Source organism: Myiozetetes cayanensis, unplaced genomic scaffold, assembly GCF_022539395.1.
Source record: "Myiozetetes cayanensis isolate MyiCay16 unplaced genomic scaffold, myiCay2020 scf10, whole genome shotgun sequence".
Lineage (NCBI taxonomy): Eukaryota > Metazoa > Chordata > Aves > Passeriformes > Tyrannidae > Myiozetetes > Myiozetetes cayanensis.
This window is the reverse complement of record NW_026086605.1, coordinates 34225775-34356548: the sequence shown is the minus strand read 5'-3', so window position 1 is coordinate 34356548 and position 130774 is coordinate 34225775. Positions and strand designations below refer to the sequence as shown.

Below are 130774 nucleotides of genomic sequence, written 5' to 3'. Positions count from 1 at the left end.
ACCAACAATAAAGAACACATGCATCAGCACGGGAAATGTCCCGTTCCAGCATCCCCCTCCTGGAAAACACCGATGGATAAGGGAGAAGCAGCAGCTTGGGGAAACGCGAGTGGCTGGCAAGGTGTTCAGGAGAACGTGTATTTAAAGAAAAGAGGATTGCAGGGTTTGTGGAGAATGAAGGGAAAGAGCAGCAAGTCAAGAATCGGGGGTTGGGGGGGGGGGGAGAATCCCAAATAAAGTGTTTTCTGAAAACGTTCAGGGCAAGTTTGGCGTTTTAGACGCTGCTTTCCTATTCAATAATGTTCTGAGGGGGTTTAAAAATCCCACCGCTCCCATTGCGGCTCAGCCCCCACGCGCGGCTGCGGCGCGGCATTCCCACGTCTGGGAAGAAGTTCAGCCCCGGCTTATCCCAGAAACTTTGCAGCTTCTCAGCAGCCCAAACTCCAAATTAGAGCCGGGGATGGGGGAGGGAGGGGGCACCGTGCTTGCTCCCTCGGGGGTAGGACAGCACATAACCATCAAACATTCACAGCATTATTTTGGGGAAAAGGGGAGGAAAAGGTTGGGCTCCCCCTTCTCCTGCCGCTGAAACCACCGCGCTGGGCGACTCCCCCCGCCCCAAAATAATACTGATAATGGCAGGGCTCACCCCCCAAAAAGCTGTCCCCTCGGCGAAAGCAAATCAAGGAGGTTTGGGAAGCGGGACCCCGCGCAAAGCCGCCCCCCGGCAAAGGGAAGGGGTGATGCCGGAGCCTCCGCGCATCCTCCTCGGCCCCCTTCACCCCCCCACCCCCATCCCTCCCAAATAAAGAAATACACGAGGAAAAAGGAAAACCGGCGGGGCATTACCTGTGGTGGATGTGCCGGAGCCCGGTATCAGCGGCGACCCCCCATAGCTCCCCCCCCGCCGCCCTGGAGCCGCGTGAGCCGCCGCGGGAGGAGGAGGAGGAGGAGGAGGAGGAGGAGGAGGAAAGGGAGGGGAAGGAGCCCGAGAGGAGCTGACGCGGGCGGCGCAGCGCCCCTTGCCCAGGTATCGGGGATTTCAGCGCCGCCTCCACCTCCCACCCCTTCTGACCCGTCCCTGGGGACTCCCGGCCCCCCAAATCCCGGGATCGCCCCCCAAACCCAGGGCTCCCCCTCCCCCCGACAGCGGTTGCCTCTTCAAATACAACTTCAGCCCGAGGCAGGCGCTGGTTACTCAAAAGTTCAGCCTCGGTGGTTTGAATTATTTGTGCATGCGTGTGTGTGTTAATATTATTATTATTTATCTGCCCTGGGTGCAGGAGCAGCTGGCAGGGCCCGGAGCACGTAAATCATACATGAGCGGGAAGGCGATCCGGGCACGGCGTGCCAAGAGAGCCGCAACTTCCCTCCCCAGCTCCTCTCCCCCGGGCACCCGAAGCCTCCTCGGTTTCCACAGACACCGTGTTGTATTTGCCGTGCTGCCGATCCACGTTTCCAACTACCCCTTCTTGCCACCCGCTCCCCCCTGCTTTCCTAAACCCGGCAGGACATTCCTGCCCCCAGTCCTAAGACCTCCCTACAAGCAGCTTCAGGGAAAGCAGCCAAACCCACTGCTACACCCCGTTTCTTGTCTTCTTGGAAGCAACAGAGCCATAGAAAGCCACCTGCAGTGACACCAATCCTCACGCCAAGGGAGTGACTCCATGTCCCTGAATCCCCGGAGGGTCAGGGCTTTGGGTCCTGCCCGGCTGCACACACCAGCCTCCCACCACAGGGGACTTGGAAGAGCTTTACCATCCCACCAGACCCCATCACGAGCAGTTAAAACACGGAACAAGTGCAGTTTGTGCTGCTAAAGCCCATCTTTGAGCCTTGCCTGGGAACCCCACAATCCTATAACAGTTTGGTTTGGAAGGGACATAAAAAAATCAACTCATCCCAAGCCCCCCACCACGAGCAAGGACATCTTCCACCAGACCAGGTTGCTCCAAGCCCCATCCAACCCGGCCTTGAACACTTCTAGGGATGCGGGGAGCCTTCCCCTCCACTCACCTCAGCACCCCTCCTCCCGGAGCATCAGTGGGCAAATGCCTCTGGAGGAGCAGGCAGGGGTAATTATGCCTTTGCCTCTCTCGAGCAGCTTTTGCTAATTACGCAATTAGCTCAGGGCTGATTGGTTTGAACTGGGCGGAGGTCTGGTCCTGGTGCTCTCCCCTCACCCCTGGCTGAGCTGCACCCCAGAGCCAGCCCTGGCACAACTGCAGCTGCTTAGGGGTTAAAAACCAAAGGCCCTGGCAAACAGGTGAGTGCCATGAGATCCCTAATGAAGGTGCCAGCACCTGTAATTTCCTCCCATCACACCTGGGCTGTGTGTGGCTTGTTAAGGAGTTGCCTTCCGTAGCTTGGGCTGAAGTTGGAGGTCACAGGGAGGGCAGAGGGTGCTGCTGTTACCAGCGTGGGTCTTTGAGCATCCTCCTGAGCTGAGCCCACCGTGGTCTTGGGGGTTTTATCTCCCTTGGGATCTCCAGCCCTTCCTTGCCCTCTTATCAGCCCGCAGCCAGGGTATTTACACTGTGTTCATCCCGGCCACATCCACACAGCCAGGGAGCTAATCAGGGGAAGAAATGGCAGAAGAGGGGAGGAACCAAAGCAAAACCATGTGTTAAACAACTTGAGGACACGTTTCAGGGCCGGATGGCCGCAGCCACTCTGACTTTGCACAAGTGATGTCTCACTTAACGACTCTCCTGATGAATTCAGGTCAGGGTTTCTATTTAAATAGAAGCACACCTCTCCTCTGCCTAATCTCTGCCCCGTTCCTGTGCCTTGGCTTTACACCACAGATTCCCACTCACATCCTGACTCCTTTGAAGACCTGTCACCTGTTTTACATGTCAGCTCTAACGAAGCCGAGTTCCCCCTGGCCTGGGGGTCTGGGTTCGGGCTCCTGGTCCCATTCCCCATGGAGTACAGGCTGCACCTGCAGGAGGTGAGGGGGCACTGGTGAGATTTCAGTGCCCAGGTTCACAAAACCCACAGGAATTCAGTGTCTTGTGATCTGTACCTCCCTGTCAAGCCCGGTTTAAATCAGGCAGGAACAGCGATAGCTTTGTGCAGGCTGGACCTCAAACCAACTCACTGAGCTGATGTTCCCAAGCTTGGAGAAAGCCAAGTCTCTCTGAGACCCAGCCCGTGGGGGATGTGCTTTTTAGCAGGCTCATAGCTGGGAAAAGAAGAGAATAAAGGAAAGTGATGCACTGTGAGCAGAGGGATGCTCCCAGTTGCTACTGGAGTAGGAGGCCACCATAATTAATGCCAGCCCTGAAGGAGGGAGCTGGAGGGCTGGCATATCCTCCCTGCTATCCCAGCCTTTCTCCATGGGCTCATTACTACTAAACCTGATTTTTGGGGGCAAATCCCGTGACCTCCCCTCTCCACCCTGCCTGCAAACACGGAGCAGCTCGGCAGAGCCTTTCCCAGCCTCCTGGCACCACTCACTCAACCTTGAAATTGTACTGCAGGGCTTCTCCCCTGCTCATTTTCCATCTAACCACGGAACATTCCTGCATCCAGCTCTCCCCATGGTGTATCACTCCTCTCTCTGCCCTTCTGCTGTGAGGGGTGGGATCACTGTTTGTCTCTAAATAGACGAAATATCACGTGGAAAGCGGGTAAAATACGAACCTGTGAAAATCCTGCCCCACCAAGGTATCGAATTATCTCTTCTTGCCACGGACCATGTACTGCCATGGACTCCAGGGTTAGCATGGACATCAGCTGCCTGACAACCAGCCCCTGCAATACTGTGCTTTCAGTCATTTCCTCACACCTCCTTTTTCCCAGGAGTCTCCCACAAGGACCCCTCGATGGGCTTCCCCAAATTGCTATCCCCCCTTTTTTTCCCAGTAAATAAAATCTGTGCAAAAGTGCAGGAGGGTTTTATGTTCAGCATATGCAGCCCATGCCCCCCCACCCCCCTTCTTTCACTTTTTGGGGCATGAGGTGGTTTTGTATCCCCAGACCACAAGCCTGGTGGGTGTGGTGGTATCCTCCATCTCCCACAGCTTTCCAGCATCCCATGTCATGGTGTGGGTTGGGACAGTGGCATGAGGGGCCAGCTTTCCCCCCCGTGCTACCCCCTCACCCATGTCCCAGAATTAATTTGTACAGCGGTCACAGAGTTTTCTTTTTGACCACCTGTGCTGTGGCTGACAGTGAGCCAGCTTTTCCGGTGTGAAATTAATTTCCAGGTCCATTTCACACAGAATTTTAAGGCCAATATTAGGATCATGCTGTTTGTTTAGGAATTTATGAGTGGAGGAGGCTGGTGAGAAAGCTGAACAAAGTTGAGGGGTTGCTGGAGTTCTCTGCCTCTGGAGAAGAAAAGCGCTGAAAAAGCAGCTGGTTTGGGGATCTTTTTTCCCCCTTTAAAAGTACTGGGTTTCAAATTGCATTTTGTAAGGTGGTAGTCCATCTGGAGGCAGTAGGAAGGGCGGGAGCTGGGCACACCTCTGTAGCACATGCCTAATTCTGTGGCGTCATTCACCAGCTCATGTTTACAGGTGGGTCCAGGTGAGCTACCCTGGACAAAGCATCCCCAGCTGGGACAGGACAGGGGGGGGCTACACATGATGGTAACACATGGCAAGAGGGATGAAGGTGTGAGGCCCAAAAAGCCTTGCAGGACCTGGCTGAAGCCCTGAAGCTCTGCCCTCTGCAGAGCCCAAAGTAGCCTGTTTGGAGAATGCATCGTCTCCCTTTGAAGCCCAAGTCAGAGCCAGCAGGACCTGTCCCCTGCCAAGGGCACTGAGACCACCCTGTGGCCCCAGGCTGGGCTTGTTATATCCAGAAATGGTTAATGAGGGCAAAAAAACCCCTTTGTACCAACTCCCCGTGCAGCTGGAAGCGCTTTTCACTGGCTTTTGAAACAGCCCTTGATGTGATTTCTTGCTGATGGGGAATGTTAGTAAACTTCGAGGTAACGAGGGTTCAGTGCTGATCCAGGTGACCTGGATCAGGGGCAGCGACAGCGAGAGGGGGCAGCTTTGGGGGCTGGGGGATAACTACCCTGAGTCTCTCCATCCCACGGACTAAGGCATCTCTCTCTCAGCTTTGAGCCCTACCTTACCTGCCCGGGTTTCTTTCTTCCCCTCCGTTTATTCTTTCTTCTTCAGCAGAGGAAAAGGTGCCATCTACAGGCACAGAGAATCCATGTACAGGCACAGCCTTCCACATCACCCCACCTCAGGCTCCTGTCCCCTGCCGTCATTCCCTCTGCTGGGTCACCTTCCCTGCAGCGTGGTCTCTGAGTGGTGTGCCCAGGTTGTTTCCCTGTCTGGGGTCAGGGAGCACCAGAGGGCTGTGCCAGGTAGGAGGTGACCTCCCTCCTGGCCAGCCCTTGGGCACACCTGTGTTTAACCTTGCTGGTAACCCAGTGGGGTAGGAAGATAAGAACTCAAGAGAAGGTGACCATCTCCACAACCTGGGGAGAAACCAGAAAAGGGGACACAAAGGAAATTTGGTCACACCGTTGCCTCAAGGGATTCCTGGAGGGCTCCTCTGCTGCTTGCCCAGAGTCACCACTTCCAGCCCCATGGGTGTACCTGAACTGCTCACTCTGACATTACACTCCTCTTCCGCCTTCCTCTGGTCTTCCAGCTGCCTCTCATCCAATCCATTTTTGGCGGGGTTCACACACCTGTGATTTAAGGAGGTAAGCCAGGAAAATTAGAAACTGTAGGAAGAAGTGCAAATAACACCTAATAAATTCTCCCCTGTGTGAGTAGAGGGCAGTGGGGTGACTATAGTGCCCACAGAGAGGGGTGACTCCTGCCCAGCTGGAGGGAGGGTGCGTGCAAGGGCCCACGGGCTCAGCGTGGAGGTGCTTGCACTTTGGCTGTGCGGGGCTTTCGGTGCTGTTTAAGGGCAAACCCGAGTCTGACAGGTCTCCAGTGTGATGCAGTTAAAATGGGAGCTGGGTCCCGGAGATGAAGATTCAACGGGAAGCTCCTGAGGTTTCCCCAGCAGAGGTGCAGCAGAGCTCTACCCACCACCTCAGCAAGCCAAGGGTTTGCCAGGGCGGCAAAGAGAAGGCGATGCTGAAGAGCAGAGTTAGTGCCAGGCAGCCACAAGCCCGGGGCTGCTCCCGCCTTCAAAGCCCCTTCTCGGGTACCCCCCAGCCTTCTGCTTCATATTGGAAGCATTTGTCACAGCAGACACTCCCTCCTGCACAGCCGGGTACCCCAAGCTGTGCAGTGAAGAGGGAGGAAGGGGGGGTGTCACAAAATCCGGGATGCAGGATGAGCTGGGAGGGAGGGTCTGCGTGCCCCCCATCCATCAGCACACGCAGGGACGGCAGGGGGATGGCTCGCTCAGCTTTGCCCAGCCTGCTCCAGGCACGCTGGAATTCATGCTCAGCCAGCCCCAGCTCCTCCACTCCCCCGCCATGGCGTGATAAATTAGGAGGAAAAAGTTTCTCATCTCAGTTTTGTTCTTGCAGTGCCGTCCAACAGAGCACAAGCCTGTCTAATCAGGAGCTACAGTCCTTCACCATCTGTTTGGAGCCTAATTACAAATGCAGAAAAATAATGTGCTTTACAATTGCACCAGTAAATGCTGTAAATGATTTAAATGCATGCATATGTTCCCTGCAGAATTCAGCATGCATCTGCGACTTCTTCTGCTCACATTAGGCACACAAATCAAGGGAAAAAATACCCAGATCTGACGAACAGCATGTCCCTAGGATGGTGATTTTTATCCCTTTTTTTTTCCCCCTGCTGGAATGGCAAACAGGGCTTTTTTGTAACAATTCATCCAGCAGCGTTTTCTTTGCTTCCATTTTAAAAACTGTTTATCACTGCTGTGTAAATATAGTACAAATTACTCCATAAAACATGTAAAAGGAGAACAGCAGCCGGGCAAGCCTGCAGCTGGCTGGCAAGTTTTCAAAGCCAAGGGTTTTTTTTTCCTCTGGGGCACCTACAGAGGGGCAGGATCAAGCTCAGCTCATCTGCTGGGGATGGTGACCCTCCCTGAGCCCCCGCTGAAGAGGGTGACCACTCACATTTCATGGAATCACGGAATGGTTTGGGTTGGAAGGGACCTTAAAGATTATCTTGTTCCAACCCCCCTGCCATGGGCAGGGACACCTTCCACTAGACCAGGCTGCTCCTGGCCTTGAACACTTCCAGGGATGGGGCAGCCACAGCTTCTCTGGGCAACCTGTTCTGATGCCTCATCACCCACTCATTTCAAGCCCTTGGGTCACAACTCCATCTCCAGGAAGATGCTTCCCTAACAAAGGGGGAAAAGTGCCAACAGCTAAATTACCTTGAAAATACCTTTTCCATGGCTGCAGAGGGGTCTGAGAGCTTCACCTGGTCTGCTGTGGGGTGACAGCTCTGCATGTCTCTGCTCATGTATCACCAGCAGTCCCCATTCCCACAGTCGGTCCAACAAAGGCAATCCCACTTTTGACCTGCAGTGCATCCTGTCCAAACACTGAAAGGATGAGTCCTGCCCCAAAACACATGCAATGGAACAGCCAAGAGGCAGCAGATCTTCTTTTTGGCCACCACCAGAGTGATGCTGAAGGATAACGAGGATGTTCTTCACCTCTCAAAGCATAACAGCACTGCCCCAAAGCCTCTGCAATGCAAGGCCTGGTGTCACAGGGGCAGCATTTCTACCCTGTGGGGCACTCCACTGAACGAGGAGAGGCTGGACAAGGCTTTGGACATGAGAGAGAACGAGGGAAAGCCACTTGCAATGATGGGAAATGAGTATCACTCCAAAGCAAAAATTCCCTTTCCTCCTCCAGCATATTTGTTTGCTTTAAAGCCCCAAATACCAGCACTTAACTGCTCCAGCTGTGAAGCAGGGAGGGGGTATCTGGCACCACAGAGATGAGAGAGAGGACAAAAAGAGGTCAGGCATAGGCTCAGTGGGTCTCCTTTGAGCCGAAGCTGCGGCAGATGTGTCCCCTCCGCTTTCTGCCCTTTCATCCATTCCCCTCCTGCTCCCCATGCCCTCCCGCCTTGCTGCTGCTGCTTTGCCAGTTCCCAGCTTTCATCTCCCCTCAGCCACTTGGATTTAACTCCAAAGGCTGTTGGAAAAGGCAGCATGGGGCAGGGACAGCATTCCCACAGTGCCAGGCTGCAGCACTGGGGCTCTCCATCGTCCAGGTGGGAATGCCTGCTGAGCCAGCCCTGAGTGCAGGGATCCTGTCTTTGATTCACTTCCACATCACGGGCTCACCCTCATGAATTCTGCACAGCTCATTTTAGAGCCACGGAGGAGATGGGGCCGAGCCCAGCAGAGCAGGAGGTCCTTCCCTGGCTCACCAGCATCACCCTCCTCCCTCAGCTGGGAGATGGGGAAAACGGCTACAACCCTGCTATAGTCTCTCTCCAGCAGCTGAGGGGATGGTGTTAATCAAAGGGAAAAGGTCTAGGAATGCACTTTTGGGCAGGTAAGGAAGACCACAAAGACCTAAGCTGTGGCTGCACTTTGACCAGCGTACCCAAGATACACCATCCTTTCCACCACCAACCTTTCCCTCCTCCTCCCACTTTTCCTTACCTCGAGCTCCTCGATATGGCCCACGCTGAGCAGCAGATGTGACTTCACCCAGGTAGTGGAATTACTTCCCTGCTGTTACATGCCATTCCCTATAAATTACCCATTCCCTTTTGCAGAGGGATCACCCAGAGGCTCACGGCTCGGGCTCCTGGCACCATCCACCCCCATCCCACGGCCCTCCCACCAGCACTCCCTGCTTTACACCCAGAGCAGATTCTTGCCAAATTTGATTTCTCCCCTCATTTCTCTAACCTTCCTGAACTGAATACCACCAAAAAACAGAGGATAATTTCCCTTTTTGCTCGCTTCCCCCTGCCACGAGAATGCTCTCCCTGCCTACCTGCACATCATTTGGGGATGTTCAATTAGAACACCTCTCGAAGCAATTCTTTCGTGGCTCCTTCACCTGGCCCTTGCCAGTGGTTTCTCAGAGTCTGCAGTCTAGGCTGGGAGAGAGGGATGACCAGGAGGAAAAAAAAGCCAGCTAAAACTGCATGCATCAGTGCATCTCCAAGAGAAATCACTCCAGACACCAGCACTTGCACAGGATCAAGAATTATTTTTATTAGCAACGGTACCACACAATTAAGTTCTGCCTCAAGATGTATTTGGTCCATAACACGAAGGAGAGGAGGAGCAGAGATGTAAAGCATTGAGAAAACAAGCAGAATCTCGTCATCATTCCTTGGATGGGAGGAAAAGATACAAGCTGGGGAGAGCAGAGCACAGGGCAGGCTCTCACCTGGGAAGCATGAAGGCCTCAAAGGAACTTTTTGGTTGCCAACACAAAGTTAGTTTTGGGCTTTTTGACCAACTACTGCCTTACTCCAGTGCCCAGGGAGGCGATGGGAGTGCTGACCCCCCTTGGGCAGCACTCAGCATCCCTGCCCTCAGCCCTTGGGTGGACCTTCACCCGGGTCAGGGCAGTCCCTGGCCAAGTGCTGGGGGCTGAAGGGCTCCAAAGCCACCAAAGGGACAGGGTTAAGAGCCCACACGTGCCCATGCATGTGCCATAAAGCTGCTCCTCGCTGCCACATGCCCGGTACATTTTCCACTTGTGTCTGGATTTTATGTTGAAATAAAAACCAGCCATAAAGCAAAGCTCTGTGTGGGTATTGCCAACAGGCCCAAACTAAATGCTGGAAAGGATTATTATAAAAAAAAAACCCAATGTCCACCAAGCCTACATGTTACCCCATGGCAATAACCACCCTAAATCCTGTTGCTCTCCCAGCAGAGCCCCACATCCAGCCCAGCATGGAGATGCCTGGCAACCCCAACCAGGAGCTCCACCACCACCTGGACAAGCAGGAGATGCTGAGAGAACATTCCTCTAATAGAACATCTGCTAACAACTGAGTCTTAAAGGAATTATTTTCCATAGACAGCACCCCTCAGTCATCACTGCAGTGTAAAGCTCTGCTATCACACCCTTGCTTATCAGTTCACCTCTCCTAGACCATAAATTCAGCCAATTTAAGAAAATAAATACAATAATTGGATTTAGGCCAGGCTGCGCTGGCACATGGGAGTTTAAGTGACTTTAAAAGCCAGTCCTCTTTGGGTGGGCTGTACTTTTTGGGTGTCACAGTAGCTCACCCCTCTTAACACATCTGGAGACCATATGCTGTTTGTCTACATGAATTAACCAGATTTCTGCTGAGAACATCACACCAGAGCCCCTCTCGTACCTCTCCCTGCCTTTCATGGACCTCTCTCAGCACAGACTAAAGCCACCTTAAAAACCTCAGGTTAGGACCACCCAGCCTTTCACTTTCCCTGGGGTTCAGCCAGGTAAGTTGGTGTCCACAACCACCACCCCCCCACGGTCACAGCAGGAGAGATGCTCTCAGGTTGGCCATGACACACAGGCCCCAGCACTAACAGCACCTTGCTGGGACGTGGATGATCCCTCAATTCCATTTTACCTGGAAGAATTAAAGCAAGCAAGAGTGCAAGTGGAAAGGTTTCCCTTATATATGTTTGGTTTTTTTTTTCTGGAATGATTGTAGGAAATCCGTGCAAAGCGGATCCCTGGCACAGCTGCTATCTGCTCCCAGAGTTGTGTGAAGGTGCTCCAGGGCTCAAACCCCTTTTAGCTCAGCACCACCATCACAGTTTGATGAGGGGGTATCCCTGACCCCTGCAGGGGTTGAACTTGTAACAGTGAGGCAGCAAAAAACCCAAGGTGCCCCCAAAAGTCCTGGGTTCAGCTTAAAACCAGCGCGGTGGCCCCAACAGGCCACTCCCTGGCACTGGGGTGAGAGCAGCATCCCTGTGCCCCTGGTGCTTCCCTGAGCTCCCTGGGGAGGACGAGCCCTTTTTGGTCTGTTTGCTCCACTAAGCTGGAGAGTGACACGTCCGTGAGGACCTCCCCAAGCACAGGGGATACCCCTTCCCAGAAGGGAGACTTTCCCTCTGCATCCCCCTGGATGCAACCACCCCCCCTCCCAAGACAGGCAGCCTACCTCAAAACTGTGGCATGCCTGACTTTTTTTTGGAAAAAAAAAAAAACCAAAAACCTGAATACCCAACAGCAGCATCACAAACTGAGGGAATCCTCCTGCCCCAGCTGCCCCTCTACACAAGGTGGACCACGAAAACGGCGCAGGCAGACCCCACAGCCAGCCCCAGCATGAGGTAGAACGTCATCACCACCCCTGCCGCCTCGGCCAGCTCTCTGGGCACGATTTTGGGGCCGTAGACCATGACCAGTGTCCCCAGGTAGCCGTTGCTCAGCCCCAGCAGCACCGTGAAGACCACAGGGTAGACGTCCTGGTCGAACAGCACCGTCGGGATGTGAGCCCGGGGCTGGTAGTTGCTGAGGATGAAGAGAGGGAGGAAGATGGTTCTGAGGAGGACGAGGGCGGGCAGCAGCTTGCTCTTGGGGCCGGGCACCTGGATCCAGGCCGTGATCTGCCTCCCACACCAGTCGGCAAAGTTGTACAGGAGGAAACTGGTGAGCGGCACAAAGTACTTGGTGCTCCACGGGCTCCCCGAGGCCTTGCTCACTGACTCAATGTTGGAGGAGAGGGAAGGGAAGATGATGATGGAGATGAAGAAGACGTAGAAGAGGCAGAAGCCGAGGAGGGCTGTCTTCTGCAGGATGGGGCGGAGCGGGGGGATGCCAGTGCTTTTTGTGAGGAGGGAGGAATTTGTGGTGCCTCCCGGCTCTGCCTCGTCCTCTGCAGAGCTGTTGGGTGGCACAGTAGCCAGAGATGGGCTCTCCTTCTGGCTGCTCAGGTAATACCTGGAGAAAGAGAAGGAGGGAGGCTCTATTAGCCCGTGTGTGGCTAATAAACTGAGATTTGGAGAGAGAGCAGGAGAGAAGCTGGTGATGCAGGGATACCTGCCAGACCCAGCGATTTCATCCCACCTCTAGCTCCCACCTCCTACAGAGAGGTGAAACCCCCAGAGACCCACCCAGCCCCTTTTCCTCGCCATGGGGATCCCATTACACCCTTGATGGTTCACAGAGGGGACCTGCTGCACGCAGGCATTTGGGGGGCAGGGGGTTTTGAGGGTTACAAGCACCAGCGAGACCAACGTCTCACGTGCATCAGTGCGGGATGTGGCAGGCACGGACGCCCTGTGGGGGCCTGGCTGGCTGCCTCCAGATCACAGCTCTCAGCTGACTCCACAGATTTTGGGAGCCTCCGAAACAGCACTTGGTGACCCTGGGGAAGCTTGGCAGAAACTCAGCCAGAAACCCAGTTTCGGTCTGTGGTTTCGGTGAAATGGGGAAGCGCGGCTGGAGGCGCCGGAGCACTCCAAGCGGGATGCTGAGGGGTGACAGGGCAGGGATCAGCACAGGGAGCATCCCACAGGTTTCCCCCAGCAACCCCTGCTCAGCACTGGCAGCAGCAAACCCTCCCGTGCCCACGGGATGCCCTGGCAGCGGGCGCACACACCTGGAGTACTCGAGCCTGGGCAGCAGCAGGTACACCATGATGCAGACCACGATGAAGATGTCAGCAGTGAGGAAATAGGCCAGGGCGCTGTCGGTGACATCGGCTGCTGCTGCCAGGTCTATCACAGAGGCCACAGCGCTGATGGTGCCGCCCATGGCCTGGCCTGTGTGTGGGAACAGACGGAGCTCAGCACGGGCGCTGAGCCAGACCAACCAGGGGGGCACAGACGAGGGACAGAGAACAGGAGGGGGAACCCAGAACCAGCATCCTCCTCTTACTCACACCTTCCAACATGCACAGACCACCTCCTCTCCATTCCCACACCTCACTGTGTTTGTGGGTCCCATCCTGCATCCACTTCCAACACAGCCCCAGCACACACACGGGTCAGGATGGGACCAACCTGCTGAGCCTGCATGTCCCAAGTCCTGCAGAGAAAGTCCAAACCCTTTCCAAAGACTAAACCTGTCTTTCCACTGGCACAAAGATAATCGCCTCCCTTCTGCACTCCCCCAGATGGGAATTCAAGCCACCAGCAGCAGGAATGCCATCTCAGGAATGTGGTGCTTTCCCCCTCTGGGATAAACTCATTAAAACATTCCTGTCGTGGCCCCAGGAAAAACTTCTCCATCCCTGAGTTTTTCCCCTTCCCCTCTTGGTTTGTCAACCGTTCCACAGCACATTTATAACGTTACCAAAGCTCCAGGGAGCTCATCACTCACAGCTCCCAACCTGCCCCTCATCACTCATGGAAATGCTAAGAAGAAAGGAGGAGACAGGGCAAAGCTGAAGATCCCTCAGCTGGAAATAGCAGAGCGGAGGGATGTCATCTCCTTCCCCCCTTCTCCCTGCACCCAGCGAGTATCCAGGGTCAGTTTATGGGTATTTACAGAAACCAAAGCCCATGTGACCGAGCAAGTTTCTCCTTCAGCAACTTCCCTTTATCATTAGGCAAAGCCAAGTTTCCAAAACAAACCCCGTGTGACGAAACCCCCAGATGCAGGAGAGAGGCAGAGAGAAAGCCAGGGGGAAGCCCGAGCTCACGATCCCGGCGTGGGCCGGGTGGGGGGAGGAGGGAAAGGTCACCCACCTGAGATCAGGGCCTGCAAGTTCCTCATGGGGAAGCAGCTGCTGAGCCCCACGATGCTGCTGGAGAAGACGGTGGAGGCGCTGCTGACCACGGCCACGCAGCCCACGGTGAGGGCGAAGAAGGGGGTGGTCCAGGCAGAGGTGTCCACCTTCACCAGCACCGTGATCACCAGGAACACGGCCAGCATGACGAAGAGGGAGGACAGGATCCGCACGCTGGCAGGCACCCTGGGGACAGCACAGCACACTCCTGCCTTTAAACTGCAACGTGACACGGGGGGGACAGCAGCTCCTCTGCTGCCAGAGGGAGGGAAGAACATAAAGAGAGGTGGGGGGAGATGAGGAATACACAGCAGCGAGGAGGTGGAGAGAGGCAGGGAGCCCGTCCGGCAGCTGAGATCTGGAGATTAGGCACACAAACACACGCCTGCAAACCTGACCTGGCATAAGGAAGGGTACAAATGAAGGGAGGAGGCCCTTGTAGATTTAAGCCAAGCTTGCAACAAGGTGCAGATGGTCCATTCCTTAACCCGGTTCAGGGGGCTGGTAAGACCAGGACAAGGCATCGCTCCCGCCTGAATGAGCATGGCTTTTGTCAGCCGGTCCCCTGGTGACAGCAAGGGTATTTTTTTTAAGAGGGAAAACTTGTTTCCAAGCAATTAACCATGGAATTTATTAGGAACTGATTTACTGAAGCCAACTGCAGGCATGGGTGCTGTGGTGGGGAGCAAGAGGCTTCACCCCGCTTCATCTCAGCTGGCTGCAACTCAGGCAGAGGGGGGAATTTTGGCTGCACAGGGAAGCTGAGCTCAGGGTGCCATGTGGCTTCCCCCCTGAGGGAAAGGCAGGATGAGCTGGGAATCAAGGCTGAAGCCAGAGAAAGGCAGGAGCAAAGCCAGGGAGAGCCATGGCTCAAGGATCCAGGATCAGAGCAACACTCACTTGTTGACAAGAAAGAAGTTTCCAATCAGGCACAGCACCGAGGGCACAGTGGAAGCAATGGAGATGTAGCTCTCAAAATAGTCCTGCCAGGAGGAAAAAAAAAAAATAAAAACAGAGTAAAAAAGGTTGGGTGGGGAGGGGAAGAACAACACATGAATTTCAGGTCCTAAATACAGCACAATAGGGAGTTATGGTGTGGGTGTCCACCTCGTTGCATTCTAGCACATGTTGCAAACTGCTCAGGGCAACAGGCCATGGGAATACTGGAGTTCATCTTCCCATAGCCCTGTGCTATGTCAGGAAACTAGGGACACAAATTCAGAAGGAAAAGAGGTGAAGGAAATACCTGCCATACCACCACACTGGCCCCATGGGGCGCCACCTGAAATAAGGAGGGCTGGATTTCTCCTGCTGGCTCCAGCATTGTGGACAAACTCCCTGACTGTTTTATTGTCCTTGAGGGCTGGTTTTCATAAACCAGGACACAAAAGCATTAATATTATTATTAGCCAACTGCCTCGAAAGCCTGAGATGGGAACGACCAGGGCACCACACGTGAGAACAAGCTCGTGCCAAAGCAGCCTAGAGCAGGGACACAGGGACTTAACTTTCCCTCCCCTTCTCCCTCTCTGCACACACGAAACTCGAGAGAAACTCTCTTCAGACTCCACACCCATTAACTCCAGGGCCTCGTACATCATCTGAGCAGGTCGGCAGCAGCTCCAGTGAATCTCCACCAGCCCAGAGGTCAGGCTGGGAACACAGAAAGCAATAACCACAGCACAGGGAGAGAGATTTCTTGGCCAAGACTGCAGCCAAACACTTACATTTTCAACCCATTTTATGTGTCAAAGCGTGCCTGCTGCCTCTCCTCCCCTTGAGGTGCTCAATCCCACTTTTTTCTGCAGGAATCTCAGCAAGCAGGTAGGACAAGGATCACAAAGAAGATGATGACCTACATATCCACCCCTATCACTTTATAGGCTTTCATTTTCTGCCATTATGCGGCTACAGAGATAGGGCCACAACACGTCCAAGACCAAGAAGGCACTTGGCACGCTTTGTCTGCACGTTACATTATGTTTTTTACAGCTTTGTATCATTTTAATCAGTTTAAAAGCACGTTCGTCTATCCTTCCCTATCAGGAGGTTCACTGTAAGCAACAGGAAATGTAATAATCACTCCTAGAGGGTCCAGATAGACAGAGACATAAAATACCTGTGCTTATAGCACCAGCTTGGCCAAGCAGGAGGCTCAAAGCTCCACAGCCACACGGTGAATTACAGGAGGAAACACAAAGCAAAATGCAAAGCTGGCTGCCACAACTTATTTACCAACCTACTGGAAGCAATCCCCCCAGTCCATCCTGGGGACACTCAATGTGTACTTCCAAGCTCATTTTCCTTTGCTTTTGGGGAGGAAAAATGACTTTGTAACACTTTGCACCAAGCAGAAGTGCACTCAAAGTAAGCCAGCAGAGATGCTGTGTTTTGAGCATCCCAGGGAAACATTCATTCATTCCCAACAAGTGGGCCCACACCACCAGTGAGAAGAGAACTGGGTGAATATTAAATGTTTTTAACGCAGCGGCAGAATGGTGGGTGGCAAATTTAATCCAGTGGAAAATATCAGGCTCCATACTCATCTCTCCTGCTCGTTTGGTTTTAATCCACCTCCAGTGGTAACTCTTCTCCCTGTGTGGGTATTCCCACTCATCACAGACAGTTTTCAGAGCACATTTTTGGCAGTGCAGGTTATACCTAGCTCTTCTCCCTTTCTGCTGAGCCTCAAATAACAATAACCCCCGAAAGCAAACCTGGCATCTTCCTCCCAGCTCCACCTCTCCTGGGGGAAGGTGTCATCCCTCAGCCACGGAGCTGAGGCACATAATGGCAGTGTTTAAGCTCATATTGACTACAGCTCCTCCAAGCACGCTGCCTTAAAAAAACCCAACAAACAAGAACAAAGCATCGTGGTGGCAAATTACTCACAAGATGCTTTTGCAAAGTAGTTTTTATTCTGCTCCAGCCTGGACTTGGCAGCCAAGCTGAGCTCCTGCCAGGCTGGAAAAGGAATCCAGGTCCATGATGGTGGCTGAAGGTACTGGAGTGTTACCTGGAGCACAGGGCATGGAATTGGCAGCAGTGAGCAGGTTTGGAGACAGGAGCAGGTTGGAGTGAACCTTTCCAGAACTAAGCTCCATGTGCAGGTGAACCCTCCTGCTGCAGCCCCAGGACTCACCATCCCAGGGCAGAAATGGGGCTGACTGGTTTAATTGTCATCAGGCTCAGACTGCAGCAAAAGCCACGTTGCTTTTCACAAAGGGGAGGAAAAGGCATCGTCCCATGGCCACGGAGAAAGAGGAGAAAAACCTTTTCAACAAAGAAATGGTTGATCTGACCAGGAATACAGCTGTGCCAGAAGACACCTAGGGACACTTACCCTACTTAAAGACAGCTTTTTCAAGAATTACCCCAGCCCAGTGTGATGTAGAAGCAATGAAGAGTGGGTGGAATGAAGGGAATGTGGAAGAACACCATGCCACGTGGTGGCAGAGCACATTTCACTCCCCTCTGACCACCCTCACTAGCACAGGGGCAGACAGCTTTGGTCTTCAGGCAGTGCAGGGCCTTGGGCTCCATCAATTTAACCCACCCAGTACCTTGATTTACACCAGCACACCTCTACTTCAGCATCCTGGCAGGAGGACTCTGCTTCCTCCCCATCAAAAATGCAGTTGGCTTAATAATTATTAAAATTAAAGGAGCTGTGGGTGTACTGGGGTGAGAAATCAGAGGGCAAACGTGGGCGTCGCACCTGGCTCTGTGTTTATACGAAAACAAAAAAGTGCCCAAACCACCTGAACAAGCTCGGCCTCAGGAGGAGGATGGAATGCAGCCTCATCGCTCCAACACTTTTTCCATCCACAAAGAAACAAAGCCATAGCTTTGCCAAGGTGGGGCACAGGGAACTAATCCTGCTGTGGCAGGAGAGGACCGAGAGAATGCAGCTTTTCTGGGGAGAAAAAGGGAAGCCATAAACGTGCTCCCCCCCAAGGCTGTCTCATCAATTGCCCTGTGACAAGCTCCTCGCCCCATATGCCAGAAGCCAGATGTTTATTGCTGCAGGGAGATACTCCTCATGTCACACCTGCCGGGTCTTGAAGGACAAAAATAAAAAACAACCCTCCACAAAGATATTTTCACCTTGCACTGCAGAAATTGCCCTATGAAAGGCAGCCTTAGCCCGACTTTTTAGACACGCCTTAAACCTTACCACTGCAAATGCAGGTAAAAGACAGCCCCCCCAGAGTGGTTTTAAGCATCTGTCTCGCAAGTATTTGTGCTTCCCCAAATAAAACTTCACCTCTTGGTTTGCAGCGAGTAAGACCCCAGGAGATGTTCATTCACCTTCTGGGGAGGCAGAGGGGGGACAAGAGCATGTTGGGAAGGGAAGCAGCTTTTTTTTTTTCCTACCTTGGAAGCAGGACACTCACCCGCAGGTCCGACGCCGCCTGCCCCGCCGGGCCGGCCTCGTCCGAGCAGTTCTGCAGCTTGTACATCCAGTAGTGCTTCGCCGTGATGAAAAAATTCCAGGGCAGGAGGGACCCAACGCCCAGGAGGAAGAAGATAACGTAGGCCCCGTGGAAGTGGTCGCTTGGCTTGGGCCGGCTGTACCTGTTCCCCAGGGGCTCCTCGATCAGGGGCTCCTGGTCCGGGGGGACGCTGCCGGCTGCCGGGTGCATCGTGCCGGCACGCTGCAAAAACAACCACCCACCAGGGTGTGATCGCAGCAGGGTTACAAACCGCTGCCCACAGGCTGCTGTGCGTGGGCTCCATCCTCCTGTGGCCCCAGCAAATCATGGGATCGCAGAGTGGTTTGGGTTGGAAGGAGATGACCGGAGGGTCATCTCGTTCCAACGCCCCCGCCACAGGCAGGGAACACCTTCCACTAGACCGGGTTGCTCCAACCTGGCCTGGGACACTTCCAGGGATGGGGCAGCCACAGCTCCTCTGGGCAACCTGTGCACCGCAGTGCTGGATGAGTGAGCTGAACTGGCTCTGCGCGGGGACGGAAAGACACGCGAAAAGCGACTGGGACACACGGCAGGTTCCACCCCGGCAGCACCCGCACGTTTCCGCCCGCAATTAATAATTAACCCGTGCCCTCGGCCTTGCAGGAGCAGGAAACCTCAGTGAGCTCATGAGAGGCTCTAAAAAACACAACCCAAGAGCCGGCGAACCAACAGCGCCGCGGGGGCTCCGCACAGCAAGGTGTAAACTCGGTAGTAACACCGCCGGGCTTTCCGGAGCGACTTGTAAACTACCACGGCATCACCCGGGCTGTGCGGGGCGCCTCGTAAACTAAACGCGACGTCAGCCGGGCTGAGCAAAATGACTCACAGGGACACAACAACGTCACTGGAAAAAGGGCCCGGGGAGGGAGCAGGAGGTTTGGCAGGGGCAGCGGGACCCGCCGAGCGATGGGCACCGACCCCGAGCGGCGGCAGGGAAACCCCCGCCCGGGAGAGGAGCGCAGAGCGCGGGGGAGGCGGAAATGCCGGGGTTTTGCACGAAAGAAAAACAAAAAAGAAAAAAAAAAAGAGCAAAATTTCGGGACCGGGGAACGACGCATCCTGCCTTCCAGCCGCCCACTCCTCCACCCACACATGCATGCATCCCTGCATCCCTCTATCCATCCATCCCCACAGCACTCACGAGGGTCCCGTATGGCCCCACCGCCGCCTCCGGCCCCGCACAGCCCCGCCACGCCCCTTTATGGCTTGACCACGCCCCTCACAGCACGACCACGCCCACTCGTGGATTGGACACGCCCACTCTGGGGTTGGCCACGCCCCAGCTCAGCCGGGGGTGGGGCCCCTCCGTCCTGGCCCCGCCCCCTCAATTCTGTTCTGCGCAGGTGACCCCCACCTGTGTCCAAGCCTGGGATGTCCAGCACAGGAAGGACCTGGAGCTGCTGGAGCGAGGCAGGAGCACCACTGCTCTGGGGGTGTTCACCTGGAGAAGGGAAGGATCCAAGGAGACTTTAGAGCCCCTTCCAGTGCCTGAAGGGGCTCCAGGAGAGCTGGAGAGGGACAGGACAGGGAGAGGGACACGGGGAGTGGCTTCCCGCTGCCAGAGGGCAGGGTTAGATGGGATATTGGGAAGGAATTCTTCCCTGTGAGGGTAGTCAGGCCCTGGCACAGGTTGCCCAGAGGAGCTGTGGCTGTCCCTGGATTCCTGAGAGTATCCAAGGCCAGGTTGGATGGGGCTTGGAGCAACCTGGAATAGTGGAAGGTGTCCCTACCCATGGCAGGTGTTGAAATGAGATGAGCATCTAACCCAAACCATTCTGGGATTCTGTGAAAATCAGTGTTAATCACAGTCTGGCTTGATTTTTTTTTTTGTGCAATGGGGAACATATTGTGTCAGATTTAGGGCTCCTTACCTGAGATCCTGCTTTACTCCCTGTACTTCCTGCAGCACCTCATCAGGATGAATTTCACTGTAAAGTCCTCAATCTTCTTCAAACTACACTTAAACACTCACCTTGAGAGCATGGTGTGACTGGAAAGAAAAACATCATTAGCCCTTCTTTCCCTTTTTCCTTGCCCAAAAATGTGTTTGGCCCCTCAGCAGCCACGCAGGAAAATTATAAGCTGGTGGGGCCCCACTGTAACCATCGGACAGGCTTTGCCAATTCATTTGTATTTGTGTGGGCAAATAAATTAGAGGAGTTTTACATCATCTGTTTCCTGCTCCCAGCTCTTTGCCTTTAGCCTTCCCCTCCTCCAGCCCCTAAGGTAACGATAACCAACCTGTGTCTCTTCCTTGCTTTTTCCTCCACTGAAGGAAAGGAAAAAGCCCTTCTTCCAGCCTTTCTTCATCAAAGCAAAATGCCCTCCGCTTCTCTGCAGAAGACCCCAAAATGGTCTAGTCAGGATTTTTTTCCACCAACATCTGCCTATGGGAAAAACGCAGAGGCACCCAGACATCTCCCAGTAGCACCAGTGCATGCACAGCTGGGCCACCACCCAGCTCCAGCCTGTGAGCCTGCCAGGAGAGCAGGCCAGGTGGCCTTGGCCACCCTGATGTCAAAATAACCCCAGACACACGCAGGCTTTCATGTTTTTTTCCCTCTTTTGTGAGCAAAACAAGCAGAAGCACGCAACCAAACCCACCCACTGGCGACGTGCTGAAATGGAAAGGCTTGAGAGGAGCACAGGGTTTCTCTCCAGAGATTTCTCCTTGGGATTTTCATCCGCATTGACGTGCCAGGCTGGGAAAGCACCTGAGGAGATGGCACGGCCTATCCGAGTCAGTAGCTCATCAGCTCCGAGGGATTTGCCTGATGTTTCTGACCTGCTGCCATCCATCACGTCAAAAAACCCGCTGCTGGAGCAGAGCCTCAGATCACATCAGCACAAGGGACCGTGACAGCCCAGCAGGGAGGGGGGGGGACACAAAGCCAGGTCACGCTGGGCCAGAGCCACCACAGCCCCTCTAGACAACACTACCCACACCCCAGAGACCCTGCACAACAACACAGCCCCCCATACAGGCTGGGGGCAGGTTTTAGGGACGCCCCTGTGCTGCTCTGCTGCTCCTGCATGTCCTCTCTCCTGCAGAATAAATCTGTCAACGCTGAGCAACGGGATGGCTGGTGATTTTGAACCTGTCACGGGCACTGGGGTCAAGGTATCATCTGCAGGGGTTTGGGGCAGCTGAATTCTAAGGGGATCGAGCAAGCTGGGTATTTCCATAGGAGAACAACAGGTGAAATCAGGCACCAGTCGGTCAAAGCTATCTGTGGATTTGGGCCCTTGGAAAGATGGTTTAGTGGAAAAGATGCTCAGGGAAAGCAGCCTGGGAGATGGAGGTTAAAGGAATTCAGATGCAAAGAAAGGGACAAGGGAGAATGGCTTTAAACTGACAACAGGCAGGGTTAGTTTGGATATTAGGAAGAAATTTCTTGGTTGTGCAGGTGGGAAGGCCCTGGCACAGGTTGCCCAGAGAAGCTGTGGCTGCCTCACCCCTGGAAGTGTCCAAGGCCAGGTTGGACAGGGCTTGGAGCAACCTGGGCTTGTGGAAGGTGTCCCTGCCCATGGCAGGGGGGAGGAACAAGATGATCTTTAAGGTCCCTTCCAATCCAGACCGTTCTATCATTCTTTGAAAAGCTTATCCCTCCTGAGAAGGCACTTGCCTCAGCACCCTATCCAGAGCTGGAAAAGCCCAGCTTGGAGGGTTTGGCACTTTTGCGTGGTTACCTTGTAACTGCTGCGCTGTCAGGGCAGCGCTTCCCTCCCCTTTTCTTTCACTGGCTGCAGAATCCCCATGCCTGCCAAGCACCAGGGACAACGTTGCCATCTCCTGGTGGCACCCGGTCCCGACAAGCTGGACGAAGTGAGTGGCCCAGGCAGGCTCAGAAGGACCCTCCTATCCCTCTGCAAACCGTTCTGGCTTCGTTTCCTTGCTGGAATTGAAGCAGGGGAGCAGCGGTAGTCCCTAAGCGAGGCAGGAAGCACAGGGGGATGCTGGAGGGCAGGGACGTCCAAGCTGCAGATTGCAGCTCCGTGCTTCCCCCTTCCCAAATTAGCCACCCTGATCTTAGTCCTTGCTGGAAGGGGCACTGCTTTCTGCAGGATATCCCTTGGGGAAGGGAATGAACTGCTGGAGAAGGTGGCTTGGAGAAGAGGCAAGGCTGTAGCGCTCGGCTCCCGCCTTACAATCACCCATGCAGGTCTAAAACAACCCATCGGTCAATCTCCAGCTCATCTCCATCAGGGACTCCGACAGCAACATCCTCCCACTGGCACGCCTGTGACATCCCAGCCAAAAACAGGTTGTAGGGATGCTCACAGGGATCCCCACACTGCCAGAGCTGAATCCCTGCAGGTGCTGAACCCCTCAGGAACCAGCAGCGAGTGATGAAAAGGAGAGGAGCAGATTGTTTCTTTTTCTTTTTTTTTTTTCTTTTTTTTAATTAGACTAGGAAATATAATTTATTGCATAAAAATTAATTTGTTACAATAGGAATGCTAAACTTTATTTACACTTCTTTAGTTTACAGAATAAACAGACGCGGTTTCAGAGGATGCCACCAGGCCCATCCCCTGGACACATAAATATGAAAACAGACTGCGGAGCAAGAGATGGACACTGCCAGCACAACACGGACCTCAGGGCTGCCCTTGCCAAAAGGCCTGGTGGGAGAAACCCCCTGGGTGTGGAGGGAGGCGTGGAGGGCTCCTGGGAGCTGCACCCATGGAAGAGAGGCACAGGTGCTCGGGGGGGCCGGGGTGGGAGGCAAACCCTGCCTCCCTCCCATCCCACTGCCAACACAGGTTCCCTGGTGTGGAAAATGGGGAGAACCTCCCCAAGCACAGCCGGGCCGGGTGGCTGCTGCCTGCCAAAGGGAAAGGGAAGATGAACGCAGCGGATGGGGATGGAGACAGAGGCACCCGCTGGCGGGACGGATGGATGGACAGATGGACAGACAAACGTGCCGGTGCAGTGATCCATCAACGAGAGACAGCGAGAATGGGAGCGAGAGAGATTCAGAGGCGACCTGAAGGAGCATCTCATCTCACAAGAGAACACCGGGGAACCGAGAAAGGAGCCCTCTAAACCACCAGCAGTTGGTTTGATCCATCAAGTCTTCATTTCTTTCTGAATTTGCTTATTCCTCCTTAGCTCAGAGATGGGGGTCTCAGAAACGCTCAGATGCAAGCTACAGGACGGATATAACCCTTCCCATGTGACACAGGAGCTCGCCCAGCAGCAGTCTTCCCATCTGGCACAGGTGGAAAAGATCCCTTCTCTCCCACAGCCTTGAAAACCCAGCAACAAGCCCAGAGACCCCGAAACGCAACAGGGAGTGGCTCTGCGTGTTCCATCACTGCCCAGAGGAATCCTACTGTGCCCCAGCAATACTGAAAGCTCTCCCCGAGCTGCCCTGTGCAGGTGATGCTCTCCAGGGCTCCCTGAGTGTGCTCCAGTCCCCAGCACACTGTGGGACGACACAGGCACCCCGTGGCACCGGGCCAGGGCTCTGCAGGCAGGACACTGCACGTCACAGCCCAAAGCAGGACCTGCTCCTAATACTTCCACTGACGGAGAATCCAGAGCCTTGCCGTGTGGCCTAGCCTAATCCTGAGCTTACCACCCCCTTCCTATAATTTTTTTTCTTTAAAACAGACAAATTTCTAAGATACAGCACTCGCTGAGTAACTATTTCTATCTGCAGGCAACCTAAATTTTTACCTTCATCAAGACACCGTATCCGTGTGAGGAACCTGGTTCCTGCCTACCCCTTGATTACCTTCCATTCACACCACAACTTCCCCACCGTTATAAAAAGCCTGTTAAAGGGAAAAACAGGAGCTGCAATGAGGGATGGAAACCTGATCGCTGCTCACGATGCCGTCTCTCTCACGTGGAAATGCTCAGCCTGGCTCACAACTTGGGGATGCTGAGGTATCCCTCCCTGAATCCCTGCTGAAATACTGCATCAAAAACCAGGCATGAGCACATGGACCCGAGGTGAGGCCACATCCCAGCGCATGAGCCCCCTGCTCTCCCTGGATCCTTCCCCAAGTCACTCCTCACCTCCCTCTGACCCCCGGGCCCAGGTTTGGAGTGTTCACTGCAACATCCTGCTGGGTTTAAAGCACCCACCACTTTGGCCTCCGGGTCTGGAGGTTGGTGCAGGACCGAAATCTTTGGTTTGTACTGTAGTTAACGCAAATGAAGGCGCAGTCATCCTAAAAAGCTCCCCCAAACAATGCCAGGGAAGAATTCATTAAAAATACCCATATCTGGATGCACACTCCCCACCCTGAACCCCAAGTACAGGGCAGCATCCCTCATCCCTCCTCACAGGTGGAAGGGAGTCCCTCGATCCGCTGGGCACCGCTGCCAGGGAAAGGGGAGTTTGCAAGGAAAAAAAAAAAAACCTTGGGAAGCTGGCCCTGAACCAGAGGGGCAGAGAGGCACTTCACCCTACGGACTCCCCAGGGGTCCCAGGACATGTAAACATGTTTTGCTTGACTTGGATCACACGCTTTTCCCTACAAAAGTGTGTCCATTGAAATCTCTCTCTCTGCCACCCCCACCACAGCAACGCTCTTGCTCTCACGCACCAAAAAAAAAAATTAATAAATCTGCCTTTTTTTTTCTTTTTTTTTTTTTTTAATCTTTTCTTTTTTTAAAAAGGACACATCCAAAGATCTGGATAATAAATTATTTGCGTTTCCTAAGAAACTTTTTTTTTTTTCCTTTTTTTTTCTTTCTTATTTGCCTCGCTAAGCTGCCTGAAGCCTTTGACAGGAGTTAAGCCATTCGCCTGGATTGAACTCGTCTCTTCAACGCAGAAATGCTATTAAAGGAGGAGGAGGGGAACCCAAAAGAAGAAGGAAAAGGAAAGCCCCCATCCCGACTCAAGAAGCCCTAATTCCTCCCCGTGCCATGAGGAGGAGGAAGAGGAACGCTGCGTAACACTTGGATTGCTTGTAAACGCTGAGGGCGGGTCTCTAAGGCTGACAGTGAATGTGGGGAGGGAGCAGGAGCGGTGGCCTCCGCCCTTCCTCGCTCAGGATGGACACGTGTCCCACCCCAGCCGTCGGGGAAGGACCACTCCTCACCCCCCGTTTCGTCCTCCTGGTCCACCAGCCGTGGGAGCATCATCAGCAGTCCCCCTCCGTGGCCATGACCACCAGCATCTCGCTCTTGCCCATCTCCTCTAAGGCACTGGCCAGGGTGTTGAGGTCACCGTCGTCCTGGTGCTCGGCTTCCCATAAGTCCAGGAGCACCCCGGTGGGGCTGGCTTTGGTGGCAAAGTAGTTCAGATACCTGAGGGGCAGAAGCAGAGGAGGACCCAGGTTGGTGTGGTGCCCTTTGGGGGTGGAAGGAGGGAGGATGCCAGAGCAGCAAACCTGTTTGCGACATGAACCGTGGCAAGAATGCCACAACGCAAATGCCAAAGCCCTCGAGATGCCACCTTCGACTTTTACACAGAGCTGGCATTCATGCAAAAGCAATGTAAGCTTTGTTGTGCTGAGAATATCCTCCCTCCCTGCAGTCCTCAGGGTGAACCCAGGCACAAACAGCACAGCCCTGGTCCCAGGGCCATTCCAAGTGACAAGAGACCCAGAGATGAATCTCAGAATGGTTTGGGTTGGAAGGCACCTTCAAGATCATCTCATTCCAACCCCCTGCCATGGGAAGGGACACCTTCCACTAGCCCAGGTTGCTCCAAACTCTGTCCAACCTGGCCTTGGACACTTCCAGGGATGGGGCAGCCACAGCTTGTCTGGGCAACCTGTGCCAGGGCCTGCCCACCCTCACAGGGGAGAATTTATTCCTAATATCTCATTTAAAGCTCTTCTTTTTTAGTTTAAAACTGTATCCATGGATAGAGATGGATATAACTATGCAGAGCTACATCCATATTTATGGGGGTACCTACAGAGCTGGACATAACCTCACTAGGGCCTGCCTGCATCACAGGGAGGAGCACAGAGTGAAGTCCCCCCTTCCTGGGGCACAGCAGTGGAAAACAAAGCACAGGGACACCCACCGGTCCATGGAGAGCTTCTGGGCGAGAAGTCTCCAGTCATTTCCCCTGGAGCTGGGAGCATCCAGGCTGTTGCAGATCTTCTGCCGGATGGAGAGGGGGATTTTGAAGGCGTAGGGTCCCACCTGGGTGGTGGGGGCGGCACCACTGTGGTGGGAGCGGAGGGTGTCGAAGGAGCTGGAGTGCTGCAAGGAGGGGAAGGACAGGGAGAGATGTTGCAGCACAGGGCTGAAACACCCGAGCGTGTCCCCTCGCCGTCCACCCCCCACCCCCCCAGCGCTCACCTCTCCCAGCGTGATGTGCAGCTGGAAGATCTGCCCTTCCCCTTCCACCTGCCGGACGCAGATCTTGCAGGTGAGCTCGGTGGAGGCCTGGCTGTACCTCTCCAGGGTGAAGGTGCAGTGCAGGGCTCGCTGGCTGCCGCTCCAGATGTGATAGAAGGGGATTTCCTGCAGGCCACCAAAGCACGGGCTGAGCCAAGGCTCCAGCAGCTCCCCTGGGAGATCCCACCTCCTCCAGCCACCCCACGAGGGACGAGATGGGACAGCGGCACCCCGCAGTGAGCATCCCACCAAGAAGACCGGAAAACCAGTCCCCTTTCCTCCCCCATCCCTTTGGGAAACAGCTCTGGAGATAAAAAGCAGGGCACCCCCAACCCTGTGGTGCCTGGCTGAAGATGGTGCTGCCCTTCTGGGCCCCCTCAGCCCCTCACCTGGTACTTGGCCAGCAGCTTGCTCCTCCACAGGGCGTGGGGGATGTCGTGGATGGAGAGACGCAGGTTATGGTAGCTGTCCTTGAAGGGCAGGGGCTTGGGCTCCTCCAGCAGGTACCCTCCCAGTGTCCTCTCCAGCTCCAGCACCTCCTGTGGGCAGTGGGACAGGCAGTGTGAGACCCAGGAGAAGGGCAGGGGCTGCTCCTCTGCCCACCTCCATGCCCAAAGCCAGGCATGGAGCGGGAGAGGAGCTGCCAGGAAGATCCAGCAACAGCAACAAGCCATGGAGAGCAGCTTTTGCCACCCCAACAGAACTTGCCAACTCATCTCATGCACCAGCCTCACCTAAAACTTGAATTTTATAATGTGAGCACCCGTAAATGCCTCTGTACTCCTCAGAGAATGCAAAGGTCCAACACAAAGGTCAGGGACTCCTTTGAAGGGTGCCACCCTATTTGTCTTTAACACCATCCCACTATCACACCAGCAGCTTTTAGGAGAAAAAGGCTGGGTGTGAGCCAGGGTGCTGCCTGCATCCACATCCAGAGGCACCACAGAATCCTGACAGGATCCACAGGACAGGTCACAGGGGATCACACAGCCACCCACACCAGTGGTCCCGGTAGCCAAAGCATCGTAACCCCAGCTTCCCATGCTGCACTGGATTGTGTCTATACCACAAAACACTCCCAAGGAGGGGAGAGACACAAATCCATGCAGGAATGAAGAGGACCTGTAGAAAACTGAGGTAAATCACAGCTTTCTGTGCAGCAGAGAGAAAACCCACCCACGGGCAGCCCAGCCTCTCATGGAATGCCTGCAGGGAAGGGTTCCAGCAGAGGAGACGAGCAACACCCTCCTTGTTTCCTCCGGAGAGGGTGGGAAGGACAGGGAAAGCAGTAAACACCTTATTATTTCACTGTGGCCACTTTGCAGGCAGTTGCATCAGTTTTTCTGCTCCCTGGGGCCAGGCCAACTGGAGAGGCACCAGGCAGCATCTTGCTGCCAGCACAAACAGCTTTGGGAAGGTGATATTTACCTTCAGAGCATCTGGCGTGTCCTCCAAGCAGTAGACCTTGAGGCTGTACTCCAGGGAGGTGCAAACCATGGGGGCAAAGATGGCCAGCTGGAGCCTCTTGATGGCTGACCTGGAGTAGGACTCTCCCACGAAGACGTAGGTGCCCAGCTGGTCTAGCAAGATGTGGCAGGACTTGGCTTCCAGCTGGCAGTAGCAGGGAGTGTTGAGGGTCTCCTCATCCAGGGTCACAACTTCCTGCAGATGGGACAGCAAGGCTGGGGGTCAGCCCGTGGTCCCGAGGGCTTGTGTCCCTCAACGCTGACGGTCTCTGGTGGCCGCTGGGCTGGGTTCCCACCTTACCTCCCAGTTTCCCTGGTGGGACTGCGTTTTCAGCTGGTAGATCCAATCCGAGGAGCCGACGTCGGCGCAGTGGGGAATGGTCAGGACGACGGGGCGGCACAGGAGCAAGCCAGTGGGTCCACAGGTCACTGCCGGGCTCAGCACCGTCTGCGTGCCCTCGGAGGGCAGGCTGGGGAGGGAGAGGGGACACTGGTTGGAAGGGGAACTCCACGGTGGCCAACAAGGAGGGGACGTGCGGGTGGCATGGGGGTGACTTACAGGGCACTCTCCGCCTTGTTGAGGACCAGGTACATCTCGTAGAACTTCCCCTGGGGGATGGCCCCGTGGGGCACCAGCAGGCTCACCCCTGGAGTGGAGCACATACAGGTGTTGTTAGTCACAAAAAGAGGGAGAAACCACCTTCCCTTCCCCCAGACACCCAGCACCAGGACAGCAGGGAGCTAGGGCAGCCCAGAGAGAAACACCTCCAGATAAGAAAATCGTGAAACGTTTTGGGTTGGAAGGGACCTTTAAGATCATTTTGTTCCAACCCCATTGCCACAGGCAGGAAAACCTTTCACTAGATGAGGTTGCTCAGAGCCCCATCCAGCCTGGCCTTGGACACTTCCAGGGATGGGGCAGCCACAGCTTCTCTGGGATGGCCCACAGCCACACCACTTGCAGGGATGAACCAGGCCACTGCGTGAGGATGAAAATCCTAATCTTTGGATCTTTTTGCAAGGTGCTGGTCCTGGATCAATGGCAGGGAAAGGCCAAGTGAAACCCAAGGAGGCTGTGACTTCCAGCCTGAGACTCCTGGCTTGTGAATGGCTTTCTGCCTTTCTTCCCTGAGCCAGCTTTGGGACTTCAAGAGGCTGCTCACAGCAGGCAAGTTTTCTGGGACAAGAGCAACTCCTTGATCGTTCAGCAGCCAAACAGTCCCTCCTCCCAGCCCCGGGGCTTACCAGTGCCTGGCACGGTGAGCCTTCCCCCCAGGTAGCCAAACGTGCCGCTGGCGCTGTAGCCGTGCTCCCGGGGCAAGCCCAGGAGGTGCTGGGAGCCCAGGGCTTTGCTCCTCACGTTCCCAAAGTGCCCCTCCCTGGCGGCGTCCCCCGGGTAGGTGCCGGTGGCGGGGACTCCCCCCAGCAGGTCCGTGCCGTCGTGCAGCCCCGGCGAGGAGGAGGCGGTGGAGGAGTTGTACACCTTGATCTTGAGGTTGGGCAGGGGGTCCAGCAGGGGCGAGTTGGTCATGGGGATCTTGTCGGAGGAGTCCTGCAGGGCGTACATGGGGCCGCGGTACAGCCCCGCGCTGGCCGTCAGGTCCGGCTGCATCGAGGGGTGCAGCAGCTGGGGGTTGTCTGGGGGAGCAGGAAACACAGGTGGGATGAAGACGGCCGAGGAAACAAGAGGTTGGGAAAGTGCTGCTTGAGGGGAGGAGATCACAGAATCCTAAAATGGTTTGGGTTGCAAGGGACCTTCAGGATTGCTTAGTTCCAACCCCCCTGACACGGGCAGGGACGCCTTCCACTAGACCAGGCCGCTCAAAGCTTTGCACTGATTCCCCCCCCCCCATCACGGAGCCCTCAGCCCTCAGAAATCAGCACAGTCCCCCAGGAAAACACGGCTGTGGCTCTCACCGTGCCGGGAGGTCTTGAAGTTGACAGGGTGGAATCCTCCGGTGAGAGCGGCCGACGAGTCCGTGATGTCCGTGTCGAAATCCCGGCATCTCCTCCGGTACACCACCACCCCCACAGCCATGAGGATCACGATGAAGACGAAAATGGCCACCACCAGCCCGGCGTACAGGGCCACGTCGCCTGTGGCCTCCAGCACTGGGAGGGATTAAAGAAGCGAAGGTGAGAAAAGGAGCACGAGAAATGCCCGCCATGACCCACCAGCGCTCCCCAAACCCTACCACCGACTCAGGCAGGAAGGGGAAGATGCGTACTGGGCCTGCTGGGAAGGCTGGCAGGAGGATGGAGAGTGTTTTCTAAGAGCAAGAAGTCAAGAGCGATGCTAGAGGATGAGATGGAGGTGAAGCCCTCAGACCTTTAGAAGACACCTGGCCACAGCTCATGCCAACTTCACCTGAGCACCAAGGACCCCAGAAACATTAGATCTGTGCAGCTCAGGTTCATGATCAGCCCTCACATCCTAACAGAGACCAACCCTGAGGAGTACACAGGAGTTTTGGGGCGGGCTTTAGTTCCTCCCTCTTCCCACCCTGTCCTTGCCCAGCTGCTGAGGAGCCCAACCGCAAGATGCAACAGAGCAAAACCAAAGAAACAAAGAGGAAAAAAAATGGCCATGAAATGAGCACTTACGGTGGCTTTTGGGTTCGCTTAGAACTCTTTTATCTGTTAGGAAAACAAAGTTAGAAAAAAAAAAATGGTGAAGGTGATGATGGGCATGAGATGAAGCAGAAAGTGGGGGGAAGCCAGCCTGGGGGCATGGGAGATCAGCACTGTTCCCCGGGGCGTGCCAAAAGCCAGGCAGAAGCACAGTGACAAGGGCATCTCCATGCCCAGCCAGGCCCTGGAACGTGTGCCCCTGTCTAACGGGACTTGGGAAATATCTGGCCATGGCAGCATTAAAGGGGACAGTGGTGTCACACAGCAGCAGGTGGCAGCATTGGCTGCCTGCAGCGTGCCCACTCACAGCACAGCAGCACCATTATCTTCATCATTGCTTTGCTCACCTAAACACCCAGCTCCAGAGCTCCTACCCAGCAACGAGCCCAGGGCAAGGTGTTATCACGGTGGGGCTGAGAAACCCCTTCTGCTCTGCCCCCACTAACCACAACCAGCCTTACATCAGCCGAGACCCCAAACCTAGAGGGGGGCCAGGCGTCTCAATGCCACTGGGACATTTAGATCCCACCAAAAAAATCCCCAGTATTTCTTTCCTCCAGGTGAGAACCGGAGGATGAGTCTACCTGAAAACACCTTGTTAAGGACACAAAGCCTGCCTGAAAACACCTTGTTCCACCCCAGGTGCCAGTGGTGCCACTCCGCCGGCTTGGAGGCGCAGCCAGCAACAGCGCGGCCGAGCGCCGGAGCAGCACGGCCAGCGGCACCCTGCGCCTGTGCCCGCCTGCCCAGGTACTCACTCTGCAGGCAGAGCCCGTCAGTGCAGTTTTTGGAGTCCAGGAGCCCCCCGCTGCAGTCCTTGCCGCCGTTGCGGGGGGCCGGGGCGGCGCACTCGCGGCTGCGCCAGTGCGTGCACTCGGTGCTGCACGCTGACCACTTGCTCCACTCCGTCCACGCGCCGTCCACTGCGGGACAACCAACACGGGAGCGTCAGTAAAAGCCCCAGCATGGCCCCAATGGGCTCGTTCCCCAGCGCTGGGATGGTGCCGGCAGCACAAAGGGGCTTCCCCTGGGGAGTGTTATCCCAGCGCATCCAGCCCTGCTGCTGATCTGGGGAGGGCAGCTGTGTCCCTGCAGACACCCCCAGCCCTTTGAGACTAAAATAGGGTAGAATCATGGAACGGTTTGGGTTGGAAGAGACATTAAAGATCATCTCTTTCCAACTCACTGCCGTGGGCAGGGGCACCTTCCACTAGCCCAGGTTGCTCCAAGCCCTGTCCAACCTGGCCTTGGACACTTCCAGGGATGGGGCAGCCACAGCTTCTCTGGGCAACCTGTGCCAGGGCCTCGCTACCCTCATAGGCAAGAATTCCTTCCCAATATTTAATCTAAACCAACTCTCTGTCAGTGGGAAGCCATTCCCCCTTGCCCTGTCACTCCAGGCCCTTTTAAATAGTCTGTATCTTCCCAATTGGCCCCTTCAGGCACTGGAAGGCCACAATTAGGTCCCCTCAAGGCATCCTCTTTTCCAGGCTGAACAGTCCCAGCTCTCCCAGCCTTTCCTCACAGGAGAGGTGCTCCCTTCCTCTGATCATCCTCGCTCCAAGAGGTCAATGTCCTTCCTGTGCCAGGGACCCCGGAGCTGGATGCAGTACTCCAGACTGGGTCTCCTGCACCCCTGACTCCTTGGGATGCGCTGGGAGCAGAGCTGGGCCATTCCACCTGGGGCATGGGCCGTGTGGACACGCCAGGTTGCGAACCTGCCTTACCTGGGCAGAGGGTGGTGCAGGTGATTTTCTGGAAAGGCTGCCCGTCGCAGAAGGAGCCGCCGTTCAGCGGCGCGGGGTTGGTGCAGGTCCGGGTGCGCTTCTGCCAGCCCCGGCCACAGCGGTTGTTGCAGGGAGACCACTCAGACCAGGTGGACCAGCCACCATTCACTGCAGGAGGAGATGGACAGCACTAGCACCAGAGCCCAGTTCAGCAGGGACGGCAGCTAAGCTCCTTACATCTGTGACCCCCTCGTACAGCTCCCTCTCAAGAAAAGCAAATCACAAGACTCCTTATCGTGTATCCCACCTCATGCCCAAGGTGCTCAAGCCTTTGGTTGAGCCCTTTGGGACAAAGCTTTAGTCCTTTTTCCACTTGGCAAATATTTTTGTGCCTGGACCCAAGGAGACCTTTGGTTTCGTAGCCAAGTTCAGCCAAACGCAGCTTTTCAGCTGCTTTGAGAGTCCAAGCAATCCGGCTGGGTCCAGCCTCCATCCACCTTCCTACCCAACAGAAAAGGCTTGGAAAAACCTCCATCCCTACACCTCAGAACCTCCCCTAACAGGCTGTGCAAGCTACAAGAGGCTCCTGCTCTGCAGACATCCCTAATTTCATGCACTAATTTAATTAACTCCTACCACTCCCAGAAAAGTGCCCGTGTTCCCCCGGCCTGGGGGGAAAGGCCCCCTCCCCGGAGCGAGGGCCGGTACCGTAGACGATGACAGCGGCCGTGGTGCTCCGGCGCTTGGCCACGATGTTCTTGGCCATGCAGGTGTAATTAGCGGTGTCCAGGAGCCGAGCCTGCTTGATGATGAGGTTGTGGTCGATGGTGATCAGGAAGTTGGTGTCCTGGGAGGGGTCGATGACGTCCTCGTTCCTCAGCCACTCCACCTGGCAATGAAGGAAGGGGTCAGTGAGGATGATGACTGAGCCATTACTGAGACCACCGATGTCCTCAGCGCCTCGACCACTGACTGGCCAGCCTTGCCTCTAACTGTATTTATTTCTCCTTAAAAACTTAAAAGTCTGGGGCACATTACTGCTGTCTGGGCCAAGGATGTGGCTACCACCAATGCACAGTTCCCAAGGGCTGGCGGAGCTCTGGGCATGGAAAGCTCCACCAGCTTGGCAGGGAAACCCATCCATGCTGACTTTCCCAGCCGCCCTCTGCTCCCACTGGTGACTGCTCCCCTTCAGCCAACTCATTGGGCTAAAGATTTTCCCTCTCAAAGGGGTTAAGGGCACCTCAGGAAGGGTGAGGGAGGTGCTCTGAGCAGGCTCTGAGGTTACATGTGTTACTAGATGTCACAGTAACAGATCCACTGCCCAAAATAAACCTCTCTGCTGCACAGTGAGAGCTGAGGGTCTCGGCACGAGGCCATCCATCACGGCCACCAGCCACGTGCAAGGACGTGCCCTGGGAAGGGAGGGGACACCCCAGCCACCAGGGTGGCATTCCTTGAGGCTGTGGAGCCGCTCACCTCAGCCTGTGGGACTCCCTCGGGCGGGCGGCACTGCAGCAGGACCTCCTGTTCCAGCGGGACCTCCTTGCCCAGCGGCTCCTGGTCAAAGTTCTTTCGTAGGTCTGGGAGGGAAAGGAAAAGCCAGGGGTTACCAGCCCTGCTGCAGGAGCAGGGCATTCTCCAGTACTTTGGTGGGCGCCTCAGCACCAAGCGCCCACGAGTCAGGAAATCCCTCTGGCATAGCACAGCCAGAGCAAAACGTGTCCTGAGAGGAAGGAGCTGGAGAATCATGTTTTCCAGGATGGATTTGGGCAGCACATGGTGCTCAAGGACAGTATCTGTCCTCCTTCACGTTGTTGCAAGCTTATACCCCATCCTGTCATGTCCTTTTGGGACTAAACCTCAGCCTGACCACTGTTTCTTCATCCCTCCCATTTCCTTCCCCCTCTGGACCTTGCTCCAGGACCCTCTTCTCATGAAGGGGGAAAATGAGATTTGCACAACAGTTCAGCTCCCACATCAGTGCTGAAGAGAACTCCCAGATTTCAGGGCTAAGGGGGTTTGTTGCTCAGCTCTGCCCTAGTTGGTCCTGGCCAGGCCACACTCCCAGACTTGCTGGAAATGTGGTCATTGCACTCCAGTGGGGAATGGCTGCAGAGGAAAAGCCAGGCTTGCTCAGAAAGGGGCTGGACAGTGTTTTGGGGAAGGAGAGAAATGACCAGCAGAGCCCCTCAGGATGTGGGGGACATGGCTGTGTCCTGCTCCAGAGCCTTGGAAGGAGCGGGAGCATCACTAGATGGTGCTGCAATCCTCTGCTACAGCTCCAGCCCTCTCGTGCAGCTCCCAAACCCTCACTTTATCTCATCTGCTCTGAAAAAACACCATGTGTTCAAGGCCAGGTTGGATGTGACTTTGAGCAGCCTGGTCTAGTGAAAGGTGTCCCTGCCCATGGCAGGGGGGGTTGGAATGAGATGAGTTTTAAGGCCCCTTCTAACCCAAACCATCCCATGATTCTCTGATCCCGTGATTTTCCCTGTTCAGACTAAACCCTTCAGCCGATTCATCAGCCCTCTCTGTTTTGGATAACACGTGGGATTATTAGCCCTCTAATAGCAAAAATCCATTTGGGGCTGGGGAATCCTGGCTGTTCTCCCACGGCTTTGCCATCTCATTTGCTACTCGAGCAAACTGGGGCGGGAACGGCCCGATTAACCCGCCCTTAGTCAGGCTGACACCCCCAAACAGCGGCTCAGAGAAGTGACATATGACAGCAGGGACTTCGGGGACACTGAGCCGCTGATTCAGGCAGAGCGTGCAAGGTGCTATCCTTGGGTTATTAGGGATAATAAAGCACTGGGAAGAGCTGAGCTGACGGGCACTGCGGCATTAACCCAGGTAGCGCCACGGCCTCTCGCCCAGGCACGGAGGGACGGCGTCGCTCAGAAGCAAAGCTGGAGCTGGGATGAGGAGCGAAGACCAGGGCCATCCCAGCAAGGATAGGTCACTCCTGAGCGATCAATAGGCAATTTCAACAGGGGGCCAGCTTTTGGAGACGGGCAACCCCGCGGGAGCAGGCGCGGCGCGTCCCGGGCACTTACACGCTATGCGGACGTAGGCGCGGCGGCTCTTGGTGGTGCCCGCCGAGCTCCAGGCCACGCACTGGCACCAGTAATCCTCCAAGCCAAAGAGCTCCTCCACCTGCTGCCGGGACACCTCGATCTGCACCTCCCGCACCAGCATCCCTGGAAGGGGAGAGAGGGACGGCATCAGCTCAGCAGGAGCATCCGGGAGGAGGGGAACCCGAGGCAGCACCCGAGAGGGATGGTGGAGGTGCAGAGGTTGGGGACAGGGGCATCTCATCTGGGGATGGCACCTCTGCACATCAGGGACACTGTTCCCTCCAGAGGATGACTTGGATTTGCAGCCAGGACAATGGATCCCGTGGAATTGTCTCTTTTTGTCCCCCCCCACCAGTCTGACTGAGCAGGACCAGGAACCCTCCACCATTTCTAGAGGCATCCCCCTCCTCCACCAGCTCTCTCCCACGTCACCAAGATCCCTGCCTGGACCACTTCCCACCCCCCAGGGTTTGAAGGATGCCTCCCCAGGCTTTGTTGCAGGGAGAAACCTTCCCTGTCAGTGCCACTTAAATACAAATATAACAAGACATAGTGAAGATCTTAAGGCAATCACCCTGGCCATGGCAGGGGTGTGGTGACAAAGGTGACACCACCACGTTCAGGAAACGCTGAAGCATCAGTGGCCATCACCAAGGGCAGGAGGGACTCAGTGCTTACTTTTCCTTATTTTGAGCAATACCTGCCCTTTTTTTTTTTGCAGTTTCTATTTTAAAAAGGCCTCAATTTCACGGCGATCGAGCGCCGCACGCTCCCCAGCTGTAATTTTGTTACAGCTCGCTCCCAGCGCTGTGAGGAGCAATTACTGTCTCTCTGCCACCTTCCTGCAGAAGAGCTGACAAGGAAATACAATTTATTTTGTCACTATTCAGGGGAAAGAAAAAAAAAACAACACAAAAAACCACAACAAAACAAACCAAAGAAAAGGTACTTGGGCCAAGCACTTTTGGGCAACTTGGGGTTTTTAGAAGGACCCAGGATGGAAATGGCTCAAACACATCTTGCCTACCTGGAAAGCTCCAGCGGGGTGAGTTGAGCAGCCTTGGAAATGCGGGGAGCAGCCTGCAAATGCCCTATTTCTGTCCCCCTGAAAGCAATGACTACCCAAAACTGTAGGCTGAGGTCAAGGCTCACAGGAGTGACTACGTAAGGGCTCCCAGGCATCCAAACCCAGCCGCTCTTCCCGCCCGGCCCTTCTCGCCCAGCTGAATTATCCTCCCTGACTTGGCCTATTTTTGCTTTCTTCCACATGAAATGTTTTGGATCAGACGCAGACAGAGCATTACTGAGCCACGCTCATTCAAGACACGTCATCCTAAAAGTTCCTTTTTTCCTTTTTTTTTTTTTTTTTTACCTTCTTAAAGGTCCCTTTTTCCAAGCTTTTAGCCGCGGACACTTCAAAACTAACCATGTTAAGCTGTGCCTTTGTGCCCAGCTCTGCCCTGTGCCCTTTGCAGCAGCTTTCCTGACTAAGGCCAGGCACTGCAAATGCAGATTTTTTAGCATGTTAAACCACTTTGGTTCCAGCCCCTTTTTTCTCAGGGAAGCTGCCGGGCAGAGATGCCCACGCCGGCAGCTTTTACGTGCACAGCATCACCTCCACACTGAAGGTACTGTTGGTCTGTTCCCTGCTAGCAGCAATACCATCTTTGAAGCCTGGATGAAGGTGGTGTGCGCTGTTTCCTCCCCAGATTGTTGTGAAGGCCCAAGGCAAACGAGTTTCCCCTGCAACAGGTGTCCCAGATGGATACTCCTTTCCTGGGAGTGTTCCAGGCCAGGTTGGATGGGCCTTGGAGCAACCTGCTCTAGGGGAAGGTGTCTGCCCATGGCAGGAGATGGAACTGGATGACCTTTAAGGCCTCTTCCAACCCAAACCCCTCTGGGATTATATGAGTCTACAAAATATAGGTGGGTTTTTTCCACATTGCACATCAGTAGGCTATGAAACTCCCTGCTGTACGGCGCTGGGATGATCCAGAGGAGAAAGGAGTCCTAACAGCATTCAGACAAATTAACAAGTGGGGAATTCACCCAGGGCTGGACCACACTGCTCAGATACTGCCACTGGAGCAGGGAGTCCCTAATCATGGGTGGCAGAAAGCTGGGAGGGTGACAGAGCAGTCTGCATCGTTGCCTCCTCGTCCTGGTTCAGTGCTCTTCCCCTGAGCATCCTCCACTGCCATACAGAGGGCACAGGGACCTTTGGCTCAACCCAGTGTGGCCAGATGTTATAAATAAATTCAAAACCCCTCAGCAAAGGCTGTTCGGTCACTGACCAGCACTGACTCTGCCCTGCAGTGCTGAGGGTTTCAACTCTGGCCTCTGCAAGAGCTGGAAGGTGGAGATGCACCCTGGAAAAGAGAAATGCTGCGGCCCCTGCTCCCGTCAGCCTCCGGAGAAGCAAGGGGACAGCTTTGCCCTTCAGAGGTGGCATCTCTGACCATCCTTCCTCTGGAAGAAAAACACTCCAGGAGTAGCTGAAGCAGCTTCAGGAGGAAAGAGCCTCAAAGAGCCACAGAGGAAAGAAATGATCCCTCCTTTGCAGAGCAGGTTCAGGGATGGGCCCAAGCACAGACCGGCTCACGGCTAGTGCAGGATGGAGAGAGAGAGAGAGAGAGAGATGCCAGGGAAGGGCAAGGCTGTGGGAAAAACCACAGGGACAAGGATAGATTCTGTAAAAGTACTTGTGGCTCCTCCAGGCTGATGAAGTCTCTCCTCTAAGCCCAGCCTGACTTCTCAGGCCAACACCACAGCAGTTCAAAAGGACTGCCTTGGTTTAAAGCCCTCCAGATGCCACGTGCTCAGGGATTTGCAGGGAACAGATGTTACATGGGAACTGTGACTGTTTTTCTCCACCCCTGGTCAGACCACAGGTGCCAAAACTGGTGCAGAAAAGATGGGAGCTGAGCTAAAGCATCCCAATTCTAGCGAATCCACTTGATCACGTGATATATCCAACCCCACACCTTGTTCTCACGCCAGGAGGTTTCAAGGCATGGACCAAGCAGCTCTGCAGAGCCCAATCCCATGGAATAAGATGCCCCCTAAAATGCCTGAACCACCTTCTTACCCCATTCCAGACAGCCAGAGAGGCTGACTTATCCTCTGAGGCAGGGAAAAGCTCATTTGCCATCAAAAGGCATTTAAAATCCTACCTGCAATTGCTCTCATTACCCATTAAACACCTAATCCCTCTGCGAACCTGAGTAAGCTGCCAGCCTTTGCCACCCCTCCTGGCAATGACTCCTACGTGTCGATTAGGCACTTTGCAGGAAAGCTGTTCCATTTTTTTTTTTTATCGGATTTAAACATGCTGCCTTCAAAATCCCATTTAACAAGCCCGGGTCCTGCAGAAGGGTGAGCGTGCAAGCAGGCTGGCTGGCTGAGTTCCCCGGGGTTCCAGGGGGTATGGTGACCGCAGCACCACCATCCTGCCTTCACCAGCGCTCTGGAAAGTCTAGCTGTTGTTCTGCCTGGAGGAGAGCCACCAGCAAGGTTGGCTGTGCATGAGGGAGAAGGGCAGGAGCACCTGGAAAGAGGAGAGGGGAAGGGGAGGCGGGCAGGGGGACGCTGGGGTGGGTTTGCTCACCGGTGACCTCGTCCAGGCTCTCCTTGGTGACGTGGTCGTTCTGGTTGACCCACTCCCCGTTGCACTTGAAGTAGATCTGGGTGGCAGGGTTGGCGCGGCACACGAGCTCCACGGGCTTGTTCTTCACGATGTAGGCGTCCTGTGGCTCCAGCAGGAAGTGAGGGAGGGTCTCAGCCGGCGCTGAGGGGAAGGAGTCGGGCAGCACGTCGCTGTACTCCAGCCCTGCCGGGGGGGAGCCAGAGGGTGGGGAGGTGCCCTTAGTCCCATCCCAGCAGGTGTGCATCTCCTGCCCTTCCTGTCCTTCCCCAGGAGTGCCCTGCACACGGTGGTGTCACCAACAGACCGTGCTGAGGGTGCTTGGAAAAGCAAAGAGGGCTGGAGGCTCCCCTCAAAACCAGAAAAGCAAATCCCCAAATCCCTACTAGACAGAGAGCTGCGGGGTTCATCCTGTTTTTACCCAAGTACCAGCCCCTCACCCACACTCTGAGCCCAAAGCCTGGGTGATCTCACTAGAGGACACCACAAGGGAAAAAGCAGAGCAAACCCAGGTCCAGGGATGCTGATGGGGACACTGAGAGGCTCCACAGGGGCTGGTGTCCCCCACCCCAGGTCTGCTCCTCACAGCCCTGAGGAATGCACAGGTATGTTCCAGGCAAAATGCTGGCAGGGCTCAGTGCTGGGAATGCTGACCCTATCCCAGCACAAATCTCAGACATCCAGTGTGAGATCCACATCTTCAGTGGAGCTGCACTTGGGATCCCAGGCCCCTGTCAACACTTAGATTTCAGCATCACCACAACAGGTGAGAGATCGCTTCCAGCCTGGCCACCTCCAGAGAACATCACCCAAGGGTGCCACCAGGATTCACACTCTCCCACCCCTGAACCAGGGCTCAGTGACCTGGGGACCTCCATCTTCCTGCTTTTTTTTTTGCTTTCAAAAGACATCTAAATGCAAAAATAACCAGAAAAAGAGGTCAGGTCTGCTCAGGCCTGGCCAAGAAAAGTCTTGGAAACAGGTGAGCACCTCAGTGCTCGCACAGGGACATAATCCCTGAGGATTATGGGAACCTCAGGGTGGCTCATCCCCAGCAGCAGCTTGGGAAGATGCTGTGACTGATGCTGAGCATCATCTGCAGGAAGCCCGTTTCCAGCCATTTCACCCACTGAGATCGAACCCAAATATCACAGGACTAATAGAAAAATCCACAGAGGTGCACTGGGATGCCACTGCTTAACCTGTTGTTCCTGGGGAATCTCACTAGCAGTCAGGTCACATCACAAGGCTTTTCTTTACACCCAAAGGAGTTATGAGCTTTTCCTCCTCCTCTCTTCCCTCAGCCAGAGCTGTGATTCTCAACTCCAGGCACTGCAGCGTGCAGGAAAACAGTAAATATCCCCAGCCCCACGATAACATCTCCAGAGCTGGCAGGGAAAAGAAAGGAGCCCACTCCCTTCATCACCCTTGGCAAGGAACGGTGCTGCACAGAGAGAATCAGAATCCCAAGATGCAAGGAGGAGAAGGATGAAGAAGAGAAAAAAAAATAATATATATATATATAATCAGATGCATCAAGAAAACAAGATGACCAAGCTGCCTCCTGAACAAAAATCAGTGAGGGGAAAAAAAAATGCACGAGGTCAGTCGTTTAAAATCCATTTAGGAAAATTGACTTTCCATTTCCATTTAACACAGCACTAAGGGAGAGCGGTAGGACATTTGTCATAATCCATTAACTGCTCTTTTGGAAACAATGAATTAAACTCCGGGCTAATTTCTCTCTCTCTGGCTGGCTCTTCCCCACCTCTCTGCTGCTGGTTATTTCCTCCCCCATCTCGTTTGCAGTCCTGTGATTTTCCCCGGCCCTGCAGCGGGCAGGGGGACAGGGAATGCCGAGGTGTGAGCCCCCCACCCTGAGCAGTCCCACACTGCCCCCCGTGCCCACCTCAGGCCCCCGGTCCTGCTCCCCCTCTCCTGCTGAGCAGCCTCTTGCCTGTGTCCCACCAGCAAATATCCTTTATTTTTATTCTTATTCCTTTTTTAAAGTTACTACTCAATTTTTCATCCGCTCAGTTGTTGTTTTGTTGGTCGTTCGCTGGTTTTTTATTTCAAAAACCGCTTCGATGCCACAAATCTAAATTCCCTGGCAAAGAGGGCTGGCAGGAGATAATCTAACTGGCAACAGAGGCAGCCAACAAAACTTCACTCCTGGGCTCGTGTGAAAACCTCCCTGAAGTGATGCTCCCTGTGCCATGCAGCCTGCAAAGCCACACCTGATCTTCGCAGCTGGGAAAGGGCACAGACACCCTCCAAAAATCCACCTGGGGGCTTTGCTGGCCACCCATCCCCAGGGAAGGGGTGGCTCCTGGGTTTTGTTTAGTAAGAATGACCCACAAAGCGTCAGTGTCCCTAAGGAAGCCAATTTTCAGAAGGACCTTCCCCTATGGAGGTGACACCCCGAAGTGCACGTCCCTGATCCCAAACCATGGGCAAGGAGAGGTCCTCCTCCTTCCTCCTCCAGCAGTCAACACCAAAGGCATGTTTCCTTCCACCCCAGCACCACTTTGGTGACGCTCAACAAGACTTCAGGTCACCCAAGAGGATCTGGGAGCGGGGAGGGGATGAGTCACGGCTGGATGGGGATGAAAATGCCGGGTTTGTGACTCACCCGTGATCATCTGCGGTGGGATGAGTGATGCTCCAGGCCGTGGTGGGAGCCACCTTGGCCCCCCAGCACAGGGTTTGGGGCTGAAACACCCCCAGTGGTACCAAAAACCTGCTGGATCCCATCCGAGCCCCTGCTCCAGGAGGGGGGGGTCTGCTCAAATAAATGCTGTGGATCTCAAGCTCCACACCTCAAGGTTGTTTCCATGGAGGCACAGTGGCTTTGGGGACGAGGTTGATGGAATGGGATGATGTCCCCAGCCAGACCCATCATCTGCTTTTGGTGGCTATAAAAACCTGCTTAATTTAAGGTTTGAACCCAAAACACCTGAACCTTTAAAGCAAAAAGGATCTTGGCTGCTGGAAAAGTTTAAATCCTGCGAACTCACAACATCTGAGAGATCTTTTGTTTCTGGCCAAGAGAGATCTGGGGCCAAAAAAGCAGCTCTAACAGGAGACAGGGGAAAAGGATGATGGTTTTTTTGTGGCAGACTCACAACTGGGTCCATGCCACGGAGTCCCAGCCCTACAGATCCCTCAGGCTCATGAACAGGAGCAAATCAAGGGGGAGGATGATTCCTCCATCCAGAAATCCAGCTGGAAAAAAAAATAAAAAAGCATGTGCATCTGGGCAGGGCGTTTTTCTCCAGGATGATACGGCCACTAGTATTTAAACGAGCTGGGGAAGAATTAAGGCATAGGAACAACGGGGACTTTGGATGAGAAAAGGGAGGAGAACCATGCTGGGCACATTTATCATAAGCCATCAAGCCAGCCTTTCATCCCCCTTCCCCACGCCCGGCCACCCGCCGCATGGGAAACCTCTCTCTCGGCTAACACGCACGGGGGGGGTCCCCAAAAATTCCACATACAGTCGGTGGGGTGGGGGGGGGAAACACGGCTGCTTGTGCCATGTGGAGGAACAACTGCTGCTCTTTTCCTGCCCTGACTATCCTGCACCAACTGCAAAACACCTCAAAAATAAAAGCACTTTCCCGGTGGTGCAACCCCTCACCTCCACAGAGGCCACCTGTGCTCTGGCCACCCGAGGTGGCACTTCGGCCCACCGACCACAGGAGCAGCACGCACAGGAGGTGCTTTTGCAGGGGAAAGCAGGAGAGGAGCCCTGCACAGCCGGGATTTCCAGCCCCGCAATCAGACAAGCAATAAAACTCCCAGCAGTGACAAACTAATAAATATTTGAGCTCGCGCGTGCTCCGCTGACTGCGATCATCGTCTCCCTGGCAGACGTCTACAGGGGGTTCCCATCTGCTGGCTTCCCTCCTTCCCACTGGAGGTGGGTGCCTGCTTCCCAGCTCTCCTTTGGGTTTTAGTTTGTTGGGTTGTTTTTTTTTTTTTTTGGAAGTCCCAGGCTGTCACCATCCCACAGTCTCACACGGTGTTACGGGCCGGATGTGGAGCCTTCAGTACTCGAGATGGATTTTTGGAGGGGAAAAGGCAAGGTGGGGGCCACCTCCACCTGTGGGACCAAACCCCTGAGGCCTGGAGGATGAGGGTGTTGGGAGCAGCGAGGCGGGAAAGGGAGGAGGAGGGGAATAGGCACCGAGGACTTCTTTCCTCTCCCCATCCCTCATCACACATTTTAATCCGCCGGGGGTGAGCTGGATTATCCGCAGCATCTGTTCCCTGGGGGGTGATCTGCAGATGTTTGCAGCCAGTGCTTGCAACTCGGTGGAAGATCGAAGATCCCAAGCAACCCACCCACCCCCTCCACAGGGAGCAGCTCTGGAGCCGGGAATCCAGCCTCACCCTCCCTCCATCACCCCAAACCTCGGCACAGGGGATGGCAAGCCCGAAAAGCAATTCCCCTTGGAAAGCAATTCCCTTTGCAGCAACGGCCTGAGCAAACCTCCACAGGAAAGCGTTAAAATCCTCTCTCCTGCAATTGTTATCCCTCCAAATATTTGGAAGATTACAGGAGCATTAGTGGCTGCCCATCACCCACAGCCACCATCCCTCCCTCCCCCGTACCAGGCCGGCAGGGATGCGATGTAAGGATGTAAGGATTAAGCTGGGATGCCTGGGTTCTCCGGCTGGGTTTCTCCAGCTAAATCTCAGTGGCAGTGGACACTTAACCCCTTCTGTCTCCACCTCCCCCCATTCCCACCCGCCTCAGGGCAAGCGCTGTTTCCTGGGAAGGCCTGGGAGGCAATGGTTAAACCTGCCAGGTGGGTTAAAATCCTCCTGTAGAAATGAAAAAAAAATATATGGCAGCTTATCTCCAGCACCACAGGAGGAGAGTCATCTGACTTCCCAATCCCCCTTCCCAATCCCCCAGCAGGGATGGGAATGGCTCTGGCTCCAGAGACCGAGATGGAGGGGATGCTCTGGCCATGGGCTTGGCTCAAGGAGGTGTCTGAAAGGCTGGAGTGGGACTCCCCCCCTCCTCAGATTCCCCCTCCTGTGGCCTTCAGGGACAACCTCTGAACAGACTCATTTAGGGATTAGTGCTGTTGCCACTTATGCTCCAGCAGATTCCCACGCTGGAGCCACGGCGTGGCTCACTCCCACCCCAGAATGCCTGCCCCACTGAGGGCATCCCCACTGCAAGCCCTGGAGGGATGCAAAGGCTTCCTACCACATTCCAGTCCATCTCTCAGCTCTCTCAGGGAGCCAGAATCACCACTCCAGGCCTGCCCTTTTCCCATGGGCTTTCCATCACAGACTGTCCTCTCAGTACAATTTTGTGTCCAGCATTAACACACAGCCAAGCTTTTCATCCTAAAAGCACTCTGAGCATCCTTCCTCCCCCAGACATCATCTCTCTTCCCTGAGCATCCCAAATTCAGCCTCCCACACATGTGTGGTCACCCAACATGATGCCCCATCGCTGAGGAGGTGACAGCAACATCAAGGGGCATCTCCAAAGGCAAAGTCTCCATGAGGTGGAACAGTGCCATGCCAAGCCCACTGCCCCTTCTCCAGGGATGCCTTCCATTGGAGCCACAGCAGGGAGAAAGGAGGACCCCCTCCAAAACAAAGAGTGTCATTGAGGATGGGTTTGGAAGATTTGAAGCCACTCACATCAAACTCTCTCCCTGCTGCCTCCTTGCACAGAGCCCACAAAATCCTGTGCCTTCAAAACCCTGGGATTGCTCAAAGCGGGCTCAGGCACAAGCTGGGATGTGCTGATGAAAGTGAGATGCAGGGAATGTAACAGGTCCCCAAGGGCTGAGCTGGCTGATGTAACCCCCGGCCTCATTAACTCAGCGTGGCTCATTAACCTCTCCCTCCTCGGAGGGACTGAGGGGACGGGATGGGATAGACCCAAGAGAGGCCAAAAAACTGAGCATGGAACCTTCGGGAGGAGCAAGGAAAACCAGTGGTACCTGCACTTAGTGTTCATTTGGGCTCACACTGACAGAGGAGAAATTTAGGTTAGATTTATGGAAGCAATCCTTCCCTGTGAGGCCCTGGCACAGGTTGCTCAGAGAAGCTGTGGCTGCCCCATCCCTGGAAGTGTCCAAGGACAGGTTGGACAGGGCTTGGAGCAACCTGGGACAGTGGAAGGTGTCCCTGCCCAGGGAATGAGATGATCCTTAAGGTCCCTTCTAACCCAAACCATTGTATGATTCTATCTCATCTCCAGTCTGGTGCAAGGTTGGATTTTGAGGTCAAAATGCCATGGGGGAGACATGCTTGTGGGGTGACCATCCCTGTGGCACCTGACACCTCCCCCAAACGTGGTAACTCAGCAAAGGCTGGAACACAGAAACCCAGCCCCTGGTGTGCTGCCGTGTTCAGGGCTGTGCTGGGGTCTGTTCTACCCCTCTGGCCCCCAAAAAGTGGAGCCTGTCCCCTCCTGCACCCACCAGCCGGGAAAGCACCTGGAAGCCTGGCTGTGTGGGCTGCATTTGGCCTCTCCATTCTCACCAATCTTTTATTAATAACTAAACCTGGAAAGAGCCACTTTAACCTTTCCCCCCAAGCACCTCTGCCTGACAAACCAGCTCCTTTTCCTCCAGTGGCTGCCCTCTGCCAGGAGCTTCACAGTCCCTTTGCATCCCCTTCCTACCAAATCTGGCATCAGGAAAGTGCCATTCCTTCACTCCATCACCTCCAGCTCCTCCCAGAGCCCACCCAGCTCGGGACAGACGGACAGCAGGACAGACAGGCATTTCCCAGTGGGTTAGCACTCCCTCCCACCCGGAGACAGGCAGGCTTTATAATTAGAGAGCATTCCTCCCCAGCCTGGGTAATGAGGGGGTGCACCCAGCCAGCCCTAATTACACCCTTGGAAAAAAAAATAAGCAGATTCCTCCTCTCCTTTCCTTTGCAGGCCAAAGGAAAAGCCTGCAGCCGGCCTCCCTCGCTGCACACCTTTATTCAACCAGGACGGGATGGGGAGGGGGGAACAAAATAAAGCAAGCAAAGTCCGTGCTGAGAAAAGGCTGGGAAGGAGCAGCTGAGCAGCACCGAGGATGTTTCTGCATGCAAGGGCCTTATAGATAAAAGCATACAAATAAATCAACTTTTTAGCTAAATTCTCAGGTCAGGTTTTTGCAAAGCAGCCTGAGAGGTAAAATAAGGCAGGGTGCCCTCACATCCAACCGCAGCATCTCTGAACATCCCATGGCAGCATCCTTGGGCTCACCCCAACTCAGCACCCCTGCCCATCTCACAGCAGCGTCTCTGTGCCCCTGCCAGCCGTGACTAAGAGGGTCCAACCCAAATCCCATCCATCCCCAACCCCCAAAAAGGAGAAACACCCAGGCTCTGGCAGCAACTTCCCTTGCTGGGAGTTGGGGAGAGAAGAGATTCATCTTGTTGATTATGCATTACGCCGGAGTATTTATGGAGCCACTACTCTTTTGTTTATCTTTATGATTATTATAATCAAAGACGAAGCCTCCTGAGAAGTGTAAACAGCTGAGATCCCTTATGGTACAAACCTCTTCATTTTTCATTATATGGATTTATAACACGGCGCAGGCAGATGGGAGTAAATTGTTCCTTATTTCTGGTTTTAACGGAGCAGAGCTCTGAGCTGCGCAGGTCCCTGCAAATACCCACGGAAAAGAGAGTGAATTAAAAAGAAAAAAAGAAAGAGAGGTAGAAAAAAAAAGGAGGAGGAATTATGTAGCAAATCCCTGTTACACTCTATTGTGCTCGCTCCTTTTGTGCTGTTTTATACATTCCCTTCAGGGAAGCAGTTATGTTGGAAAACTATCTCCAAATTTCATCTAGCGCTGGCTCTTGTTACAGGCACAGACACTTCCCTTTGTGCTATTTTAATTCCATTGTCACGGTCCTCTTGTAGGGTTTGTTCTATTTACTGAGCTACAACATTATTTTTAATGGACATAATAATTATATGAACTTTTTTTATTTATTTGCTTTGGCTCATAAAAGAAAAGAGCCAGCAGCGGAGAATGTGGTAACGTGCTGTTTATTCACATGTACGGCGTGTGCTGGGTTTCTGTTGTGAAAAGAATAATAATTTCAACAAGAAAGGAGAGAAGGGAAAAGAAAACAAGGAACAAACAGGGACTTGTTGCCCTGGTTAACGCCAGAAAGTCCGAGGAATTATTAATTATCTTTCAAAGTGCAGTAACCCGAGTGCAAGATGGGATCTCTCCTTGGAAAACAAAAAATAAAAGAGAAGGAAAAGAAGGGTCTCCTGTTCAAATGAGCGGTGCAGTTTTAAAATGCTACCTCCATGTGAAGGGAAGTTACTGGTTTTGCAGAGAGAGAGAGAGTGATTTCCCTTCACCCAAATCACGCACATATTTCAAAATGTAAATTCCCCAGCATTCCTCCCAAGAGGGCAACTTTCAGCTGGGGGTTCTTTTTCCCTGAACGTGCCAATCCAGAGGCGACCGCCTTGGCTTTGGGCATGAAAAGTGACTTTAAACCAGCAGCGAGCAGGGCTGGGAACTACCCACTGCTCCTTGGGAAGAGAAGGATGCTCTGCTGCCCAACAGGCATCATCTGATGCCTGAGCACCCCTCCCTGAACACGCACATCCCACCAGACCATGAGCTGGAGGGCAGCGGCTTTCACCCTCTGAGCATCCCGATGCCAAACATTCCAGGGAGGGGGGAATACAACCCAACCAGGCTCTCTAAAAGTGGCTCACAAGGTTTGGTGTCCTGGGTGGTGGCACTTGTGTCCCAAAATCCAGAGGGGGCGGCTGTGTCGTGTCCCACCCCGAGGAAGCCGATGCGACGGCACGAGCCCAGCGAGGCAAAGCAAAAAGTTCAGGCAGCTGGCTGCAAAGAAGGGACCTTCTTTGCAAAAAAAGGAAGAAAGGAAGAGAAAGCTGGGGATTTTTGTGTCTGGTTTTTTGTGGGGTTTTTTGCCTCTTGTTTTTTTGTGTTTTTTTTTTTCTTCCCGTCGTTTTTGTCTTTTTCTCACCCACTCTCTCCTCCCGCCAGCCCTGGGAAGCCAAAGCCGGCTGGAAGGATGCTCCCGCCGCCTCCAGCCAGCCTCTCCGCAGGCCCCTCGCCAGATGCTGCCCTACTTTTTCCCGACGCTTTTCCCACTGTTCTCCCGCCGCTCGCTCGGCAGGCGTGGGCTGGGAGCGGCACCCGCTCCCCAGGACCCGCAGCACCCGCTCCCCTGTGCCAGGCACCCAGACCAGGCAGCCAGGGGTCACCTCCCACCCTGCCAGACATTCCAATTCCGCAGGGGAAGGTGCTCGGGGCAATGCTGATTTGAAATCATTTTAATCTTCGCGTTATTATTTAATCATTAAAAAAAAAAAAAAACATAAAAAAAACAACAAAAGGAAAGGTCCACTCCGTGCCCCGAATTCCCCATTAATTCAGCTGGGGGAGGAACATCACAAGAGCGGCTGATTAAGGTCCCTTTATTAAACAGTCTTTAAAGTTGCTCTTAATCTTTCAGATTTGTTGCTACGATAAAAAAAACAAACCAACCAACATTAAAAAAAAAAAAACAACCACCACAAATGGAAGCTGGTAATATTTTGCTTTTCATTGTCCTTTCTCTGCCCTTTTCTTCCCTTCTCCTTTTGCTGAGAGGACAAACAGAAGGGAAAAAAAGGGGGGAGAGGGAGAACAGGGATAGAAAAAGATTTAAGAGAAAAAAAATAATCCCTGCTGATGCTGAACGTCAAATATTAAGATTTTTCTCTCCCCCCACTTTCAGCAATATCCCCATTAAAGAATAAACCCCCAAACAATCAGCGAGACTTGCTTAGAGGACAAGGCTTCCCCATTCTCTCTTCCCTGTTAGGATTTAATCCCTGAAGCCAAGAGCAGGTAGGATGGAGAGCAGGTCCCCAGACCAGGGCCTGGGCATGGGGACATCGTGGCACAGAGGGAGGTCTCCAGATGATTGCAAAAGGATTTTAGCAATTACCTTGATTAGTTTTACTCCTTTCCCTCTAAACCCCACAGACAGCTGGGCTCCCAGAACCTCTCTCTCACCTGCTTTTACAGAGAGGAAAAAAACCTGGGATTTGATTCAAGCCGGGAGGTTTTGGGGTTTTTCTGGGGGGTGGCTGCCTCACCATCCAGAGTGGGAGCAGAAACACCCCACGCTCCAACGGAAGGAAACCCCTACAAAAAACAAAGCCTTTTCCCCTCACGCTCCCATTTCCATCGAGCTGGGAAGCCCTCAGGAGCTTCCTAGCGTTGTTTTGGCACCCTCCTCCCCTCCCTGGCACTTCAATACCAGGGGACCAGTTTCTTCCTTTCTCACCACCGGGAATTTCCACCTTTTCTTCTCTGGACACAGCCCCTGTTCCCACAGCAATGAGCTTCTCTTTCCTCCCTTTGTCCTCTGGCACACACACTCCTGTTCTGCCTCAGGGACCAAACCCTCGCTCCCAGGTGGGCCAACCTCCTACCTGGGAGCATCCTTCCCTTCTCAGTGGGGGTACCGCTTGGTGCTGGAGGTTCCAGGGCTGGAAATGCCCCAATTTTGGGGGGTCTGTGCCACTCTGTGTAGGTGGGACTCCACCTGGAAGCATCCCAACTGATGCTGCAACACATCGGATACACGGACACGCAAATCAACGCTCCCTCCCTCACCTTCCTCATCCCTCCCTTGGTGATACAAGACCCCAAGGTGTGGATAAAACACTGCCCTAAAACACACGCAAGACTGCCGAGTTAAATAAAGTTTGGGATGCTGAATCCAGGGTCGTTATGGTGACAAACACGACCTCCCAGGTGGAGCACGGCTTGGGTGGATGCAGGACATCCACGGCAGAGCAGTGAAACGGCTTCAGAGGCATCTCCGAGGGATGTACAGCAGAGAGAGGGACCAGAGGTGATCCAGAAGGGTCTCAGGGGAGCAGGGGCAAAGGATCACGCATACTGAACGTCACGGAAAAAGCAGGGGAAAAAAAAAAAATCACGGTGCCCCCCAGCCTCGTCCTTTTCTCCTCTCTGCGCCCCAGCGGCTGCATTTCCATAAGCGATCTGCACTAATTGCTTTAACTACGGCCGTGCTGCGGGTAATCAGAGTCATTAGGTGACCTCTGCTCCGGGAGGGCAGCAGGGTTGGCGCAGCTCCCCACGTCCAGCACCACGGGGCAGCCTCCCCCCGGGGCAGGGCACGCTCCTGCATCCCTCCCCCGTGCCACAGCAACGGAACTTGGCTCCAATTTACTCTTCCCTGGAGCCCAATCAGTGAACGGCCCCCCCCCAGCTCCTGCCCGGCAGCGGGGAGTCTGGATCCTCCTGCCGCAGCAGGGATGGATCCTGAGGCTTCCTGGATGGACCAGCCACCGGCAATGCCACAGCACCGGGAGCTGCCACCACAGCTGCCAGCTAGACCGGGGCTGGGGGCGGTTGGGCTGGGTCCAAATAAACATGTACAAGCACCTGAACCCCCTCAAATGCTCCCCAAACCCTCTATCTGAATGCAGAAAATAGGTATTGTCCCATCCCCATCCTGGGCAGGGGGGCAGGAGGGAAGAGCTGTCACTGCCCAGGGGACACTGGTCTCTAAGGCTAAGCACCAGCCATGCACCAGCCTGGAGCTGCTCCCTTGCAACCCCAAAGCACCCACGGCTGGCTGTGCTGAGGGGTTTAGCCTCAGAAAGTCCCTGAGGTCCTGCACTGAGCCTCCTTAATTAATCCTGTCCTCGCTAAAGGATATGTCTCCTATGGAGACAGGCTGGGAGAGCAGGGATTGTTCAGCCTGGAGAAAAGAAGGCTCATGGGAGACCTTAGAAACCCTTCCAGTGCCTAAAAGGGCTCCAAGAGAGCTGGAGAGGGATTGGGGACAACGGCCTGGAGGGACAGGACAAGGGGGAATGGCTTCTCACTGCCAGAGGGCAGGGTTAGATGGGATATTGGGAAGGAATTCTTCCCTGTGAGGATGGAGAGGCCCTGGCACAGGTTGCCCAGAGAAACTGTGGCTGCCCCATCCCTCGAAGTGTCCAAGGCCAGGTTGGATGGGGCTTGGAGCAACCTGGGCTAGTGGAAGGTGTCCCTGCCCGTGGCAGAGGGTGGAACAAGATGAACCTTAAGGTCCCTTCCAACCCAAACCATTCCGTGATGTCCAGCAACATGTGGCAGGTTCAACGTCCTGCAAGCACAGCTCAAAATGCAAAAAGAAAAGAAATAAAAAATGCTGCTTTAAAACCCAGGCAACCCTCTGCTAAGGAGACAGGACCCCAGACCCCACAGCAGCCTGTCCCCACAGGAGTGTGGGCAGTGGGGTCCCTTCCACACACTTGACATCCAGGCTGGGAGGTGTAAGGAAACATCCACGCTTCCAGGAAAACACACTGCAGCTCCGCTTCTGCCTGTCCACAGGGACCCATTACACTAACAGTGTGTCCATTCAGCCTGATATATAAATTACTAATGTAAATTAATGGATAATTGAAGCCCTTTAGTCCTAAATATTTAAATTATTTAACAGGCAATTAAGAGAGAAGGAGAAAGAAAAGAGGAAAAGGGGCCTTAACCCCAACAGGCAGGAAAAACAATATAAATGAAGTGAGAGGAGAGCAGAAAGAGCTGAATATACACATTTTAAAGGGATGCTGCCAGGTTCACTTTGTTTGAGCTGGGAGGGTGTTACAGTGAATGCTCTGAGACCCAGGGGGACAGGAAGGGGATCATCCACCAAACAACCCTGCTGAGCAGCAGGACTGATCCTGATCCAGGTGCTTTCCAGGACAGGAAAGCTCCATGGCTACGTTTGTAACAGCTCCTGGTTATACAGAGATCACCAGAACTTCCTGACGTGCCAAAACAATACTTTCAGATAATTTTTTTTATTCATCCATCCTACCCCTAAAATGACAGCATTCCTTTAGGTAATACCATCTCTGACCCCTCTGTTAACCTGACTCAAGTACAACTTTATTCCAAGTGTTTTCGTCTTCTTTTTTTTCTTTTACAAGCGGTCTACGTGGCTATTTCCCTCTCTGCACTCTCCCACCCCGTTCCTCTCCAAACATCCTCAGCAAGGCAAAGTGGCTACAACTGCTCACAGTGGCAATCCACGGGGATGCTGGATGTCACCAGTGCAGTGAGTTTCCCCCATCCTCAGATACACAGGAGAACCCCCCAAACAATACAGCCGGCAGCAAGGAACAGGTCAGCACCGAGAAACACTCCATTTCCTCCTCAGGCCTCCATGCCAAACTGGCCTGGGATATTCCCAGAGCTCCCCTGAGAGCTGGAAGAGGTCATAAGGAAAAAAATGGTCCGCTGAGAGAAGACGTCATGTGGGAAAAAAGGCATCTTAACAAAAGCAGCGTGTGAGCCTGAGCGTGCCCGGGGACGACACCGAGGGCAAGGAGGGGGATCGAGACAATAGTGAATAGACCTCGGATTATATCCTGAACTCGCCGCCCCGCGGGAACAGGGTTATAAAAACCCCTTTTATTTTGTTTGTAGTCCAAAACAAACAAGTACATAAAAAGCTGAACGCGGAGGAGCCAGACAGGAAGTGAGTAACATCTGGGAAACATCTGGCCCCGGCCATGCCACGAGCCCGGCCGCCGGCACAGCTCCGGGGACCTGCAGCTCCACACCGGTGGAGGTCCCCAAAAACCCTCCCCAGGGGGGGCACTCCTTGGCTCCCCAGCTGGGCTGGGTGAAAGGATGCCCTGAGCAGTGCAAGCCACCCTGGTACAGGGCTCTGAGCACCGCAGGACACCCCCAAAAAGGGCTCTGAGCATTGCAGGACAACCTCTGAGCATCACAGGACACCCCCAAAAAGGGCTCTGAGCATTGCAGGACACCCTCTGAGCATCACAGGACACCCCCAAAAAGGCTCTGAACATTGCAGGACATCCCCAAAAAGAGCTCTGAACATTGCAGGACACCCCCTAAGCATCACAGGAACCCCCTGAGCAGGGCTCTGAGCATTACAGGACGACCCACACAGTGCAAGATACCCTGAGCATCTCAGGACACCCCTGAGCAGAGAAAGACACCCTGGTCCAGGGCTCTGAGCATGGCAGGATGAAGGCAGGGATCAGCTGGCACCAGGGCACACATCCTTCTCTGCAAGAGAGAGCGGGTCCCGCCCAGCATTCACAGGGGCTGGAGGTATTTTCTTCTTTCTCCTTCTCACCTGCTGCTCTTCCTGCCCCAGAAGCCCTGGTGGAAGAGCTGCCCGGCACGAGGCCCCGAGCAGAGTCCTGGGAAGCCTGGGGAGGCTGCAGGGCCTGATGTTTGGGCAGGATCCAGGATGGCTGTGAGCAAGGAAAGCTGGCTTGGCAGGATCACCACCCAGACTCTGGCACTGGGGAATTCCCCCGTGGCCCAGCCCAAGCTGCCAACCCACACCTTCCCTCTCCACCCACCCAAAGCCAACGGGGGCAGAAAAGAGGGATGCAAGCGACCCCACAGAGCTGTTGGATACCAGGGGCAGTTGTCATGGAAGAGCAGCCATGCTCAGGACCGGTCTGGACCACAGCAAGAGTCACTTCTGTCACCTCCATGCACCCCCAGCTGCATTTACAGCCAGGAAATGCACCAACCACACTCAAACACGCAGAGCAATTCCACTGATCCTCCACTGTTCCATCGGCTGTGCCGGGGCAAAGCACCAAACTCCTGGCCAAACAGCCTCCCTCAGCCCCTTGGAGCACTCCAGCCACTCCTGGCACAGGACAGGATCCCCCCAGCTCACCAGATGTACCCAAAAGTTCTCCCCAAACCACATCTCCTCAGCATTTCCTACGCAGGGAGGGATGTCGTTCCCATCTGCTCTGGCAGAGCCCAGGATTAGCACCTCGGGTATTCCAGAGGGGAGGATTAACGGCGCTGTGGCGCTGGACCACGCTGCAGAGGGAGCAGCAGCTGCCTGCACAGCATCTGGCACCCGCTGCTCATTTATTTCTCATCGTGGGCTTGTGGGCAGCAGCCTGGAGGGCTGCTGAGGGCCAAGGACGATACTGCTCGAGGCTCGGGTGTCCCACAAGAGCAGGCAGGCCAAGGGCAGCTCTTTTGGGGTGTGCTGCAGCCATGCTGGCAGCCTGCCTGAACGTGGAGCACCTCGCCCTGGAGAGCTTGGACAAGATGCAGGGGACTCGGGGAGTGAAAGGGAGGCAACAGGGGATGAGAATGGGGATGTCAGAGAGGAAAACGGGGAGGGGGAAAGAAAGCAATCACAGAATCACAGGAGGGTTTCGTTTGGAAGCGACCCTAAAGATCATCTCATTCCTGCCCCGCTGCCACGGGGGGCACCTTCCACTAAAATACCAGAGGAGCAAGGAGAGTGTTGGGAAAGGGAAACGACCAAGGCACATTAAAGGAAAAAATGATCCACCAGGCTGGCAAGGTTAAAATAGCAAAAACGCTGGGACAGGGGAGGATATAGAGGCCTAATTAGAGAAGCCTCACCCAGAACACGCCACTAGCAAAAAGCATCTGCTGTGTCAGGGACAGAAACGCCGGATGCTCGTGCCCCGTTCCCTGTCACTGCACACCCTGCAGCAAGGGGCACAGTTCCCAAACCCTCAGCAAGGGCCTGCAAAAGCCCAGTCTAATTTTGTTCCATCGTTTTCGGTCACCTTTACCCCACTTGATGCCCACCTGTAGGCTTTTTTTGTGCTATTCCTTTAAAAACAGCTAAAAATTAGGCGGCTCCAGCAGCAAGCAGCTGCCCAGACGAGTCGGACCCCATTTGCAGGAGGCGGTGAGAGCACCGACCACGTCCCCAGTGTGTGACACCACAGCTAAATTTGGCCCAGCTAGCAGGCAGAGCGGCTCCTGAAGGTGTCTGAACACGTGCAGGCTGTTGGGACGAGGAGGGTGATGCACAGGAACCCACCGGAGCCAGGCAGCCTGTTCCCACCATCCACTCGCACGTGCTTTTTCTTTAAAACTCCCAGCCTAAATAAGGCTTTGGGGAGGAAATTAATGAAAAGCAAAGCTGATTACAAAGAACAATACAATGACTCAATCTGTTTCTTTTACCTCAATTGTATAAAGCTTTTACATTTATGAAGGTTTCTCTCAATACACAATGAAATGGGCCTCCGAGGGAAGCAGTAATGGCCCTGGAGACTTTTGAGCAAGACTGGACAAAACACCACCGGAACAATCCCAGAGGAAGGGCCAGATGATCTAACAGGTCTTTTGCATCTTTAATTTCTCGCCCTTTTTTTCCTTTCTCCTCCTGTTTCAGGCACGGGTTTTTTTGGTTGCTGCTAATTAGATGTTAATGCAGGAGCGGCTGCTTTTTCAGCACACGGTGTAACCAAGGGGAAAATATCGGGGCCCTAAATGACAAACAGATCCCAGGGATGGGTGTTCCTTCTTCTCAGCATGGAAAATATCTTTCTGGAGGAAACACAGTCCATAAAATGTGGATACTCTTTCCACACCAGGATGGGTTGCTTCTGCACCCCACTGCCTGTTGCCCATGGGTCAGGACAGTGCCAGCTTCAGATCTCCCTCTCCGACTCCACACTCAACCTCTGAACCAGCACATGCAAAGGACCTCCAAAGTTGTTTTGTCTATCCAGAGACAGTGGAAAAACCCCACCAGCACAAGACGACATCCCAAACCAACCTGAGTTTAGGTCAACCACCCAACTGACCAACAAGACCAACCAACGCTCCTGGCTGTAGAGCACCTCCCAGGAGAAGGCAACGGGATGTTCTTCACCACCACCTCCTCCTCCTCTGCTGTTTGCTGGGCTATCTGGCTCATGTCTAACACCCACCTCAGTGAGCTTGCAAGGAGCTGAGCCGAGCTGTTTGTGATGAAATCAACGAGGCGACGCAGAGGCAGAGTCTGTGCCCTTGCCCGTGGCTCCCGGCCCCGACACAGGACAGCCACCGAGGCTTGTCACTGCCTGCACAACCATAAACACCATCAGAGAACCATCAGGTCGGAAAAGATCTCCCAGACCACCGAGTCCAACCCCACCTTGTCACCCAGCCCCAGAGCACTGCGTGCCATGTCCAGACATTCCTCGGACACCCCCAGGGATGGGGACTCCACCACCCAACAGTGCTCGGAGAATGCTTGGCAGAGATGTTCCACTGTGCTCCCACAAGATTGAAACAGATTTCAAATATTCTGTTGTCTTTGATCACCCTTCCAGAAGCTCTGTAGGAGAAGCCCACACTCTGCCAGCCCTGGCCAGCAGAGATGACCCTGACTCCGTGCAGGGTTTGTGCTCCACTGGAGCACCATCATACCCTCAGGTCCACATGGAAGGTCAAGGCACAGATCCAGAATGGATGGGGAGCCTCAAATTTGTTACAGTGGGATGTTACTCCCCTCGTTAACGGGGTCAGAGCCCCCCCAGAGCTACTGGTGTCCCCACGGGCAGTGACCTCCCTCCGGCCCCACAGAGGATCCCGGTGCCTAAGCCCCAGTCATGACAGGAACAAAAGCCACTGCTAAGAGACACATTTACGACCTTCCAAGAGGGAGCCCGCTGACAGCTTAACGAGCTTTTTGTTTTTCAAGTAGTGGTTTTATATTTACGACCTGAAAGGGAAAGATGCAAGTAAGGCAGATGATCATGGGGCTATCTGCTCCTTCTGCTCCTGACCCGCTGCTGTCCAGCCCACATCCAAGCCATTCCGGAAAGCCATAAAAAACGATTGCATTTCAACTTCTCCCCACCCCCCACCCCCTTCTTTCTCTCTCTCCCCTCCACTAAAAACGAAAAGCACCTTTTTTGGTGGTGGTCATTTCTTGTTAATGTTCACCCCAAGGAAGAGCATCAAATATTAATGCAGGAAGCTTCAGAGAGATCACACCGGGAAACAGAGGCCCCATATGTTTTGGAGCATCCCAGTGGATGCAAGATCCCACCAACTCATCCCCAAGGCCTGGCTCTTAAAGCCTGGGAAGGAAGGAGGAGGCCAGAAGCTGGTCTTTTATGAGCGGGAGAGATCACATTCCTGGGATATCAGCCCAGAGTTACACTTAGAGGAGGAAAAAAAGTTAAGGAGGGAAAAAAAAAAATCAAACCCCACCACTGCTCCACAGGATGCTGCACTGTTATTTATAAGCTTCATAGTGAAAACAGAGGGCAAAACTCACTGGTTGAAGTGTTTTTTTTATCCCCAGTTCTCAGCATTAGCACAGCAGAGAAAATGCCTCTGGGCTGCAAGAGCATTCCAGCCACCAGCAGGAAGATAAGCCTCTTCCTTTGCCTCCAGATTCCTTGGCAGAGAGGAGACACATGGGGTTTAATTGCCTACAGAGATGCCACAGCCCTGACACAAACATGATAAGAGCTTTTGTCCCGTGATAAAGACCCTGCCCTGTGCTCCTAAAACTCAGAAGGGACCTTTGCTGAGTGGGGGACTCCAAGGGGCTGGGGAGGGGGGTATGGAAGGCCCAGATGTGCAATGCAACATCGGGAAGGGGAATTGTCCACTGTGGCAGCATCCCATGGAACACTGTGCCTGCTGCACCACGGCACATGATGTTGGACATACACATCCCATCTTCCAGGGGAGGAATGCACCACTGTGTGCTTGGTGGTGGCATCTCTGGGCCCAAATGGTTGGACTCCGTGATCTTTGATGGCTTTTCCAACCTGCACTGCTGAGTCCAGCTCTGGGGCCTCCAGCATAAGAAGGGACGTGGACCTGCTGGAGTGAGGCCACGGAGATGCTCCAAGGGCCAGAGCACCTCCCCTATGGAGACAGGCTGGGAGAGCTGGGATTGTTCAGCCTGGAGAAGAGAAGGCTCCAGGGAGACCTCAGAGCCCCTTTCAGTACCTAAAGGGGCTCCGAGAGAGCTGGAGAGGGACTCGGAACAAGGGCCTGGAGGGACAGGATCCTTCCAACCCAAACCTTTCTGTGATTCTATGAACCAGACTTCTGAGCTTGGGACATCTTCTCCCTCATCCCCCTTCATGCCCACACAAGCCCAGCTGGGCAGCAGTGAAGCCACAGAAGCCCCGGGTGCACAGGAAAAGAAAAAGAAAATTAAAAAAAAAAATTAAAGAAAGGAAATTGAAATTAAAAAAAAATAGGCTTTTAAGTGGGACTGAGGATTCCCCAAGCGCAGTTCAGAGCCAGGCGGGGCGGGGGAGGGGTGCTGAGCAGCGGGCAGCCCCCTCCCTGCTCCCCTTCCCCACTTATCGCTGCCCGGGGCTCTGCCCGGCGCCTGCCGATAATCAGGGAGCGCATTGAAACCCCGGCGCCAGACTGGATCCTTATCTCCTCCCGAGGAGGAATGCGGGATGGGGGCAGCCCCTGCAGCAGCTCCAGGAGGAGGAGAAGGGGGAGGAAGAATCCCCTTCCCCTGGCCCCTGCAGACAGAGAGCAGGAGCTGGGGAGGGGCGGGGGGATGGAGGGACCCCCGAGGGGTGCGCAGGGCTCGGTGCCCAGCCCCGGCTCCCGGGGCGGCCGGAGGGGTCGGAAGCACCCCCGCCTTGCGCAAGGGCCGGGTAATTATCCCCGGGGATGATTACTCTGCTTCATTTCCCCATAAAGTCAAGCCCTGGGTGCGGGAGCGCGGCTGGGAATGCCCGAGGCTGGAGCCGGGGGGGACACGAGGCGACAGCCCCGAGAGCCACCGTCCCGCCCAAAAAGACGCAGGATGAGAGCTGTGAGCCATTCCCAAAACAGCCATTCCCAAAACAGCCCAAGGCCTTTCAGGGCTCGGTCCGTGGACCCTTGCAGTCTCTCCGGTAGGAGGGAGAGGAGGGCGGGATGCCCAGAGCCTTCCTCCCTGGCGAGGAGGGTGGTGGGCTCTGCTCAGACTGTTTCAGGAGCTGCGCGGGGCTGATCTCCATCACCAACAGGACCGACAGGAACTTCCAGCCACCCAGCACCAGCGAGGAGAAGGAGAGGAGGCGCTGCTGGCTCTCCTCCCGCCTGCTGCCAGGTGGGATGGGAGCCACGGCTCCAGCCTGGCGCTCCCTCCCGGCACGAGGGCTGGATGCTCTTAACACCCAAAACCAGCTTCGAGTGGTTATTTTCACAACTAGGCACCCAGAACTTTTCGCCTCGGTGGCTGGAAAGCATCGCACCAGCACCCACGGTGAATTCGGACTCACATCGTGCCAGAGGCACACGGCGTCCACAGGCAGCGAGTCCCAGCCAGTGTCTGCAACCCCCAGCTCCAGCCCTGCCAGGGATTTCATGGGCATCCACCCAAGAAGGACTCCTGTTGGTGCCCAAGGAATTCGCATCCAATTAAAGGGATATTTATATAAAAAAAATAAAAATCATAATAAGGGGCTAATGAAGTTTAGAAGCTGCCGACAGCAGCCATATGCCTCAAATATGCTGGGTACAGCCGGTGCCTAGGTAATGCAACTGCAGGTATCAGCTCGCCTAATTAGCTACCAGAAGAAAGTCTAATTTAAAACAAAGCTCTTATTTTATTTATTTGCTGACAGTAGCAGAGCGATTCCCTCCAGCATGATGTGAAAGCAAACACACTGCCCTCAAAATAAACCACCACGGGCTTTTTAATTTTATCCTCCAACAAGTGTTCCCTGGTTAGTCTTTGGCAAGGGGAAAAAAAACCAAAAACAAACCAAAAAAACCCCAACAAAACAAACCAACAACAAAAACCCAACCTGCAGCTTCCATTAGCATTACAGAGGGCTTGCAAAGACAGCTTCCCACTTGTCACCTCCCTGCCACACAAAACAGCAACACCATCAAGAGCTTCTGCTGTGCCAGGGAAACTGCCTGTAATAAAATATCCCTAAGAAAATGCGTCCCCCTTCTACTGTCATCATTTGGGGTGATGAAAGGGTCCAGCACATCCAGGCCCCCTCTCTGCCATCACCCTGCAGATGCCCAAGTTGGCTCCAGACCACTGGTGTGAGGTGTAGGTCACTCACCCAAATTCAGACTCCTGACCCTCCCCATCCCTTCCCTTTCTTTGCCTCTGGATGCATCCGGAAGGCACTGTGGAGAGGGGAAAGAGAAATCCTAGAAGCATGGAGAAAGTGCAGGGCCACTGTGATTTTATTTAGTATCTTTATTTATTGAAGTGCTTTAAATAGACAGGGATTGACTCTGCCGGCTCTGGCTATTACAGCTTGAAAGGGGAGCTGCAGGCAGCCCTCTGATTAATGCACACGAGGCTACTTCCATGGATGCTCAGCATCCCACTCCATGTGGTACCTCCTCCCGTCTTCCAAACCCCAGCAGGGACCCCTAAATCACCTTCCTCTCGCAAACCACAACCTCCTGGTGCCTCTGCTGCTCCCCTTTACACCATCCCCAGAAAATGCCTCTCCACCACCACCACCACCCTCAGTCACCTCCACGTCCAGCATCAAGCCACCAGCTCCACCACCCACCCAAGCCAAACCCTTCCCCCTTGCCCCTGTCACCTTCCTCACACAGTCCAAGCTCATCCAAATAATCAGGGATTTATTCTTTCCTAACAGCACGTCCTGCCAACCCTTTATGGCTTTCTGAAAGCGGGGAGAGGCATCACAACACTGGCTGGGCCCTGCATTTTTCTTTCCACTGATTCAAGTAATAATGTTCAGTTAAGGAGTAAGTAAAAAAATCACTCTATTCTTAGGCAGCCGGGAAAGAGGGGGAAAAATCTATTGCAGCGACCCTGAACAGGCACGTCCCCAGGGCTTGAGGCAGAAAACTTATCAGACACTGCTCTGATAACATATTCAGGCTGAACCGTAAGTCTTCAGCGTCTAAAAGGTGGATAAAAGGTGTTCCTCACTGCAAACTGAGCGAGCAGGGGGAAATGAGGTTACAAAACCACCGAGGCCAAAGGCTGAGGGGGTGGCAGCAGCTCCGGGGCTCGGCCACATCCCCGGCACACTCTCCAGAGGGCTAAGCAGGAGGGCACCCACCTCCTGCCACCATAGTGGCCAGGGAGAGTTTGTCTTTTGCTTGTTTAAGGCTGCAGAGAAGTAGGAAAATCAGCATCTGTACCATCCTCAGGCTGGTGAAAGATTTCCCCTGGGGCCAGCATCCTCAGTCATCCTCAACAAGGTATTTGCTCATTCTGGACCCATTTGCTTCCCCTGCTATGTGTCCCAGTCCCAATGCCCATCTTACAACACCTTTCCCCCCCTTCCCCCAACACAGCTCCTTTTCTTCCCTGTAACTCCAAACCAACCCTTTGTCCCGGGCACAAAGAGCTGCGAGGTTTCTGTGCAGGTTTCTCTCTGCACTGGTTTCCCATCTGGCTTCTCTGGGAATGCCAAAGCACAAAGTAAGCCAGCTGTGACCTGCAGCTACTTTTTAAGAAGTAACTCCACTGGAATTTTCTCCACACCTCGTGCAGTGATGGAGTTGAAAACACAACCTCAGAGGGGTTCCCCTTCCCCTCAGCAATCACCTGCTCTCCATTCGCCTCCTGAATCCCATAAGGATCACCCAAGCTGGGGAAGCCAAGCAACACAAAGCAAGCTGGAAACAAAGTCCTGTCCTGTTTCCAAGCCACCTGGGAAAGGTCAAGTTAACTATTCTTGACCTAAAAAAACCCACCAAAAACCCATGTTTTCCATGCCTTAGCACCCCCCACGCGTGGATGGGAAGCGCGTGGCACGAGCAAGTAGCAACCACACAGCTGCTTTTTCAAGTTCCAGTGCCCCAGGCTCAGATTTCCAAGCAAACCCCAGGCTCCAGCCCAACTGCTTCCCATTCCTAGGGATGGTGACCCCTCAAACATCAGCCCACCAGCTCCACAGCACCGCCATCCCTACAGATTTTGGATGCCACCACCTTCCCCAAACCTGCAGCTCAGCGCTGCAGACAGGGGTGCCCGATCCTGGCATCACCCAGCCAAAGCCATTGCTTCCTCCCTCTCTCCTTCCCTCCTCCCTCCCTCAGAGGCTGGTTTTCCAGGCAAAACAAGGATGGGAATTACTCAGGCAGCATGTGACATGACCACCAGAAGGAGGGCATTGCATTACTGGAGCTAAAACTGGATCCCGGTTTCTATTGTCTATTCTTTTGTAGTGATGGGAAGAAAGAGCTGCTGCTCTGTAATCAGGCCTCTTCTGGCTGCTTCCCTGCTTTTAGGGCCAACCAGGATAATGCAATGTTGCTTTCATGTGGCAAGAGAAGCTTATAAACAACACTATTACACTGATACAGCGCCGAAATTAAAGCCCTGCTCCGAGCCTCAGTCACTCCCACAGGCAGCCTGCTTTGCCTCGGACTTAATATCTTCTCCCAAAGCCTGCAATACAGCGAACAGACTAAATTTCATCCTGAATTAGCACTCGTGAAATTTAATTACTCCAAAAACGATGTCTATTACCTATTTCTGAAAAGAAGAGCAATTCCTTCCAGCTTTTGCTCACGTTCTCTCGGCAAACGCTCGCTTCTTGTTTCCCTCAAAGCAGAGCAGCTCCAGATCACGATTCACCCCAAACAAATCATGACAGTCTTTTCTTCACTGATGCATCTTCGCAGCTTTATTTTATTTTTTGGCCCAGAATTATTGAAATTTACCCCACCACTGCCTCATATAAATTCAGATTCTGAGCTCACCCATACAGATCGAGCCTAAAACCTCCAGAGCGGATTCACTCAGCCAGAAATGATCTCAGCTGTGAAACATCACAAGGGGCAGTCACTTTCTCAGCAGCCTCAAAATAGAGGTTGTTTTTCCTTTTTTTTTTTTTTTTTTTAAATTAAAAGGGATGCCATCTCTCTGCATTATCTGGAATAAACATCCTGGTGCTGGAACAAAAAACACACTTTTGCTTTCCCAGCTCCAGTTTCTCATTTTCACCAGCTTCTTGAGAACCTCTTCATGGTTTTCCAAGCCTTCTCCTGCACTTCATTAAGAGCCTATGTCTGCAAAAAACGTGGTTTAAACCCCAGGGAATTCTGCAATAGGACAAGGACTCATTTCCCCACCCAACTGACTGGAGCCCTTCCCCAGGCTCAGCTTCTCCTGGATTAAAGCATCTCCTGGGCAGCTTCGTTGGGATGAGCCAGTGAAGCAAGGCCGAGGCTTATTGTGGCACTTCCCTAGGGACAAATAGCAGCCAGATCAAACCCTGGGGAGATCCTCAGGACCTGCAGAAGCAGCTGGAACTATGTCAGTGGAAGATGCTCTTTCTCATCCCTCATCTTTCCCCTTGATGTTCCCTTTTCAGAGAGGTCAGAGACTGTCGCCCCCACAAAACCATGAAAAGTCAAAGCTCCACAATTCTTCTGACTCAGAGGTCTAAGATAACCCAGACTCATGCAAACTTTAGGCCCTGTGATTGACATAAATGCCTTTTTAACTCCCTTTTTTCTATACACACAGTGGCAAAATGAGTACCAAGTAACTACATCACATCCACCATGCCATAGGATTCCTTCCAAAGCCTGTATCTAGGCTACAAGGAAGCCCACCCTTCCTTGCCCATCTCCCCCCACTGACCAGGGCATGGGATGCTCTTCTCCTGCTTCCATCCGCCTCAAACATCATCAGCAAAGGCTCATTTCCTTCGAATAAAGGTCTCCTGCCAAAAAAATGCCTTTTGCCATGCCCTGGCAGCAGCCTTCAGCTCTTCCCTCACCTTGCCTAAGGTTTTACCAACTTTTTCCTCAGTCCATCGTGTGTCTCCAGGCACCCCCACATGCCAGCTCGTACGCTGTGGTCCCTCGAGCAGCCAAGCAAAACCTGTTTTCCTATAGATCTGCTGCTCCAAATACTCCCACCCACGTGGCGTTTGTGTTCCCCAATAGTAGGTGGAAAGTGTTATGCTGTTGATGTTTTGGGTTCTTGTTTTTTTTTTTTTTTTTTTTTTTTTTTTTACTGGGATATTAATAGATCCCTCTCACTGGCCGATCAGCTTGCCTAGATAAAAACTTTATTGCTAATTTCCTAATCAGGCGGGCGCTTAATTACGAGACATCTTCTGAGTCAGAGGGGGAGGGATGCAGACACACAAACAGCACGGCAGGAAAGGGAAAAAAAAAAAAAGTCTGGATTTTTATAGGAAATCAAGCTAAAAAAAGAAATCCCCCCCCCTTCCCCAAACAAACAAACAACAACTGAAAAAAAAAACAAAACAACCACAGAAGCCAGGCAAGCAAAAGATAAATCTGTGGGGATTTTTGCTGTCTTAGGCACAAGAGCTCCTCTTGGTGTGGGGGACAAGGGTGATGCTGTGTCCCACCATCCCTTTGGAGGAGGGGGGTTGCTCCCAGGGGTCACAGCAGTGCCTCCCCCCTCCCGTGTCCCACATAGAGCTCGGTCCCCATGGGCTGAGAGCAGATGGTTACCAAGCTGACAGGTTGCAAACAGCTCTGTGGAGCCGGTCGGGGAAGCACATACTGTCTCCCTGTGCCTTTAGTTTCGGAAACAAAAGATGTCTCCCGGCTAAAAAAGTTTGCTGGGAGACCTCGGCGCTCCTTCCTGTCTCCGGATTTCTTTTCCAAGAGCACTTTCACCCAGGTCACATCGCTCGGGTCCGATGTCTGCACAGCTCTCCAGGCTGCCTGCACAGAACATTTTCCACTCTGAGAAGGGAAAATGGACCTTTTCCTCTGACTTGCCTCTCTGTAGCTGGAAGGAGACTGCAAGGACAGCCACGGTGCAGGGCACAGCACCCTTGCTTTTCCAGCAGCCTGCAGACACTCCCTCCCTGGCAAAAATGTCTTCCTGTCAGGCTTGCAAACACCATGAACTCAGGACAACCCAGAGGAGCTTCTTCCCAGCATCCTTGTTGTTTGTTTATGGGAACCCCAAGGCTTGGAAACAGCCCTGGACCTCAGCCCTAAATGCACAGGAGAGGGACCCAAATCACCTCTTAGGGTGGGTTTACTTGGCGAAATCATCCTTTGCTAGGCCACGTTGGACACCCCACCCCACACCTACCACGACGCAAAGCGCCGCCAAACTGCAGGATTCCGGCTCCCTTGGCTTCCCTGCTGGTTTTAGCTCTGCAACTCGACCCTTGCAGGAACATATGGTTTGCATTCCTCCCCCCACCAAACTTTCCACAGACTCACACACGCTCTCCTTCCCCCGCCTCCCCGTGGCACACAGACCAAGGCCCTTTCCTCTTTAAGCGAGGGACGGTGCCGGCAGCGCTTCCCATCCCTCTCCGAGGGAAGGAGACGGGCACAGGCGGAGCGGGAGGGGCTGCAGTAAAACCCCTCGGCCGAGACTGCTAAGTGGGCTTTGCTGTTCCATGCAGGGGTCATTAACATCCCGGCTGGATCTGCTGCGTCCTCTTATAGCCAGTCCATAAATACTGATGGAAGCAGAGCCAGCGTGTCACTGGGATGCGGAGACAGAGAGGGAGGGGGGCAGCAAGTGGGTGCACAAGAGCCTGCTCTACAAGGGAAGCTTTTTCTCCCCCATCCAACCTCACCCCTCTGCAAAAGACAGGAACAGCAGCATGCCTTTGGGATGCAGGGATGGCAAGCGGGTGCAGCAGTGCCAGTGGACAGAGGATGTGTTCAGGGTTAAGCAGCAACTTCTCCTCCTCTTTTCCCCTCCCCGTGTGCAAAAATCATCTTTTATTTTCCTGTTAGGCAGTTTTCATCTCATTTTCTGCTTCATCCAGCAGCCAGGCTTTTCCCCCCTCAAAACGACTACGGCAGCCTAAGCTGGTTTTTGTTCAGCACAGACCAATCCAGCAGGAAGCAGTAAGAGGGATTTTTATGGAGCATTACTTTGCCTTCGTGGAAAGCGAGGCCTCACCTTCCCCCAGCCTGCGCCGCTGGGGGAGGTTAAAAATTCACAAGGGCACCCAGACCCGCTTCTTTCTCCCAGTGTCCTCAAAGCACTGCACTGGAGAGGAAGCCTTGTGGAACCTGGGAGGGCTGTGGATTAGATGGATGGATGGATGGATGGATGGACGGATGCCCCTGGCCAAAACAGCGCCCTGGCTGTGATGGAAAGCAGAAGCCTTGTGGTCTGTGAGCCCCGACTGCCTTCCCAAGGCATACCGAGCATTGCTGGAGTGCCTGTGTGCCCCACACCACCCTCCCAGCCACGTCCACCAACCCCGGGGCAAAAACAATACACCCAAATCCTCTGAATTTATGTACTTTCAGCAGCACAGGAGCAGTAAGCCTGACAGCTTCTTGGAGCCAAGCACAGCATGAATTCCCCTCAGCAGGTATTAAAAACCACACTTTAAAAAAACCCCAAAAATCTATTTTTGACCTGTTCTGTGTTTAGGATCGGTGTTACTCAAGGTTTTAGCTGGACATATGAGGCCCTGCAGTAACCTGTGGCTTCCCTACTCCTTATCCCTTGGGATCCTTCCTCATAGGATGCGACCCCATCTGCAAAGCCGGCGTGTGGGTTTTTCCATCCCTGGCAGGACCAGCCCCAACACGCCCCAGACTCCCGGGGTTTTGCTACAAACTACAAAGGAACCTGCCCAATTCGCCCCAGTTTGCATAACCAGTTTATCCCAAGCATTTGTTTTAAAAACTCAGCTCTGGTTAGTCATTGTTCAGCCCAAACAGAACCCAGCCCTCTTCCCAGCTTTTGGATCTCGCTTTTCCAGCTTTGGGCACAGCCAACGTTTTTATCTTGGTGTATAAATTTTGGGAGTCTGAAGTATGTGCCTCAATGCCCTGTTTTATATATATACACACATATACATTCTATATATATTATATATATATATATATGTCAGGGTAGCTGAAGGACTCATAACCCAGGATAGGGATTAACCAGTAGGCTCTAAGTGCTGAAATCCAAAACTAGTCGTTCACCAGTAGCAAATGATTTAGCACAGACACACATGGAAAAAAAAAAAAAAAAGGGGACTGAAAAAGGGAAGAAAGTCAGTTTTTATAGCCCTTGGCAGCCCACACCCCACACTTCCTCACACTCAGGATCCCGGTCACCCGAGCAGCTCCGTGCTGCTCAGCTCCACAGCCAAATCCCCTCTCCCGAAACAAATCCCTTTAGTGCCGACGCCGGAGCACGGAAAGAGGCATTTGCAAGGCTCTGACTGCAGAAAAAGCGGCCAAAATGATGCACAAGGGGAATCAGACATCCTGCAGGAAAACCTGCTTCCACAACTGAGTCAGCATCTCCTCCTAAAGACCAGGGGAGGACGAGCGTTCAGCCGCAGACCTGGTGGACACGTGCAGACGGACACGGCGGGAGAGCCCAAAATGCCACCTCTTCTTCTTTCCAGCCCAAAGCGGCCCTGGCAATGGTGACAGAGTTGGGCATGCACCCAGCTGTGATATCATGTCACCAAATCCTTGTCCCCTGAACGCAGACCGATGCAACTCAGAGCTAAGACCCTGAGTAGGGAGCTGTGTAGGGACATCCCAGCTCCAGCGAGGAGCTGGGAGCACTGGGAACAGTTTAATTCCAACCTAATTCAGACTTCCACCAATACTTGACCCGCTCTACAAAAATGTCCCCCAGTCAGGTCCCAGACAGCAGAAGAGACAGACATTTAAGCTTCTCCAAGATAAGCTGGAAGAGAAAACCCTTCAATGAACCTCGTCTCTAGCGCAGCGACCCAGACCGCTGATTACTTTTAATTGCTGTGTAATTGGACTCGAGGAGCCATGCTTTCATTTTAAGCCTGTCTCTACATTTCACATCTGTCAAAGTCGGAAAGAAAAACCTTCAAAAACAATATTCCGGTGCAGGAACACCATAGCAACATCCAGCAACTGCAAAAGGAGCTGCGGCAGTGGGGAGGCAAAGATTGCACTCCCAGCCTGTTTGGGATAAACAGGGGTGGAGGGAGGCTGCTGGATCCCACACCTGGGCAGTGATGGCCGCAGGCCAGCCCACAGCAGACAGCATGGCCACCCTGCAGATCCACCCTCATGACCAGCACTAATTACTACCTTCACTTGCAGGGCCCTGCGAAGCCTTCAGAGATGCCCCTCCAGGTGAGGGTGGGGACGCTTGCTCGGCTCCACGGATGAAAAGCAAGCAGCAGACCACATTATTTTTTTTTTTTTTCCACTTGTTTTAAATAGCAACCACTTTCTGGCTGCTGGAAAACACCCTCCTTCTGTTCTTCAAGCCAACCCAAGCAGATGGAGCCAATAATGCAGCCGGGTGATGGCGTAGGACGGCGAGGTCTCCACGGAGGGAGATCAGCCCCTGCTCACAGACCATGAGAGGGGAGGCCAGACCCCACAGCGATGGCAGGGAGGCATCAACCCAGTGGAAGGAACTTCTGTTCATCCCATCTCCATAAAACCCTGTTACAGAATCACAGAATCATTAAGGTTGGAAAAGACCTCCGGGGTCATCGAGTCCAACCTTTGACCAAACGTCACCTTGGGACTGTCCTCCATTCCAGTTGCTCTCAGTCCTCCATCTAGCAGTCACCATCATCTGAAGGAAGTATTCCAATTTCCCAGATATCATGGGAGTCCACTGGAAAACTGGAGGGTCAGTGAAGCAAGGTCTTCCACTGAGGACCACCCTGGTGCCTTCAGCCACTGCTGGGTGGATGTGCCCATGTGTGCCCCAAACCTCACAGCCTAGAAAGCATTGAGGACACTTGCTGATGGCAATATTGCATCCCAGGCGTGTCCCTTCTCCCATTTAAATCTGTCCTGAGGAGTTTCTGGGCTCTCCAACCTCCTGCCTAAGGAAAACTCCCACGCTATACAATGCAGCACAACCCTTTAATAGCCTCCCGCCTCCGCAAGCCACCCGGCCGGGAAGCCTGGGTATGGTTTGACACGTCTCATCCCTCCCTGTCACCGCCCCAGGAGCCCACCCAAAGGTGCTGCTCCTTGTTTAAGTCCTGGAAAAGGACCTGCAGAGGGCTTTAAATGCTGCTGACAGAGGAGGGAGCGTGGCGAGAAGGGGGCAATCAGGGGTCACTTCCACTCCAGTGGCAGCCCCCAGGGATGAGAGTCGGTCCACAAAAGGGAAGGCTCACAAAGTAACAGCAGGACAAAGTCTGGGTGGAGAAAACCTTGTTCTCATCTCAGCTGTGCCCTCAACTCCCAACCCTTTAACAACCACCACGTCTGTCTCCACACAACTCCCAACAGGGAGGGATGCCCAGCGGGGAGGAGCATCCTCGTGCCTTACAGGAGCATTCCCTGTGCCCCATCCTGCACTCAAACCCCTCTCACACACATTTTAGCTGCACCTGAACATCCATTTGGTCCAACAGATCAAGGTGTGCTGAAACCCATCCCTAAAACGAGCCAAAAGCATCCAAAAAGAAATCCTGCGCCCGCAGCGACAACAATACCAAGAGCATTTCTCCACCTCTATGGAAGCTTTGCAAGCTTTTTTTCATTCCCCACACCTCCTTCCAGCATCCCATGCTATCCACCTGCACGGATCCTCCAGCTGGGGATACTCCTGCAGGGCCCCAAAGCCCACCCATCTGCACTGGGATGTCCTCACCTCTCCTCCTGCGGTGGCCCCGCTCCAGAGGAAGGCAGATGGATCTAATACGCATTAAATGTCTCAAAATGGGATTTTCCACGCTCTTTCAAAGGGAAACAATCCCTCAGCTTTGGCACTCGGCGTAAGCTTGTGAAGGAGGGGAGCTGGGGGGCAGCAAAGGTTATTCATGGGGTCTTTATGGAAACCACCCTGGCGGGACCCCCCGGAAGCACGAGAGATGCCGGGATCTGACTTTTGTGTCTGGCTCCATGACAGGGTTGTACCAATTAGGGTAGCAGCCCGTGCTCACACCCCTGGGTATTCCAGCTGGGAAGGGATGGCTTGTGGTGCAAACAAGCCCTTTTCCTCCTCCTCCTTTATTCCCATAAGATAGGGGAATAAACTGGGGAGAGAAGCGAGGGCAGCTGTGCTCTGTGTGTGTACATAACAGATATTATGGACTGCTGCAGACAGATTGTGGGGCAAAGGGAGACCCCCACAAAGACTCTCCCCAAATCTGTACAGGTCTTGTTCCTCACCTGAAGGGACTCGCTCCCCCAAGGAAAGGGATACTACAGGCCCCAAATGCCAGGAGGGAAAAGCTCTGCTCAGTTTTCTCCAGGTATATTATTACTCTTAAGTAATAATAAGTGTCTCAACTCATGTTCTTCATCTCCCAGGGTATAAGAAAAGACAACAAACAACACAACACACCAGCACTGCCTTAAACTGAAACAACAAGCAAAGCCAAAGGGGAAAAACAGCTCAAAAAACCATTTGATTTTTAAATCCTGTGGGGCTATGGGAGCCCCTCCATCCAGACCAAGCCCTGTCTGGCAGGTAATGGGATGCAGCTCCTGATAACATATTTCACCTGGACAAAATCCAGCTCCAGGAGGAAACTTTGTGTCATGGTCACAGTCCAATTTTGAGACTCCTGTGCCACTGCCATCCCCATGCTCATACCCCACGTGGCTCCACAGCCATGCCCTGGCCTTGGGACCTGGTATTTCCTCCTCCCTCAGCAAAGAGCCGTGTCAGCAAGGAATTAGCTGGAAAGGGAATATTTCCCAGCACCTCAATGAGCAAGAGCTTGGTCATCAGTCCCCAGTGAAGAGGGGCTGAAGCAGGAGGAGAGAAGACACAGAGGCCTCCATGTGTGCCCCAGGCAGGCAGGCAAGGGAAGGAGCTGGGCAAAGCCCAGGGAAAGATGGGAAGGAGAGTTCACAGCAAAGACAAACACGCTTTTTCCCCCTCAAGCTCTAAGTCACCGAGCATCGTGGTGACGTGGGGATTGCTTTGCTTCCATGCTTTTTCCCCTTCCCCAGCTGAATTTCCCCATGGTGGGCTCCACAGAGAAACACTGGGCTACCTGCAGAAGACACAGGGAGCCAAACAACACGGTCCCTCTACCAGACTCACCCCAAGATGCAGCCCAGGCCATCAGGAGTTCTGTTCAAGGCTTACAGCTTCAGCACCCCCCCAGTTACACCAGGCACCAGTGCCTGCACCCCCAGTTTGGGATCCCACTGCCCCAGGGGTCTCACTCCAAAACCTAACCCAGCTATGACACGTCTGTGTGGGTCTCAGGGAGCCCACTGAAACCGGGAACAACCCCCCAAAAAGCGGGAGAAGCCACCTAAGGCAGCAGGGAGCAGAGGAGACCCGAGCAGGGCCACGCTGGGCTGCAGCAGGGAGGGACTCGCAGGAGATTAAAGGCAGAGTGCAGGACACGCTGGAGCAAGCCCAGTGCTAAATAATTCCTGCTTCCCTTCCCTTCCCTCGTTTTCCAGCGTGGCTTCGCCCAGCCTTTCCCAGCCTGGCTGGTGTTTGATCTCAGGGCTCGCTCTGCCTTTCCCTCGCCTCCGTTCAGCCGATGAGATCCAGAGGTGCTGAGCCACCCCAGCAGAAATTTTAAAAATGGGGGTTTGAGCCCCTCCATGGAAAAGAGAAGGGAAAAAAAAAAAAAAGAAAAAGAAAAAGGCAAATAGCAGAGGGATTTAAAAAAAAAAAAAAAATCCCCTAAAAATCCAAGCTCAGCAAACATGTGGCTGCTACCAGCCCAGCCCAGCGGTTTGGGACAGGAATGGGCTCCGGAGGAGGAGGAGGAGGAGGGACGGCAGCTCTTCCCCTCCGAGGAGCAGGTCTGGGGCTGCCAGCCCAGCGCATTCCTGTGCCGTGAGTCAGGCCTCCGAAAAACCAGGAGGCTTCAAAAATAATGCTCCGTGCAGCCTCTGGGATGCTTTGCTTGCCTTCTGAATCCCCAGCCTCCCCCGTTTTAGCACTTAGCTCCCCAGTGGGACCAAAGCTGATTTATCCCAAAGCCCAGCTGGGACCCTCAAGAACAACATCACTCTCCGTGCAGGGAGCCCCAGCGTGAAGCCAAAAGGAAACCCACACTCCAGAGCTGCCTCCACAGTAAAAATCCAAGCGTCAGCCAAGCCTGCAGGGACAGGGAGGATTTAGGGAGTGTTAGGGAGGGTGCTGCATCCAGCGAGGGGCCTCCAGGTTCCCACCAAGAGAGGTCCCTGGGAGGGTGGGTGTGAAGCCAGACTTCAGAGCAGCTCTGTGGGGCTTTCTGCCTCTCCCAAGCCAAAGCTCTGTAATTCCCAGCCCTAGTGCAGGTCATACAGGATTTTTTCCAGTGCTCCAGCGTAATGTGAGGAGACACATCACTCAAAAGCTACCGGTTCATCAATCCTGAGACACCGTGAAGGCTCTGGTTTTTGTTTGGGTTTTTTTTGTGGGGAACAACACAGTTCACACAATGTTTCTTTAAGGTCCTGAGCTCTGGCAGACCCAGGGAAGGATTCCCCAAGGTCCCTTCAGCCCAGGATGAGCAGCAGGAATCACAGAATGCTTTGGGTTGGAAGGGACCCTAAAGTTCATCTAGTTCCAACCCCTTTGCCACAGGCAGGGACACCCTCTCACTAGACTGGACTGCCCAGGACTCTATCCAGCCTGGCCCTGAGCACTTCCAGGGATGGAAGCTGCAGGAGAAACAAGTCTCCATGTCACCAGACACAGGTCCCCCCACAGACCCCGGCATCCCATGGGCCAGGGTTGTGTCAGCTCGGTGCCACCGTGCTGTGACTCACGGGCAGGGGTGTCTTGCACAGTTCAACTGATTACAGCAAATTACAGCTTTGCATGTTATGGAAAACCAAACTTGGAGCCAGTGGGCCTTAAAATGCCACGGAGGGGCCAATGGCAGCCAGTGAGCAGCTCAGGCATCCCCCACAGCCCTGATAATCCCCCCTTCCCACGGTGAGACACACGGGTGGGATGGCAGGAGGGGGCAGAGGGGATGGGCTGATGATTTATCTCCCCCCTCCTCTCCTGCTCCAGCAAATGTTTTCACTCGCATTAGCATCGCTAAAGCCGGGAGGATATAAGTGAATAGGAAACAGCAGGAACCTGTGGCTTTATGGCACCAACATCTGCTGTAATGAACTCCTCACAGACTCCATACAGCCCCTTCCACCCTCACCTCCCAGCCTTCCTGCCGCCTTCCTGGCACCCGCCTGCCAGCCTGGCTTGGCCCAGCAAAGCCCAGCTCAGGACTCTCCTGATAAGCCGTGGGGCTGGCAGGATGATCTGGTGGCCCCAAACACACTGGGAGGGAGAGAGCCGTGGGGCTGAGGACTTAAAAGTGCTGCCACTGCTAGAAATGGAAGGAAAACCAAGCTCCTTGCAGCATCTTGGCTCGCTTAACTGACCCAAAACACAGATCTGTTTTTTAGGTATTTTTATATATGTATTATTCCTGTACAGCTAGGACAGGGATGGAAAGGGAACCAGCATGCACAGCACCAAAGGGACCCACGGGCCTTACAGAGCAGGGAGATAAGGGACACAGCTGGACTCTCCAAGCTCCTTACAGGGTTAGCAGCCTTATGCTCATGGTTTCTAAACAGAGAAAAGGCAAGCTGGATTTCTCCCCAACCCCCCCAACTACCACTTCCAAGAGATGCTGCCCTCTTTAAAGTAGTGTTTTCCCATTTCTCTCCTTTTTTCGTTGTTGTCGTTTCAGTATTTCACCCTGTTGCTATCATACACAGAGAGCACCCACTTCTAGGAGAGAGAGGGCTAAAGGAGAAGGAGACTAAAAAAAAACCCAAAACATAAACAAAACCAGAGCAGATCCTTCCACACACTACTGTCCTTAAGCTCTCCACTTCCAAAGGGCAGGATTGGATGAGCAACAGGTCTTGGAGCAGCTCTGCCCCGGCCATCTGCTCCCGACGGAGGCAGGCAGCCTCCCGCCACCACTGTCCTCGCAGCTCACACTGATGCTGATATCCCTCCCTCCCCGGCTGTGTTCCCGCTGGTGGTACAGCAGAAGGATGGAAGGACAGTCCTTCACCAGGATGGCAGTGCCACACTGTCTGCAAACCCCTTTGTCAGCTAAAGTGCCCCCCTCCAGCATCACCCTCGGGGTTTCAGCCACCCTTCTGCAGCCTCCGTGCAGCCCCTGGGGAAAGACCCTCGCCTCAGGCAAGCTCCAAATCCTCACACAGAGTTGTTCTCCTATCCAGAGGAGCAGGAGGAAGCCTGGCAGGTAAAGCCCCAGGCTCAGGATGGGGGGGATGTGCTGGGAGCTGGGGTTCCCCCAGCAGCAGTGCAGGGGACGGATGAGAGGACCAGCTGCTTCTGGGATTCAAACCCACACTCAAAACAACACTTCTCCCCTTGCATTGCAAAACCCAACACAAACAATGCGTACACTCTCTGTTATTAAAAGAGAAAATTGTGTTCTGGGTGATGGCTCTCCCTCCCTCCTTAAAACCGGGCAAGGATGAGGAAGGGAGTGGATGATCACCGGGGCTCAGCTGCCTCCTCTGCATCATCACATGCCACCTCTACACAACACTCCTGGAGAAACACTAATTATAGCTCTACAGCTAAAAACTTTATTATACGCAGGCAAACATATGCCAGATTACCAGTGTGCTTTGAGAGAGCTCCCCAGGCTCAAACTGAGCCAGGTGGGTCAGGTTTAACTTGTTTTTGTTTTGTTTTTTAATTCATTCCCTCCCTCCCTCCTGCCCAGTTTTATTTCAACCCCTGCATGAACTTGGTGCACACACACACAAAAAAAAAGAGGACAGAGCCAGGCACGGGGCTCCTGCGCCACCAACCCAGTGACATCCCCCCCGCTTGGTCACAGCTAAACCCTGCCCCACAGCAGCCTGGCTAATCAAGCCTGGCTAATCCAGCCTTCCCAAACCCATCCCCAGCATCCCACGCCATGCCGAGCCTCCGGGCCCCTCGCTGCCCATCCCTCCACCACAGCACCGCTCCCAGCCAAGCGGGACACCAGTTGCCAGCCCTCAAACCTCTCCCTTCCTACCAAGGGAGAGTTTCTCCCGGCTGGAAGACGCCGCTGCAGGAACGTCCAGGCCACTGAACAAGTCAATAGTGCCGTTCCTGTTTCCCATTTGCCCAAACACACTGGATCTTTGTGTGGCGGAGGCGGAAAAAATATTAATCTAATTAGACTCCCTCCCTAAAATTCCTCGTCACCTTAATTACGCTTCAGAAAAGAAGGCTTGGTTCATTTTCCTAGAAAATCAGCTTGTCAGGAGATGCTTTCAACTCCTAACAAGACCAATCTGTGCTCCGCGACGCGTCCTCAAACCCTCGCCAGAAGCTGCGGGGAGCGAGAGATCCCGAATTCCCACGGGGAGGACGACCCTGCCCATCACGGATATGGTCTCTTCCGACCTCCAAAAGCCATCAAACTTTATGGGGCGCCACTTCTGAGCTCTACACTCGAGAGCACGTCTTTTTACACCCGGAGGATAAACACCGGCACCTTTGCTTTGCCACCGCCCGGAAGATGACAAAGGACAGAGTCCCGAGATGCTGAGGATGTTCGGGAGTTGTGGAGTGGGTGTAGGGGCGGGGGGAAACACAGCTGAAAGGCTGAATTTGATCACAGGAGTCCTAACGAGAGAGGGCAGCAGGAGAGAGGTGCCTCTGTTTCTTGTCTGTGGCAGGGATTACTGACGGAAGGGCTGGATTTAAGTGCATCTCAATCACAAGATTGCGTTGCGCACAGGAAACTTTGAAGAGCCGTAGGAAAAGACCACTTGGCTGCCCGGCCATCAATCGCTCGGCTTATGAAAAAGCAGATTTATTTAAAAAAAAATATTTAAAAAAAAAAAAATCCAAGCTGAATAATTACTTCTTTGACACGCCGGGGAATCGCAGCCGGCGATACTACAAAAACAGGGCTGGGTTTGTTTTGCTTTTGCCAAGAAAAATAAATAAATATATATATATATATATACACAGAGAGAGAGAAACACAAGGAAGCGGCACGGCGAGGCGGGCAGGGAGCGGCGCTGGCAGCTCACATCCCCCGGAGCATCCCCCCCGGAGCGGAGAGCGCTGCCAGCCCGTATCCCCACGGAGCATCCCCCCCGGAGCGGAGAGCGTTGCCAGCCGTATCCCCACGGAGCATCCCCCCCGGAGCGGAGAGCGTTGCCAGCACCCACCCACCCGGAGCACCATCCGCCCCGGCCCGGAGCATCCCCCCGGCGCGGAGGGCGCTGCCAGCCCGCATCCCCCGCGAGCATCTCCCCCAAAACGGCGCGGAGGGCGAGTCTCCTCCCCGCCCCGCCAACCCCTCAACCTTCATCTTAAAGCAAAACCAAAACAAATACGAACTCAGAGTCACAAGGCTGGGCACCGCAACCGGCAGCGAACTTTTCTTGGGGGGGGACGCTGCCCACCCTACAGCCTGCCCCGCAGCCCCCCCAAACTCGTGCCCCTCTTACCTGCGGCGGCCAGCGCCCGGCGGAGCAGCAGCGGGAGAAGGAGGAGGGTGATGCGGAGGGCGGGCGGCGGCATGGCGGCGGGACTGGGATCGGGATGGGATGGGATCGGGACGGGAGCGGAGCGCTGCCCGCCCGCCTCGCCACTGCCGGGCTGCCCGGCAAGGGGGGCGGGGTCGGGGGCGGGGCCGGGAGGCGGGGCCTGGGGCCATCCATCCCTGCGATGAGCTGCGAGCGGGCTCAGCCTCCCTCCCTCCCTCCCTCCCCCGGCACCTCCGCACGCCCCATCCCGGGATACGGGGATGGAGCCGCGCCGGCAGAGCGGCTGCGGGGCGCGGGTGGGGAACCCGCGTTAACCCACGGAGCGGCGGGTCCCGCTGTGCAGTGGGGCCGAGCGGGCACAAGGGGGAGCCCCGCAACGCGCTCGGCGTCGGGTCCTCCTCCCCCTGCAAAAAAATACTTCGCACGAGTGAAGCAGCGCGTCCTGCTGCGATGGGAGTGCCGTGGGGGGCGGAATGGGCGCTTATCGTGGAATGCTTTGGGCTGGAAGGGACCTGAAAGTCCATCTCGTTCTGCTCCGCTGCCGCGAGCAGGAACACCTCCCACTAGACCAGCTCACAGCCCCATCCAACCTGGCCTTAAACTTCATTTCCACGGATGGGGCATCCACAGCTATGCTGGGCAACCTGGGCCTGGGCTTCACCACCCTCACAGGGAAGATTTTCTTCCCAATATCTAATCCAAACCTCCTCTCTGTCCGTGTGAAGCCATTCCTCCTTTGTCCTGTCCATACTCTTGTAAAAAGTCTCTCTCCATCTTTCCTGTAAGCTCCCTTCAGGTATTCTTATACCTCCCCCAACTCCCAAGAATGGGCATTAAAATCCAAGGAGCATAAAGATAACAGATGCACACACACACACAAATAATTAAAAATAAAATCCCTACACTAAGGAAGGTATCCTGCAACTGCTCCTCGATACGTGGTCTTTTGGGGCTTATAAAAAAGATGGGGAGTGACTTTTTACTGGGGTAGGCAGCAATAGGACAAGGGGGAATGGTTTTAAACTGAGATTTAGGTTAGATATTAGGAGGAATTTCTTTGCTGTGAGGGTGGGGAGGCCCTGGCACAGGTTGCCCATAGAAGCTGTGGCTGCCCCTGGATCCCTGGAAGTGTCCAAGGCCAGGTTGGACGGGGCTTGGAGCAACCTGGGCTGGTGGAAGGTGTCCCTGCCTATGGCAGGGGATTAGATCTAAGTGATCTTTAAGGTCATTTCCAACCCAAACCATTTCCTGATTCCATGAGATCCACACATCTCCCCTCTTGCAAAGAATTGTAAACAAACTCACAGGTTTGTAAACCTTGTTGGGGGTGCAGTTTTCCACCTGGCGAGCTCCTCCTCAGGCTGGGTTTAAACCCCACCATGGCTCCTTGCTCAGTGGAGGGGGACAAAAGGACTCAGCGGGCCCTTTTTGGGGAGAGAACCCCAAATTCAGCAGTCACACTACACTAGAGCAGCGCCGTCTGTGCAAGCAGGGTTGTGCAGTGCTGGGTAACAGCAAGATCCACTCTTTCCCACTAAAGAAGGGGCTGCCGTGGCTGCCTGTAAATGGTTAAAATAGCATGGGAACTGCTAACTACTTTTAATTGCTGGCAGCTGCTCAGCTCGTCGGGGTAGGGCAGTGGGGGCGAAGGAGCCCTGGCAGGCAGGCAGTAATTACAGCCTGTGCCGCCGCCGGCCCGGTGGAACCGGGGCGGTGGGTTTGGCGCCGGGACTCTCCAGGCTCCACGAGCTGCTCCAGCCGCGGGTTTGCTCCCAGGGCTGAGCCTGGTCGTCGCCTTCGCAGGGGCAGCGCGAACCCCGACGGGATGGAGCAGCTGTGGAATCGGGGTGTTGCATGCAAACCCTCACCCCAAAAATGAATATTCGCCTTTTGGGAACCTTCCAGAGCCATCATCATGGGCTCTTTCCTCCCGCCCAGGTGCCACCTTCGCCCCCAGCCAGACCCTAAAAAACAGGAGGAGCTCGTGGCACGTCGCTTGGGCCACCTGCACATCGCGGCCATACAGCTGCCTGGAGTGCCACCTCGAGCATCCCACACCCGGCTGCACTTGAGCCGGTATTTACAGAGCACTGGGACGTGCCGGAAAAGGCTGAAGAGCGGAAAAAAAAAAATGGAAAAAAAACACCCAACTAATTTCCAGTTGCTGTCGAGGGAGTGAAGCTGTAAGGGAAGAGCCCGGCTGAGCAGTGAGGGGGAGGGATGCACCTGATGCAAACGCAGCGGTGATTAGAGAGGGGCTGGGGCTGACAGCTTTGGGAAGATAAACTGGAAAATAAAGGTATTTATTTATTTGAGATCAGAGTGGACATTTGGAGTGCCTACTTCGGGAAAGAGAGTGTGCCTTTCGTGCCTTTTTCCTGTAGAAATGAGGGAGAGCGGGGTGGGTCGAACCGAGTGGTGTTGTCATTGCCCGGTATTCAAAATATGAATTAAAGCAATGCAAATTAAGGGCTCACTTACCCCTGTTGCACAATTTGAGAAAAATATGACACGACAAACTATCATTAAGGCAAAGGGCTGTTTTTCCTCCCAGGTGTTTACATATTACCCCCTCGTTTTCCCTCCGATGGCCCGGTGTGAACGTGTCAATCAAATTCCCAGCGGAGAGGGAATCAGCTCCCAGCAGCTGATCCGAGGTGTGAGGAGCTGCACTGGGCTCAGCTGCCCTGGGGGGGTCATCAGCCCCACAGGGATGGGGCTGGATGAAGCCAAGGGGAAGCTGATGGCATGTGGGAAAGGGTCTGCAGCACCTGCGTGGGTTGGCATTCTGCAGCAGGCGCAGGGAGGGACTGCTGCCACTCAGGGATGCAGCAGGACCAGCAGCCCAAACCCCACGGGTGGGTGACACATACAGCACCTGAGCAGGGACCCTCCGACCTCTCTGGGTCGGGTATTTGGGTCTCTGGCATAGCCAGGAAGGGGGGTGGATGCATTAAAGTGTTAAAAACTATGGCAATCAGTTGAATAATAAACAGAGGAAACTCCCAAAGCATAATCAGGAGGTGAGACAAAGACTCGCTTGTTCGGGATTCGAGGTCACCGTGCCCTTCAGCTCTGACCACGCCGTCATGGGAGGGGTGGGTTTCTCTTCCTACCCAAACTTTGGAGGCAGAGCAGGCCTTGGGTGGGCTGAAACATCCCCTATTAGCTTCTTTTCCTTCAGATCTTGCTCCTCACTGAACACCTCAGTGATCTGGGATGAGGTTGGGCTCGGTGGCACCGAGATATCAAGACATCTTTATGGTACGAAAAAACTTCTATTAGGGGCAAAAAGATGATTTTTACCTATTTTGTTTAAAGGGCATTTCCTTTTGAGCCCCCAGATGTTATTTTCAGCTGTGATCAGCCTGAAGGGCTGCAGGCAGCTAAACAGGAGGGGTAGCCAGAGGTGCTTATCTATTTGGGGGTTCAGAGGCCTTCAAGGCAATTTGCATTACATTATCCACAGCTGTGCTATCGGGACAACCAGTCCCACCAACCTAATTAGGCATTAGGAAGAAGAGAGTTGTCTGAAGACCTGCACACGGGAGAAAAAGAAGGGATATAGAGCAAAGCTGCAGATAACGTGGGGTCAAGGCACTGGGAAGGGCTTCCCCAGCATGGAAAAGCCTTAGGCAGAGTTTTGTTTTCCCTGGGATGCTGCAGCCTGGATGCCTTCTCACTGGCTCACCCTGCCACATCTCCTCTCACTCCACAAATAGCTGCCTCCCTCCTCTGGGAATCCAGCTGGGCTGAAATGCCCCTGCTTTTTGTAAAGAGGGAATTTCTTATAGGGAGCTTGTTTTACCGAGAGAACCCCTGGCACAAAGTAAACGCTGAGTTAGCAGTGATTCATTTTATCTTCTCCCCTGCTACTGACAGTTTTCTCACCTGGGAGCTTTGGGAGCACTGAAGGAGGCTATGGAAATCCCTGCTGACAGACCTGCTGCAGGGATGCTGTCACTGCCACAGAGAAGTCCTGGACACTGCCTGGAAGGGACAGGGAATTTGCTCCTCTCCATAATACAGGGAGACTCAGGGCAGAAGAAGGGTTGGAGGAGGAGAGGGCAGGTGTTCCTGCCAAACAGGTGGACCAGGGTAGTTTGCTGGGTAGGTTGTTGCTGGTGGCACCAGGATGGAGCCAGTGTCCTCTTGGTTCACCATGGGCCAGCTTCCCTGGGCAGGTAGTGAGAGGACAAGGGAGAACTATTTGAAACTAAAAGAGGGGAGAGATTTAGATCAGAAATTCTTCCCTGGAAGGGTGGTGAGGCCCTGGCATAGGTTTCCCAGAGAAGCTGTGGTTGCCCCATCCTTACAAGTGTTCAAGGCCAGGTTGGACAGGGTTCTGAGCAACCTGGGCTAGTGGAAGGTGTTTGGGGTTTGGAATGAGATGAGCTTTAAGGCCCCTTCCAACCCAAACCATTCCACGTTTCTGTGATTCCCTGTAATTTTCTCCCATGCTTTCTAAGGGTGAAACAGCTGGCACCCTCCTTTCCTCCCCCCACTCCATGGTCTCTCTCACCCCGCACCGGGGTCCCCAGGTTACCCCTTTAACCTTGGAGCAGGGAGGTGAAGGCAAGGGGCTGTCCTGTCCCTCACCTCCAAACAGGGATGCTGTGCACTGCACTTTCCACGCTCTGGCTGGCAGGGGCTCCTGAGAGAGCTGAGCAAGGCGCAGGAGAAGATGCAGCATCTTCATGGAAGCTGGGGATGCAGACGGCCCCCTTGACTAGCAGGACATCAAGCATATCCAGGGAGACATCCCTGTCAGGGAGATCACTAGAGAGGGCAGAACACCCCAAGATGAAGACCAAGGCCATGAACTACCACTTACATACCCCCAAATCCTCCAACCCATGGGATACCTGGTGTGCAGGCCCCGCACCAGACATATGGGGAACAAGACGGGATCTCTGAGTCTTGGTTGCCTCCCAAGCCAAATTCAGGGGTGAGAGATGGAGAAGAAGAGAGGCAGGACCTCTGTGGAGGCACTGGGGAGGGAGGGGGTGTTTGTGGTTCAGTGGCTCCCAAGTCCTTTCTGCTTTGCAGAGCTTTCCGAGTGACACTGGCGTGTGATTCGATTAGGGAAAGCGCTTCACTTTCTACCCGCTCCAGAGTCTCCTCGGCTTCAGCTCGAGATGAGATGGAAAACTCCCTGGGTGGGGGGAGAGGCAGACACAAACACAACACCCCCTTCCCCCTCACCCTGATACCCCCTCAGACCCTCGTGCCACCTCCCTCCTCCACCTTGGATGGTGCTTCATGGCATCTCCATCCCACAGGGGGATGGAGCTGGAAACTTCTCCCCTGGGGCCAGGCCAGCCTGGTTAGGAGATTAGGGATTCTCAAGGTGACCACGACCCATATTATGACCCCTTCCCCTTATGAGGGGCTGGGCTGGGCAGCTGGGGAGAGCTCCACATGTGCACACATGGACTCAAAGGGAAGGAGTGAGCACCCAAAGCCACCAGAAGATGCCTTGGGGATTTGCATCAAGACCATGGTTTGCTCCGCAGGGAGCCGAGTCTGGACCAGGGTCAGCAGTGCCTCCCGAGCATCTCTCGTGCACCTGTAACAGAAGAGAGTGGAAGAGAAGGGACATCAACACAGCCACGAAGCAAAGCAGAGACCTTTCCTGCTCCATCCTCTGTGTGAAGCCAGGCCGGGCTGGCAGGGGAGTGGGAAACTGCCAGGGGATATGAATAAGGGAGAGGGGAAAAAAAAGCCACAGTGGGCCAGCATAAAAGCCCCAGTGTGGTGGAGCAGGTGCAGAGGCTGTGATAATTCCCCATTTCGCCCAACAGAGGAACTAGGAGCGTCCAAATCGAGTTATCGGGCAGCGGGTTTACGGACAAACAAAAGACGGCGCTTTTTCCACGCCACCCATGATTAAATTATAGACCTCATTGCCACAGGGTGCTATGGAGACCTGCAGCCTAAGTGGCCCCCAGAAAGCATTTAGGCAAACTCACGGGGCACACAGGTCTGTCAAGGTCTGTTAAACATGATGGAGCAGCCACCTCAGGGAGTCCCTAAAGCCCAAGGCTGCCGGGAGCATGTGTTGGACAAGGGGCTCAGCGGACCTGCCATCCCCTGCCAGCAATGCTGGACCAGCACAGCCTGGGAGGTAAATAGTGTCTCATCACCTAAATAAATCATTCCCCAAATCCTCTTGAGGGCAAGGAGAGGTTATTTGGCTCAGAAGTGCCCATGATGATGCTGCAGGATAGGCAGAGAGGGGACTCCAGGTTTTATGTCCATGTCCCAGTGCAGAGATCCTCCGGGACCCCTTGCCAGGAATTTTTGTCCCTGGCTGCCCTCACAGCCGACTGGGTAAGACAGGTTGGGCAGAGAGAGCCCTACTCTTTCCACAGCTCTTGCTCAGAAGGAAAGGGAGAAAAGCATGCCCCACTCCCCGCAAAGACACCACAGGCCGGATCTGCCTGCCATAAACATGGCCCCAGCTCCTTGCTGAGACTCCACCAGACACGTCAGCTCAATAATTCACCGTCCAGGAGGTGCAATAACTATCCATAATTCACGAGCAGTAATATTCTACGAGTTGGAAGTGGCAATTTGGCTCCCTGGACCGTGTGCCGTCTTCCTGGGGCTGCCTCGCACCATATCCAAGGTCTCATTTCTTCTTGCCAAGAGGCACGAAGGCAGCAGCCACCTCCAAGTTGATCCAGTCAGGAGGGGAATCCTAGAAGCAGCAGGTTTTGGAGCTGTGTCCATCTGCCCCTCTTCTTCAGGTTTCCAAGGGCTTCCTCACGTGGTGGTCTGAAAATTAGGAAGAAGTCTTGGTTTCTGGTCTGAAAGGCTGATAAAAACAACAGGTTGTGGGGGCTCTGCATTAGGGGAGCAGTGATGGAGGTGCTTGGGAGGAGCAAGACAAGGTGTATCAGCGATGCAGGGACGTGGCCTTCACCAGCAGCTCCTTGCAGCAGTGTTTTCTGTCCTTTGGTGACCCTTCCAGCAGTGAAGGGACATGGGATAGTGCAGGTCCCAGAGATGCCCCAGAGCAAGATGTACAGCAGTATCTTAACACCTGAGGCTGATAAATGGCTCCAGAGCACAAGATCCGAGGGATGATTTGGGACTGGGGGTGGCAGAAAGGGCTGGAGGAGTCTCCAGCAAGGGGTTCCCCTCCAGGAGATGGCACAGAAGCGTCCTGGTATCAGCAGGGAAGCGCAGCAGCTCCAGGGAGAAGTGGGAAACGTGAGCCACAGAGTTCTCAGATCAGAAAAACGCCTCTTGCTCGGCAAACTCTGTAAGTCAGACGTAAAACACGGTGAAGCAGAGCATGCTGGAGCTCCCTCGCTCCTGGGGGAGATGTTTATTAACTCGTCAAAACAGAACGTCTGGTGTTGCCAGCAAGGAGCTGGAACAGGGGAAAAAAAAAAAAAAAAAAAAGAGAGAGAGAAAATAGAAAAAAGGGAAGGAAAAACAAAAATCACATGTGAAAAACATCCTTTGCTTCCCCGTACTTGGCTGGAGATGGTCTATGGAGCCTGCCTGAGCCCAGAGCGAGCAGGAATCCTGGAGCATCCTCCTGGAGAGGCAGGAGGAGATGCCAGGGAAGAGGCTGTTGCAGCACCAGGCTCCGACTCCCACGATCTTCGCAGGAGCCGCTCCCGACCTTCCGTGTAATTGGGCCAGTTGGCACACCTAGCTCAACATAAATTAGGGCTTCTAAAATAAATAAGGTGATAGCTGGCAACGAGGCACCAAATTGATGTTGCAATAGCACAGGGCAGTCATTACATCGCGGTGACACTGCAACAGGGGACGGCACAGCAGCCACCCAATTATTTCAGTCGTATTTGTTTAAGTGTTACAGAGCAGGGACTAAGTTTCTTCACCAGTTATTTTGCTGTTGCTCTGCTCACCTTGAGAAGGAGACAGAGCGCCCTGGGGATTAACTGGGGGGATGGTGTCATTATCCCGGGTTTTGGCCAAGAGCATTCCTCTGAAATGAGACCTCCCTGCTCCCGATAATCCCGATCCTCCACAATTTACACGTCACAGGCAGCGTTATCTGTTTGTTATTAAAAGCGCAAGGGGTTTTGCTGGGGTGCTCCTGGCCTTGATTCACAGAATCCTAGAAGGTTTGGGGTAGCAGGGATCTTAAAGAAAACGTCATTCCAACCCCTTGCCCTGGGCAGTGACACCTTCCACTATCCCAGGTTGCTCCAAGCCTGGCCTTGGACACTTTCAGGGATGGGGCAGCTTGCCTGGGTAACCTGTGCCAGGGCCTCACCACCCCCACAGGAAGGATTTCTTCCTAGTATCCAACCTAAACCTAAAGTCCCCCTCCACTGAGATCCCTTAAATACCAGGTTTGTGGTACTTTCTGTGCTCACTGTAGGGTTTTTCCACCCGCTCCAGCCTCTGGTACTCTCAATATGTACTTTAAAGAACAATTTACACCTAAAAACGCTCCCCTCCTGTGAAAGCACCGCCGCACAAAACAGCAGATGGTGTTTGAACACTGCAAAATGGAAAATATATCTTTAAAAAGAGATATACAAGAGTTGTCTTGGCGCTATGCGGGTGCCTCAGGGTCTCGATTTGCAGCTTTCTGCGCTGGGGGAAAAAAAAAAAAAAAAGATGGCAAGTGCTGTGAGATGATATTGGTGGCAGGAAAACGCTTTTCCGGCTGAGTCCCTGGAAAATGTGGCATGGGAACAACCCAAAAGGACTGTGCAGGAGGGGCCCAGCAGCACCAAGAGCCCTCACAGGCCACCACACGTGCCCAGTTGGGGATGGGATAGGGAGGAGGGCAGGCTTTTTCCTCCCCTCATCCCGCCCTATTTGTGCTCATCGTGCCTCTTAGGATGAAATGCTGTTTATGGAGAGGCAAGGTGGGGTGGGAGACGCATAAATCACCCTGCTTCCATTCGGGGCTGCTGGGAGAAGCAGGGAGAAGTCCTGTCAGTCATGCCAACCCTTCCCAGGTCCCAGCCCCAGCCCGGAGCTCCAGGATTGATGCAGCAGGAGGTCCTGCTCCTGGAAAGACACACCCGGAGTGTTACAATAACACTGCTTTTGTACGTGAAACATCAAAAACCCGTTCCTTAAAAAAAAAAACCCCTCCTCTCTGTCCCCACCCTTGGAAGCAAACCCCCCACTGAACATCCGTCCTCCAGGCAATCCTCCCTCCGTGTGAAAAAAAAAAACACCTTTTTCTTAGAGGTTTGCTCAATACAGAAAAGCTCGAATGCTGCCAGTTTCCAAAATAAGCAAGCAAATCTTCGGAGCGGCGAACGCAAAAGGCCCCCCAAGGCACCTTCTAAATGTCACAGAAAAGCATCGGCCCCAGCGCGTGCCCGGCTGTCACTGCCTGCCCGGCGCCTGCTCCGGGCACAGGGGACATCTTCGGGAAGTTTGGGTTTGGTGGGAGCAAAGAAAACCCCAAACTCAGGCCCCTTCGCAGTTGCTTTGAAGCCGACGGGCTCTGCGACAGGGAAAAAAAAATAATATAAATCGGGTTGGGTTTCACTCCTAGCAACGACATTTTGACAGCTTCTATTTCGGGGATGGCTTTATTGTTTTCCCTCTGGTCCTCAATTAATGCCTTACCTCAAAATAGCTACGAGCCAGCAGGACTTTTCCACTCACCAGGCTGCAAGCTGCTCCGAGCTTCCCCCATGCTGTAAGTGCTCATGGATTGGGCTGGCTGTTCCCAGCCTGACCCCAAATCTCCACTTCTGATCCCTCGAACAAGGACAACCTCCCTGCTGGAGCCAGGTGCTGGTGCTTAAAAGTCAACCTGGAGGAGAAAACAAACTTGTTTCCCACTGTTCTGAGGGTGCTGTGCCCAAACACGTGAGGCCAGGACCGGGGCAAGCTGCTGGGAGGGTTCACTTTTATATCATGTGCTTGCTTTTGGAGCTGGGAAAGGTTTGGCATGCGTTATCCTTGAGGATATTTGGGGTTGGAACAGGATGGTCTGTAAAGTCCCTTCCAGTCCAAACCATTCTGTGACATCCCTTGCAGTGCCAGCTGAGCTGAACGGCCCCATTCAGTGGGATATGCTGGGCCTCCTGCAAGAGTATCACACTCCAAACCCCCTTGGGCTCCCTGCTCCCATTGCCGTGGAATAAACTCATAAACACCCCTCTCAAGGTTATCTAACAGTGGTTAAAGATTTAAGAAAAGCCCCTCTACAATGTATACGGCTCCTCCTGAAATATTCATCCCCTGACATCAATGTTTCATCAATTTTCTATCATGTATCACCCCCGACACCAGCTTCAATCATGGTGGTGCAGATGGGCAAAAATAGATATGTTTACAGAGCCAGCCGCCTCCAGTTTCCTCTTTTCCCACATAATTTAGTATCAATCAATTAGCTGGTGCAGACAGCACCTCCTCCTGTGCTCTGGGTGAGCCAGGCCATGCCCCAGCTTCCCTCTGGGAGCTGGTGGGATGGGGTGGGCAATCCGGACAGGGCACGGGAAGCCTCTGTGCAGCAAAACACTGAGCACTCAGCCAGAGCCACCCCAAAGGCTCCAGCTTATCATTTACCTGTGGGAGCACCTGTGCTCCCATTCCAGGAAGCCAGCTGCCCTTTCCCTCTGCCCCAGAGGTCCCGAGAGCCCCATTTTTCACTCGGTTGCCACATTCCTGGGCACGCGCCAGACACTGTCTCCCATAGCAGAGATGCAGATGGGCCCCAGGTGCCTCTTTTTTTATTATTTTGCCTTTTGAATTCCTGTAAACTGTTTAACCTGTGTTATGCCTGTGCTTCTCCTGGCCCCACTAAATGACCAACAGGTTGTTTCAGTCTGCCCATCAGCCCTTGCCCGGCTGCTGTGCGAAAGGGTGGAGGAAAATGCTCTCTGGCCACAGTCATCTTTTGATTTCAGCAGGGCTAACGAAGTCAAAGGAGACCTTTCCTCTCCCCCCAAGCCTGAGCCAGAGAAGTCAGAACATTTTAGCTGCTATCTGATTTGATGTGCAAAAAAAAAAACAACAAACCAGAAGCAGAGGGGGAGAAGAACCCCCCCCACCCCCAGCCCACCGCTGGCTGCTTCTCGCCTTTAATTGTGGCGTACAAATGCCAGGCTTGTTTTGGTTCTCCCTGAAATTCCCTCTGTCAGTGCAGGGCTCCCTCTGGTTCAGGACAAAAATTGACTTCGTGTCACGAATGAAGTAATTATTTCCCTCCACAAATGAGTATGGCAATTATTCCCCTTTTCAGGAGGGCAGGGATGTGTGTGAGGTTTAAGCTGCCGAGCAGAGCCGATGTCCCTGCCCGGAGCAGGGGTGTACTCGGGCTTTGCTCACCAGTGTTTCTGCCCCCTCCACCACTTCCTTGCCCCAGCACCTCTTCTCTTTCTGAGCTCAGGCTCAGACTTGCTGGATCCCCAGTGGACACAGGCATTTTGCTGGATCAAGGGCTGCGCTGAAGGGAGCAATTGCTCTCCCCTGCAGATCAGCCCTTAGCCCAAGGTGATCTGCTGGAGCTGAAATCAGCTTTCCCCTTCCGTGCTGTTTTCCCCAGCTCAGGAATAAAGGAAGTTTCCTAATGTGTCCATGCTGTATCCCTTGTCTGAGTGCCTTGGGTATGTGCACAGGGGGAATATTAGAGACTTGTAGAATCACAGACTGGTGTGGGTTGGAAGGGACCTTAAAGATCTCCTATTCCAAACCCCTGCCATGGGCAGGGATGCCACCCACTAAATAGATCCCACTTACAGAGATGACTGTGCAAAAGCTGCATTCCTGCTTCTCCATTCACCAGTGCCCTATTCCCTGCCTGGATCAAGGCCTCCCTTCTCCAAAGAAAGGACTGGGGTGATGGCCAGGAGACCAGGATTAGCCCATCACAGGCAGACACTGCCTGCCACTGCCATCACAGTGAGGCAGCGAGGCACCATCCATGCAACAAACCCTCCAAGAGGTCAAGGCTGAGCTAGGCCAGGGTGCCACCTCAGCACCCAGGAGGTCCTTCTCCAGCAGCAGGGCTGTGTTTTTGGAGACAGGGGTCTGTCACACACTCACCCCACAACATCCTGCCTCCTTTTCCCCCCGGCCCATTTCCCGACTCCAGCAACCAAGGGTTTACCAACTTGTGAAGTGTTTCCATGCCGGCTCTTGAGCACGTTGCAGCTTCTGCAGGTGTTAAAAGCTGCTGTACAGAGCAACACAAAGAAAGCTATTTGAGGCACACGCCAAGATCTCTGAACCCCACAAAGGCACCGAAGCGCTGCGGCAGCGTGTGCTGGAGAGAGGTGAACCAGCACCCAAACTATAAACTATTTCCAGGAACACAAACCCCAGGCAATCCTGCAAGAACAAACATTTCTCTGCCCGAGCAGATGGGGCACTTTTACCGGCACTCAGAAATCTTGTCTTTGCATCAAAGGAGAGAGGTTGGAAAGAGGGAGTTCAAGCATCTCCTCCAGAAAATCCTGTCCCTACCACCGTGACCAGGCCGATTCCAGCAACATGAGAGCAAGGATTGTAAGAGGGAGAAAAGCGGTAACAAATAACATTTTTTAAAGGGTTAAAACCGCAGGACACAAACTCCCCAAGCAAGCTGGAAAGTCACTTGAAGGTTGTGAGTGACCTTGGAGGGAGCCGGACCTTGGCTTGGTGGCTGCGGCGGCAGAAGCGTGAAAATGTATTGCAGCCCTTGGGCAGCCTTCAGTTCTCATTTAAGCTGTTAATCAGAGGGGGAGAGGGAGGAGAGGAGCAGCAGCAGCAGCAACAGCAGCAGCTTTTCCCCGTGAGCCTGACTGTAAAAGTGTGAGTGGCACTGGAAGGGCCTTCAGGACATGGGCAGGGGGTGGGGGAAAGCAGCTCTGCCTCCCTGCAAGGAGGAACAGCCCTGGGAGCTGAAAACACACATTCTTTGATTCTTCTTAGTCCTTCCGTGGATGGAATTATCCCAGTGACTAATTTTCCCGTGGTTTGTTTGGTTGCTGAGGTGAACACCCCAACTGCATCCACTGTCCCCAGCATCCCTGAGGGACAGTGCAGCTCCTGTGGGACCTGGCACAGGCTGCCCAGAAAAGCTGTGGCTGCCCCATCCCTGGAAGTGTCCAGGGCCAGGTTGGATGGGGCTCTGAGCAACCTGGGCTAGTGGAAGGTGTTCCTGCCCGTGACAGGAGGTTGGAAGGAGATGACCTTTAAGGTCCCTTGCAATCCAAACCTTTCTAGCATTCTGTGACCTCGGGCCACGAAGCTGTTGGAAAAGGACAGAAAGGGACACAGGCACAGACTCTTTCTTGGAATAACGGAGCTGGTGACCTGCCCTACCAAGGGGACTCATTCAAATCCAGGTGGGATTCTCTTAAGAGAGAGCAGACAGAATTTGAGCAGAGAACCAGAGCAGTCACCTCCCCACTCACCTGCACCGCTCACCCTTCTCCAGCATCACAAGGGTTAAGATGAGTCTATTACTGTTTGCTTGTCACTTTGTCGCTGATCTAATGACCATCGATAATAGCTGAATAAGAATTGATGGAGAGATGGATTTAATTAACCCCGGTGTCAGCAGCTCGCATTGCTGTCTGTTTGTGTTAATGGAGCAGCTCAGGAAAAAACTCTCCTGAGCTTTGTGTGGCTCAGCCTGCGGCAAGTAAAACAGTCCTATTCATCAGCTGCACCCTCCAGGTATACCCTGGCAGTGCCACATGGCAATTGCTTCCTCCTGCCCCCGAAAGAATAAAATAGTCACCTGCTCTGTCACAATCTGAGCCCCCGGCTTCGCCCGCCACCCCATCCTGCTGCTGCTGCCTCTGACAGCACATCCAAGGTCTCAGCAGGGTGGGTGCGAGTCTAGGAGTGCCTGGGAAAACAGCATGCTGATACTGGGAGGCTGGAGAGCTTTCTTGTGCAGGGGGATGGTTCTAGGGGGTTGATAGAAGACCAGCACAAAGGCAGGAACCGCTTGGTGTTACCTGCTGGTGCAGATGCCGGCTCAGGGACGACAGGCTGAGAGGTGTCCCCAGCCAGCCAGCCTGCATTGCGTCCCCCAGGCTCTCCTACAGCCTCCTCATGCCAAAATCCAGGTGTTGCATGCACTCCACTGGGATTTATCCCCTTCTTCTGGGTTTCAAACCAGCTTGGGAGGCAGCTTGGGGGGGGCAGGCACAGAAGCACAGCCCATGCAGAGGCTGGGGGCTCAGAGCAGACCGTCCCAATCCTTTATTGCAGCTGGTAATTGGTGTCTGTCAGCTCTTTCTCTCTCTTCAGCCAATCTTCAGGTACAGCAGATGACAGCTGGTGTTGCTCCTCATCCTCCTGCCCTGGCTTATCGCGAGGATCACAAGGGAAATGCCAGCCTGGAGGGAGTGTGGGTGCATGGCCCTTCTTGCCTGTGGATATCCAGTCCCACTGATGAATTTCCTGGGAGCTTGGGGACCATGCCATGCACCACAGCATCATCCAGCACCCGCAGGCCACCCAGCTTCAGCACCCACTTCCCAGGGCAGAGCAGCAATCCGAGGGTGCACCCCCCTCCCTGGGCGTTATCCCTTTGGGAGACCTCTCAGGGCAGGCTGTGGGGGGGCCTGTCTGACACCCACCAGGGTTTCTTCACACTTCCCTTTCCTCTCATTTTCGGCTGTGATTGATTTTCGTGTTCCAACACGTGCCCAGCCCTGACCTGCGCTGGCGGGCAGGCCCGGATCCGGCCGCGGTGCTGGGGATGCACTGGGATGGAGCTGGTGCCACCCCTGGCTGGCTGGGCTGTTCCTCTGGGTGCTGCAGCCAGAGATTCCGTGTGCTTGCTCTGACAGACCACGGTATTACTGTCTGGAGGAATAAGCATCCCAGGGCAACACCTTGCCAGGCTAAAAATATTCCTTCCAGTAAAAGCACCGGCTCCCGCTGCCAGCGCTGTCCTCGTGGTATTTCCAGGTAGGACGGGACACAGATCCTTCGCTGATATGAGGTCACTGAAAATACCAGTTGTTGGCAAACTTATTTCCTGCTGAGAAACGGTGAGGTCACCTTTTGGCCTTGGCACCTCGGCTGGCATCCGCAGGCAACTTCTGAGGGAGCAAACGTCTCAGCTGGGATTCCCACGGAAAAGACAGGCATGGAAAACAGGTGTGCGTGGACAAGCGAGGCGGGGAATATTGCTGGGGAGGTGAAAGCTGGTGTCAACAGAGATTAGGGCTCTGTTCCTACCCTCAGGCCTCGCTCCTCTGGCTGCAGGATGAAGATAACATCACCCCGAGGAAAGGTGAGGAATTTAATTCAGCACCGGCTAATCTGTGGTTCCCAAGACCTTAACAGCAGCTCTCCAAGCAGCCCTTGGAGCATTTTGGGTCTGGATTGGGAGAGCTGGTCTTAGCAATGCAATGGGACATATGGATCCCTCCCTTCCCATCCCAAGATCTCCCTTCTCCCAGCGGAGAAGAGCAGTACTAAAACAAGCAAAGCTGGCAGTGGAAGGCAGAACTGCTCCTGGCCTCCTCAGTGCAGTCCCTGAAGCAGCAAAATTCATCCTGCCACGGCAGGAATTGGGGAGCCTGGGAAGGATCCCAAGATCCAAGTATCATCCCAAGTCCATCCTAGCCTGGCAGGGCTCCCAGCTGCTGAGCTGGGTGTAAGCTGGAGCCTTCCTCCTCTCAAAAAAAAACCCCATAGTATCCCACGTTTTCCTCTTTTATCTTCATTTTCCCAGTGGAACATCCAGTGACTGCCCACAGCTCCACTTCACCCCCAGGAAAAGATGGGCATGGCACAAGGTCTGTCCTGCTCTGGAACAGCCTGAGCCTTTGGAAAGATGCTAATTTAGAGAGAAGCAGGTTTCCTGTTTTGCTCATCCCTGTCCCAGACAGAAAGTGCCTTTGCCAAGTACATCTTCAAATCCCTGCCAGTAACCTGCAGTCACGGAATACGTGAGGCTGGGGAAAAGAAAAAAAAAAAAATCTGGCAGAATTTAATTTTGAAGACCCAGCTAGTCTTATAGCTTTTCAGCTGCTGGAGCAGGTGAGCCAATAATAAAATCAACTGCCCAGAGAGGAAATGAATATTGGGTTTTGTTCCAAACGGATGAGTTCAGCCAGCGTCAGAAAAAGAGGAAAAAATAATAATAATATAAAATAAAAGGAGAGTAGGAATTGTTCTGTGACAAACGTATTTTGACAATTCAGCTGAAAGGGCTGACAGAGTTATGAGTGAGGGGGAGGAATTACTGATCTCTGAGTGTCATCTCACTTGTTTTTCTTGATTCAGCCTGGCCCTGCTAACAATGTGTGTCACTGCCCAGTGCTGGGAACATCCTTTGATGAATGACACATGGTGCTCCCCAAGGCAAAGCCTGTTTTCCGCCTGCAATATACCTGCCAACAGCACCAGGGGGGCCACAGGGGGTACCTGCCAGAGAGGCTGGATTTGGGAAGGTCAGAGGTGGAGGGGTCAGGGTCTCCAGCCACACATCCCGGTGCATTTCTGTTTGTGATGCAGCTCCAGTCACGTTTCCTGGTCTTCTGCCTGGCTGAAGCCATAGAATCCTAGAATGGTTTGCATTGGAAGAGAGTTTGAGGATCATCCAGTTCTAACCCTCTGCGGGGACACCTTCCACTAGCCCAGGTTGCTCCAAGCCCCGTCCAACCTGGCCTTGGACACTTCCAGGGATCCAGGGGCAGCCACAGCTTCTCTGGGCAACCTGTGCCAGGGCCACACCATCCTCACAGCCAAGAATTTCTTCCCAATATCCCACCCAACCCTGCCCTCTGTCAGTTTGAAGCCATTCTCCTTGTCCTGTCACCCCATGCCCTCGTCCAAAGTCCCTGTCCAGCTCCCTTCAATGCTGTTGTCATTGTTTCCATCCTCACATGCTGAAACAGGGCTCGAGGTCTCCATCTGTGCCCACAAGCCCATGTTGGGTAAAGGGGAGAAAACTGCAGGAGGGTGGCAGCCTCTTGATTTTGGGTTCTTCAGGTGAAAAAGAGAGCCCCTGAGGAGGAGGGGTGGCTGGCACAGAGCCTCCCGCTGTCTGTGCCAAGAAGGTGGCTTTACTGGGCAATAAAGGAGACCTGGAGATTTTAATCTTGGTATTTTAAATGTCCCTTCTCAGTCTGAGCTGTGCAGCTCAGGGAGAAGCTCGTGCAGAGCCTGCTTCTCCCATGGCATCCAGAACCTGGTTAAAGGATTCCTGTCAGAGCTGCGACAATCCACGCTCTGGGAGGAGGATGCTCCCTGTGACTGAGTCAGCTCGAGTCACCTGCCTCCCCTTGCTGCTGCTAATTTGCTACCCACAATAATTTTGAGAATTGGGGATTATCAGCTGCTTATTCAAATTTTCCCCCCTCCTAAGAAGCAACTGTGAAAAATACCCACCTTGACGGGGGGGTCCTATGGCAGGAGTGGGTCCTACAGTGGCTTTTCCCTGGCTCTCCACTCTTTGCTAGGAATGTTAGGGAGAACGGGAGATCTTCCTCCACCTTCCCGGTGTTTGTTTGCCCAGCCTGGTTCTGCAGCTTTTCAGACAAACACATTTATGCCTTGCTTCCCCACCGAGTGACATCTTTCAGGACATGCTTTCTGAGGGTCGAGGCAGAGGGCAACCTCCCAGAGAACAGCATGGTGCTTCTGAGATAAATAAAGCACTTGGAGTGAAACCTCCTTGGAGGGACAAGGGCAACATGAATTTCTCTCAAGGCTTGGGGGATGGCTCAGTGTTTCCAAGAACAACCATCTTGTGTTTGCACTGACAGCCGTTAAAATTGTGGGATGGAGTTCAACCAGTTGAAGGTCAGGTTGTCTGGGATGGGAAGAGCTCCAGAAGTTTCTACTGATATATTTTATATTTTTAAGCCTTTTTCCATTACTGTCTTTTGCAGGTCTTTCCCACATGGCTTAATATCTGTGCCCAGCCTGGCCTTGGGAGAAAGAAACCCCTCCATTGAGGTTGTTGTGGATGGATAGGGAGAGCAAAATAAACAAGTCCAGATGTTTTCAGTTGTTCTTCATTTCAAGAGAGATACTGAGGGGCTGGAGCATGTCCAGGAAAGAGAACAGAGCTGGGAAGGGGCTGAAGCAGCAGGAGCAGCTGAGGGAGCTGGGGGGGCTCAGCCTGGAGAAAAGGAGGCTCAGGGGGGACCTTCTGGCTCTGCAACTCCCTGACAGGAGCGGGGGATCCAGGGGGGGATCACGCTCTGCTCCCACAGAACAAGGGACAGGACAAGAGGAAACAGCCTCAAGCTGCACCAGGGGAGATAGATTGGATATTGGGGGAAAATTCTTTACTGAAAGGGTTGTCAAACACTGGAACAGGCTGCCCAGCCCTGGAGGGATGTGGCACTTGGGGACATGGTTTAGTGGGTTGGCAGTGCAGGGGGAACAGCACTTAAAGGTGATCTTAAAGGTCCTTTTTTCAACCTAAATGATTCTGTGATTCTGCTCCCACTACCGTGCTTCATGCTATTACTCATTGGTCAAACGCAGGGAAAAAGGCAAAATAAAGCCAGAGCTCCTGTTTATTCACCCTGATGGAAGTTATATGTCAACACCTCATCATTTGTCTCTCTGCTAGTGGAGAGTATCTGCTCACGATGACACTGAGCTCCTAAACAGCTGCATTTTGCTCCAGCTCTGTGTGTGAACATCCTAAGGAAGAAGCCCAGCCGCCCTGCCAGGCACCCAGCTCCCCAAGGACTGCTGGATCAGAGCACTGACATCCAGCTCCACCCCATAGTTCCCCTGGAGAATAACTGGAAGTGGCGCTGCCAGGTTTAATAACCCCTCACGCCCCACCAGCCGCTTCACGGGACGCAGACCTTGTTAACATGCAAAATAATGGAAAGATGCAGGTGGGGTTCTGGCTGGTTAACCAGGAAATGCTTCAGTGAGAATTATCCAATTAAATCTCCATGTCTCCCTTGCTTTCATGGGTTTTTGCCCCCCCCCACATTGTAGCGGTGTTATCAACCAAAGCAATAAACACGAGTCCTAATCGAGTGCTGGCCGAGTTAATCCGGCATGGAGGGCACTGGGTACCCCTGCAGCGCTGGCCAGGGGCTCTGGGAGGCACGGGAAGTTAACCACAACCTAAATATATACACTGGCACACACCTAATAATCTCAGGAGGGGTAACCAGTGCTTTTCTTCCCTTTTCTGAGAGCACAGCTCCCTCTGTACTCAGCCCATCCTTTCTCCTTTGCCAGCACCCCATAAAACAGCTTGAGTAGGTGCTGCTGCCCTCCTTAAATGAGGATGCTAAGCTCTGTTCTTACAAAAAACCCCAAACAAACCACACCAAAAAACCAAAAAATAGCCCCCCCTCACAAACAAACAAACAAATAATACCTTTCCAGTCCTGCCACTGCTTGGCTGCTCCGTGACTTCTGTGGCAGTCCCAAGTATTCCCAATAACGTCTTGTTTTGCCACTTCTTCCCAAGTGTTTCCAGGGTATTTTATGCTGGGATTCCTGGTGAAATAAGAGCAAAGGAAACAAGAGAATAAGAGAAGTAATTTAGACCCTGGAGGTAAAAAAAAAAACCCAAATAAAACCCCCAAACACCCACTTTGTATTAAAGGTCCGTTCATTTTATTAGGTGCACTCCCCAGGGTTTTGCTGACAAAACACAGATCTCAGATGTGAAGCTGAAAAACTTTAAGAGGTTAATTCTGTTCCCACCCATCTGCTGGAGTAGCAGTGCCTGCTGATGTGTCTGGGCAGCTCTGGGGGCAGAGGATGTCCCTCTCTGTCCCTACCCTGGGCACCTGGAGCAGGTTCAGGTGCAGCCCACCGAGGATGCATCCACAGAGGGGGCTGCAGGTGAAGCAGAGGTAGCACCCACCGTCCCTCTTACCCTTTCTGCTTCCCCACCAGGAGCTGGGATCCGTGCTGAAGACTTTCCCGTGGAGGCAAGGCTTGTGGCCAGGAGGGAAAGGAGATTTTGCAGCCCCCATCTCCCCAGGGAAGGGATCCCGGTCTGCCCAAGCACCCCATGCCAGGGATTTCCCCCTCTCTCTCTGCCTGCACATGCAATTACAGCAAATCCCTCACTGCAGGAGCTGTGACAGTGGCTAAAATTGAGCTCAGTGCTGGGGGACATCCTCCATCATCTCCACTTGCCTCCCCCAGCGCCGGCTGGCGGGTCCTGCTGGGCACCGAGCGCGGCTGGTAAAAGCAGCAGTAAATGAAACCGCATCAGCCTCCCAGCCGAGGTGATAATTTGTTTCTCTGAGGCCATCTGACACCCAGCAAGAGCCCAGTCAGGGTGCCCAGCGGGCTTGCTGGGGCTCACAGAGGCGGAGATTGTCATCGTGCTGGGGTCTCTTCCCTCCGAGCCACCCCCCTACCCTGAGAGGTTGGCACCCCTTTGTCCTGTCAGGGGGCCCTGAGCCCTTGGGTGTTTTTCCAGTCACAAGAAACCATCTCAGCTGATGCACCTCAGTCTCTGCAGTGCCTCTTGCCTCTGCTCCACGAGCTTTTACTCTGGGATACTGGGAGCAGAGAGGGGGTATCTCCCTTGCCCTACAGGCTGAGCATCCCTGGGGAGTGAAGGATGCTGCAGGCTGAGCACCCCAAGATCCCATGCTGCCATCCACAATGGGAATCACAGCCTCTGCACTGGTGGTCCCATGTTTCCAGCATCAGGTGATGCTACTCTGCTCCCAGCAAGCAGCCCTGGACACCTCTCAGTTGCACAGGGAAAAAGGGAGGTAGGTGACCAGCAGAAATGATGTCTCCCATCCAAGTTTAGCCCCAGTGTGGCTTTTTTATCCCATGCAGAAACCCAAAAATGGTGTTTTGTTTTTTTTTTTCCCCCCTCAGTTGCCAGCATATCATGAGGACGATGCCCTTGAGATGTAAGGAGCACCCTGGAAGCCCACCCAGGTGTCACCTAGCAGGCTGACACTTCATCCCCCTGGGATGCAGGAATCCTGTTTTACCCTCCAAGACCAATTTTTGCCCGCTTTTAGAAGCTGCTGGCCTACATTCTACCGGGTGTGCTGGGAACATCCACAACACACCAAAGGTAAAGGCACATTCCTTAAGCCACAGATAGTTTTTTGGCAGATTTCTGCATAGCAAATGGGTTGATATTTGCTGTGTGGAAGATAAAGGGGGAGGGGGTCAGCCACACAGCATTCACATTATACACAGGTGTTTACCTTCCTTCAGGCTCCTCATTTCTTCATCTTCATCAGGTAAGCACTGGAAATGTCACCTTCCCATGCCTGTAATTAAGCCCTAGGACTTTTGTCCTGGCGTGCACACACACACACATACACACACTTAAGACAAAAACGACCCGAAAACTTCCTTTTTGCACCCAATCAGCCATGCAGATGTGCACCGTGCAGCTGGAGATTGCCATGGCAACAGAGTTTGTCCCTCCTGCTCCCCCCTCCGACCCCTTCCCCCAGATGAAGAAAGTGGGGGAGAAAAAAAAATTAAAAATAAGCAATTTTAATAATGTCACAAAAAACAGACAGGGACATAAAAATCCATTAAGAGCTGGAGTGGCCCTCGCAATGGGAAGTGCTCCAACTCCTTCCCTTTCTGTCTCTCTCTCGCTCCCTCTTCAACCCCCTGAAAGGTAACCTTTAAAACACACTCGGCAGCGTGGTACTTAAACCTCTGGCATTTACCTTCATTTCACTCTGGCTTTTATTTCTTTCTAGGGGAGGAGGGCTTTTATGTTATAAGAGGACAAGTTGGTTTTTTTCCTTCCCCTCACCTTGATTATTTTCCCCTCCTGGGCGTGTGGTTTCTTTTTTTCCCCCTCCTGCTTTGTGGTCGCCATCACCCGTGCTATGTGCACACAGCCCTGGTGCCCATCACCACGGGGGAAGCAGGAAGAGGAGCCAGCCTAGCATCCAAATTCCACCCCCAGACACCCCAAACTAACATTTTAACATCTTAAAAGAAGGATAAAGGTGATGCTGGAGAGTGAACAGTAGCCTGGGGTTCCTAGTGGGCTGCAGAAAGATCGAGAAGGTTGTGATTCACAAGAGAAATGCTCAAGACACAGCTTTTTTTTTGGAGGGGGGGCTTTTCTTTTTTACATACAAACATACCTCGAAGTCCCCCAGAGAAGAAACTTCAAAACCTTGGAACTCTCCTGAATATTCCTCTCCTCCAGCATCTCTGCCCCCAAAGCGATCCTCCCTGAGGTGGTGCCAGCCAAACGTGGTCTCGCAGAAATGCCACCTCTCCTGCTCCTCTCATCCACCTGTAACACAAAGCTCAGTGCTTGGACGGGGTTCTGAAGCTCTGCCTCACAATTAGGGCTTCACTTCAGCCTCCTCCTCGCAGCCTCCCCGTTTTGGCCCATTAAGAGCCGTTAAAGAGCTAGACCCGGGGAAGGCATCCGGCAGCAAATGCTTGGCAATGACTTCATTCCAGCCCTGTGAATCCTGGCGTGGACTTTTATGCCTCTTACTGAAGGATACCTGCATGTGCCAGTCACACCAGACCGTGGTTTTATGACAGTTTGCTCACTACATTTGCTTCCCCCCCACCTCACCACTGAAGACCCTGCTGCAGGAGCCGTGGGATTAGCAGAGCATCTCCAATTCTCACTACAAAATAAAACCTTGTCTTTTCCAAGTTGGAAAGAGCTTGAAAGCATGACCTAATTGTGCCCGGACACCCATGGGCAAAGAAAGAGTCCAAACTATATTAATAAAAGGACACTGGCCAATTTTTTTCAAAGCCATTCATTAATTTCAAGTGTGACCCAGGAACAGAGACATGAATTATTACTTCTTCCTAAGCCAGCAGCACCCGTGATCCCAGGCTGACTCCGTGCCATGCCTTGCACAGCAGGAATCCCTGAGCAGCCCAGACTCCCAGATGGACACCCCAAATTCCCAAGAGGGACGGGAGAAAGTCATACCCTCCCCCCACAACAGCTGCACCGTGGGGGGAGACAGGAGCATCCTGAGGGTGAGAGGGAGACCCAAAAGCTGCTCGCCCTTCCCAGCATCCCTTTTGCATCCAAGCCATGCCCTGGGACTTCTCCTGCTTGAGCCCAGGCATAGGGCATGCTGAAGGACACCTTGCTGTGTCCTGATGGAGTCCCTTTTTTTTGTCCCCAACCAACTCCTGACAAGGCTAAAGCAACAGTTGCAGTGCTGAGGTGGTGAAGATTTGGGAGTTTATATCAGGTATAGCTGGCTGTTCCTTACCTCCAGGAGTCCAGGTGGCTGATGCTTCTGTCTCCTACGTGTCCACCCTCCTGGGGAGGTAAGTGGGGCTTGCCCAGGTCCCCAGGAAGAGTTTGCTGGGAGATCCTGACTGGTGCCAGGCACACGGTGAGCAGGAGGGGCTCAGACCACGTGCAGCCTGGGAAAACCAGGACCAGGAGAGCACACAGAGCAAGGCTGGGGGCTCTGCAGCACCACCTCCCAATTGCAAAGCAGCTTTCTACTCCTTTATTTTGGTTTTCTGTTCTCCCAAATCTTCTGAGAGCAAATTCTTACACTCCTACAAGTCTCCTCTGAACTGGCACCAGTCAGGTAACATAAGCAAGAAGCAGCAGTGATGCCTTTCTCCCTCTGCAGCCTCAGGGAGGAACCCCAAAATCTCCACCTCCTGGGGACCAACATCAAGCATCTCTTCAACTCTTAGTGATCAGTTTTCAGTAGCTTTCACTAGTTTTTCAGCATAAACTCGACCTTAAGAAGTTTGTGGAGGGATTGTAGAGTTTTGGTTTTTTGGGGCAGTGATACTCCAGGCTGGTAAAGACCAAACCTTCACCTCTTCATGGCTCAAAATAAGTCATCATAAAATAATCTGTGCATCAGCCCAGTGCTCTGACCAGATTCAGGTACCAGCTGGTTTTCCAGACCGCTGCTTTCTCTGGCTCAGGCCCAAATTTATATGGCAAACAATCAGCACAACAAATGGCCATAAAGGAAGCAAGCTAATTGCAACAGATTAAAACACCCAGAAACAAGTAAAACACAAATTTCTGCAGATCAGCCACCTCCCAGCTGCTACGTGGTGGACTCCTCTGCAGGTTGGAGAGGGCAGACAAGCCTCCAGGGGAATGGGGTTTCCTTTGGACACAATGCTCCTTCCAAGGGCTGGGGCCTGTCTTGGGCTTGAAACAAATGAGATGCCTTCAGAAATCCTCCAGAGCAAAGATCGTGGTCCCAACCCATCCCCAGGCCCAGCAGGCAAGTGCAAGAGGGACAAGCTGAGGTTTCTGGGTCTCCTATGAAAGTGAGCAGTGTTACAACTCAGCCGTGAGTGGAAGTAAAAATAGAAACCATCAGAGATGCTTTTCTGGGAAAAAGTGTCCAGGAGAGTCAGGTGAGGTAGATCACAGAGTCATGGAATGCTTTGGGTTGGAAGGGACCTTCGAGATCATCTAATTCCAACACCCTGCCACAGGCAGGGACACTTTCCACTAGCCCAGGTTGCTCCAAGCCCCATCCAACCTGGCCTTGAGCACTTCCAGGGACGGGGCAGCCACAGCTCCTCTGGGCAACCTATGACAGATCAACCCCACTTCTTCATTTTTGCCAATGTCTCAACCAGAGAGCAGGATTTCAATTGGATTTAGATGGTACATCTGCTGACCCTCCAGATGAGGAGAGAGTTTTATTTAAAGAAAGGAAACAAAAAGTGCAAAGGTGTGAAATTACCTGAGGATTTTGTCTGACTGTGATGGGATGGGGCTCTGGTGGCACTGAAAAAAAGAGATAACAAGGGAAAACTTTGACTCTTTAGAGATTAATCTTTGTAGAGATTAAATTGAAGCCTTCAGGTCTGATCCATCGATTGCATTTCACTTCCATGACAGTTTTGTGGTAGAACAAATTACAGAGGACACAGAGTGTACATCTTTTACCCATCTAGCAATTTGCTCATTTATCAGCAAGGATCTCCTTAGAGCCAGCCAAGCCAGCCAGGCAGAAAGCTGGGATCTATAGGAATGCCCCATGGCAGGAAGCTTGGAATTAGATCATCTTTAAAGTCCCTTCCAAACCAAAACCTTCAGTGATTTTATGAACTCAATCCAAGGGAAAAGCCAGAAGTGGCTTCCTTCCTTGCTAACATCTGGAATCACACAGGTATTAAATGCAGAGTTTAACAAAGAGGAGATGTTGGGAGGATGATGAGGAGAGGAGGAACACCCAAACTGCTAGGATGCACAAAGCACTCTGGTGAAGCACCTTTCCAGGGCCTGAGCCCTTTGGGAGATGTGGTTGGAAGGACCCTGCCCTCGGTATCCAGGCTCAGAGGGGATGATGAAGAGATGCCTGCAAAGGAGCTTGCCTAGAAATATCAAAATGTCTCCAAACATTGACTTCTGCCAGTAAATAATTTCAAATCAGCCAGCAGGAGTAAAAACTGGCATAGCTACTGCTGTGCAAGCTGGTGTTCAATAAAAAAGATTTCAGCACGACATTCATGTTGGCAAAGTCCTCCCATGGGCCAGTTTCTTCTCCTCACTTGGATGAAGGAGCTTCTTCCCACCAGTGCCTGCACAGTGCCCTGCTGGAGATCCCAGCTGCTCCCCATCAACACCCCAAGCTGGTTTCAGAGCCATCATTTCTGGGTTTGCAGGCGCTGACAACTTGCTTTTCCTCCTCGGAATCTGCAAAGCTGGATTTCGAGTGAAAGCAGAGAGAAGGTGTCACAGCGAACCCTCGGAGCTCCTTTTTTTATCACTGCTAACGTTTAATTTCGCCCATTTTCAAGGGCTTTTAGCATCCTGGAAATCCCACCCATGTGTGGGAAACCCAGAGTCATTCCCTGAACAGCAGAGAGCAGGGATGAGCGTTCAGAGGGATGGGCCCTTCCCAGGGAGAGGCCAGAGGATGGATCACCCTGTGCTCAGGAAGGGACAGGATCACAAAGCAGACAGCAAAAGAGCGCTGACCACATAACACAGCACACCTATCTACATCCCTTCCCCCTGAGGGGACAGATTTAAGGGCCAGAGTTCTCCTCCTTTCAAAGGAGAGGCTAAGTCTGAAGTGTTATTCCCATCGTATCAGCAGCAGTGACCCTTTTAACCCTTCACTTGGAGAAGGAGATGATATCTGTGGTACCCACTAAGATTTAATAAAGAGAAAATAATTTCTAACAGCTTAAACCACCTATTAGGCACAATCAATCTACTTCTGCCTATTCCCTGGATGCCAAAAATGAGTACAAGGCAGTGGTGAAGCAAGAGCTCTGTGTGAGCCTCTAGAACGGGTGGTACTGAAGCTGAAGGCACGTTTTGGATGAGCAGAAGGGACAGGGTGTCTTTCCCTGGCTTTGCTCAGGCCCAGGCTCTGGAGGGATCTCCAGGGAACAGGTTCTTCAGAGAGGACCAGCTTTCTTTTCCCTTTTCATCATATTTGTCCAGAAGGGCTGGGAGAGCAGAGTAGACAGACAGGATAAGGGAGCCTTCAGTTAATTCCACTCTAAACCCAATTTCATTTCCTTTCTAATTAGAGCAGCAGGCATGTTTTAACAACTGATTATCTCTCCTGGGCAGTTTGTGTGTATTCTTCTTGGCTACTTATTCAATTTTTCCAAGCAAATCTCTGCTGTGATTGTAACGTAAATAAAACGGGAGCAAGGCCGAGCACAGGCAGTTTGGAGAATGCTCCGTCAAGAATTAGGACCGAGGTTTTCTTTTTTACTCCTAAAACTGAAAAATAGAAGCTGCTCACCATAGGAAAATATAAACCCTTGGCACTCTTGGAAGGAGAGCAGAGGTGTCAGCAAATTATTATTAAGGACTATCTGTAAAAAAAAAACCAGACAACCCTCTGTGACAGGCACTCAAACCTCACAGACATTCTAGAGCTGCTGTATCTCCTACCTGTGCATCCCAAAGCACCCAGGAGAGCCTCCAAGCACCCACATCCAACGACCTCCTACCCACCAGATCCTGGAGTTTACAGCAGCAGCCCCAAAGCCTCCTTTAAAAAGCTGACAGCAGGGCCAGGATGCAGGTGAGGGAATTACAGCCCTGGCATGGCTAAAGCCTCTGGAGGTGGATGTGGTTATCCCTGACAGGCAACAAAAAGGCAGGGGTGGAGCATCACAGGTGCCTCTCTTCTCCCAAAATTCACCTGCCTGGCTGTATCTGTTCATTCCCGTGCACCGGCTCCAAGAGCAGCAAGTCCCACCACCACTTTCAGTGTTGTCACTCCTCGCCTCCAAATCCCATCATGTGTTTGTTGTTTCTCTGGGATGTGACATGCTTCTCCCTGCCTTGCTCCTCCTCCTGCTGGGAAGTCCTGCTCCAGCAAAGGGGCAGTGGGTTGATACTGGAAAATAGGTGGGCTGATACTGGAAAATAGGTGCCCAGACCCCCAACCTGACACCCCTGCCTTGGCATGGTGGGGGGCTGGGCTCGGCAAGGGGTAAACACCCCCCAAACTCACCAGTTTCCCAGAGTCTCATTACAAGATGTGTTTTTTCCCCAAGCCTATTGTTGTTATTATTGTTATTAGCAGTATTTCCTGAAATAAACTTGCTCGGGGAAAAAAAAACCTCAAAGCACCGAGCTGAGCTTCCAATCTCCTCCTTCCCATCCCCAGCGCTGCCCTGAGCCCTCTGCCACCAACAAGGGGATGGGAGGCCCTGAAGTCCCTTTTTCCACCCTTCTTCTGCTCTGGCAGCCAATTCCCACATGTGAGACTTAGTTTGTTTTCCCTTTTCCATGACTTCACCCCCGCCCCTCTCCCGTTCCTGTTGGCACTTCCTCTCCCCTCGCCCAAAGGCGCGTACCTGGAGCCTTTTTTCAGGAAAAGGGGTTCTGGCACAAAAAAGGGACTATGCCTAGGGATGTGCCACTATTGCAGACACTTCCTGTTGCCAGGATGATGTTTTGAATATTCCCATCCTCTTCCTCATGTTAACAACCGCAGGTTCCAGATGAAGTTCCCATGCCCGTCCCACAATAAACACGAGGAAAACACGCTGAGGAAAGAGCAGGAAAATGAAAAGAAATGCAAATGCCACCGCTCCTGATCCATGTTTTCCTTTTCCTCTCCAAAATCCTGGACTGGGTGCTTCAGTTTCCTGGCCCACATAAAACCTCATTAAACAGTTTTGGGCCTGACCAGAGCTGTCACCTCGATGGCATTTTCCTCCCTCCAAATGGGATGCGACAGCTTAGAGTTAATAAGTCCGAAAGGAATACTTATAAAATAAGGTGGTGTCACAACATGTTGTTAAAGGAGCAGGTGAGCAGGCCCGTTTGGAGAGCAACTAATGGCCCCACGGTTTAAAAATATCTGGGCTACATTTCGCCCGACAGGCGAATTAATCTGTGGCAGATATGGATTTTCCTGCCTGGGTGCTGCGCTGAGCTCCAGCCCGGACTCTGCATCCCAGGGGAATCTCACTGGCTGCTCAAAACCCTCCTGCTTCCCCTCTCAGTGCCTTCTGGCTGCAGGGATAGGGTTGTGCAAAGGTCATTTTGGTGGAGGCACAGTCATCACCACACCTATCCAGGGGGGCATCCAACTGCTGTTGGATTCTCCTCCTTCCCAAGCATCTCTCCTTCACTAGGTCCAAACTTTTGGGGGCTTAGCGAAGCTGTTCCCACCCAGGTCAATATTTCGTTTTCATTATTTACCTCGCAGGAACGTCACGCCCAGCACAAAATTTTCCAACTGACAAGCGAAATTTAGTTAGCAGAGCTTCTATTATTCCCAATTTATTACTCCACTGGAGAGTTGTGCAGGCTGAAGGGCTGGAGAAAGGAAAACACGGGTGCGCATGCACGCCCCGGCAGCAGCCGGCAAGCCAAACCCAGGGCTCCCGCTGAATTATGATTCACAATTTATAAACCATTACGTGCAATGGATTTCAACTATATTTATTGCAATCTGACTGCTGGCAGTTCAAAAATCAATTTGGTAAATGTGGAGGGAAAGGGCAAAATTATTAATATGCTTTCTGTAAACGCCGTAGCTTATCCTTTCCCCGGTAAATAAGTGCGAGCCCTCGGCTTCCTCGGGGAAGGGGTTTGCCATCAAAGGGATGGGATTCACCCCGGGGTGCCTGAAACAAGGGGATGAACGAGAGGGGAGGGATGTGCAGGGCATAATAATGGCAAGGTGACACACACAGAAGAGGATGGGGGAGCCCTGGGATAAGTGTGGGGACAGCAGGAGGTGGCTGGTTGATGAACTGAGGGAAGGATCACCAGGGATGAAGCAGAGCACACGTGCATGTGACACCCTTGAAAGTGGATGGGTTTGAGGTTAAGGATGGGGCAGAAATGCTCCAGAAATCCCAGCTCCAGCTGATGGGGAGATGCCTCACATATTGTCACTCTGTGCTGGGTGCTGGTGAGGCCACACCTTGGATCCTGTGTTTGGTTTTGAGCCCAGCACTGCAAGAGGGGCTGGAGCATGTCCAGAGAAGGGAACGGAGCTGGGGAAGGGGCTGGAGCACCAAGAGCAGCTGAGGGAGCTGGGGGGGCTCATCCTGGAGAAGAAGCAGCTCAGGGGAGACCTTCTCACTCTCTGCAACTCCCTGACAGGAGGGGGGAGTGGGGGGGTGGGGCTCTGCTCCCAGGGAACAAGGGACAGGATGAGAGGAAACAGCCTCCAGCTGTGACAGGAGAGGTTTAGATTGGATACTAGGGACAATTTCTTCATGGAAAAGGTGTTCAGGCATTGGAATAGGCTGCCCAGGGCAGTGGTGAAGTCACCATCCCAGGATGGATGTAAAAGTCGTGTAGCTGTGGCACTTGGAGACACGGTTTAGTGGTGGGCTCGGCCATGCTGAGGGAATGGTTGGACTTGATGACCTACTTGGAAGTCTTTCCCAACCTAAATGATTGTGTAATTCCATGACCTGTAGCCAGTGGATAAAGCAAAATGTGGTGGGCATGACCCTTCCTGCTGCCTGGCCCTCACGTGGAGGTCTGGCCTGCTGCTTCCATGGGAAAACTCTCCAGTGAGGAAGACCTGACCTGCAGGTGACCTGGCACATTAGGAGAAGCAGTGGCTCTGCATCCAGCCAGATGCTCTGCCCCACAGCACCTTGGATCTGCTGTGCCAAAGCCAAATTGCATGAACCTGCACGTGGCTTTGCCCCTTTGCCAGCCCGGGCCTGGGGTTGGTTTGGAGGACTCTTGGCTTTACTCAGCCTGGCCAAGGAGCAGCTCAGACTGCTGGGTGGGAAGGGGGAAAATCCCATTTGCACACAGAGGAGGGGTGGGTGGAGACACCCTCCCCAGTTCACACACCTCCTTTACTGGTTGGGGAACCACAAACCAAGCTGTGTCAGGAAAGCTCCCGAAAGATGTAGGGTGAGGTGGTGGCTGCCGTGCCTGTGTTGAGCACCCTGGCTGAGGGAAATCGGGGCATCTGCTCCTAAAGGTTGGATCAAACTGGCTTTTTCCATTTTGGTGATCTGCAACCATATGGTGCACGCCGAACGGGAGGGTTTCTTCTCCTCCAAATTAAGAAATGGAAGGAAAAGAATATGAGATTAGATGAGAAGCAGAGGGGAGTTTTACATCTCTTTAATGATGACCTTTCTCCAGGTTTTTTTTGGGGGGTTGTATTTTTTTTTTTTTTTCCCTGTAATACTGGGAAGAAAACTTACTTCTATTTTAAAAGAAAAACTGGGTTTCTCATATGTTCCCATGATTCCTGATGCTGGCACTTTAAATTAATCATTGCAGAGAGCCACCACGAAAATAGCGACACCAGAACTGAATATCCTCTGGGCAAAATGTTGCAAATGCTGCCTGATGCGTTCACATTAAAAAAAAAAAAAAAAAAAAAAAAAAATATATATATATAAAGTAGTTCTTTTCCTTGGCACTTCTCCTCTGGCTCATCTGATGCAAATCACCTAACGAAGGAGAATTTCCCAGGCCTCGGCCGAGGTTGGTCAGTGGGGCAGATTGAAGCAGCAGCAAGTTCACAGGTAATTATTTACGAGTGAACTCGATACAAGAAGATGAAACCTGAGCTACGTTCTCTGCCAGGGTCCATTTTCCCTTGGAGCGATGCCTTACAAGAAAGTTTCGTTGCTTGGTGGGGGGCAAAGGTTTGAAATGCTCCAAAATCTGGTAATCCTGTGTGTCCCCGGCCTCTTCCCAGGGCTCATCCCACCCCACTGACTCCTGGCATGTTTAGGAAGGGGAAGAAAACCCTTTGTGGTCTATGTGACCAGGTGCTGCCAATCTGCACAGCTCGTTTATTGAGCAAAATAAGCCCCAAGAACAAATTTTGAAGCGGTGAATGATTTCCAATACCTGGTTTACCCGAGGACACCGCGGGTCGCAGCGTGTTCAGGAGCAGTTTTCCAGAGGTGAGAGAAGCTCAATTCACTTACTTAGAAAGGTATTTGCATGGAATTACGTGTCAGGCTCTGCTCCGAGCAAAGTTTGGCAGTGGAGTTTTATCTGCATGACCTGAAGTTGTCCTGCATTCAGCACGATTTGTCCTTTTCTCCCTGGGGTGAATTAGGAGCAGAAATCCCTTGATGGTCCTTGAGCAGGGTGGAGGTGTTTTGGCAGAGCCCCATGGCTTGGGGATGCTGTCAAAGGGGATAAGTGATTTCTCACAGGATCGTTCAGGCTGGAAAAGCCCTCTGACTCCAACCTTTTCCCCAGCACTGCCAAGCCTGCCACTAACCCCCATCCTCAAGTGCCACATCCACACATCTTTTAAATCCCTATAGAGATAGTGATTCCAGCACTTCCCAAGGAATGGAATGGTTTGGAGTGACAGATCACTTCCTATGGGATGCCACAGATGCCAAGAGGTTGCCTGGGCTCCAGGAGAGACTGGACAAGGTCATGGGTAAGGCTCCACTTAGACTGTGAAATACACAGAAGGTGTTTTGGTGCCAGGTGCCCCCAAGGAAAGCGTCTGAATTGAGCTGACCATGGAATCATCTCCTCTTGTCCTGACAAGGGACACCAAGCAGCAACAACCAGGGTTTCAAGAGGAGACCCATAATTTTATCCCACATGGGAGGTGCAAGGTGGGGGAATCATTCAAATCATGAATTGGCTCACAGCAAAAGCTCCTCTTTCTTAGAAGATGAGTGTCCCTTTCCCTGCCTGCTCCTGCCCACCTGTGCAGCCCAGCACTGCCCACTGCACTGAAAATACTTCCCTGGCTTTTGTGACTGGAATTAACTGGTTTAGAGGATTTGTTACTCACCATTAACTTTAAACGACCTGGAAGCTGGGCAAGAAGCTGGGCTTCCCAGCTGGCAAATCTCCTCTTGCTGTAACTCTTTCCAGTCCACTGCTTTCTCTCCACCTTGCTCGTGAGCCGCTGGAACGACTTCCGAAGGATGATTTGCTGGAATCACCGTCCCTAGAAGTGTGCAAAAAGGTGCAGATGTGATGCCTAGGGAAATGGTTTAGTGGTGGACCTGGCAGAGCTGGGTTAATGGCTGGACTGGGTGGTCTCAAAGATCTTATCCAACCTTAATGATTCTAGGATGGGCAGTCGAGGTGGGGGACTTATGGATGATGGGCTAGCTCAGCTCAGGTACCCAAGCCAAAAATGAGCAGGCAGCTTCTGGGAAGGGATGGAGGACTTTCAGCCCCTCAAAACTTGAAGGGCTATCAAGGCATGTTAAAGTTTTAGCTTCAACTTGCTGAAATTATTTAACAATTTTAGACATTTTCCATATTTTCCATATTTTAATGTGTTATGTCACATAAGGAAGCTTCTCCTGACCCTTGCGGCCCACCACTGCCCGCATTCAGCAGTAGCCTGCTGAAGGAACATTTCTCCAACAGAAGTGGCAGGTGCTGAGAGTTTGGGCTCCACCTCTGCAGGCCTGGGTGTTGCACAGATGCCTGCTCACACCCAGACACCCATTTATCTACCTGCTCTGGCTGCCTTTCCAGTGCTCAGGCACTCACATGCCTTGCTTCCCCCAGCTTCACGCACACGTTTTTCCATCAGCGCTGACAGAGCCACCCGAGGGACAGAAGTTTAGCAGGATTCACAGCTCCCCTTCGCCCTCCCTGTGCTTTCCCTTCTCCCTCCCTCCCTCCCTCCAGAGTGGTTTCAGCTCAGAACCAGGGAGAGAAAAATGTGCCTTGTGTGAGCCGTGACGGCTGGATGACTGATGACATTTATCTTCTCTCCCGAGGAGGATGGGGGAAGTCACTTCTGGCTGGTTTCACCTGGGCTGGCAGGTTTCTCAGGGCTGGCTTTAGCCTGGGGGTGACACTTGCATTTTCACAGGCTGTGATGCAGTGCTGTGCTGCCAAGGCTTTCACCAGGGCCCCCCTGCCAAGTTCAGCCCCACACTTTTTCTCCCCAGGTACAAACATCTCCTGTAAGTGGTCACGGACCAGGGAGGGATTCAGGTCACCACGTTTCTCCACCAAAACGGTTTCCATTTAACAAAGAAACCCTGTCCAGGCCAATTTTTTTTAATCTGCACCTTCCTGGAAGATGTGACAGCACGTAGCTGGGAAGATGGATGGCACACACGGTGTGGAGCACAGCGCCCACTGCAAGGGGCTGGAATGAGAGGGAAAGACAGAAACAAGGCTCAGGGAGAGAGTATTGCTGGCAGGCACTGGGTTTACCAAGCAGAGATGTCTGCTGGGTGCCCAGGAGCTGCTGCTCCTCCCTTTGGCTGCCCAAACCCAGCCACAGATGTGATGTGGGTGTTTTCTCAAGTACCTTTAGAGCTGCAAGGTCAGGATGCTCTGCTGGAGCAGAAAGTCCCTAGGGAGGGTTCTGACAGCAGAGCATCCCCGGGGCAGAGCAGCACGAGGTCCGCAGCGTGGTGTGACCTGCTTCAGTCCCAGGTGGAGAGCAGCACTTTTCCAGTGTCCCACGGGACCATCAAAGGCAGCGTGACCTCTCCCTGCATCACTTGGCATCAGATGATGTTGGTTGTGGGTGGGGGTTAACAACCTGCAAGCATCAGGAATAAACTTCAAGCCCAAGGATAAGAGGAGAAAGGCAGGGAGGGTTCTTCTGCTCACTCCAAGCTGTGTTGGGCTAGAGATGAGGACAGCAGGATGTACCAAGGTAGAAGTCCCATCCCTGGAAGTGTTCAAGGCCAGGCTGGACGGGGCTTGGAACAACCTGGGATAGTGGAAGGTGTCGCTGTCCATGGCAGGGGGTGGAACTAAATGGCCTCTAAGGCCGCTTCCAGCCCAAACCATTCTGGGATTCTGTAAAAACCTACAAGGAAATCTGATCCTTGAAGGAGTTTTTGAGTGCCCCCCCTGCCCTGTGCCTATCTGCAAACTTCAGCACCAGTGCTCTGCACATTGAACATCTCGGGGAAGAAGATATTTGTGTGGGCTCACACAGGGATGCAGTGAAGGCAGGGAGGAAAATCTGCTGGGTGTTACTAGGCAGAGAAATCACATCAGAGTCCAGGATTCCCTGGAGAGGAAAACAGTTGGAGGTCAGGACAGCCTTTGTGGTAAGTACAGACATGCTCTTCAGCTGAACCAGAAAAGCCTTTCTTATGTCCTTACAGGCTTCTCCTACTGCAGAGTGCAGAGGCATTGGAAATACGCTTCTTTTTGGTTTACTGGTAATGTGTTTTGTCACTATAAACTCCCTCCATTGAGTATTTAAATACCTCTGGCATTCTCCAAAATCTGTTTCCTGGCTGTCTCTGTTTCCCCTCCCCGTTTCTGAAAGCGCTGAAGGTTTAAACCAAGCAAACTAACCGACCTTCCCCTGACTGATTTTTCTCGGAGGCTTTCACCTGAATAATTCCCCGCTGGCTTCCCATCAGTGGCTGTACCAACAGCCACCAGCAGTATTGATCAAGTACTGAGTCACTTGTGAGCCAGTACAGGCACTTGGAAAGAAAAAAAAAACACCAAAACAAAACGCCACAAAAACAACAAAGTCCTCTACAGGAAAATCTATCTAAGTACAAGAAAATAAGGAAAGAGAGGGCTAAAAGCGTTGGTATTAAATGCAGTACAAGCTGGCTCTACAGAGAGCCCTTTGGAGGTAGTTCCAAGTTGCCTCACATGAATTTAAAAATGATTCAAGGTACTACCTCCTCGAAAGAGCTGGACTGTTAAGGGGTGGTTATTCTTTTTGTTTGTGGTATTAATGCAGTGCTAAAAGGCCTGTTCACACACACATTTTGGGGGGATATTAGTGCCAGGCAAGAGGGTCCCACAGCAGAGGTGTAAGAGAAGAGTCACCAGGTAGATGCTGACAGCCAGGGGAGAACAAGTCACACTCTGGAGTGACCTGATTGTGGCCTTCCAGGGCCTGAAGGGAGACAAGAAAAAAGATGGAGAGAGACTATTTCCCAGGGCCTGGAGTGACAGGACAAGGGGGAATAAATTCAGACTGCCAGAGGGCATGGTTAAATGGGATATTGGGAAGGAATTCTTCCCTGGGAGGGTGGGGAGGCCCTGGCACAGGTTGCCCAGAGAAGCTGTGGCTGCCCCAGTCCTGGAAGTGTCCAAGGCCAGGTTGGATGGGGCTTGGAGCAACCTGGGATAGTGGAAAGTGTCCATGCCCGTGGCAGGGGGAGTGGAACTAGGTGATCTCCAAGCTCCCTTCCAACCCAGGTCATTTTAGGATTCTATGACATCAGGACCAGTCATATCAGCTTTCCTGGTTTTATTCTTCCCTGAAAATATGCCTGTAGCAACTGTGGGGAAAAAATACTGGATGGGCCTTGATTTCACCCTGTTAGAGCTCTTGGAGGTGAAGCTGGTGTAAGGACCTCCCAGAACTGCCCTTTACCTCCTGTGTCTTCCCACCCTCCATCAAGTTGCCTGAATTTCTCTAGATCTGCAGTTGTGCTAGAGGAAAAATCAGGTGTGAAGAGCGAAACACCCTTTACAGAAAGGCTTCATAAAAAATTCCTATTTCCCTTGCTGGGCTCTCAGCATAACCCTGGCAAACAGGTGGCTGACCCCTGAGCAGAGCCATTGGGAAGGAACATGAACTGCCCCAGGCTGCCTAAAAGGGGGGATGCAGTGGTGCAGGCATGAGAAACAGGAGGGGCAGCAGCCAACATTTTAATTTTTGGTGGTGGTAGATGCTGGGGTTTGTGCCTTTTTTTTCTTTTAAACAACAACAACAACAACAAAATCCATATTTAATTCAGCTCTAGGGGTAACATAGCATGGAAATGAGAACACAATTGGTGAACTATTAAATATTGCCTTTCCATAATTCTGAGTGTGTTTATCTCCAATGCCTGCAGTCTTTCTCCTCTCTGTTTTCTTCCTGAAAGCATAATAGTGGCTTTCGTGGTTTTATTACACAGTGCATCTGTTGGCACTTCTGTTCAAAGCTCCCAAACAAATAAATGCACTTCCCCCAGATCACCAGTGCTACAAAAACACGAGGAGGCATCACCAGAGTAGCTGTTTCCTACCTGTGCCCTTTGCTTGATGTGGGGCTGGAACCTCTGATGCTTCCCCTGGCATCCCCAGGGCCAGTGTTCAAACACATTCCCGGCAGGGAAAGGGATACCCAAGGTCATGTCTGGCTGCTGAGGGTCCAGGAGGTGGAGGTGAACGCCATGGCTGGAGCAAGCAAGATCAAATGTGGGCTTTTATTCCCTTTCATGCCTCTGAGAGCAGTAATTCCTGTGATTAGTGAAGGGAAATATTACCTGATTGCCTGTGCAGTGCCATGGGCTGGTGTTTCCTGTGCAAGCTGAAGTGGGTGGCCAACATAGGGAAAACTCTCTTCTGCATGGGATGCTGCAGTGCTGGCAAACAGGGAGGGTGAGCTGCTCCCTCTTGCTGCTGCTCCACCAGCTCTATTGTAACAACAACAACAACAATAATAATAAAACCCCAATAATTGCATTTAGGCTTTACGTGGCACTTCCAATTTTTGATGCAAAGTATTAAGGAAAAGGCAGTGGCGTTGTCCGCCCACTGGGATGGCAGCAAGCAGGTCAACATCTGCATGCCAGCTGTTTGGGGTTTAATTTTAAAAAAATAATAATAAAAGAAAGAAATAAAGGAAGAGGAAAGTTTCCACCCTGTGCCTGCTGTTGCTGAAGCCCAAACCTCTGTGAGGTGCCAGCAGTACACCCAAATGCCATGCAAGGGGTGCAGTCCACCAGAGGATTTGACCCGGCCTTACCGTGGGCAGCTCCATGGTTGCCTACACCAACCTCCTAAATCTCACATTTCTTCAGCTCCAACAGCAGCAGGGTCAGCACTTCATTAGACAGAGACTGGGGGTGGTGCTGACTGGGGACTCAGGTGGATTTTCTTGACACATGTTGAGGTTCCTCCTCCTTCTTCATCTGCCCTCGATTCCACAGATGATGGCAGAGCAAACCCTCGCTGCCTTCTCTTCATGGTGCTTTCCTACAAGAAACAGCAGCCATGAAGCTCTCCTCTGTCTTGATTGGAGTCTGAAGGTCTTCTTGCTTGGAGTTTGAAGGTCATTTTCATCACATGGTTTTCCAAAGTTGGGAGAGCACCAGAAGGGGGGCTGCTTTTCTTCTGTACAATAATAATTGACCCACACCCTCTGCATTATCCAGAGCTACCCTATGGAAACAGGACCTCTACAGTCTGCACTCCTTGTTTTGTAATAGCCAAGGCAAGTTTAGTCAGCTCTTCAGGTGGCATAAATGTCAGACCTGTAGCCTGAGATCCTCTGTGGGTACCTGAGTCACATCACTCACAGCACAAAACAAAGGATGTGTGCAGGCAGTTATCAGATCTGGGCTCCTCACTCCCATTTCTCGGAGCAGGAAGCACTATTTATTATATCTTTTTGCTGCTTCTAAACACAATCAACCATTTCTTGGCATTTCATCAAAGATAAATAGCCTGATCCCGCTTCCATCAACGTGGAAGGAAAAATCCCTCTTGGCTTCATCTGCTGCAGCATGAAAGCTCCCAGAACATCAGCTGACAGTTTTAAAGTTCTTCCAGTTTTTTTCCCCTCCCTTCCTCTTCTTTCCCTGCCAGGAGACCAGGCTTCAAGTACAGGCTCCCTTCTGGGGTTAACCCTCCCTCCCTCCCATCCTCTGGAGGATCATCTCTCCCGAACTGTTGCACTCCACAGCCTTGGCTGTGAAGAGAGAAGGAACTGCTGTGTCTGCTGGCACAGCCTTGACATATTTAGAGTTTTGTGTGCTAAAGCCAGAGCTGTGGAGTGAAAAGAGGGAGCCTAATGGCCCTAATGGCACGGAGGATGCCCTCTGAGCAGCAGCATCACCACAGCCCAGGCAGGAAGTCATGGCATGAAGGCGCCGCCCATGGCACTGCCATCAGGGCCAGGAGCACCGTGCACATTGTTCCATCACCCTGCTCGTTCATCAGCTAAATAGGAGGTTTCACTTTCAAGGTCCATTAATCTGACTTTTTTCATCAACTCCAAAATGACACTAAAAAGGAAAAAAAAACCCAAAAAACCCAAAAAACAACCAAACCACAAAAAAACCCGACCCGAAACACAACGAAATAAAGCCAGGAGAGAGTGTTGTTGGTGGGGTTTCTTTCCCCTTTTTAAACTCGGCGAGCATGTGTGTTTAGCGCTCCTGAAAATGTCAAATCCAGAGCGGAGGGAACTGGTACGTCATCTGCCAGAACTGCAGCTGGGTTTAGCAGCTCAGCGTGACATTATCATGGAGCAACACGGAGAGGGAGCAAACAAACCGAGGAGCAAACAGCCCAGCACGGGGAGGAGGAGATGAAGGCCCACCTGCCATGTCAGAGGTCATTAGGAATAAAACTTGACACATGAAATGGAGAGTTAAACACACCGCAAGTTTGCAGCAAGGGCCACGTTGTCTTAAAGGCTATTTCTGTGTCCTTGTTTAGGTTACAAATAGCCATCTGTTGGAGGACGTGGGGCAGTGCCTCCAACTCACTCAGGCCCGTGGTTCCCCTTATCTATGTCTTCCTTTAGCCTTCCTCTAAATAACCAACATCAGCATCACCATGGTTTCCACCCCTGGATCTCAAAGAGCCCCCTGAGTCCTGTTTTCCTGTCTACAGGGAAAGGGGAGAGGAGAAAAGCAAATGACTTGACCCAAGGTCTTGTGGTGGGTCCCGAAATCCCGATGCTCCATCAGCCCTTCGGTGCAGACAGGGAGCTTCCCACAGACCCACATTTCTCTCCCTTTTCTCCTCTGTGTACCCCCAGAAGCCTTGCCTGGTCCTGTGCCCCGCAGCCTTCCGGGTTGGCTGCGTCCCTGGGAACTCCCCATCTCTCCACGACCTTACCACCTTCTCCAAATTTGCTTTCCCTCAACGTTTCCAAGCACTCTGGGGAGCAGGGCCTTGTATTTTTAGCGCTTGTGCCATGAAGTGCCAAGCAAAATTCCCAGTGACAGGTTATCAATAGTCAGCGCTATTAAAAATTTCCCCAAACTCCAGAGAAGGCCAACCAAGTACCGAGCAAAAAGGAGTCGATCTTGAGTCACTCCAGTCCCCGTTTTCTGTAGTGTTTGAAGAGATGCTTCCCTGGAGGCTCTCAGGGGCCCGTGATGGATGTCTGGATGCCCTGCTGGGTTTCACAGATTTTTTGCCCAGGCAGCGAGCAGAGATTTGGGCTGGCATGGTTGGGAGAGCAGCAGGGCTTGTGGTCAGCAGCAGGCTGGCAAGACTTGCTTTAGGTACAGATAAAGCAAAGATCCCTTTGCTCTGCAGGGACGGAGGAACTGTTTGCTATAAATCTGCTCTAATTACAGGCAGGTGCCCTCAGGGACACCCACTGCAGCAGGGAAGGGGAAGGCTGGGTCTCCCACTCCACTGCCAGCCTCGGACCTGCATCCAGGGTGGAGTGTCTCTGCTGCTGGCTCGGTGCTGTCGTTTGGACAGATTTAAGTAGTGTAATCCTACCTTCTGAAGCAGGTAATGCCGCCTGATTATGAGCAGGAGAGGGGGGAATTAGAAGCCAAGGCAAAGACTGAGCTGTTTAATGGACCCATTAGAGGGCATTAGCTGAGAACAGCGATGGCATTTTAAAGAGGGGCAGCACAGGCACGGCCTGAGCTGGAGGTGTGGGGAGTGCTGTGCCTCCTGCCTGCTTCTCCCACCTCCCAGGGAGTGCCTCTGTGGCCTCTCCAGCTTTGCTGGGTGCTGGAGGGGGCGGGAAGCCAGAGGGTGGCAAGGTGACTGTCCCCAGGACGCGCCTCTGGCTCGTGGAGATGCGCAGGAGGGGCTGCATCACATTCATCTTGTGCAACCCCAAAACCTCACATCATCACTGCCTCCTCCTGGCTGAACCCTTGGGTGACCTGTGCCATCACTGCCCCAGGACCTTGCTGCAGTGCCAGGAAGCGTCAGTGGCTCTGGGAACGCCACCTGAGCTGCTTCAGTTTCTCCAACTAATTCACCACCCGCCGCCTCTGACACCCAGGATTCATCATCACTCACCAGGGTTGGAGCAGGAGGAAGGGTCAGGGCTGGCAGCACCACCAGGAGCACGGGCATTGTGCTTCCCTGCTCTTCAGTCTGCTCGAGCATCATCGGCTTCTCCAACCAGTGAGGCAGATACACTTAAAAACGAAGAAATAAATATAAACCAAACCACAGCTCTACAAATAGGACCCAGTTGGTGGGAAAGAAGATGTTCAAAGGCTCCAGAGGAATGGAGACATGAGTGAATGGGACACATACGGGATGGGGAGGGTGGCAAAAGAAGCCCAAATGAAATCTCTTGTGGGCAGGTGTATTTCAGTCCTGGTTCCTGACAAGAGGAAATTCCCTGCTCCATGGGCGCTCACCAGCAGCTCTTGCACGTGGGTACAGGGCAGAACTGGTCAAAGACCAGCCAAGCCACCACAGAGCTCGATGCTGCCTGAAAAAGAGCCTGGTTTGGCCCCCAGGGAAAGGGCATGCAACCCCAGTCAGCCCTGCTTAAGGGGAAATGCAAGAATGGGGTGGACAAACACTTCAGTCAGATGGATAATTCAGGCCAAAAACCCTCTCTGCATCCCAAGGAAGTCACAGGCCCAGCCAACCAGGTGATGCCTCCCTGTGGGATGCAGTTATCCCTCCCAGGGAGCAGAGAGGCACCTTGCACAGGCTGGATGATTGATACAACCTGTTCCAGGACGTGTTTCTTCCTTGCTTTTTCACTTTCCTCTTTTCCTTCTCTGCCCTCCCTTCCACATCCCCCACCCTTTCTTTTCCCCACTGGGCCTTTTCAGTTGGTAATTACAGCTGAAGTGGACAATCTGTCTTTTTTATTTTTAGGCTGGATGCATTGCCAGGCCGGCTGGAAGGAGGATGGAGCAGGGATGGCTGGGGTGGGGGAGGAGCACATTGTGGGGTACCTGTCTCCCTGCACCCCTCTGGCACAGATGGGAGAATAGATTCAGGGGAAGATGCCCAGCAGTTGCTTTTTGAGCATCCCTTCACCCACACCCTGCATGTTTTGGAGCACTGGCTGTGCTGGGACAGCACCTACACCCAGGTTTGGGAGGACAGGCAGCATCCAAGGATATTTAATGTAAAACCACCACAGGGACAATCCAGACGTGGCTGGCAGCTGACAATGGAGCATGATCTACCTTGTTTCAGGTGTGCTGTCCTTCAGCATCCCACCTTGGGACGCTGTGGAGACGGGGCAGCAGTACAGCCACGAAGCACAGCAATCCTGCAGCCTTTCCTACTTCCCTCCAGGTTAGTCCACTCCCACCTCCCAGGCTCTTCAGCACATTTCCCCCCCCTTGCTCCATCTTTTCTGCTCATCTGAGCAGCTTTGCTAATCAGCTCCTGAGCGTGGACTGATGGGAGGGAGGTGGGAGATGCTGCTGTGCACAGGGAGGGGGTGGGAAGGGGTGGGGGGGGTCCTGGAGGTGTGGAGAGCAGCTCAGCACCAGCACCTGCTCACTCTGCAGGTGTTTTGTTAGACAGCCCTGCCTGTGATAGCCCTGTGTGCATGTGCCAGTGAAGATAAATCCTCCACTCGAAGGGAGGCAGCGAGGAAAAAGCAGAAAAGGGAAGAAGAAAACAATTAGAGTGACTTACGATCTAAGGGAAGAAATTCGAAGTTCTCTCTTTCCCTCCTGGGCAGCTGGAGAGTTTTATCCTCTTCCAGCTCTGTTAGGACACAAATCCCAAAGTTTCTGTTGTTCGAAGGGGGCGGGGAGAGGAACAGCTCACTCCTCCAGCTGTCCCCTCTGCTGTCCCCTCAGATGGTTGTCACCTGAGAGATGCAAGGTGGACATTTCACTTAATCCACGCTCAGCTAACCAAACTGATTATTCAGGTTTTTAATCTGGCTTCAGCAAAGCTGTCCCAAGGCTGCAGTTATTCTGTGCCCCAAGGTGGCTGGGACACCCTGCAGCCCCCGGGTGCCACACCAGAGATTGCAGCCACAGCTGGGGAGGGGAAGGACAGGGGAGCAGAAAAGAGAAGAGCAAACTTCACCCTCAAGGAGCATTTCAGTTATTTTTTAAAAAAAAAAAAAAAGTAAATAATCAAAGATAGAAAACAAAGCCTAAAACCAAGGAGGCAGCCAGTGGAAGAGGGCTGAGGGCAGCCATGTGTGCTGCAACACCGTGAGGCAGAATCATGGAATAGTTTGGGTTGGAAGGGATATTAAATCTCATCTTATTCCACCCCTTTGCCATAGGCAGGGACCCTTCCACAATCCTAGGTTGCTCCAAGCCCTGTCCAACCTGGCTTTGGACACTTCCAGGGATCCAGGGGCAACCACAGCTTCTCTGGGCAATCTGTGCCAGGGCCTCAGCCTCCAGAACAGCCTGTTGCTCTCTAACTCCCCTGCTGCTCTGCAGAGACACAGGATAAAGCTGGTGAGGGCAGAGCATCAGGTCTGAGCAAGCCAAAACCCCATGTGTATCGTTTAGGTGTGGCTGATACATACCCAGGCTCTGCAGAAGCCCAGAGCATCCTTGCAGCACAGCCCAGGAGGCTGGACCACGCTGTAACCCAACAGAAACGCTGTACCATGACCTGCTCCACTTGGAGACCAGGAGAGCAGCCCCAAATCCCTTTCTCCAGCTCAGAGGGCCTGGGTTTGAGGTGAACACACCCCCTTCCTCGCCTCATCTCAGCCCTGAAGTGATCTCACATCTTGTTTTTTCCTTCCTTCTCCCTCTGCACATCGTTTCATGGACACAAAGCAGCCCAAAAAGACCCAAAAAAACCAGAAAGGAAGCCCAACACAGGGCAGGTGCCGAGTCACAGCAAAGAACTTGCAAAGTACAAGCCGAGCTATTTCACACAGCGAACACTCGTTAGTAAAAGATATTGTTGCCTGCAGGGAGACAGTTTCTGGGTGATTGAATGTAGAACTGTTTGGAACAAATTCAATAAACCCCAGCGTGCCTTTTGCTTTTAAATATGCTGTTTTCTCTAAGCTGGTGTTTTTCGTGGAAGAGCATTGATTGAGGCTGGGAGTTCACCGAGGAGGCTTCCAAGGTGAGACACCGGGCACGCTGGGGAGCCAGGGGGAGGTGGTGACCCCCAGCCTGACCTGTCCCACCTGGACACAGACATTTCAACGCAGCCTTCTTCAGCAAACACCTGAAGGGCCTCTGGCTGTGTGAAAAAAACCCTCAAAACCTGATGTCAGAACCTCCCAAAATTGCTGCAAAGGCTATTTTGGTAGGGGGTGGGTTTAGAGGTTCAAATCTTGGGGAAACCTGGTTTTAATCGCCTTGATTTTCAATGACTTGTCACAGATGCCACAGTGCCAAGGCTGTCAGGCAGAGGATTCTCAATGGATTCCCTCTTTATTTCCATTTATAAGAGCCTTCAGGACAGATTTAATTGCTGGGGTATGGACAAGCCATTTCCAGTTATAACTACGAGTGAATCAAAGTGCCGAAGCCCCCTGTTTTAATTAAAAGACACGATACCTATTCCTACCTCGTGTGCAATGGCAACAGTAGCAGGTTATTAGGAGAAGTAATATCCATCTAATCCAATCTGATCCATGTAGTTATTAGGCCTAGATAACTATTGGTATTGATTTTATTACTAATATCACTGCTGCAACGGGAAATCAGCCGCAGTGCATACTTTTGCATCATTCATCATTTTGTTCATCTGTTTGGCTTCAGATCAGTTGAATGTGGTTTGGTTTTTTTTTTCCCCTGTTTTTCAACATTTTCAAAATGTACAGGTTTCCTTTTGGGGTTTTACCTCTTTTCCCTTCATCTTTTCCTCACTACATCTTCTGCTCCTCCCCTCTCTCAGGTTGTCCCTTGCCCTCTACAAAACACCTTCACGCAAGATCAAAGCCAGTGCAGAAATTTTCCTTCCTCTAAACTCAGCCAAAGAAGCTTCCAGCAGTTTATGAGTCAGAAGCACAAGATAGAGCTGCTGGTCACCGAGAAAAATTGCCAGGAATTTGGCGAGGATGAATCACCCTCAAAGAGGGTTGAGAAGAGAAACAGCGAGAGAACCTCTTGTCCTTTCTCTTCGTCATTCAGCTCATTTTTGAATGAGCTGTGAGTAAGGAGCACAACATAGGAATTTTCTTGAAACTCCCCATAGGAAGGACCTGGGAGCTGAACAAACTTGGTGCTGGATAAGCTTTCTCCCAGAGGCCACAGAGGGTGAGCTGGGAAGGTGCTTGTCCTCACGTGCTGCGTCGCACAAAGCTTGTTTTTGACTCCTGGTGTTCCCGGGGAGTTCAATTTAACTCTGGGTTAACTGCAGTTTTCTTGCAAAGCTGTCCATCACCTCTCATTCCCCCTCAGCCTCTTCCTTGCTCTCTCAAGAAAATAACAGCTCAGGCTGCTCTCAGGCTCTGAAAAAGCCACATAATTGGTACAGGCTCCACAAAGTACATCCCAACCAACACCGTGGCAATTTGGAGTGCGAAGAGTGGTCCTGCCTCTTCAAAAGGGTCAGGGGTGGACGACCTTGTTTATTTTCCTCAGTGTCTGCCCAAGGGAAAAAAACCACCATCCCAGCTCCTCAAAGTCAAGGCTTGAAACACCAACTTGAGGCACATCTGGGGGAAGAGGAGATGTTTCAATCTCACAGCTAGGCAAAAACCTCAGCACCAGCCTTGACTTTCCACTGATCAACCAGTTCTCAGCTTTCCTTCCTTTTTTTTTGGCCCCACATCTTGGTAGGATGAAGGACTCTGACCACGAACTGCAGAGATTTGGGAAACCTGGAGTCTGTTCCAGTCATCCTGCACATCCTCAGCTATCTCTCCATTCACAGTTAAAGACAAAATTGCCATGTCATCAATTTAGTGCAGACAGCATCTTGAGGATCCCAACCATTTTATCTTGCTGTTTTGCTCCCTGACTTGGCAGCCCTGGTTGGGTCCTGCCACTGGCTCTCATTAGCATCTCCCTCTCACACGACAGATAAATAGCAACACTGAGAGTCATACATACTTATAAATAAATATAAAAGGGGCATCAACTCAGCCATGAATACAAAGCTTAAGGATACTGCATCTCATTCCTGTTTGCTGCCTCGGGCACTGTGAACTGACAATCAAAATTCACCGAGCGCCAAAAATATTAGTTTAATATTTGTGTTTGCTCAGCTCCTTCTTGTGCCGGGATGACAAACAGCCCTGAGAAGGCATTGCCAGAGGCACTAACACTTCCATTCTCTCTCTCTCTCTGATTCTGGCACACAGAGGGATCTTTTCAAACCAATAAACACTTTCATTTTTGTCTTCGCTGAAAGGACTTCCTCTATGGGGTGATGTTTTGCTAGAGGAAACGATTTAAGAGCACAGATATGGTTGTGATTCAATATGGTTGTGATTCAATATCGTGCTCAGGAATTCCATGTACAGCCAAGGCAGTGACAGATTCTGACATTACCTGAGCCTTGTTGAGCTTATCAGAGTCTTTCTGGAGTGAGAGAATCAGGCAACAATACCTACAAAGACTGTGACACCTTTTCGTGTTGTGGCTGGGAGGTTCTGTTCCCAGGTGGAACAGCAGCAACACCGTCTTTCTCTCCCGGGAGTTACATCCTGACACGTGTGAGAACATGCAGAAGTAAGGGAAGGGAAGGGAAAAAAAGGAGAGAAAGCTTCTCCAAGCCCTCTGTTAGGATGGGCTTAAAGCAGAGGGAGTTCAGAGCAGTAGGAATGTCAGAGCTGGTTCCTCACACCCTTCCCTACTTGGGAGGCATCACTGACTCAGAGCTGGCAAGATAATCCAGCAGGAAAAAGTAATACCAGCTGTAAGGAACAGATTCAAAGATTCTTCTCTCTCTGCTTTCCCTCCTCACGACCTCCTCATTGCTGAAAGGCAGGATGTCCTGATGTAATCACAGAGTCATGGGATAGTTTGGGTTGGAAGGGACCTTAAAGATCACCTAGTTCCACTCCCCCCACCATGGGCAGGGACACCTTCCACTAGACCAGGTTGCTCCAAGCCCTGTCCAACCTGGCTTTGAGGAACACCAGGAGCTCAAACAAGTGGCTGTTTGTTGGAAACTCTCTGCAGAGAGAGATCTGTGAGCTCAAGCACAGCAGTTTGACAGAGTTGTCTCCTGGTATTACCAGGGGATGGGCTCACACCCCACTCCTACGGCCCTGAGGGCATCCCAGTTCCCCCCCAGCTGGCACAGATCAGCCCAACACTGAGTCTGAGGGAGCAGCTCCCTCCTGCTGATAACACACTTCTCTCTGGCCTCGGGAGAAGATGTTTTGGACATGTTTGTCAGGGAGCTGCGGAGAAGAACAATGCTGCCTGCGTCCTCACCAGGGCGGGCTGTGGCAAAGCAAAGTCCTGCTTTCACTCCAGCTCCACACAGAAACACAAAGCTTTGTATTTGCCTGTCAATATCCCAGTTGGATTCTGCTTCTATATATTTAATTCGAGATGAGTACTGCAGGACCTCTTTTGTTAGCTGGATACCTCGTGCACATTGTTATTATTTCTTTCATAAAAATCAATAAAGACTTAGGAACAACAACCACCAATAATAACAGTACATCTCTCTTTGTGTCTTTGTTGTGCAACTTGCTGAACAACTCAGAAAAGCAGCAGACAACAGTCCAAAGAGAAGATTAAAAAAAAAAAAAAAAGAAGTGGTTTCCAAATTGGACCTGGTCTACCTTTGGAAAAAGTTTCCAGACACTTAAAGCTGCAGCACTACCTCAGCACATAAGAATCCAGTAGCAGAGGCTCAGGAAGGGAAGAAATGCTCAGCAGATAAGGCACAGACAGAGTTCCTCTAATTTGTTGTCCTGGCCCTCTTGCCTGTGAGAAACAGGCAAAAACAGTGATGGAAATTTAAGAGCAGCACTTTGAAAGCCGCAGGCAAATTACTGCTATTGAAGTCACTTCTTGGGCACTAACAAAACAAAGAAAAACATTCCCTTGCTGTTTTCTATGCTGCTTTGAAAAGAGGAGAAAGGAAGACAGATAACAGCAGAAGGATGTGGAGCTGCTGGAGTGAGGACAGAGGAGGCCATGCCCTCTGCTCTGGAGCCAGGCTGGGAGAGCTGGGGGTGTTCACCTGGAGAAGGGAAGGATCCAGGCAGACCTTAGAGCACCTTCCAGTGCCTAAAGGGGCTCCAGGAGAGCTGGAGAGGGACTGGGGACGATGGATGGAGGACAGGACAAGGGGGAATGGCTTCCCACTGACACAGATTATGTTTAGATTATAAATGGGGAAGAAATTCTTCCCTGAGGGGGTGGAGAGGCCCTGGCACAGGTTGCCCAGAGAAGCTGTGGCTGCCCCATCCCTGGAAGTGTCCAAGGCCAGGTTGGACAGGGCTTGGAGCAACCTGGAGCTAGTGGAAGGTGTCCCTGCCCATGACTGGGGGTGGAACAAGATGGGCTTTAATGTCCCTTCCAACCCAAACCATTCTGTGGTTCTATAACTCTATAAACCCCTGCAAGAGGATTTCCCCTCAGGAAGCCCTGGAAGGACAGGGCCCAGTCCCCTGGGTGGCCAGTTGGGCTCCAGGTCAACACCCCCTCCAAGTGAACTGAGCAGACTGAGCGCTCCTTCACAAAGAAATCCCCCCAAACCCCCCATTTCCTGGGGGACCTCTCACTCAACACGACCTGCCCTTCACATTTACCAGGTTTCCAGCATTTGGGTTAAAGAAAATATATAACATTCTAATACCATTGTTTTAAAGGTTAATGTATTCCCAGCCACAACTCAGGAGTCCAGGAGCAATCATCTGGTGGCAGGGAAGTATTGAGTAGATGACCCAGCTCTATTTTTTATGCATGTGTGGCTCTGTTTTTCCCCCCATTTCTTTCCTTTTCCGGTTCAGCCATGCAAAGACATATAAAACTAAAGCTAAACACAGCTGGGGTTTTATCCACATCACAGCCCTTACACACACACACACACAGAGCAACATCACATCTCGCAGCACCGAGGCTCCTCTGCTGTTTTTCCCTTCCCACATGAGGGGTTGCTGCTGTTCCTACACTCAGGCCAAGATGCTTTCAGCAGGCATCTTTCCTGGCTTCCCATCAGGCATCTTTTGTGGCTTTCCCAGCCATTCCCACGTGCAGCTTTCATAAACCAGAGGGCTGCTCTGAGAGCTGCAAGATAAGGAAATTCAAGCACCAAAAGGAGAGAAAAGCTGGTGCCTTTGACTGTATTAACAGCTGGTGAAAAGAGGGGCTCTACCTTCCCAAAACCTTCTCCTAATGCCATGAAGGAAAAAAAGGTGCAGAAAGACAGAAGATCCTTTAGCTCTTGAAATGAAAGGGGAAAAAAGGAAAAGCTTAAGGGGATAGTAAACACTGGCCTTAAATTCAGCAGACCTGGAGCTCTTCCTGCAGAAGACAAACCGCAAAGAGGAGCTCCTACCATTCCAGCAGCCCCCAGCTAGCCCAGTGCTGCTCAGGTGGTTCCTTTTTAATCCCCCAGCAAAACAACCTTAGCTGGGGCCTGTTATCCCACCCTCTCCTGCCTCCGTGCAGCTGAGCAGCACAGGAAGGTCAGAGACCTTCAGAGACAGCCTGAGCTTTCAGCAGAGATGGATTTATTAAAGAGAGTGCTTTGGGGAAATGGTCCCACTTCTCTGTGATCAAGGAAAAGGTTTCATTAGGCCTGGAACAGCACTCCTGGGGGTGTGGAAATGGGCCATATACCTGTTTAACCCAGCAGGTTTTTCACGGCACAGAACAGGAACGGTGTCCATCTTCATTTTCAGTTTGAAGCCCAGGTTTTAGTTTTCCTCCAACCCTGCTAACGTTGAGGAAGAATTAAAAGCTTCTAGATCTTACACCCTGGCAAGCCCAGTGTGAATCCTCCCCTCCTGAGGAGGCAGAGGGCTCAGATCACCCTGGGTAATACGGTCCAAGAGGAAGCATCAAGCATCCTTGGAGAGGGTGTGAGACACCCCCAGGAGCTTCACATCATGAGAGGAGCAATTTTAGCAAAACATTGCTCTCCTTTTCGTGCTCAGGTTTGCCAGCCTTGACCTCATCACAGCCCCCAGGAGTCAGAGCTGGTGTGAGCATCCAGCCTGGGCACAGCTGCATCCCAGGTCAGCACGATCCAGGGATAAAATTCACCCCTGTGCCAGACCCAACGAGCTCCTTTGGAGCCTTGAATGTGTCTAATGTTGTCCTCAACCCAAGGCTGAGGGACAATGGGAAACACAGAAACAGGCAATACAACGAACCCAGAGCAATTTAAGGAGAAGAAAGGCACAGCTGAGGGGACTCAGAGGAAATTTAGGCCATCAAAACGCTGCCCTGCTGTTTCCTGCTGGGTCAGTGACTTTGAAAGCTCAAAGTCTGCCAGTGGGAAATGGAAGAGGTAAGGATGGAGGTGGTGTTGCTGTGGCCTTAATCCTACAGGCCAGTGGTGCCTCCTGGCATATGCTGGGATGGGGTGCTTTCCTTCTGGAGAAGGAAACACAAGCATCATCAGAAGCAGAACTAGTCAATTTATGGGCTTAATGTTGTTTTTCTTTTTTAATTAAAACTACTGTTCTGGAGGAAAAGGTGATTTTTTTCATCCAAATGCAATTTTCCACGGGAATTACAGGCTGGTGTTGAAGAACAGACATGCACAAAATTAAAAAAAAAAAAAAAAAGAAAAAGAAAAAAAAAGGATCTGAACAGTTTTGACTGACTGGAGGAAAACACTGGGGAACATTCCAGATTAAGTGTGATAAATTGTCCAACTGAAAAAGGTGCTTTTGAGCCCTTGGGGCTCCTTTCTGAATAAAAATGTGGGAAGGGCAGAAGGGAACAAAACTCATCCTAGAAAACTTCGGCCCTAATTCTTCTTAAAATTGCCAAAGAAATAATTTCCCTCTTTTTTTTTTTTTTTTTTTTGGTGGTTTCACCAGGTTACAACCACCAACAGTGAGGGGGAAAAAACTCTTGTGATAATACCCAGTTATTGAAATACAGATAATCAGAGGAAAAAACCCACCTCTGGTGCCGTGTTGGAGGGGAAGTTTTCCTGTTCTGGGTCGGACCCCTCTCCGTGCTCAGGAGAGGACAAAGTGGGCGGTGTGGTCTCTCTCATGTCCCCAGGATTAAGGGATTACCATTAATTAACACGGAGGCTCTGCCTGTGTTGCCTGTGATACACTATCTTTCCATCGGAAAAGAACCAGGCGGATCCGAACTCCCAAAATCTCCGAGATGGAAGGAGCAGGTATGAGGTGATAGGAGATGGGGGCACTGGGCGAGGCAGGAGGGCTGTGGATCAGCAGAGAGGAAACGTAAATCTCAGTAATTGAAGTTTTTCTTCTCATTTCCCGAGGAGCAAAGGCGTGTGGGATCTCCCGCTCCAGTCACCGGGACCTGTCTGCCCATCCCCTGATACTGGCTTTTCACTCTGTTTTCTTTCAAAGCAAATCTTTGGAGAGGGCAGTGCTCTCAAAGCAGCAAATCCCCTGAACAAGTGGATTAAACTTTCTGGAGAAGCTGTGGGTGCCTTCAGCCCTGGAAGCGCCCAAGGCCAGGTTGGACGGGGCTTGGAACAACCTGGGCTAGTGGGAGGTGTCCCTGCCCATGGCAGGGGGGTGGAACAAGATGGGCTTTAATGTCCCTTCCAACCCAAACCATTCTGTGGCTCTATAACTCTATAAACCCCTGCAAGAGGGTGTCCCTGTGACTGTCCCTGCTGAAGGCAAAACAAAGGCACCACCCCAAGAGAGGGTCTTTTTGGAGAGAAGGTTGAAGTGGCTCAGTTAAATGAGGAGGAAAAGCTATCTACCCATTTCCTTGGTTCTCCAGGGAGGTAACCCCTCCTCTCTCCACTTCCCATCAGATACTGAGCCTGCAGCATCTACTGCTGTGACACCAAGAAAACAGCAAATCCTCAGCCTCTCCTGGCTTTGTGAGACCTGGGGACCAAGATCTTAACAGTGACTGATGAGAGCAAGCCATCCCTGTCCCTCAGCACTTAGGATCACCATCATTTCCAAAGAACAGCTGCTTGGCACTACCCAAACCTCCCCTCTCTTCAGCCAGATACACTGTCCTTGCAGTGTAGAATCACCTCTGAAAGCCTAATGCTTGAAAAACCGGGTCCAAAGAGGAAACCAGGCTGCCTCACAGGGAAAAGAGGGGCTTTTTTTAACCCAGAGGAAGGGGGTTGCTGTCATTACAGCAACTCTCGCTAGCCCCAGCGTACACCAAGGTGTTCCCAGTGTGTGTGTGTGATCTCAGAGGTGATACCCTGCACTTGGCAGGAGATGAGCATCAATTATCCTGGCCCATCTCGAAAAGGAAACATCAAATATGTTTACCAGCCAGCCTGGCCAAGCAGCGTCAGGAGGGGAAGATGGAGGTGTCAGACGTGGCAAGAGTCCAGCTGATATTGTGTTCTCACTCTTCTTCTTTTTTTTTTTTTTTCCTCTGTATTAATTAAAAACCCCACAGTTTTCCTGAGGACAAACTGGCTAAACTCCCTTTGGAATCATACCACCAGCAGCATCAGACAAACTGGGATGCCCTGCAGACCTGTCAGACCTCGCCTCTATCCAAATCCAAGCGCCTGGACGCAGCAATATTGTCTGTCTACAAGCAGAGCCTGCCTGCAGAGGTGGCACTGCCTCAGGTGCCAGGAGAAAGGACCTCCCTGGTCCCACCACGACTGGAGAAGTTCCCTGGGATAGTCCTTCTCCAGAGTTTTCCTGTCATTTCCTGAGTGACAGAGGTATCTCAGCCACAACCTTCACACCCAAACAAACTCAGCACACCATGCCAGAGGTGATTATATTTGGGTGCTCGGATGCTTTGAGAGCAGGAAGAGATCCCATAGCTCCCCGTTGCCACACCCCACCACCTCGCTGGAGCAGGGATTGTACCAGTCTTCTCAGTTGCCTCCCAGCCTGCAGCCCAATCCCCTGGCTCAGGTTTGGCTCTTTGCCTTGCTGCTTTTTTCCCTAAAAAATAGAGTAGGCGAGGAGGGCCTGGTTAAGAGCCAATTCCCCTGCTCTCTTAAATCGCCAAGATTAAAAGCCTTCTTCCTGATGGCTGCTTCATAAAAGACCCAAAGGTTTTTACTCATTTATTCCTTTAAAAAGGAAGGCCTTATCTATTTTAAACGATTGGGTTTATGGGTAAAACCCTCAGCAGTGCTCCCTCCATCTCCCAAACCGGCGCTCCGCTGATTTTCCAGACAAAGCCGGAGCTACAAAAGCCACACCTGAGCAACGTGAGAAGTTCTGGCAAACTCCAGCCTCACTGTGCATCCTCTGATATGTTTCCACCTCCCCCCACATCCCCCATTCCCTTAAAACGTGGGATTGCTGGTGGTTGGATGCTTTCATCCAGGTGAGATGGTCCTTTCCTCCTTGGGAAGGTTACAGCTGCTCAGAAACCGGCGCTCCTGGAGCTTTAAGTCCAAGCATTCTGGGGTCTGAGCGCCGCAGGAAAGGAAATATGGCATGTGCAGCCCTTTTAATATGTGTTAGCCAAATAAATGTTCCTATTTCAGGGCAGGTGAAGCAATAATAAATATCAGGTAGGAGAAGTGAGCCCCGCCGTCCCTGCTCATTGGTATGCGCCGCGTGGCTTTTTTTATTAAATAAAAATTTCGCTCTCCAGAAATGCAGCCCAGACCTGCTAGCTCAGGCCAGCTCTTGTTAAAATGATTATTAATGGTGCTGCACCTCTTCCTAATGGGAATGAATGGTCCAGCCACCTTTCAGTTCCACACATATTACTGACTTATTCCTCCAGCTTCCCCTCGGCCGTGATATTCCCCACAGCCTCCTTCCCTCCAGCCCTTGAAGATCTGCATGGGGGTGATCCATCTTGTAACTTTTAACGCTTATTTTTCTAAAGAGATAAAAATAAACTGTTCAATTTGGATGAAAAATACAGGATGTAGCACCGAGCCCACCAAGGGAGTTGGAGGAGGGGGTGGGAGAAAGAAGAAGAGTATTTTCTCCCTTTTTTTTTCTGTATTTAAACCACAAATGCATAATCCATCTCCCTCAACAGCTCCTCCCCTCCCACATAAATAATTTCCTCACCGTGGTGGATCAGGGGGATGACAAGAGTTGGATCATAACTCATAAGGAGGCAAAGGCAGACTGGGCAGAGATCTCCTGGCGCTCCGGGAGTTTCTCATGGAGCACCACACAAATCCCAGGATATCCGCCCTAGCAAGGGCAACTTCGCCACAATTGCCAAAATCTTGCAAACACAGTTTTTAAAGCAAGGACTGCATGGTTCTTCCTGTATGAATCTGCAGGGCCAGCAGGAAATGCATCCCCCTGGGTGCCCAGGAGAGCAGGGGGAAATGTGGGAAGGAGGGTGAGGGGTGGTCCTCGCCTTTGCTCCTGCCTCTGCCTGCCAAGGGAGGGTGGCTGTGTTTCCACACCTGCCTAATGATCCTTGTGGGCCCCCCTTCCAACCCAGATATTCTGTGATAGTCTCCAACTGCTTGTAATCCCAGAGGAGCAGGTTGTCAGGGATGGGCGAGTGTCCCAAACCCCGCCAGAGCGAGCACAGGTTCGGGGATGCAAGTGCTGGCTGCTGGCATGGGATCATTCCCCCACCTGCTGCTCCAGGCTGGATCCAGGCATTTCACACCCTGGGTAAAACACTGATGGCTCCAGAGCTCGGCCTCTGTCCCTAGACAGCTTCTGGCCGTGTTGGCCACACAGACAGCTCAAGGTGGGGGCTCTTGAGGCTGCACCTTGTCTTGGCAAGCACCAAACCCCTCCTGGGTCTCTGCAAAGCCTTCTGTGGTGCTGCAGACAGTGAATAACAGGACAGCAGGCAGGTGCATTTTGAGGCACTGGGATCAATAAACCTGCCTGGAGCTCGCCATCAATAATTCTGAAAATAGTCAACAGCACTTGGCTTCTTGAAAACATTTCAAGGGGTCCCAAAAGCACGCAGAATAACTTCCCCCTCCACCCCCCAAACCACAAGCTCTTTCAGTCCTTCCAAACTGGAATGCCCAAATATCACAAATCCCCCTCATATTTCCCCAGTACCACAAGCCTGCTCTCCATACACCACAAACATCCCAAATACCACAAGGTGCTCACTCCAGACCCCTCAGACATCACCACCACTTTGAAATACCTCCCCTCTGTGTGTTGCAGGTCCCCCACTGACCCTGCCCAGGCCCCTGACATGTTCCTCCAGAAGCATCACCAAAACATCACCAGACACATCCCAAATAACCTCTAAAGACTGGCTTACTAGTGGCTAGATGGCTACTACCATCCTGCTTTTGGGGTCGGATGTGCTCTCCAGCACACCCCCCTGTTGCAGATATAAGCAGATATAAAAGAGCTACTTTGCTGTTATGCTCAGTAGTGTGTTTGTTCTGATTCACCAAAGGTTGTGAGATAAAAGCATGGTAACTGTGCCTTTCAGCAGAAGTTTTTCCATCCTCACAGAAAAAGGGATGGCAGTGGCTGAAGGCAATGCTTGCAGGGACCATGGCACTGCTGGGTGGG

The 130774-nt window shown here is 52.8% G+C and overlaps 2 protein-coding genes across 12 annotated transcripts; both read right to left on the bottom strand.

Moving 5' to 3' along the window:
- Nucleotides 1-9095: 9095 nt before the first annotated feature.
- SLC29A3 (solute carrier family 29 member 3) lies at nt 9096-19230 on the bottom strand. The gene is made up of 6 exons (XM_050305656.1): nt 19209-19230; nt 17987-18247; nt 14490-14572; nt 13549-13775; nt 12459-12621; nt 9096-11797 (listed from the first exon to the last, which is right to left on the bottom strand). Exons 2-6 carry the CDS (start codon nt 18233-18235, stop codon nt 11128-11130), a joined length of 1392 nt encoding a protein of 463 aa, XP_050161613.1. The 5' UTR covers nt 18236-18247; nt 19209-19230; the 3' UTR covers nt 9096-11127.
- A 3239-nt stretch (nt 19231-22469) lies between these two features.
- UNC5B (unc-5 netrin receptor B) lies at nt 22470-109879 on the bottom strand. 11 transcript variants are annotated; one of them, XM_050305618.1, is made up of 21 exons: nt 98078-98526; nt 97169-97978; nt 95353-95474; nt 93384-93523; nt 92418-92554; nt 38899-39120; nt 35271-35414; nt 33691-33794; nt 32920-33100; nt 32212-32379; nt 31243-31407; nt 30458-30490; nt 29771-29965; nt 29099-29491; nt 28413-28500; nt 28155-28323; nt 27816-28049; nt 26777-26926; nt 26349-26513; nt 26068-26249; nt 22470-25340 (listed from the first exon to the last, which is right to left on the bottom strand). In XM_050305618.1, exons 5-21 carry the CDS (start codon nt 92488-92490, stop codon nt 25175-25177), a joined length of 2832 nt encoding a protein of 943 aa, XP_050161575.1. In that variant the 5' UTR covers nt 92491-92554; nt 93384-93523; nt 95353-95474; nt 97169-97978; nt 98078-98526; the 3' UTR covers nt 22470-25174. The 11 variants fall into 11 exon arrangements, with proteins under 11 accessions (XP_050161575.1, XP_050161570.1, XP_050161578.1 ...); XM_050305613.1 differs by lacking the exons at nt 92418-92554; nt 93384-93523; nt 97169-97978 and adding exons at nt 108158-108316; nt 109649-109879 and having other exon boundaries at nt 98078-98232; XM_050305621.1 differs by lacking the exons at nt 92418-92554; nt 93384-93523 and adding an exon at nt 85698-85848 and having other exon boundaries at nt 98078-98525.
- Between the last annotated feature and the right edge of the window lie 20895 nt (nt 109880-130774).

Bases quoted from the DNA above. Each gene is read 5' to 3' on its own strand.
- SLC29A3 (XM_050305656.1), bottom strand. From the start codon at position 18,235: ATGCACCCGGCAGCCGGCAGCGTCCCCCCGGACCAGGAGCCCCTGATC. The intron at 13,776-14,489 runs GTGAGTGTTGCT...TGCTGTCCCCAG, and splicing joins AACTTCTTTCTTGTCAACAA to GGTGCCTGCCAGCGTGCGGA. The intron at 12,622-13,548 runs GTGGGTGACCTT...TCCCACACACAG, and splicing joins CTTGCAGGCCCTGATCTCAG to GCCAGGCCATGGGCGGCACC.
- UNC5B (XM_050305613.1), bottom strand. The intron at 39,121-95,352 runs GTATTATTTGTT...CCCCCCCGGCAG, and splicing joins GCAGTGGCAGGACTGGAAAG to GGCTGGAGTACAGCGACGTG. The intron at 31,408-32,211 runs GTAAGGCAGGTT...GTTGTCCCGCAG, and splicing joins CTGCACCACCCTCTGCCCAG to TGGACGGCGCGTGGACGGAG.